At 42.5% G+C, this 142,027-nt stretch overlaps 10 protein-coding genes across 14 annotated transcripts; 5 read left to right on the top strand and 5 right to left on the bottom strand.

Moving 5' to 3' along the window:
* Positions 1–290: 290 nt before the first annotated feature.
* Positions 291–58,315, bottom strand: numbl (NUMB like endocytic adaptor protein). 3 transcript variants are annotated; one of them, XM_041047089.1, is made up of 9 exons: positions 58,150–58,315; positions 18,671–18,821; positions 15,672–15,746; positions 13,980–14,054; positions 11,218–11,358; positions 9,583–9,790; positions 9,170–9,439; positions 3,505–3,684; positions 291–3,404 (listed from the first exon to the last, which is right to left on the bottom strand). In XM_041047089.1, exons 2-9 carry the CDS (start codon positions 18,794–18,796, stop codon positions 2,251–2,253), a joined length of 2,229 nt encoding a protein of 742 aa, XP_040903023.1. In that variant the 5' UTR covers positions 18,797–18,821; positions 58,150–58,315; the 3' UTR covers positions 291–2,250. The 3 variants fall into 3 exon arrangements, with proteins under 3 accessions (XP_040903023.1, XP_040903022.1, XP_040903021.1); XM_041047088.1 differs by lacking the exon at positions 58,150–58,315 and adding an exon at positions 31,938–32,036; XM_041047087.1 differs by lacking the exon at positions 58,150–58,315 and adding an exon at positions 19,785–19,894.
* Positions 58,316–60,661: 2,346 nt separating this feature from the next.
* Positions 60,662–68,492, bottom strand: coq8b (coenzyme Q8B). The gene is made up of 16 exons (XM_041047292.1): positions 68,396–68,492; positions 67,655–67,836; positions 67,300–67,456; positions 66,757–66,962; positions 65,882–65,948; positions 65,716–65,790; positions 65,208–65,327; positions 65,003–65,088; positions 64,757–64,897; positions 64,580–64,661; positions 63,625–63,718; positions 63,022–63,163; positions 62,609–62,716; positions 62,452–62,517; positions 62,088–62,174; positions 60,662–61,843 (listed from the first exon to the last, which is right to left on the bottom strand). Coding segments are annotated over exons 1-16 (1,920 nt in total). The 5' UTR covers positions 68,397–68,492; the 3' UTR covers positions 60,662–61,537.
* A 1,940-nt stretch (positions 68,493–70,432) lies between these two features.
* On the top strand, positions 70,433–81,300 carry fbxo46 (F-box protein 46). Its single transcript, XM_041046606.1, has 3 exons — positions 70,433–70,830; positions 76,893–77,519; positions 77,597–81,300. The coding sequence occupies exons 2-3, from the start codon at positions 77,040–77,042 to the stop codon at positions 79,421–79,423; spliced, it is 2,307 nt and encodes a 768-aa protein (XP_040902540.1). The 5' UTR covers positions 70,433–70,830; positions 76,893–77,039; the 3' UTR covers positions 79,424–81,300.
* Positions 81,301–82,222: 922 nt separating this feature from the next.
* Positions 82,223–87,155, bottom strand: slc5a2 (solute carrier family 5 member 2). The gene is made up of 14 exons (XM_041046609.1): positions 87,057–87,155; positions 86,744–86,920; positions 86,595–86,654; positions 86,375–86,479; positions 86,182–86,287; positions 85,477–85,557; positions 84,665–84,894; positions 84,231–84,366; positions 83,918–84,025; positions 83,631–83,781; positions 83,109–83,277; positions 82,746–82,961; positions 82,524–82,659; positions 82,223–82,434 (listed from the first exon to the last, which is right to left on the bottom strand). The coding sequence occupies exons 1-14, from the start codon at positions 87,153–87,155 to the stop codon at positions 82,223–82,225; spliced, it is 1,986 nt and encodes a 661-aa protein (XP_040902543.1).
* Positions 87,156–87,890: 735 nt separating this feature from the next.
* si:dkey-260j18.2 (uncharacterized protein LOC325231 homolog) lies at positions 87,891–95,521 on the bottom strand. Of its 2 annotated transcripts, XM_041046608.1 has the most exons (5): positions 95,075–95,521; positions 94,489–94,642; positions 94,222–94,300; positions 93,249–93,476; positions 87,891–93,105 (listed from the first exon to the last, which is right to left on the bottom strand). In XM_041046608.1, the coding sequence occupies exons 2-5, from the start codon at positions 94,640–94,642 to the stop codon at positions 91,608–91,610; spliced, it is 1,959 nt and encodes a 652-aa protein (XP_040902542.1). In that variant the 5' UTR covers positions 95,075–95,521; the 3' UTR covers positions 87,891–91,607. The 2 variants fall into 2 exon arrangements, with proteins under 2 accessions (XP_040902542.1, XP_040902541.1); XM_041046607.1 differs by lacking the exon at positions 95,075–95,521 and having other exon boundaries at positions 94,489–95,057.
* Positions 95,522–96,029: 508 nt separating this feature from the next.
* On the top strand, positions 96,030–103,481 carry sars2 (seryl-tRNA synthetase 2, mitochondrial). The gene is made up of 16 exons (XM_041046610.1): positions 96,030–96,305; positions 97,790–97,885; positions 98,083–98,112; positions 98,223–98,363; positions 98,473–98,527; positions 98,640–98,703; positions 98,893–98,998; positions 99,104–99,151; positions 99,437–99,545; positions 100,244–100,289; positions 100,370–100,457; positions 100,629–100,741; positions 100,912–101,005; positions 101,596–101,688; positions 101,780–101,845; positions 102,591–103,481. The coding sequence occupies exons 1-16, from the start codon at positions 96,030–96,032 to the stop codon at positions 102,729–102,731; spliced, it is 1,566 nt and encodes a 521-aa protein (XP_040902544.1). The 3' UTR covers positions 102,732–103,481.
* A 240-nt stretch (positions 103,482–103,721) lies between these two features.
* LOC121187397 (DNA ligase 1) lies at positions 103,722–109,793 on the top strand. Its single transcript, XM_041046612.1, has 6 exons — positions 103,722–103,820; positions 106,077–106,117; positions 106,255–106,324; positions 106,666–106,731; positions 106,955–107,979; positions 108,313–109,793. Exons 1-6 carry the CDS (start codon positions 103,775–103,777, stop codon positions 108,379–108,381), a joined length of 1,317 nt encoding a protein of 438 aa, XP_040902546.1. The 5' UTR covers positions 103,722–103,774; the 3' UTR covers positions 108,382–109,793.
* Positions 109,794–110,223: 430 nt separating this feature from the next.
* On the bottom strand, positions 110,224–114,138 carry LOC121187398 (inositol-tetrakisphosphate 1-kinase-like). Of its 2 annotated transcripts, none has more exons than XM_041046614.1 (10): positions 113,959–114,138; positions 113,630–113,654; positions 112,482–112,604; positions 112,249–112,366; positions 112,064–112,165; positions 111,825–111,865; positions 111,541–111,646; positions 111,285–111,352; positions 110,774–110,936; positions 110,224–110,687 (listed from the first exon to the last, which is right to left on the bottom strand). In XM_041046614.1, exons 1-10 carry the CDS (start codon positions 114,039–114,041, stop codon positions 110,545–110,547), a joined length of 972 nt encoding a protein of 323 aa, XP_040902548.1. In that variant the 5' UTR covers positions 114,042–114,138; the 3' UTR covers positions 110,224–110,544. The 2 variants fall into 2 exon arrangements, with proteins under 2 accessions (XP_040902548.1, XP_040902547.1); XM_041046613.1 differs by having other exon boundaries at positions 111,541–111,706.
* Positions 114,139–114,341: 203 nt separating this feature from the next.
* On the top strand, positions 114,342–118,421 carry psma6l (proteasome 20S subunit alpha 6, like). Its single transcript, XM_041047164.1, has 7 exons — positions 114,342–114,612; positions 115,101–115,195; positions 115,690–115,771; positions 116,152–116,307; positions 116,475–116,653; positions 117,545–117,639; positions 117,972–118,421. The coding sequence occupies exons 1-7, from the start codon at positions 114,537–114,539 to the stop codon at positions 118,027–118,029; spliced, it is 741 nt and encodes a 246-aa protein (XP_040903098.1). The 5' UTR covers positions 114,342–114,536; the 3' UTR covers positions 118,030–118,421.
* Positions 118,422–131,328: 12,907 nt separating this feature from the next.
* Positions 131,329–133,713, top strand: LOC121187317 (homeobox protein otx5-like). Its single transcript, XM_041046501.1, has 3 exons — positions 131,329–131,428; positions 132,664–132,815; positions 133,075–133,713. Exons 1-3 carry the CDS (start codon positions 131,329–131,331, stop codon positions 133,711–133,713), a joined length of 891 nt encoding a protein of 296 aa, XP_040902435.1.
* The last annotated feature ends 8,314 nt before the right edge of the window (positions 133,714–142,027 follow it).

Genomic DNA, 142,027 nt, shown 5'->3' on the forward strand with positions numbered 1-142,027 from the left:
ATCAGACCATGGGGCGTTAATGAGCAGGAAACCTAATCAGTGGCAGTCCACATCCATACAATTCAATTCCAAAGAAACATAACAGGATCTCTGGCCAGATTACAGGTTATATAACGCACAGAAACAACCTGTGGAAAAGCCCTTCGGTAAAGAACATCTCTGCTTTGTAATGTTGCATCTTTTTTGAATAGACCTGGACTTTTATGACTCATGCCAAAAACTGCAAGTTAAAACACAGAAAGCTTTGTTGCCATTACTGAAGTATTAACTATATGGGGAGTTGTACATACTTTGAAAAAAATCTTGTTTATGAGACTGCAATTATATAAAAAGCAACGTTTTTTTTTTTTTTAAATATAATCAAAAATGTTGTTTACGAGGTTTGAAGAGTTGAGGAACGTGATGCTGAAATGGAAGTGGCTTGGCCTTCAGGCAAAAAAGAAGATGTAAAAACGGTAGACAGTGTTCTGTTTGTGGGCTCTGTGATGAATGTGTCTTTGTTCTTAATATTTTCACACAGTCTCTCTCCCTTTTATCACATATCATCTCATTTTCCTTCCTTCAGACTTCCTCCATCTCTCTTTTTAAAGGTATAGCTCCATTCTCTCCTTCAGGCTCTCACGTACATGTTATCCTTCCTTCTTTCCTCTATTCTTCAGCTGTTCTATGTTTTCTCTTCCTGTCAGTCTATCAATCAAATTTTGGTTCTGCATCATAGATCTGTCGCTGCTCTTCTTCTCTCATTTGCCATGCCTTACTCTATGTCTGCTCATGTTCCTCTTCTCTTTTCACACATAATCATCAATCCCAACATCCATTATGAGTGCAGTACTACTGCAGCTGATACAGGAGTACTGCAGTAGAGGTGAATACACAATCATACTGTATGTGATGAGGATATACCCTGTGTTTGAGCACATTAGAGGATTTATGAAAGTTGGAATGTAGTGCATCATTTTTTCAACCAGTTGCACAGTGTTGTAAAGTTGTTGTTTTGTTTTGTTTTTTTTCCACTGAGTTGTTAAAAGTTCCTTGGGTTTGTCTGTAGATGATGGAGTCCAAAGGACTGTTGTGCCATATTGTCCAGAGTGTCTGTGTGCTGGAGCTCCTGAAGTGATTTTTCATGTCCCAGTGCCCTTGAGGGAAGGCTTTAGCAACAGAAATGGGTTACATAGCCAAATTAAAGCCATACTGACTCAACTGGCCCTCTGCAGCAGTGGAGCTTATTTACGTGAGGGCTAACGGGTGGAAGAAACATGCCGCTATGTACACTTACTGTTTCACATGTCGCACTACACACCGCTGTACTGTCAGCCCTGGCTATTTGGTTCTTGTTACATGACTCAGTTTCCCACAGCGCTTTCCCTCTACTGCTGCACATTCATACCTGTTACTTGTCTGCTACGTGTAGTTTCCCTCCTCTTTAAGCTTCAAAAAAAATAAATATGGGGGATAAAAAACAACACGCTCCTGAAACACTGCTTTAAAATTTAGACTTTTAAGTATATATAACTTGTTAAAGTAAAAAATAAAATACAATAAATAAAATAATTTTGGCCATAAATCTCTACTATTGGTCAGTAAGTCCTTTTGGGTTGGTAGGGTTGGGTCTTACATCATTGGTGAGTCCTTTCAGGTATCCCAACTTCTGCTGTGCTTGGCTAAGATCAGCATCAGTCTGATCATCAGTCAACAAATCAGTTCTCTTCATATCTCTGCATGTCCACTAATTCTCCACCAAAATCTCCACCAGAAACAAAACCAGCAAAAACATCTCATGGGATTGGAATGCGTCTGAGTGGAGTCCCCTTTTAAAGAAAGAAACCACTGAACTGTGTCCCTCCACAACTTCCTCAAAAGGGCACGTACAGTACATCCAGGGGCTTGCAGCAGGTAAAGTAAAGCCAGAGTGGAAAAGTGAAAGCAGGAAAGAGAGGCAGGTAGCAGGTGGAGTAGAAGTATCAGTCCATCAAGTTCAGTGAACTAGAGACCTGATCCTCCAGTGGCAGCCTAGCAATCTGCCAGCCTCCTCCCAAGCTCTCATGGGAGTGTAAAGAAAGCAATTAAGATCATTATAGTACTGACTCCTATGAGAACTTTTAGGCAGTTGCCAGGCTGCCAGGGTTCAGATGCTAGGCTAACTGTAAGGACCTGCATCCCATTCTACGCAGAGATGCTGGAATTAGTGCCTGGCTATCTCAGGCTTTAACTCCAGGGCTAGCACTACAGCTTTGGGAGGTGGAGTCTGTCTTAGAGCTCAATCTCAAAAGTCTTTTGCAGATTGTTGGAAAATGGGTTGGCTGCTGCAGCTGGCGCCTTATTCCCTGGTTGCTGAGGCGCTGGTTTGGTCTCCAGTGCTGCCCACTTGGCCTCAAAACGATCGTCGTCTTGAGAATCGCTGGCTACCGGAGCTGTTAGCTGGCTGCCCTCTGGTGGCCAGCTGCTACTGCTGCCACCATTTCCGCCACTGCTGGAGGTCCCATTCTGGAGGGCCATCATGGCGCTGCTGTGTGGTGGGAGGCCATTTATGGCTGATGATAATGGCGGAGTGGAAGAGAATGGTGGTGTAGAAAACCCTCCACTGGGCCCAACTGCACCAGGTACTGTTGGGTAAGAATGGTGCTGGCCAACTGTTCCTACTGCCCCCATTTTGGGTCCTCCTCCAGTCGAGCCCATGGCTCCGCCTGCACCTGACGAGCCTGTAGCAGTGCAGAAGACGTTGGCCACCATTTGTGATGGTGTGATGCCCACTACAGGCACACTGGCGTTGGGATAGGTCATACTGCTGGCCAGGCCTGGCATGTAGGTCTGCATGGGCACAAATGATGGCTGGACAGGCTGGCTGGCAAACATTCCTACAGGGGCGGGCGTAGCATCAAAAGCCAAGGGGAAGGGCTGCATGGAGCTTGGAAGGGAGCCTGGAGGCCCAGGAAGAGAGGGTTGGATCATGGGGGCCCCAGACATGCTTGGGCCAGACATGGTGGGGATGGACATGGAGGGAAGAGACATAGGGGGCCCTGACACTGGAGGGCCTGGTATTAGAGGAACTGATGATATTGACATCGGTGGAAGGGGCATTGGAGCCTGACTAGAGAGGGCAGAGGGGCCCGAGATGAGGGGTTTGGCCATGGTGCCTAGGGACACGGAGACAGTGGACACTGGGGCAGCTGCTATGGCTGCCTGACTGGACATCTGATGACTTGACATTGTGGGTGGCCCAGGAATGGTGGGGATGGTGGGACCTGGTGGAGGGGTCTGTTGGGCCTTGACAGCCTTGGAGACTTCCTCCAGCCATCGTTCAGCCTCGGAGGGTGTGCGTTTGTGTCCGCTCTGCATCTGCATCGCCACGGAAACTGGAGGAGGAGACTGGAGTGGAGGCTCTGGCTGCACCCAGGAAGAAGTGGCTAGAGGGATAAAACAAAAGATTTAGAAAGTGTAATACTTGGCACCCTCACCACTGAAGGTAGTTCAATATTAGTATTGATCTGCTGCAGTCTTTCTTACCCTGCATCGGTGCAGGTGGTGGAGGCAGTACAGGGGGCACAGTGCAGGTTGGAGGGCCATTTGCAGACATAGAGGGGTTGGAGAAGAGGTCGTCCGATGGCTTAGTGAAGGAGGTGTTGATCTGGCTACACAGGGCATTAATACTACTGTCTCCCTCACATGGCAACCCCATATCCATCTCTGGTACTAGCAAGAAAGAGAAGCACAGGGGAAGGCAAGAAGTTGGGGAAAGAGCAAAAGACAGTGGAGACAAGGCAAAGAATGAAAAGAAGAGATGGATTGGGGAGGATTAAGTAGAAGGACAAACAGAGAGAGGGAGAAAAAATATTTATTCATTTGTGTAACATACCCAGTTAGCATCAAAAACACTAAAACCAAAGAGGATGAAGACTTTGATAGTGATGACCTAAAAAACACAAGATCCCCAAGACAAATATGGCATCGTGCTAAACAGGATGTTCTTTTTGAAAATAAAAAGGTTCATACTCACAATGTTTACCAGTCGAGCAAAACTGTGTGAACTACCCTACCCCATTTAGTGTTATCATTGCTTTGTGTGTCTTGTGCAGTGACTCAGACCGAGGTGAATGTGGCTTAGTTTTTAAACTGTAACTGATCCTACCAGCAAAGGATTAGGCGGCATAATGTTCCTGTCTGCCTCTGGTTTGTGCTACAGATTTAAAACTATCCTGCGCAGACCACAGATATAAATAGATATAATATGTAATTCTCTGTTCCCTTTCCCTTGACCCCCCCCCCCCAATCCCCCCCACCCCCACAACCAAGGCTTCAGAGATCGAATATTTTTGCTTTCTCCTTTCCTGCCTCCTTCTCTCCTCCACTGCCTCGTCCTTCTTGTTTTTGCTGTTCCAATCCATAATCTACATGCACAGTTGCCAAAAACACACAGCAAAGAAGAGTTTGATGACTTCTTTGATGCTTTTATAACATGCACATACTGAGGAATGACTCTACAGATGAATGGGATTAAAGTGAAGTAAATGAATACATTCAAATACAAAGACCTTGAATTATATTGGAGGGTGCAGAGGGCGCTGCAGGCATGTGTAAGGCCTCCCATTAAAGATGGCTTTGTGCTTTGTTCTGCTAAGACTGACCCTGTGATCCTTCTCTTTCCCTATTCTTGTCAATGTCCCAGAGAGTTCAGAGGCACTCTCAGCACTCCACATGTGCCTACGTGTGTGTATGTGTGTGTGTGTGTGTGTGTGTGTGTGTGTGTGTGTGTGTGTGTGTGTGTGTGTGTGTGTGTTTCTCTCAGTGCAGTGGCAGGTTTAAGGGCCGGTAGAAAGCTTGCTGAAGGCTAACCAGGACAGCTGATTGACCGCACAAATCAATACAACAATTGTTCGGAGAGTCACAAGGGAGCATGGAGGCAGAGGAATTAGCTGCTACCACTTAGTGTCTGCAGCTGGGTGTGTGTGCATGTGTGTGCGTGTGTGTGTGTGTGAGAGAGGGGGAGAGTACTGCACATATAGGATTCAAGCTGCACCAAATTCACCACCACTGGATATATACACTAACCTGCATCGGAGAATAGCAGACGTAAATGAAAGGAGAGAACATGAGAAATGGAGTGAGAGTGGGAGGTGAATGTTGTGGTTTAGTATTCTAGTCAGAGGAGTCCCCCAGTCAACTCTCTCATCTCTCCTAATGACTATAATCAGCCTCACTACTGAGTGCTCTGATCCTGTGGCACCACACTGAAGGGGTGTGTCTATGTGTGTGTTTGTGTGTGTGTGTGTGTGTGTGTGTGTGTGTGTGTGTGTTCATCAACCTGTGAGGGGTAAGTTAGTTATTATTAATTGTCCTTTAGTAAAAAGCCAAGAGCTCTGAGAGTCGCACAGACAGCAGTCATCACTGCTGTTGCTAATAGCAATAATAACAGCTCTTCACTTAACTGCTTTTTATCTTGGCTCCACATTCAATCAAAGGCAAGTGTGGGGATTAAACTGAAGAATTACACCTTGTCTGCATGAAAACATGAATATAAATGCATCTGAGATGTGCTGGAGGCTTTTTCTGTAATATGATTACTTGCACCTCTTCAGGCAGGGGTCAGTGATGTCACACCAAAGCCAAATGGAAAATTTAATAATGCTCCGATCTGCAGACAGCCGTGCTTTGAGTGAAACACATAGTCCCCACCTGTGGTTTCTGTTTGTGTGTAGAAACAGTGTAAATGTTGCTTGAGTTCTCTGAAACTCTCCATTTTTCCGGTTCATAGGCAGAGACCATCTCTGATTTCACTGAGGAGGCATGTTGATATCAAGCCTTTTGCATCTGCTAGTCAATATCAACCACCTCTGGTATGATAGACATTCTTCTCTGATCACAAATAGTACATGTACTTTTATTTTGTACCAGATATCTGACTAGAGATGTGGGAGGGTTTTTTTCATTTAGCAGCTTTAATGGTGTCAGTCTGGTAAACTGTCACTGAAACTTGAGTTTTTGTTTTTCTGTTTGTTTTTTGTCCAAATATGGGCTACATGCTGTTTCAATTGCTTGTCAACTTTAAATAAACTTGGACTGAAATGCAAGGGAAAACTGAATTCTTGCCATTTTAGGGAAACTTCAGTCAGAACAAATACCAATGCAAACTGTGACGCATTCCCTCTAAGGGACTGTACGAACATTACTGGGTTGGGGCTGAGGGATTAACCATACATTTCACTTTGTAAAATATTAGAGGTTCTCTCACTGAGTTAGTACAGTTTGTTTTACCATAAATAACTAAAAATGTGTAAAGAATTCAATAAAATGCACTATATTATTATTATAACAATAATTTTCACACAGTCACCAGATCACACATTAGATATGGAATTAGCGGTTGATAAAATTATGTCAAACATAACCAAAAGGGTACATTTTCCTTTAATGAACTTTCCTGATATATCAGGAAAGTCCTTCAATGGCGCTGTCTATAGGAATTTATTTTAAAAAGTATATTTCCTCCAATAAATTAATTCCCTTTTCTTTTTGAATTAAGTTACACATAAGTAAAAAGTGTGAATGTTTTGGTAACTTATTATTATCTATCATAAAATTGATTTTACTAAACTTCACAATAAATTGTTTGTACAAAACTCCATTTAAGGGTTTAAGTCCAAAGTAAAACGTCACGTCCGGGTCACGAGCAGGTCACGACCAGGTCACGACCCTCCCACGTGCAGCATTAGAAGAACGAGACCTTTTCTCGTTGTCACCTGTGCCGGACCAGTGCCATGTTTTCGGCTTTGTGTGGCGTGTTTGAGCGCTACATACAACGCGCAACACATGTAAGTAACTATTTACATGGCTTAAAGTTAAGTTTTAGCTGAATGAGCATGTGTGAGCGTGTATTGCACTATAAAATGCAAAAGCGTCGCCCGATGTCATCCAGTAACGTTAAGTTTGCTAATGATGCAGGCGCCATGAGGCCTCACGGAAGGTCTAACACTAACGTTAAATTCTGTCGCTAACGTTAACGTAGGATAGCTACATGTGAGATATATTGCCAAATGCTGTTTCTATTTAGTTTGCGGACTTTTTTTTTTTTTAAACAACAAACATCGTACTCTTGTTCGTTTAACGAGTCCAACGTTTTAATTAACCGGCCATTCTTCCTGTGGCAGCAATACCTGGATTTTAGAAGGCAGAGTAATGTTAAAGTAGGCCTGACTGAGAACATTTACACTGACAGTGAAAGTAGAGATGTAGAGATGAAGATCAGCTTGATTTTCTTAATTTCACATGCGCATTGGCTTTTAATAAGGTCTTAAATAGTCTTAAGCATGCGATTGTTAATATTTTTACATGTGCACTAAGGTCTTAAATATTTTCTTTTGTTTTTTTTAAAGGAGTACTTTCTCACTTACTCAGTGTCATCAAAAAACAAGGGCTAGTTAAAAATACTTTTTCAGAGATTGTTGGTTTAAATGCGACTGCTACACAAAAACATATGACCATTACATATTATATAGTTCATGATTAAATTAAATATTCTCAGTAATTGTTGGTTGCAAATGAATTGAATGTCTTAACTTAATCCGTAGATATATTTGTCTGAAATTTATTGAAATATTTTGAAACCATTTGTTCAAGTAAAAAGATTAAAGTTTTTCTTTTGCATTGCAGTGACATCAATTATCCTGATATTTTCATAAATGAACTCTTCCTTCATTTGTGTTCCACTGGGAGGAGCAGTTCATGGAGTAGCTAAGCTCTTGGTGGAACTGAGGTAAATGTTTCAGAGGTTTGTTGTTATCTGTCATGTGTCATTTAGAGGAATTAAGGTATCGTAGTTTGTGGTGGGGTGGGGATGGAGGGTTACTATTGATATTAATAATTAACTGTTGACTACTACTAAGAATTTTGACCCACTGATACTATAAGTTAAACAACAACAATAATAAAGTCCAATAATCTATTTGATGGCAGAAAAAGATATGTCCATGAGCATGGTATGTAGAGAGGGTGTTCAGGAGCTACTGGCCTCCGAAGGACAACTGAGAGCTGCTGCTGCTGCTGCTGCTGCTGCTGCAGCCTCAGATTTGTTGAGCGAGTTAACGCAGGCCAGCAACAGCAGTCAGTTCTTTCATGTCAAATGCTGTGGTCAGGTGTCTCTGTGTTTTAATTTAATGTTTTAAGAGTATACAGTGTAGATTGTACTTTGAAGGTGTTCTATGCTGCACTTAAAGATGAGGTCAGAAGTTTCTGTCATTTTTAATGTGAAAATGTTTACAACATTAATGTTTACAAATTAACATTTACGGCGGTCATGGCGCAGCAAATTAAGAGCATGGCTTTTGGACTTCCGGAGATTGAAGGGTCGCCGGTTCGATTCCTCGACCAAGCACAATGGATATGCACAACGGATATGGGTGGTGGTGAAGGAGACGCACCCCCCAACCTCCACGGCCCCAGCTCTCCAGGCTCCTCACTAGGGAAGCGCCCTGCCACAGTGTCTCGAGTGCATGTGCATGCTTGAGTGTGTTTTGTTCACTTGGTGTGGGTAAAATGCAGAGTGTAATTTCCCCAGTTTGAGGGATTGATAAAGGAAAAATGTAACTTATTAAAACTGATTACAAAAACCTAGTTGTTTGTATATGGCAGCTGTTATACAATAATAAATGTTGGAAACGAATAAATCTTTCCTTATTTATCAAAGTTATGGCAATGCTAACTAATTATTTGAAGTGGATTGCAGAAATAATTTGTCTTATGAGATGAAATTAATTAAAATCAAAAATTTACATTTTCATTTTAAATGTGACTTATTTTAATTAAGTATGATGTGGTCAATATCCTGCTATTCGTCACAGTGGTTAAACTCAAATGTTTTGCTTTTTCTTGTAAACTCTACTGGTTTTTACCAACTCAAAATACCAAGAAGTTCACTAAACTTGCAAAAAGTAGTTGGAAAATATTGCCTTAATTTTTTTGAGTTGAATTTAAGTAACAGTTTTTCCATTGCACAGTCCCTAACCCTAGCTCTTTTACATATTGCAATTTTTGCCCTAAATAACAGATGTGTGCTTCTGCAGCTAAAGGACGGGACCCTCTGACACTGGTAAACAGCAGACAAAAGGAAGCACACAGCGGAGGCAGGTCCCTTGGTGAATCAGCAAGTGAGTCTAACTTCAAGAACTTCTCAACTCACCAGGGTTCTTGGCCTGGAAGTCAGTCTTTCGTTGCAGTGTGGATGGCAGGTCGTTGAGGCGGAGCGACAGCTGCCTCTTGAAGGGGGAGTTCTTCTGGCTGAGTGCTGGGAATCCCCGGAACGAGCCCTGACGCACCAGCTGCTCAATGGGCGCGTGGCGGCGAGGGATGGCGTGAGGCCCACCTGGTTCCGGGCGGTCCATGGGGGACGCTGCACCCTCGGGTGGGGAGGCAGTGCCAGGTGGAAGAGATGGGATAGCAGAGGGCTGGTCTGGAGGAGGAAGGAGTCACAATGGTCAATGTAGTCCAGGACATAATTGTTACAGAATTAATCTATAAATGATATATCTCCAGTTTTATGAATAGTTCCTGAAGTCGACATTTGATTGTGCACACAGTCAAATATCCTCCTACCTTTCTTCTTGTCCTGCAGTTTGTCATCCCGCTCGCTGCTGCTGCCCTGCTGGCTGCAGGAGGAGTTTACACGGAAGGAGCCCTCACGAACAAATGAAGTGCGACTGGCATCGAAGGACGCCGTGACGCCGCACTCCTTCTCCCTGCGCTGCTTCCTTTCCAGACAGGCGGCAAAGGCACAGCCAACTGCATGGCTCAGTCTCTCCCCCTGGTGGAAAACAGAACAGCAATTAAAACACTTCATGGTTAAAGCCATATTTACACCTCACCTGGATTGATCATCTTCACACCACCTGAGAGCACAGAGCACACCCCAGCAGTCCTCAGACTAACCTGTGCTTACTGTTTGTTTATGCAATATGTGATTACTGTTCATGTCAACCTTAAAATCATGTTCATATATTCACATTCAACAGAGCCGCCCCGGTGAGGATCGGATCGTATCAACCTTAAATCTCTCCGGTTGTCAAACGTCAACGCGAGTTCATGCCCTGTGGCTCTGAACACAACTAATTCAAACCAGCTTTCTGCTACTAATTCCTACCTTCCCATCGCCTCCCTGCCTGTCTTAACTTCTCTCTACAAAGACAGTCATGGCAGTTAAAGGAGAGACCGCTCAGTTTAAGATGAGCACATAAAGAGATGGAAAATGTGCAGTGGAAATAAGAGAAACACAGAGATGGACAGATAACTCCACAGGCTTCTGTCTAATCCCCTCTCCTAATCCCACAGGTCTGTGCTACACTCTCTTCCATCCACATTAATAATCCAACTCACAGTCTAAGCTGATGAAACCACCATGGGACTGAAACCCCAATGCACCGTCACGGCACCGCTTCTACTGCAGTTGTCTTTCAGCCTCAACCTCTTTACCCCATGGTGAGTGAACACCGGGGGTTAAAATAAAAAGCTATGCAAGCAGCAGCTGTGAAAGATTCCCTTATTTGAATCACAACTGTGTTACACAATTCTGTAACATATTAGTGCTACAGAATTGATTATTATATAGGGATTTTTGCTTGATAAATTGCTTAAATCATTAACTGATTATCAAAACTAGTGTTGGCTGCCTTTTTGTTGATTGAATAATTGGTCCTATTGATAGATTTGAAACAAAGCCACAATATTCAAGACCTTACATGACAAGAAAAATTGAAGGCTTTAAAAAGTGTTCAAGTTAGGAGACTGAAATACTGATTTGGAAATACGAAAAAAAAAAAAAGCTGCAAAAATACAAAAAAGAGCCAAAGTAAAACCGCAACTTCCAGGTTCTGTTCCAAGAGTAAGAAAACCTCTAAACCCCAGGGATACTTGTAATAATGTAAATAACTAAAAGGGCCTTGGGACAGAGCCACACTCAGCAATATGTTTTGTGGTTCACTAAATTTGTTGAGATAAGAACATTAATTTTGTTAAAGAATAATCTATCTCTGTTTTTAGCTGCCTTGTGTGAACATCATTTCCCATAAACCCTAGTCAGCTGTGGGTAAACGTTATGAGTTGAGAGGCTGCAGCTATTTCAGACATGTCAGGACAGACATGGTGTAGAAGTGTTTAGAAGTGATTACAGGCCGTACATAACATTACGACTGTCCCTGTAGGGTAGATGGAAGGGAAGGTTACTTGTCCTCTCACCGAGTCTTTGAGAGCCATGAAGCAGTGGCACATCCACCGTCTGGTGGTCCCGTCTCGACAGATGTAGGAGAAGGCCTTGTCATAGTTACGATCAGGAGCGCAGAACGAAACCTTCTCTATGGTCTGGTCCACTATGAGGTCCTGAGGGAGACACGGGGGACAAGACACAGAGAGGTCAGAGAGAATCAGATTTACCAGCTCACAATGGAGTCAGTCGAATTGTTACTGTAGATTGCTTCAAATCACATTTAACATGATTTTGTCTTTCTAAGGAGCTTTGATCAGCTTTGACCGAGGACAGACAGGACATATAGCTTCAATACTGAACACACCATCTTGTAGACTGATCCAATACTTGACACACTACTTTCAGCCTTCGTTAACCCCATGAAACCCTCCTCACTCCAACGTATTTACACATCCACCACTGACAAAAAAAGACAGTGACTGCAGACTAATGACACTGAACCTTCTTTTCACCTCTGAGATGTTTCCACTACTTGCCCTTCCTTCTATGAAAGGCTTATTCAGACTGTCTCAGTGTCCATAGACACTATAGAGGAAACTAAGAGGGGCCCTCCTCTTTCTCTGTGTACATTAAGGGGCCCCCAGCTCACCTCTTTGACTCACCAAAAACAGAAAGAGAGGGAAAACAAGCTCCGAGAGGGAGAAGAAAGGGAAGAAAGAGATAGAGTTATTCACACACTCATCCATGCACTTCCTTCCTCTCCTCCAGTGTCGGTGAGAACAAAGAGAGGGGAGAATGAGGGCAGAGGAAGAGGGAGGACGAGGATGGGAAAGGAGGAGAAAAGAAGGAGGGATGTGAGGAGAAAGAGGTGGAAGAATAACAGTCCATTCATTGTGGGCCAATTAGAAACTGAAGGGGGATGCTGGTACCGAGGTGAAAGGCTGAGCAGAGAGTAGAGAGGCTGTGTGTGTGTGTGCTTCTTCATCACTGGTACAGTAGGTTGATCTGTATTACAAGAAACACATTATACTGTACATATTAGCGTGTTTTCTGGAGTTTTGTTTTTGATGAAATCTGCAGCAATAAAATGTGTATGTGTTTATGTGTGCGTGGGCAAAGGTGACTCAGATCAGGTCTTAACATCAGTGAAAGGAAGAATAAAGCACAGAAGCCTGTGACTCAGGGTGTCACATCTATGCAGAGAAGCCTCTCTGCCTTGAGCTCAGAGAAACTGCTGAAAACAGAAAAAGACTTCACTGTTTCTTTCTACTGATGCATCATGAAGGTCATGTTGTGCGCTGTCTCTAATGCGCACACACTCAAACCCACGTATACTGTACATTCACAGACTGTAGGAAAGGCTCTGAATAATGGTTGTGGGGGTGTCATTAAAGGCATGCTTGCTGATTCATAGATGGAGGCTGGAGGGTAACATCTTAGCAACATTAGCATTCCTCTGGAGTTGTGTCTTCAGCCACCTGACGAGCAAACGTCCAATATTCACTCTCCTTTGGCTCTGTTTTTGATCTCTGCCAAAACGTATCAGGCTCCAATATATTCACCATCTAGCTGATAACTCTGTCTGTCTCATTATTAATTATAGCAGCTTTGACCATGATCTGCTGAATTGTTGAATGTTCAGAAAATGTTTTGATGAGATTTTTTGAATAAAACAAAGATGTTTCACTTGCTTGAAGGGGAATTGTGCTTGAATAAAACCTCAGAAAGAAAGTATTAGTTTGTCTCTCAACACTTTCTGACTTTGTGGCTCTCAGCCCTAAGGCCACTGGCTCCTACTAAAGACTTCAATCTTCAAACATGTCACAAGGTTTCATTTAAAAAAAAAAAAGGCTAAACAATTTCATAAAACAGCTGAGAATTGTTGTCTTCTGCAAATATTATTTAAAAAGGAGGAAATAGTGCATTTGTTGGGGACTGTTTTGAGTTGTAGATTAACAGAGATTTGGAGTACAGCATCGGGACAGTCAATGTGGGACTGACTCGAAAACAACTGCCGAGCTCATGTTCACAGAGATGAAGGAACATGTCTATCAGTGTAAGAGTGTGGCTCACTGTTTATCAGGTTGTGGCCACACAAACACATATATTGCCAGCCATGTTTAGTTGAGATACATCCCTGCAAAGGCTAGAAGAGGATGGAGAGTGAGGGGGAGGGTGCGAGAGGAGTTGTGGGATTAAGGGACTGGGAGAGGTGAGGTCATGTGCTCCCCCCCCCCCAAAAAAAAGAAAAGCCAGAAAGAGTGAATGAGAGGCTGCTCACTCTCTCCTCTATTCTGTGCTGCTCTTTATTCTGCTCTGCTTTCAATAGAGCCACAGCTAGCTGCACTCACTCTGTAGGAGGCCTCCCTAGCCGCCAGACACTCCTCAAGTGGATGTGTATGTGTCTGTGTTTACTTGGTCTTCCCTCCCCCACTAAGCACCTTCAGCAAGCTACCATGAGTCACATATGTCAGCTCAGAAACAACACACACACACACACAGGCCCAAACTAGCAGGAAGCATCAAGACAGTGGATGCATGTTAACTCCTTCTGCTGTCAGGTGGCGTCATTAAACAGGGACAGGATGAGACTTCTGTTGGTGGTCTGAGGATGGAAAATGTTTGTATCTCTTACCTGAATATGAGAATATAAAAGACAGAAAATGCTGCAAATATGTGTTCGAGAGATAACAGAGGACATGAAGAGATGTTATCATTTTTTGACCAGCAGACTGTTTTTTGCTCGAAACATGGAAGCGGAGGTGACACGTGCACAAAAAATGTGTTTGCTTACCTTAGTTTTGTCATCCACCACCCTGAGTCCATCAGCTGAAACCCACAATACTGCCTTTACTGTCTTTTTCCCACTCTGGAAAGACAGGAAAACAAAGAAAGTAAATCAATTATAGCTTAAGAGGCAGATGACCATGTTGCATAGTGAATGTATGTCAATCATTTGCCCATTTCAACAGCTGCTCTTGCAGATGTGAGATCCACAAGCTATTAGCATGCAAAGCCACATGCACTGCTTTATCTGTGGTTACGTGAAGTGATCTTTACATCCTTACAGCACATGAGGCTGAGGTGGGTTCAGAGTGGAGAGGCGGGCAGAGGTAAAAACTGTGCCAGCTGGCACTGAGAATCATTTCTCCTGAGGAGAGCAAAAAGCAGCGCTAATAACACACACACACTTGAGTCTGCATTTTAGTTTGTGTGTGTGTGTGTGTGTGTGTGTGTGTGTGTGTGTGTGTGTGTGTGTGTGAGAATAAAAGAAACAGAAAGTCGGAGCACTGCAGGAAATGGCTTTGAAATCCACAGTGAAGCGATAAGAAGCCTCAATTTTTGCATAATCCCATTGAGAGGAGGAGAGAGGGAGAGTGAGAACAGAGGTGAAGAAACTAAGAGTTACAGATGGAAAAGAGTGAAGAAGGAGAGGAACCCTAAAGGAGGAGGTGGAGGGGTGATCCAAAAGAATAAGATAACTTCAGAAGAAAGTTTTCGGCGCAAGCAGCTGCAGGGAGGAGAGGGTGCTGCTGAAGAGAGATGCTGATGGAGATGGAAAGAAATAAGAGTTGATCCAGCAGAGAGAATCAAAAGAGAAAAACAAATGAGAGGAAATGGAGACATTAATTAATGCATGAAACATTTCTCCTGTATGCATTAAACTTTGATTCAGATCACTTTAATAGAACTTCTCCCTGAGATTGTCTGACAAAGTGCTGCCTTTTGATATATCAGGTTTAGATTGGTTGTACACTGGATACAGAAAATGTGCTGCTCTGGTTTTAATATAATCATCCAGATGGATCCCAGTTACATGTAGAGATGCAGTGGCAGAGATACGACACCTATTTCCTTCACCGCTGAGTGTGTGGCTGGCTGACACTGGCCAGTCTGTGTCAGTCTGTTCACACGCTCCCTGTCCCAATCCAGCTTCCCAAGAAGGGGGCGGGGTGCAAGCTGTATGTGTGTCAGCATGTGTTTATATGTGTGTATGTTAGCCCTGATCTCATTTTCTGCTCTCTTGGGCATAGTAGGATCAGGCAGAGAACGACTGATGACAGACTGACAGACGGACAGACAGATATGGTATAAAACCCGACAGGGAGTGAGGGCAAAGTGGGAGATTAAAATGGTAAAGGAGAGAAAATAACAAGATTGGAGAGGTGACTGCAGAGAGCATCGAGCATCGTGTGTTTGCATGTGTGTGCATTCCTCCGGTCGATACTTTGGTGCATGAGCCTTGAGAAGTCTGTAGATCCTTGGGGTGAGAATCTGTAACAGCCTCTACATAACAAAATGAACCTTCAGTACTGTAGCAGGGGAGGTGTGTGTGTGTGTGTGTGTGTGTGTGTGTGTGTGTGTGTGTGTGTGTCTGTGTGTGTGTGTGTGTGTGTGTGTGTGTGTGTGTGTGTGTGTGTGTGTGTGTGTGTGTGTGTGTGTGTGTGTGTGAGTGAGTGAGTGTGAGAGTGTGTGGGATACTTACAACTTTGAGCTTCTTCACTGCCTCCTCGCATACATGCATCCCTCTCGACTCCTCCACCTCTACCAGCCCCAGGTACTGCAGAGAAAACAAAGTACGATTATTAATAACAAGATCCAAACAGATGTTGATGGTTATTAAGTTTTTTTTTTCTGTTTTTCTTTTTATTTCTTCTTTTTAATCAGCAATTCTCTTCATCTAAGCTCTGTCCTAATAAAGCAGACTGAGCAGAACTGAAAACTGTGTCAAAACAAAAGAAAGTGACACAAAAGCAACCAAAGCCTCATTAGTCCCTATCAGTATTTCTGTAAGTGCTATGAAATTGACAGGCGAGTAGCTAATAAGCACCCATACTGGATTTGCTGCATGTTGCTGCTGATAATGAGGACAGGGGAGAGAGAGGGGAGGACTAGAGTCATTTATAGCCTCACATCCCTTTTTGTTGTCTCTCCAGTGTTCTGCTCTGTGGTGTACGGAGAGCCCACAGGGACACAATTAAAGCTCCCGCAGCTCTGCTGGAGTCAGAAGCCAAGTGATGAGGATGGAAGGAAGATGAGTTTTCAGAGTTTTAAGGAGAGCTCTGAGTTTTGGTGAGATTTGTCCCTGGATTAAAACACCTGCTGTAGACAATGTGTGACCAAGTGTGGCAGGTTTTGTAATTGAGATTTCATTTAATTAAAAAAAAAAAAAAGAAAGAAATTAAAAAGTGCCTGCTTATAGCCAGAAGAGTGGTGGTTGAACGCACAAATCGTAAAAGTAACAGGCTGAAAAGGTTCAGTAACATTTCTCACTACCTGCGGCCTTCATGCAAGTGGAAAAAGTTTTAGAAAAGCAAGGATGAGTGAAACATACAAATTTAATTCTAAAAATATTTTTTCTTGTTTCCAGCAAGATGCTTTATTTGCTTGTAAACAGGGAAGCTCATCTATACTACTTTCCATATCCAGAGGAAGTGAAGGTGGTGGGTGAAGCGTGACAGGAAAGAGAAAAAAAAATCAGTCAACCAACCAGCCATCTACTGAGGACATTTATGTAATTTTTTAGATCTGTTTGCGTCACTTGTTAAACTTTCCACCCCCCCACCCCGCCCCCAAACTTTGTGCTATTCGAAAAAGTCGGCTTTTCCTCTGTGTTGAGCTCAGAATCACAGTTTTCTTTTCCTCTGGTGCAGTTCAGCAGCTCTTGAAGAGGCATTAATAGTGCATGACTCGTGAATACATTTGGAGAGAAAAACAGAGAGAAGGCAGAGAAGTGAGCGTGAAAGAAAAGCCGAACACGGGAATACAGAGGGGGAAAAAAGGCAGTAATAAAGACTCTGAGAGGTTTTTTTTTATTTTATTTTAAGCTGCCATCTCTTGCTGTAAAGCTCAAAGTCCCACTTCACTGCCCTTCTCATTGTTAACTCTGTGGATCATTGCCATCAGGACCATTTTCCATTAGCTCTCTGTCTTTTCCTATTCTCCTCTGTTCTTTCTCTCTCTGTGCCTCGTATTTTTCTTTTTCTTCCGTTTCCACCATTCAGTCTCCGGCCTTCATGTCGTGTCTCTTATCCAGTTTTATATCTCTGACTTTTTCATTTCATATCTCACAATGTGTCTCTACCCCTCCCCCATTCCCCTATTGTGTGCCCTCATCTCTCACCTTGTCATTTCCTGTGGTCTCCTTAATCTATAACTCCACCTCGTTGTCATCTCTCCCTCTCTGCCCTCTATCTCTCTCTGCCATTGTCTCTCCAGCTCTTCAACAAATCACTTTGGCTCTCAGCGACATAGACAAGAGCTGGTTATCAGTAAACTGGGCCATTAATAATGCTTCTTCTGCATTTATAGTGCGCATGTATGGCATTCAGCTGAGAGCTAAAATTAGAGTTTGCACTTTACTCAAAGGCAAAACAGCTCATGGTTCTTATGAGGATCCAGTATTCCTCAGTCCTACTAATATCAAGATGTTTTTATTTATTTTGCACGAGGATATAAATAGCGCAAGCTTCAAATTCCCATGCTGCCAAATATCACTAACGGCCAGTCCAAGGTCAGTGGTCAGTGTCTTGTTTTTCTTGTTAGCCACAGACTTTCTTACAGTTTAGCCCTATAATGTACAAAAGACAATAAGCTCTGCAGTGTATAATATAGTACATTTAGAATTTACGTTATCCACGTCAGTTCTGGGTCTATTCAGGTACGGTATGCTAATCTTAACATGGACATTAAAATGCAAATGTTATGAACTTATTCAAAGTTTTCTCATTTTAAAACAAATACTTGTATTTGCATATTTGCTCTCTGAACAAGAGTGAGGTAAGACAGCTGATCTCACTCATCTCTGTAAGCTAAATATTAAGCTACAGTCAGCAACCAGTGTATAAATACTGGAAGCAGAGGGAAGCCGCTATTTACACTATTTAGGATACAGACATGAAAGTTGGATTGATTTTTCATCTACCTCTCAGCAAGAAAACAAATATAAGTGCAGTTCTCAAAAGCTACTTCTTCTTTTGTGAAAAGCAAAATATACCAAACTGCTGACACACATTTAAAACTAATCTCAGAAAATAATTAGGAGAAACGTAAATAAAGAAACGTTTTTAGATGTTAAACCATATACGATATAAATACAATATGTAATAACTGCTACATTTTTGACCTACAGTACAGCTATGAGTTGTAAACAGAGCATCTCAATGACCTTGTCCACAAGCCGCCTATGGGTTTGCTCTTCTTCTGTGTTCAAGAACAAAGTGCTGAATAAATGAGGATCACCTGTAACTGTCGAGCGTCCTTATACAGGAGCTGACGTGAGTAATGTACTGTGGTCTAGGTCTCAACCCAGGGAACTTTCACTTGCCACCGTGTGTGGCCCCCTGATTTATGTAGTTGAAGTAGACAGAGCACGTTTCATGGTTACATCAGACATGTGTTCTGAGTCAATATGAATATATTTTCTCTGGGAAAGAAACAAATAAAAATTTACGTTATACTGCTCAAGAGGGTTTGGAAACTCACCCGAACAGCAAAGTTACATTTGCCCTTGCGTACGGCCTCCTCATCTGCCTGCCACTGATGTGGTCTGCTGGCCTCTGGCACGTAGGTGGGCTTCTTCCTCCTCAGGCTCTGACGAAGCTTGTTCATCTCCGGGGTCACGTGCTCCCTGGTACTACGGACACAGAAAAGGACACTGGTTTAGTTCTCTGTGTTAGTTATTAGTGCTGATAATTTAAAGAAAATCCACTTGTTCAGAAACTGTGTGTTTCATACAGGATTATGACTGAAGTGGGATCGATTTCATTGATCATCTCAAGCTCATTAGGCAGTAATCACCCCTAACGAGGCAGTCAGCACATGACCGTCATAAACACTTCCCGACATGATGCTCCATTGATTCTCCATTCAGAGAGAGGATGTACAAATCACACAGGTAGAGCAAGAACACTAATGAAAACAAAGCACAGAGCATGCTTTCATCTCTCCAAGAAACATCAAGAATGCTGAGCGAATACTGATCAGCACACACACACACTCCGATCCGTCTCTGAGCACACAGTCCTCTCTCCGCTGCTTAATTAGACCATTCAGCCTGCTGGCCTGTTTAGCTATGCTAATTTCCCAGCATAATGAAACATGACGCCATCAAAACATGACCTGCTTAAAAATGATAATTACTGTTTTCATTCCTCCACAGTCACCTCCCCCCTCAACAGAAGATCTGGAGTACAATGAAACCATCTCTCTTATCGTGTGCCTCCTCTCCGCTTATCAAGACCGAATTAACTGCAGCTGTAGCTCCTCTATTATCTACTTAAAAAACTTCAAATCTGACTTTAAGGCCCCTCTTTCTCTTGCTTTCCTCAGTCTCTGTACAAACTAGTCCATTTTTCTTTCTTTATATTGAAGTCATTTTGATCTGATAAGAGAGGCGCCAGCAAGCTTCAGTTCCTAAATCCACAATGTTAAATCCAACCATTAAGCACACCAAGAACCTCAGAGTCAGTAAAAAAAAACTATTTTAAATGATCTTAAAAACTGTTAAGTAATTAAGTAAAAACTGTGGATGGATAAAATAAGTATTTATGTCATATGTTCCCTCTCTGCTCTTTATTTTTCCATTTTATTTTCTTACCGTCTGGTTGCTCCATAAATCGGCATCCTGGTTATTACAGGGTGTGAAAGAGCACAGATTTGACACTGAAGACATGTAATGTCCATATGTAAAGCAGTGTGCTGTATCCTGAAGAGAGGAAACCTTCTCTCTGCGTTTCTGCACACAGATCAGGGTTTAAATGCAAATATATATACACACAGACACATCACTTCTCATAATCACTGCTGTGTTACTGGTAATTGGTGTTACTGGTGGGCCGGAAGCATGTGCAATTAGATCTTTTCGTCCATCTCACACACACACACACACAGACACACACACACACACACTCAGATATGTGTGTAATGCAGAGTATTCAAATGCCACAGCTCGTGTGGCCACACTCATTGCTGGCACGAGAGGCATGTGTCCCCTGCCAAGAGCAGGCACACACATACACACACACACACACATACACACAAATACATACAGGCCCCTCTGCAGTTAGATCTGCACACATGTCAAGGCTTGAGCCAGTCATTTCTGGGCAAAGCGCCAAATGACTGGCACCTGGCTGGCACCAACACTGCTGAAGCAGGTGTGAACGTGTGTGCATGAAGGGGTGAGAGCAGGCTGGTGCGTAATACCCCACAAGGGAGGAGGAGGGGGGAGTTACTGGGGCAGGGTGGGGGAAAGGAGATGTTGGTTAGGGAATACAAGACGCCCTGTAACTGCCCTCATATGGTTTGGGACAGCGGGAGCAGAGGAGGAGGAGGAGTGAGCGAATAGGACTGGCATCTGATACCAGGCCACAGGGGAGAGAGGCAGAAATGAAGCAATATGAACTGAGGGTACTAGGACGAGGGAAAAGTCACTGGGAGAAGTGGAGGAATGAAGAAATGAGGTGAGAGAATTAAATAATCCTGTTCTTCATACAGAGGTCATTTAGTACACTGGAAACAGAACCTTCATCACAAGCACCAAGATGTCCCTGAGGTTGAAATTTGCAGCATCGAGCTATGGATTCAAAGACTGAAAAGTATATTCTCTTTGTGAAACGCATTCACCTTGATTTTATCTTACTAAAGGCATTTGTGCTAAAGGTTCCCTCTATAATTACTACTATTATTACTTGAGGTCATTAACTTTGCTACGGAGTCTATTAGAAACTCTCATTTTAACTTTACTGACAATATCTAAGTTTCCAAACAGTTTCCATACAGATGCAGTGTGTGTCATGGATTCTGGAGAATCGGGGGGGGGGGGGGGGGGTTACACGGTTTGATGCGAAGTTTAGTTGGAACACAGACTAGAAGGAGAAGGACAGGACAAAGAGACAGACCAACAAATCAGCACAAATAGTTTATATACATTTTTTGCACTAACATTAAAGCAAATGTAAGCAGAGTAATGTATTAATTAGCAAACATTAGGTAAAATATGTAAGACAATAAATGAGCAGCATTAATATAAACTCTATCTTAAAGCAAAAGGTTTGTCGACATTTTGGGGAAATTTGCAGCTGGTTAGTCTAGCTTAGCATAAAGACAAAACAGGGGGAAGAGTCAGCCTTGATCTGTGCAAAGATTTAAAAAAAAATCCAGCTTCAGGCACCTCTCAGACTCATTTGTTAAACTTGTAAAACTATAAAAATGACAGTTCGCCATTTTATGATGTTTTATGTGCCATACTATTTCTTGGCTCTGAGTTGCTGCCGGTGGAAACTCCAGGAAGTAACTGGTCAGAGCCAAGACAAGTCTGGTGATTTTACTCCTCATAAAAAGGCAAATTCCTGTTTTTACTTTTCACAAATGTTACTTTTTTCTTTAATGTGTTTGTACGGATGAGAGAAGCAAAATAACTTTGAGCAGAAAACATTGGAGGTGCATCTTTAGAGGTGATGGAATTTACTAACCTTAGTGTTTCCCAAAATGTTGAACTGCTGCTTTCATGAATGAAGCAGTTAAAAAATGCTTTCCTTTATGAATACATATGTGTAATGAAATGTACTCCAAAATGTATTTAGGTGTCAATGTGGAAAAAAAGTGTTTCTTTCATTTCAGATACACAGATAAGATAAAGTCCACAGGTATCTTGGCAACAGGACATAAAAATATGACCTAAGACAGAGTGCAGTGAAAACACGAGTGAAAACAAGTTGATAGTCCTCCTCTTGCTGAGCAGCACAGCGTGAAATGAACTGAAATCTGGTAGTAAATGTTCTTTGATGGAGTCTGTAGAGACACATTAGGGTGGAGACATTACCCAGCATGCAACATGCAAAGGCCTTGCATAGCTGTGACTTCACCCCGTACAACAAGAACCATCTGCATGAAGAAGAAAAAAAAAAGACGAGAGGGAAAAAAAACAAAACAGACAGAGGGGGTGGGTTGGCAGGCAGGCGAAGATGCAAAACATCAAAATAAATCTATAAATCAACGGCACAAATGAAATCCCGCTCTCGTCATAAACCCACGCAAAACTCATAAGCACTTCAGTGTAGACTACACAAACAGGAGGCCCGGTGCCAAAAAACACATAGTTGTTCCCCATCCAGTATTTGAGTTAGCAGCCATCTGGAATGTATTGTTGCAGAGGCGATGGCAGGAGAGATGACTTACGATCATATGATGTTATGTCGCTGAATTTTGCGTTTGTTCACCCAAGCTGACCTCCCTTCATCGCTGCTTCCTCCCCCGCTCCTCCCTATTCTTCTTCTTCACTTGTGTTTATACACCACATCTCCTCTCTGCTCTGCTCTGGTCCAAAAGATGCAACGACGGATGCAAAAAATGGGCCTGAAGCTAAAAGTCTGCAGCTGTGGCGACGTGAATGTGAGGAAATGGGTTTCACAGCGATGAATTTAGCATGAAAAGTTCACCTACGCGCACAGAGCAATAAAATGTGTGTGGGGGGGGATGTGAACATTTTTCTTCAGCTTGTTAAGTTGGTGTATTAACTGTTAGCAGGCTGGGACAATTGTCATTAACAGTGTGGGTGTGTGTGTTTTGTTTTTAATCATCATTAATAGCAGTTTATTAGTTTGTATTCAAAGTCCTCCAAAGTTAAAATGTCATTATGTATTCACTCCATATAATCTGTGCTAAGACTGCATGAACTCATGTGTGTCCAGCTGTGCTTTGTGCTGGCCAGATGTGAGTCTGATTGATATGTTTGGCACTCTCCGTCCCTTTCACACACACACAGTGTTCCTCCCCGATCCAGATGTTCTGTGTTCAACAGCGGCTCAGAGATTTTGGCAAAATGGGACACACTCCTCCCTCACACGTCTTCTTGACCAGATGGTCGCAAAACACACCTCATATAAGGAGGGAGACAGAGGAGAGAAGGGGTGATGGTGCCACACACACACACACACACACACACAAAATGCAAACACATACACTATGAGTCATTGCCACCTCGCATTACGGTAAGCCATATGTCTGTGAAGCTCCGGAGAGACGAGGAGGGGACAGCGAGAGGTGGAACAAGTGTGTGTGTGTGTGTGTGTGTGTATGTGTGTGTGTGTGTGTGTGTGTGTTTGCGTTACAGCAGGGGATTGTCTTGGCTTAGTCATCACTGAGCTGACCACTTTATATGGACACAGTGTACGTCGCTCTGCTTCCCCCTCTCAGTTCAGCTGAATTCAAGTTGTGTCTTACTGGCTGAACAGCTGAAAGGCTGATGTGTTTTGCTGAAGCTTTCAGTGTGACTCAGAGAAAAAGTGGAAGTTCTAGTGGAAAAAACTACAGCTGCATTTAGTGTTAATTGAACTGTTTTGGGATTTTAAAAAAAATATATCAATGTAAACAAGCCATATGATTTATAATATGAATTATGTAGATAAAGTTTCAGAAAAAAAGTTCAGATAAACCGATCCAGCCCCGCAGCAAACAGAAGACAAACAAAATTTGGCCCTATCTGGTGAACATATCAGAGCATTGTCATGTCATGTCATCATCTGCCGCTTATCTGGGTTTAGGCCCAGGTCGCGGGGGTGGCTCCCTCCCGCCCAGTCATGTCAGAGCATTGAGTAGCTGAAATAAACAGATATTTAACCTGTGAATCTGTTAGAGACGGGAAACAGAGCTAAAAGGTGAGGGAATATTAGACTTCAGTTCATCAGGTGCTCAGAGACACGGCTCCAAATGAATGATCATGTTACTCTGTAACCAGGCAACTGTTTGCCAACAAGTCGACGACATCAACTTTATAAGTTCATAATATGTCAGTGCTGTGTTTAGTGGCCAAAAAAGAAGTAGAGTTTGCAGCTTTAAGGTAGCTTAGAATAGGTAACAAAATTTAGCAAGTATCACTTTTTTTGGTTTTGTATGTCTCATCAGTAGTTAGTTTTAGTTTTTAAAGGTGGTTAGTAAATCATTCACTAAAGCTTTATAGAACAGTCATAAGTCATTAAGAAGAACATTTGGGTTGTCAGATTGTAGACTGCAGACCATTTGACCATTTACCTTCTTCAAAAGGACTGCAGAAGATCTGGACCAAAACCCATTTTTTAACAACTCATTAACGTTTAGAGCAGCAGGCTCCATGGCTTGTTGCAAAGTAAAAAACCTGTGAGTACTTATTAATGGATTGCTAGCATGTTTAACTTTATTACGACAGAAAAAGAAAAGGGATTTTCTGACAAGCCGTTCTGACAAGTTCGTTCTCATTCTTGGCTTATGGCCAAACTATAAATGACTGATGATTAACCACAAATAAAGTAACAGATTACAACTTAAAGGCTGCTTTATCAGGAAGTGGTATCCTCCAGCCTCGTCAGCATCTAACAAGAGAGTCATACATGTTGAGACTTTATATTAATGTAATTTTTATTTGCCTAGTTCGGTTGGTATCAGTACTTCATGGCTCCGTTTTGAGGGGGCTACCTTAGTACTCCATCTATTTTAGCCAAGTTAGAGACAAAAACAAAGTCTGTGCACTCAGATTAACATTCACACACACACAGGTTCTCCTCCATTCATTTTATAACCAGCATTTAATGTCACCTCAGTGGTGACTCATCTCTGGGCTAATATTAGCCAATATACGGTTTAGTTAATAGAGTTAAAGCAGACACACATTAGACACGGGCCCATTATGCTGAAATACACACACACACACACGCACACACACACATCACACACTGAAAACTGACCCAGTTTCTGGGCCCTGCAGACTTTAACTGACACTGAGTGACCTGGATAGAGATGCTGACACTTACTATCATCAAAGCTCTCTGTCTCTCTCTCTTCCTCTCACACACAAACAGAAAGCGACAGGTTGTCTGTGTTTGTCTGAATGATGTGTGCGTGTGTGTGTGTGTGCATGTGATTAAAAAATAAAGGAGTGTGACGTAGCGGCGATAAACCAGGGCACTTGTGTTTAGACTGAAGCCTGACCCAGGACAGGATGGCCTTATTCATTGCAGTGGTTTATGAGGCCGTCCAGGAGTGTGTATGAATGTGTGTATGCGTAAGAAAGAGAGACAAGACAGAGACAGAGAGCGAACTAAGGTCAGTGTTCGTTCCTGGAAATATGGCTCTATAGGGACATGCACATTTTCAGACACACAAATGGACAACTCAGTATGCTCACCAGCAAAGTCTCCCTTCAACTGCTATATATCAAAGAAACAATCATTTTTGGGAAAAAGCTTCTTTGCTTCTTTTTTTATTGGCAGTTAGGTGAAAAGAATGAAATCATTTTTTTTGAGACAGACTTCAGACTTGGACTTGGTCAGACTTAAAAGAGGAACACAGACTCTACACATCAATCTGTTTGCAGATCCTGGGAAGAAGCTCTGCTTATGTGGAAATAGTTGTATAAAGACATTAGTGGCTTCAGAGGAGAAGGTGTTGGTTAGGTGTGAAAATCAGAAAGATCTGGCCCCAGGCCCCAGTTGTTCATTCAGCTTACAGCAACCTCAACTAAAGTAATTCACCAATTTTCAAGTTTCTACCTGAGACCAAACTGTCAGATTTGGTCTAATTTTCCACCCTATTTAAAACACTGAAAAGTACAGGGGGTTGTGTCCTGAAACATATCAGAGACCCAGACAGCCAAGTCAGACCTGGAGAGCACATCAATATAATGGCTGGAAAACAACACAATCCCCCAAATTGTCCAAATCACTATATCAATAAGTCCCTTCCACAAGAAACAAGAGGAAACGTTACAGCTGAAACACTGATGTAAACACAGTATTATACAGTCTGTGCTCATGCTGTCAAATCTGAGCCCATATGAGACATAGATGCCCTTGGGTGCAGCTGCTACTTAGAGCAAATATAAAAAACCTAAGCCTCTCTAGTCATTGCACATACGGATCAGTGGAGGACTGTATACTGTACAATGTGTAGGTGGCTCATGAAGCACACTCTTCTGTGAGGAGGCAAAAATGACCATAATGCATCAGTAATGGCTCTTTCTGTCCAGACTCGGAGTGTGTGTGTGTGTGTATGTGTGTGTGCGTCTGTGTGTGTATACAGACTGATGGACAGTGGCAGGTGAAGCAAAACCATGTGTTTAACCATCAGCCTGCCACCCTCTGTGGCTATTGTCTCTGTTGATCTCTGTCTCGACACTTCACAGTGCTCCATAAACCAGGTCCACTCCATAAAAAGGGGTCGGTGGGTTCATACATCTCTCTGTCATTGAAATTCTAGACCAGTCCACAATCCATCGTGGTTTTTAGGCAGCGCTCCTCATACTGTAGTACTGGTCAATACCACTCATAACACCATATAATTCAGAGGGGTGGTATGTCCTTGAATGATTTTCCATACAGTAAAATATTCTGTTTGTGAAGCCAGTTCTGTTTACGTGCAGTAAGATTCCCCAAGGTGTTTCCTGTGGGGTTAATATTTTCTAAATCTAACAAAGAGGACACAGCAGCGATACATTCGCTACACTCTAACTTTATTGTCAACAAATTATTCAATATCCTGCAACACACCAGCACTAATAAACTTAATTTATTTTGATTTTTATATTAGGAAAAGACACCGCAATGTCATTTCTCTGTACATTTTCCTCAGCAAGAAGGCTGCAACCCTGACAGCAGGATGAAATTTTACTATATGAATTTAATTCCAGTTGTACTGAACCAATTCCTATGAGAGGCTGCAATTATTTTCCGGTGGCAACTAACATTCATGATTAATAGTTTCTTTTGCTGCCGTTTACTGTGTCCAACCCACCATGTAGGTCACACTAGTGTCTGAGGAGAATAAGCTCGATGAAATTGAAGAAAGAAGAGAGAGCGAGTGTGTGTCACAATGTCAACAAGCTTAACAAATGCCAGTTAACTTGACATTGACTGGCAGACCCACAAACACGTTGTTGTCCTTCCTCTCACCCTCTAATGCAATATGATCTTTCAGGGGGGTTTCTGGGCAGGGTGAAGCATTACAGAAAGCTGTCCTAATATAATTAGAGTCAGTGCGTGTGTCTGACTCTGTGTGTGTGTGTAGGTGTGAGCATGCAGGCTGGTGGTGGTCATCTTGCATAATGAGATTGAACGTCCCTCTGTGACTCAGGCTGCAGTGCAGTGTGGGAATTCAGTGCGTTATCACATTAACAGGTGAATGCAGCGTGAGAAAGATGCTGTCATCGTGATGACGATCACATAGATGGGTGAAGAGGTGACTCAACCTGCTTATCCAGGATCAGTTCTGTCACTGACACGTTGGTCTACAATCAAAACTTGTCTGCAGCAACTAAATGACTCATGCTCACAGATGGAAGAGACAGAATATAATGATATATGAAGTTCATGTCTGAGGAAAAGGAATAAAAACAAGAGTGTCCCCTACAACCATTAGTGCTCTTGGAGAGGAAAAAAACCTAATCATCAAAAGAGTTTTTTAAAGATGAGCTGGTGTATATATTAAAGGCTTTTTATTTTTAACCACTCACTTGACTGCATGGTCTTTTTATGCCGCACGCAATGATGTGGGACTTATTTTTTCCCCTTGATGCAGTTCATGTCTGAGGGAATGATAAATACTAGATCAATGTCACAAACTATTTCTTTTGCTATTTGTTATCTGTGTTACTCTTGGAGTGGTTAAGGCTTAAAACTTTGCCTCAGAGGCCTGGAAACATGGTTTGACAGGACAAACAGCACAAGCAATCAGACAATCAGACAAGTTGTAAACAAGCCAGCGGTTTAGTCAGATTATCTAAATCGCTTTATTTGGAAATGAACCTCAGGAACTATGATTGGACAGCCTGTGTTTTCTCCTACAAGTATCTGATGCTGGTAGAAACTGTTCAGAGTGAACTATACAGTAAATCAAGTCCAACACTGTAGGTATCAACAGCGGGGCCTCTATTAATGCCCTGGAATCAAGCATAAATCCTGTGTCAAGGACCAGTGTGTAGGATTTAGTGGCATCTAGCAGTGAAGCTGCTGACTGCAACAAACCAAATACCTCTCCCTATCCAAGCATGTGTGAGAACCTACGGTGGCCTTCAGGCAGTGTAACACTGCAAAGGTCTCCCTCTTGAGTGAGTATTTAGTTTGATTTGTCCCTTCTAGACTACTGTAGAAACATGGCGGTGAAACATGGCAAGCTTCATGCAAGAGGACTTGCTGCCTATTTAGATATAAGGGCTCATTGTAAGCTAACACAATTCTTACACTAATGAAAACAGAATTATGAATATTATATTCTATATCTGCTAATAAATCCCCTTAAATACTACACACTGGTCATTTGCTGCTGCTTTTCCAGATGCCAGCAATCAAGACTGTGAGTACGATATTTATTATCACTGATAGGAATGATGGTCAAAACTACAAAACAAGGACCCAGGTTGTATGAAAGTACAACTTCCCTTATAAATATATAGATCTGATCAGGTTCGAAAAAGCTAATCTTGAACCTCAAAAGACCTAAAAGAAAAAAAAAAAGAATTCCAGGTGAGTCAAAGTCACCATACTATTTCTGAACGTTTTTCTCTTTTAACAGTTTGTTCTGACCATTCTGAAGAAAGTTAGAATATATTGTAAAGTAAACTAAACCAGAAAGAGACATAAAATATAATGCTGACACCTTGTAGTCAAATAGTGAAGCTTATGACAAGATAACTTGGACAGCTTTAAACTCTGAGGAAGACATTGGAATGAATTTAAATGTCATCACTATGAAGATGAATAGATCCAGGAAGCAGGACAGGTTTCCAGAGTCAGTTCCATCATGGTTTGACTACAGCTAAATGAGATTTACTGGCACTGATACACACACACACACACACACACACACACACACACACACACACACACACACACACACACACACACACACATTGTCATGAACGGACAGGCATTATGTTTCCATAAAGTAGATGCAAATCATAATGCACACACGCCAAATAACCGTGAGATCAGCTAAATTCAATAAAAGCCTTAATCTCCATTAAAAAGAAAATAAAATTAAATTCACAGCTATGATAAAACACTGGGTGAAGAAGAGGAGCAAATGCAGAGGAACAATTGATGCTGCTGGTCCTCTGGCTGAATGAGGAGGTCAGTCTGCCAAAGCTGGGAGTCTAAGAAAACATCCTGCAATTAAAATTATCTGCTTCCCAGTCTTTTCTGCAAATAGGATGTCGCTGGGAAACTTCAAATTACATCGTGTGTTAGCTTTGCAGAGAGAGTGTGAGTGTGTGTGAATCCTGGGAGACGTGTGTGTGTGCGCGTTTGAAGTCACGCACGCATTCACACAAGTGTATGCACATGCACTGTCAACTCAACACCACAAGACACACACATGCGCACACAGCTCCCACACCTATTATCCTCCTCCTCCTCCAGGCTTATCACGGTGCTGTGTCACTGCCCCTCCTGCCACTGTTTCAGTTCCCACCCACCCAAGTTAAGCCTGGAGAAGATTGAGTGTGCATGTGTGTGTTTGTGTGTGTACATTGCTCCAGGGTGACTTTCTTCCTGTCTATTTTTGTAAGGAAAGGTGTTTGTGTCCTGCAGTGAACATAAATCGTGATGCATGCACACATTTGTGCACATAAGTTTGCGCATGCTCGAATGCACCCATACCTGTGTGTGTGTGTCTGTGTGTCTGTGTGTGTGTCTGTGTGTGTGCGTGTGTGTGTGTGTCTGAATGGGTTCCAAGACACAAAAGAGAGACAGATTAACATAACAATATCCAAATCCCCCTCTGCCCTTGGAACAGCAGGCACAGAGGGTACAGACCACGCTTGCTCTGCATGTGTTTGTGATTGAATGTGTGCCTCTATGCATTTATAGGAGTCTATGGCATGCATCTGTGTCAATGCATGTCCATGCCAGCATGCCAGTGTGTCTGTAACTGTGACAGGAAAAGTGTGCACACTTGTGTGTGTGTGTGTGTGTGTGTGTGTGTGTGTGTGTGTGTGTGCGCGTAGAAGCTAATCTAAACACAGTGCAGCCGGGCGTGAAGTGGAGCAGTCTAGTCGATATGCTCCAGTATCATATTGTCGTGTTGTGTTCCCACTTTGTATTCCCTCCTATCGGTCTAGACCAGTGCCACAACAGGGCAGCTTATCATCTGTACAACATTACTGATATGACAGCAAAGTGCGCGGCACACTTTCATCTCTATGGTCCGAGATGAAACTCACAAAACGGGGAAATGATAAAATAACCTGGATGTATCGCAGGCTGGTAGCCATTAACACCAACACTCCAATGCTCCAGATTTACAACTTCTTTACAGCCATTGCTTTAAAACTAAATCAGAACACTACAAACTTCAGGACTCGGACGAGTTCACTTTAGTGAACTCCAAACCACCAACTTTACATGACTTTAAACACTATAAATATTGTTGCTGCTTTAATTTCTCAGTGTCTTGTCAGCCCCACCCTTGAGCTTCAGCTGTGCAGATTTTACATCAGACTGTTGTGTCAGAGAAGAAGTGACCCGGGGATTGGCTCTGCAGACAGAATTTATAAACGCTGATTTCTCACAGTCAAAAGAAGCAGAATTCAACCTTGGTCTCGTGGTTTTTTAAGAAGTTCTGTGTTCAGTGATATCTATTCTTTCCTCACCTCATGTCTCCATCCTCTTTCAAACTCCTTCTCTCCCCATTTTGTCAGAGTGTTAAAATCTTCAGTCTATTTTTATCTCCAGCTTCCTCTGCTGAAAAAATGGGAGGAAATTCATATTTTCTCCATGATTAATCGACATTATCTTGACTTTTTGCTCTCTTGCCTCATCCCATTTTCACCCTGCCCTTGTCAAACTCCACTTTCAATTTCACACCCCTCCTCTCATCCTCTCCCTCCTGTTGAGTCTCGCCGTTCTTCACTTGTCCTCATTTCACTTATTACAGAGGTCTCTGTCGTCCCCAGTATTCTCACTCTTCACTTTGTTCTTTTTCTATTTTGCAAAACACATGAGAGCTGCCCCTCTCATTTATATCATCATGAGGGCAGAGAAGAGAAAGAAAGTAAGAAAAAGGGAGGAAGTGTTGAATCTGGGAGGGAATTTAAGCAGCGTGGTCCCTCCCCTCAGCCTGACATGGCTTGAAAACACACATCTATTCTGTTGTGTGAATAATGTGCATCGCAAGTGTTCACACACACACACATATTTATGAACACCCTCAAATCTATACATGCACACACAAACATGCACAGGCACTAACACTATGCCAGAAAAAAAAAGTTGGGCGTTGGGCGCAATTTAGCAGGTTTAATCTCTTCCATATGGGCATGGGGGCTAATGCATCTGCTAAGGCTATTAGCCGCTATGAGCCCTGTGGATACGGGATAGACTAGACCTATTATCACTTTGGCAGTGACTGAAAATACCACCATAGCCAATAACCCAACAACAACAGCAACAAACCACAGTTATCGCTATCATGAAAACTACAGCTCTCCTCTTGACCTCTATAGAGCTCACAGATTTCTGCCTTGTTGAAACAGGGTCAACTTGATGGACAGAAAAAGAGGTGAGGCTGAGAAAAATAGCCCAAGGTGCTGATTGCTACGGTAACAGTCGACCCAGTTTGAAACCAAAACGCACCCAGGTGCACAATAACACAAACTGTTAAGTGTGTGCATAAATGCCTTAAAGTGAATATGCACATGTATGTTGGATGCCACCTGCCAGTTCCCAAACAAACACACACACACATAAACACAAAGTTCACACCAGTTACTCTGCATTTGACTCACCTGAGTTCGATGGCCTCCCCCATCTCGCCACAAGAACTCATCTCACACAGGAACGACAGCGGATGAGAGGAGAAGCAGAGATGACAAGCAGAGAGAAAGAACTCCCTCAGACTAGCGGCCACAGCAATAACAACAGTACAAGAAAAAGATGAGAGGAGCGGAGCGAGAGAGCATGTGATGATATTGCGTTTGAGAGTGAGGGACAGAGAGGAGAGGGAACGCAGAGCGAGAGAGAGAGAGAGAGAGAGAGAGAGAGAGAGAGAGAGAACCACACCTCTTCTTAAGGGATTAACTTGGAAAAAGGAGCCCTGACACATTCGCAAATACACACACACAGTGATGCACCCAAACACAATCACACTGCCCACAACCCAGCGTGGATGAGAATCCAGTATACGGCAACACACAGGCGAATACTGTACGCACACACACACATGTACGCTCACAGCTGCTCTAGAAATTAAGACAAATCAATGTTTGATGCTCCAAATCCCGGGAGTGAGGAAAGAAAGGGAGTGGGAGGATAGAAAGAGGGAGAGTAACAGAGAGAAAGAGAAAAGGGGAGGGGTGATTAAACGAGTCATGGCGGGTGGTGACACAGTTTTCTTTGATCTCCATCTGCTATGGGCGTACTGGTCAAGAGTGCACTGGGGGAGAGGGCGAGAACTGGGGCTGGAGCCCGGGGAGACAGGCACTAGAGCTGGAACTGGGGAATAGGGCCAGGGCTGGAGGATGTGCTTAACCTGAGCACTGGAGCTCATCCTGGTAGTGTGCTTCCACAGGGGCATTACTGGACATGAGGGAGAGTGCTGCTTCCCAGTGCTGGATGCTGAATGGCAGGTTACAGGAGTACAGCAGGCAGCGTTCCCAGTAGATGACCACACCCGCTCGAGAACCTCGTAGTATGAGCGTTGCATGTTTTTGGGATCCTGGTTTCTGTTCAAGATTTTTATCTGGGAAAACATTTACTGGCAAAGCCGGAGAAACTTAGATCATCTGAACATTTCAGGGAAGTCTTTTTCTGAACTCTGGGATGAGGTGTTGAGGTGAGAACTGGCCTGCACTGTTGTTCATTTTAGAGCTACAGTTACAGTAAATCTGGTTTAGAAGTTTAGTCACAAGGGTTGTGAGTTTCAAGAGGTTTGTGGGTCATGCTGTGAAGCCCTGATTTACATAGTGTTTAGGTCAACTATTAACTGTATATCAGATGTGGGGCAGTCAATGTGACACACTGCCACTTGAATTGAGCTGTACTATATCAGAATTCATTTCATGGCCAATTACCATGCAAATGGAAAACATGGAAATTGTGTCCCAAATATTTTCATAGCAGAGCAAGAGTTGCAAGTTAGGTGATACCTGGGGCAGAGTTGTGTCAAAACTAATATAGGAGAATGGTGCTATGACTTAAAGGACAGAAGACGAAGGTTGAGGACTAGAGCAGGAATAGAACCAGGGTTTAGGCTGTGATCCTAGGATAGGATTAGGATAGGGATGGACTAAGCACACACCTGTTTGACTAGCCAAAAAGTTGAGTTGGCCAGTCAAACAGGTGCATGTACTGCTGGTACATTACTTGGTGATGTGAATGCCATATCTCTACTGTCGACCACGCAATAGGCACAACAAAGAATACAATTATTGCTGCTGTGATAACTTTCTACAGTGGTAAAATTCTCCCTAAGAATACTATAAAACTGTGCAGAGTTTTGGCAATAGATGAGCACTCAAGCTCATGGATCTATGTCTTAAACCAATCCCACATGAGTCACTCACAGTTGATTTGCCCCCTTTAAACTACATGGATAATGACTTGGAGTCTGAATGTGCGGTGGTACCAGATAACAATGTGTATTCTTCATGTTTAACAGCAGATTAGCTCAGTTTCCACACAAATAATGTGAGTGGAGGAACAGAATCTGGTCTCAGGTATTTGAGACGCCTCCTGATCTCAGGCCAAGTGTGACTTTCAGTTGGATCCAGACTTTTCAGTCTGTGTTTCAGGTTAAAGGAGGGCTTCAACTGTGTAGCTACAACCAAGGCTGAGCCTGGAGATAGTGTAACACAGTGTAGTGTTGTGTGTTAATGCTATCTCTCTGTTCTCACACATTCACAGCCTTCCATGATGCCAGTTCATCCCCTAAGCTGTTTACCCTCCAACACCCAGAGCCAGAGATCAACAATGGATGAGAGTCAGCGAGATCAAAACGTCCTTGTTGTGCTCTGGCTTTGTTCTCGTGTCTGTTACAGACACAGCATTCTGGGTATCTGTAGCTAACTGGCAACATTTAACACCATCTTTATTTATACTTATTGTCTGTTGTTTTCATTTTAGGGTTTGGAAACAGAGGTGAGATTAAATGGCTTTCTGATTGTGATGTACTTAAATGTTCCTGTGGGGAAACACGAGTTTGTGTTCATCGCTCTAGACTTGCTTTAATTACAAAAAGCCAAGTGAATAAATCGGCACCACAAACAAAAACAAATAAGTACAATCCCTATGCAGCTAATACATAGACAACATTAACAATCCCATCTAATCCACTCGCCAAACACATTGAAGGCATATTGCACAACCACAACAGCCTTACTGAAGTCATGCTAATAAAAACAAATCTGGGGGACAGATAGAACAACCAGGGAAACAACAACGCTGACAAGAAAGAAAAGTTGTGCAACGAAAGCTGTAAGAACCCTCAAGAAATCTGCTCCCACTAAAGTCGTCATATCCTTTCCTGGTAGTGTTACTACAGAAATACATCCCTGTGTTGCCTGTTGTGACGCATCTTGAAGTTCTTCTTGAGAAACACCACAGAGACCAGTGAAATCTACACGTCTTCCGCTGAAATGACAACTGGTAGAGATACAGCCTCATATCACAACACTGTCACACACTCGGCACATTATTGTCAGGTGGTTTGGAGTTTCTCTATTGTTAGACGGTGCACAGCAACAGCAACTGTGGCATTTACAAAAACTGATTTAAAAAAACCCACACAAATGTCACTGAAGTATTCATGTTGCCGGTCCATTGTTTTGTAATGTCCAGATTGTGGGACATGAATGCAGGTGATAGTTTTGTGTATCTAAACTGAATCGAATTTTCTGCTTTGGCAGTTATTTGACATCAAAAGTAAAACTTTTAGGAATATGGCCATACCCGTGTTACAGTATGGTTTGGAATAAAAAGTGAAACTGTTCAAGGTGAGCTTGTTAACATTTGTAGTTAAAGTAAAAACTATGAGCTTTCATCTTTATGAGCTCCTCTTCATTCCCATCATTTGTTCTGTATTCTAAAGACATCTTATGTTGATCGCTGTTAACTTGTCCTCCTCCTCTTTTCTTTTTCACTCCTCCAGGAGTGAGATGCACAGACAGAAAGAAGAGGAGGGTGAGAAAGAAAGGAATCTAAAAATAAGTCGAGGGAGTGGAAGACAAAGCCACAGAGGAAAACAAAAGGGCCAGAATTTTAAACTAAACCAGAGGAAGGTGCAGTAGATTTTATATCTATAGTGCTGAACTGTAAAATACATGTTCTGTGGCTGTGTGTGTGTGTGTGTGTGCAGGCATCTGCTTGTGCATGCATTTTCAACTGTCTGAGGAGAGTGTGTGTGTGTGTGTGTGTGTCTACTGGGCACATGCTAACATAAGCCATTTAAAGCTGCTGTGTAGTTATGAAACATGATGATCTCACCAGCCAGGTGGTGGCAGACACACTTCCTGCTCATAAGCCCTCTGGCACGTGTTTCAAGTGAGCTTTTCCACCAGTTAGAACACAAACACAGAAACACAATCATGCTGTCTGTGTGTGTAGCTGTGTGTGCGTGTGCAATACGCTTGTGTCTGCGAACATGTTAAATCTGAGAGTCTGTGGTTTTACAACCGCCATGCCTCAGTGACCCCACAACAGCCTGTTATTTTAACCAACACTGTCTGAATGTAAATTAGTCTCCCTCTAACACACATGCACACACACAACCACAATTAATGATCTGTGGGGTTACAAATCCTCAATAATCTAAGTCTATGCGTAAATAAGCAATCTTCCAATGAGCCAGTGGCCAGCAGGCCCTCGAGCACACACTTGCATATAGTAACAAGCAGTAACCTACTTACTGTATCCTCACTGGAAACTGTAATGAAACTAAAGTGAATAAAGTGTGATTACTGAGCAAGAAATTAGTTTAGAGGAAGTTTGTTAGAGTTGATTTGCCTTAAAGCAGCTGTTTTTCTTATTTCAGTCTACGTATCAGGCGATTCTGACCTGAAATTAAGACAAACTGAACGTATAATGTCAAAATAAAATGAATGCTCAGAAAGAGCTGAGTCAGTTAAATGAAATACAGAAAGGTGAATACGTTTAAAGGTGGAGTGAACTCATACAGTACTACTTTAGTATCCTACAGTAAAACACACTGCAATGCACCAGTAAAGGCAGGATAGAAGAAGACTGCAAGGTAATGAACATGGATGTAAATAAATGAAATACATGTTTTATGAGGAAGGAAATGCATAAATTACTTTTACATTTACATAACTGACTTGTGATTTTTCAAAATAGAAATTCTATTTGTAGGAGAATCCACACTTACACAGTGCATTTGATTTTTTTCATATAATAAATTATTTATTCCCTTAAAAAAGAATGAGAGTAGAAGAGAAGAAAAGGAAAGAAAATAACATTCAAACAATGAATAAACAAAGTTGTGTTTTCTTGTTTTCTTTACTAAGACCAAGCAAAGAAGAGGAAATTAAAAACCAACCACTAACATAACATACCACATGCTTCAGGCATGCACCCAAAGTGTGTGTGTGTGTGTGTGTGTGTGTGTACGTGTGTCCAGAAAACTTGTATGGACTGGTGTGTAATTCAAACAGAACACTTATGAATGGAGAACATAAAAAGTTTACCATGGTGCAAAAAAACACATTTTAACACTTATTAAAAAACACTTATTAAATCTGCATTCATTCATTTTTAGCCACTATGAGGTAAAACTTCAAACTTTAAATACAACATTAACATATTACCATCTCATTTAAACCACTGTGATATAACAGTGCAGCTTTAACATAACATAACATAATGTAACATAAGAAAATAAGAGCTAACTAGTAAGATGAACTCAGTCAGGGGTTATGTCCGTGACAGCTGGTCAGGCGTACTCTTCAAAGAAACAGCTGGGTGATCTTTAGGTGAGTTTACTCCACACGCTTCGTTAGCAGCTGCTCCAGCTCATCATCATGTTATCTCGCCGCCTCTGTGATCTCTGCTACAGCTAAACACAAGATATCCAATCAGCTGCTGATAAGAAAGTCTGATACATTCTGATTAGCCAATCGCCTCTGCCAAAGAATCCACCGAAAACCCCTCTTTTTCACCCAGTCACACCCTGTAAAACTGGAGCCAGTTGGACAGGCTGTCGAATAGCGAGTCGTGACAGCCAAATCCACTGCCTTATCCTGACAGGCCGCTCATCGATTTCTGCCTCTGGTCAATACCGCTTTCTTTTTCTTCTTTCCCTCCCTCCCCTCATCCATCTCTCCTCTCAATGAGTCTCCATCATCGTATGTCTCCATTATCCCCAACTTATCTTTCTCAACAGACCAACGCAAAGCCTGTAGTTACAGACAAAGCCTCATTGACCAACTGTAAGATGATGGAGGAGTGTGAGAGTGTTACTTCAAGTAGCTTTGGACACACACACGCACACATAGGCTGGGTGTATGCTAACTGATCAAGCTTGGCACTAGATTACACAACCAATAGCTCCTCCAGGATGTGTGTGTATGTGTGAGTGTGTGTACGTTTGTGTATTGGTTAGGTGTGTGGTGCCGGCTCGACTGCAGCAGCTAGTTTTCCAGCCTTACATCCTCTCCCCCTCTTCCCAATCAACATGACATCCAAACTCCGTCACACCACGGCAGACACACATACATGCGAGGGCCATGTGAAAACCTCGCTGCTGCATGGCAACCGGATCCCATGGCAACCAGTGGTATGGGGATTTTTTTTTTTTTTTTTTTTTTTTGTGGGCTGAGAGAGTGAGTGAGAGTGAGAGCGAGAGAGAAGGGGAAGGAGAGGAAGAGGGGTTTGACAGATATTTGGGAGAAAAACGGCAACTCTGGAAAAGAACAAAAATAGAAAGAGAGGAAGGCAGAGGAAGTAGGGAAGCAGCATGAATACACAAACACACACACACACATACACACACATTTCTTTCACTGTGCTGAGATCAGATGGGGGTGAGGAGAGAGGGAGACAGACAGTGACAACATTGTGGGGGAAAGGAGACCTCCCTCTGCGCTGATCAGAACGAGGTCTTCCTGTTGAGGGGCAGGCAAACAAGATAAAGGGCAAGAAACAAACAGGGAGAGATAGAAATAGATGGAAAAGTCCTCCTCGCAGTTATTTCTTGTGATGTTTACAGATCACAGCCTTCAGATAAATATATAATAATGGGTATCAATAAAATACTTAGTGGGTACAAGGAATGGCCTGGAAATTACTTTGTATTTACATTAAAAAAAGGTTTGAACAAGAGACTGTTTTATTTTACAATAGCCCATACCTGCACTGTAATAGGGATATTTTCAAAAAAACAACAACAACGAAAAAAGTGATGAATATGATGCTGCTCTATTCTTAAAGCTGTTCAATAAACTTCAAGAAAGTGACAGGATATGTATTCAGCTGCTCTATCATTCATGATCTGATGATGGATTTGACTGGATAAAAAAATCACATTACCATCCCCTTGCATTTTATCATCATTTCAAAAGCATACACATAACTATTTTATAGCTGTAGCTGCACATACACCCTTCTTACCCAGGTTAGCCCTGTATCTATAAAATCATACACTCTAACTAAGCATTAAGTCAATATTTAAAAACTGTTAAAAATTTAATTTCCCAAATTTAGTTTTTTTACTGTCATTTTAAATAAAGGATACCATAAAGTCTTCCTGTATTGTTCATATGGGTGCCTACAAAATATTTTACTGATGCCACTTACATGCTGTAATGTATAGATTTTCCTCTTGTTCATGTATAAAGTGCACACACTGATGGGTACATCAAATCTGTCTGCCATTAAAGGCATGGAGGAGAGGAGAGGAAAGGAGAGGAGGGGGCAGGAGAGGAGATGGGAGGAAGGAGAGGAGAGGAAAGGCCAGAGTACACACATCTTTGTTGCCTGTGTAACAGCGTCCCTGCTGGATAGAGGGAGTATAACATGTCATGGTAACAGACCAGCTGCCTGTGTTCATGTTGTGTATTTGTGTGTGTGTGCCATTATCCATGTCTCTTTCTCTAGCCTCTCACCTCTGACCTCTTATCAGATCTTGCCAGACACAATGCTTTTTTGTTTTTGTTTTTTTAAATCCAGTTTGCTGACACACATGTGGAAACACGCACTGAACATAAAACACACAATGTCTTAAAGTGAATAACAGGTAAAATCATAATTCTTCAAATTTCAAGTCTGGACTGTCGACATAATGCGCTCATGCATAATGCATGTTTATGCATGTAAAGCAAACAAAACACAAGGCCAGAACTCTAAAATCAATAAGGCTTTTAAAGCTTTTAACATCTGCTCCACCACTCTGCCTCACTGCTCATCTGTGTCTATCTGACGAGCTTCTGTCTGTCTTTGTTCTGTGCATTCCTAAAGAGGAACCACTTGGAAGATGACTTAATGTTAATTTAACGGCGTGTATAGAAAATACAGATTAAAATTTAAATTAAACTTGCAATCACAGTGCGTATGTGGCTGCTATTGTTTTGGTTGTTTGGTTTTTTTTTTGTCCTAGATATTGATCAAAATTTTATATCTTGAACTTGGCTACCTCCTACACATTGCAGACGGTCAAATGCTCGCTCTGTGTATATAAATATACATCTGTTATCTGTCAGTCTGTTTATCCATCTGTCAGTCAATTTATCTATTTTCCTGTGTGACATCAACCATCTGTCTCCCTGCCCTAAAATCTGTCCTCGGAGAGTGAATCTTGCAGCGTTTTCTGGGCCACAAGGAAGCAGTCCTGTCCTTTTCTATTTGCCTACATCACAACAATCCTCCTTACAGCAACATCTGGTGACACAGAATCTTACTACACCGAAAAACTAAACAGAAAAACCACTGAGGCAGAATTTTTTTTCATTTACAGTAGGGTGCAGAGACATGAGAAAACAATTTTTTAAGTCAGTCTATGTTATGATTGTGGGGATGAACAATGCCAGTGGCCAGCTTTGTAGTGGTTTGGAAGTTTTTTGTTGTGGAGAGAAACTAAATGACCTCCACAGGGTGGTCGTGTCTTATCGACCGGGACTAAAAGCCCAAGCTGGTCACACAGGAACATAAACAGAGGAAACAGCAGAATCAGTGCAGTGCAGTGAGGCTGAAGCACGCTGCTGATTTACACACCAGAACATTTGGATTGATATTTGAGCAAATAAAATTTTGAGTAAACATTAAATGATAATAATCCATATCTGGATGTAAATGACCAGGGTCCCCACTCGCTAAGAGTTCATCTTGCAGCTGAACGCTCTGAATCATTAAGTGGAACTTTGTGCTTAGATTATCTTCACCAAATAATAACGAGGTGACTTCACTGACTTATTTTAAGAAAATTACAATAATCCACAAAATTGCAATACTGGCAAAATTGGCCTTTTGATACCAACCATTGGCAGCCTTTCCAGTGCTTTTCTGATGCTCTTTTTTCAATGGATGACATAACTTTTTAACAAAACTAATAAAATGCAAACAATGGCAAATACATCAGTTTTACTGTTGTTCGGAAGGACCAGAGGAGAGAAAAGGAGAAAGAGAAAAGACAGTTTGGATGAAGATTTAGAAGAAAGGAAAGGAGGGCCATCATAGGAACAAATGGGGTATGGAATGAAAAAAGACAAGAAAGATGGAAGGAATAAAACAGAAAGACTGAAGGAGAATGGAAAATGAAGGGAAGGAGCGCACAATGGAAAAGTGAGGAAGTGGATGGGTTGAAAAGGACTGAATGAATGATCGCAGGAATAAAACGGAAGAGAGGAAAGAAAGAAGGGAGAAGGAAACAAGACATCCACAGGTCAACAAGCTGGGACTGTCATATCGCATTACAGCTCGGTTAAAACTTCCTACAGTGACCTCCAGAAACTCGCCCATGTTAGAGCCTCCAGTTCTGAGAACATCAGTGTGCCGCCAGAAAAAAGGAAGTTGAGGGAGTTTGTGAAGAAGCAGAGTAAACACTGCAGAGGTGAAGACCCTCGAGTAGACATGGGTCATCAGAGAAAGAAACAGAGTGAAAAGACAAGTGGACGGGTCTTTAGACCTGTTGCTGGAAAACAGGCCCTCAACAATAGTCCCTCTGACATACAGAGGAGAGGAGAGGATATAGAACATTCTTGTAGTCACTTTCTTTTCCAAAATAGTAGGTTTGCTTCAGCCACACCGGCCTCTTTGACACACACTCTCCTTTTCTCTTTCCACACCACACTTCAGAGCAAAACAAACCTCCATCAAAAGCAAAGGGAAGCCACCTCAATAGGCTTCATGCCTCTAGAAAAGCGTGGCGAGACAAAAGAGACAGATTCTTTTAGAAACCGAGAAGTGTGTGTGTATGTTTGCGTGTGTGTGCGTGCAGTGCCCCCCCCCGTCACTACAGATTACAGACACACACCACAGATGGCCAGCGCGTCTCGTCTTTTCACCGCCACCACCGCCGAGAATAATGGGCAGTGGTGGCCCCTCCTCCTCCTCCTCCGTTCCCTTTCTCTTTTGTCAGCACGTGTGTCCGTCAAATGGAAGCGTGTGTCTGGGACAATGGCAGCCAGACAAAGAGCCCGCCTACCCCCCACCAGGATGCTGAATAGGGGGGCACGTGGGCCTTGTCATCCAGGGAACAATAGCACTGGGGGAGAGGGAGAGAGAGGGTGTGGCACCCCAGCACCCACTGCAACAGGGGGAATGGCAAGGTGCATCCTGGGTGGCCGGGGTGCAGATTTGAACTTGAAAGGTTTAACCATTTTAATGGAGGGAAAATAACACGCAGAATAGCCAGAAATCAATAAGGCAAAGATAAAAATAAGTCACATCAAAGGAATATCCAGCAGCAGTGTTCCCTCTGAGCTGAGTACATGTTATGAGGATAATAATTTATTATTAATTCACCAAATTATTAGTCACTTCTTAACTGTGTCTCCAGATTCAAAGATAATATTTGTGGTTTTGCATCTTTCAGCCCATTAACTACAGGTTATGTAGAAGTTACATGAGCGCTGACTGTTTATCAAAGCAAGATTGACTTCCTACCTTCCAGGCAGCAACTGGATTCCAGTAATTTCATTACAGTTCGATAATGAACTTGCAGAGACATGAAATCTGCTTGAAGTCACTGATTTATCACAATTACATCCACTGTAGAGTCCTGTTGTTGTGTGGCAGTGCAGTTAGAGTGAAGACTTGTTGGTACTTTCAAATCCGGAATTTGAGACTCAGTTCTTGAATTACACATTTTTAGCCACACTAGCAGCCTGGCTAAAGGCATGGCAGTGTCTGTTCGTTAGCTCATCACTTTGGTACAGATTGAAACAACTATAGGGTGGATTGCCAAGATTTTTTTCACTGATATTCATAATCCCCAGAGGATGAATCATACTGACTTTAGTAATCCACTGTCATTTCCTGTAGCGCCACAGTGACACTGACATAATGTGGTTTTGAGTGAAAGGTCTTTTCCACCATGAAATTTGGTACATATATGTTCCCTTCATGAAAAGTTTGAGATCCTCTGACTTTTCATGGAGCATCGTCATTAGGCAAAAAATACAGTTTATCTGATATTTTACATTTATGGCCAAAATACCAGGAAAGCTAATGACATTCCCATCAGCCCCACCTGTAGTTTGTGTATAGCACTAATAAGCAAATGTCACTTGCTAAAGTAAGATGGTAAGATGGAACTTAGTAAACATTACACCTGTCGCTGTGAGCCTGTAGCTCAAAGCAAAACAGCCAAACTACAGCTTCACAGATCCACTAGCACGTCTGTAGACTCTTATTCTTGTTCATTTAAGAAACATTGATCCATCTCATGACATTGATTTTTCTTGGCATTTGCATTCTGGTTCATATTTTCTGATAATGCAGCTTTCCATTGCATTGTATGTTTGTTTTATCAAGTTACTGCATCTGATATACTGTCTTTTCATAGATTTGCATGGCTTTCTAAGAAAAAGATTGTGGTTTGGGGTAAAATTATTACTTCCTTAAGGCGTAACAATTTGGAGGTGTGGTCCTGGGTACAGATTTGAGCTTGAAAGGCTTAGGAACTATCACAACGTTGACTGGCGGTTTCACACGAGAAGTGAACAGCAGTCTCCTGTGTGAAAGGCCTGTGTTTCGCGGTCCCATCCATCCAACCCGACCTCCTAACCTGGATTTTTTGCTCTATATGCTACTGAAGCTGCTCCTTTGCTCCAGTCATAATTACTATGGCCACTAGAGGTCGTAACTATGGGTCGTAATAAGCTACTTGCACAGACAAACTACGGGCTTGAATAATTAAAGTCTTGAATAATTACCTAAGCACGAAATATGCAAAACCATCAGCATGGCTCTGGCATTTCATGTCAGATGCAGGGTCCTTGTCAGCACAGCATAACTGATGCCCACAACACAACATTAAGCTGAAACCAAGTTCACCCTGGAGGGCCCAGACCCAGCTGGTGGATTTTCTCTGGCCTAAGGCTTCTACTTGGTCCAACAGAGGCCTTACAGATAGGCCACCACTCCTGGGACACCTTTGATGTGACTTATTGGATAACTGCCTGAACAGGGGGAAGATTATATGTGCTCATGTGTATGTGTGTGTGTGCACTCAAGAGCATGTGTGCTTGTTTGTAAATGCAGGAAGGGGTTTTCTTTTTTTTTCTGTAGAGGTCAGGGTGCATAGTGGTAGGGGAGGAGAGTAGAAAGTTTGGAACAGCTGGGCTGAGGCTGCAGGGGGACACGACAGAGGGAGAGTTGTGGGGGGGTTGGACATAAAGAGAAGGAGAGGGGCAGGAACATGCAGCCGGGCAGGCAGGCTGCTGACAGGCCCTTTTGAAGCAGCAGCTGGTTGGAGTGGGGGTCTCACCAGCTGTGCCTCTGCTGACCTCTCCCCACACTTCTCCACCTCCTCTTCCTTTCCAAACTCCACTTCCCCTCCCCCATGAACCAAAAACCTCACCCACATCTAGGCAGAATACACACACACCACACACGACCATCTGTCAGCAGGAGGAGAGTTGTCTCTCTGATTGCTCCATAACACAGTGATGGAGTCAGTCGTGGTAAGGCACAGCACCACACCCCAAACAAAAGCCCTGGAGATATGGAACTATTCTTAACCAGACATCTCCCAACAAGCCTCGTCTGACATCTCAAACCCAGGGACGGGTTCCCTGGGTAGATCACTACGGCTCAAAGGCTGTGACTCACACATGATTGTGAGGCAATGCAGAGAAACAAAATTATCTGCTGGAAATGGAAGGCTGTTTTTCATATCTTTTAAAGGCAGTACCACAGTGCCAAGTTTATCAACAATTTATGCTAAATTATATGACATATAGGATGATTTAGTGGAAGAATCATCACTTATCATGGTGCTCTTCTTAAAAGCATGCTGTTGTCCCAGCAGTGCATCTTATACTTCTCAAATCAAGCTTCTTGGAAGCGAGAGGCTGACTCATGGATCTTACCACCTCCCCGTTTGCCGCTTCCTTCATTATGATCTGCATCCAGGCTGACAGCAGATCAGTGCAGATCAGCTCTGATTTATATAAAAAAAGAAAAAGTTGCCTCGTCTGATGCAGACAGCATCACTTCAGAAGTGCTTATTCAGAGCACCACTAAATTAAGTGCATCCACAGAGTAATTGATTCAAGCTCTGTTCTTGTTTTGCACTCTGTCATGTGTCGCTGGCGGGGTGAATCTGCTGTGTGTGTCGGAGGAGAACAATACAAAAAAAAAAAAAAAAGGAAAGCAAAGAGATAGAAAAGAGGGAAACGACCAAGGCCAAAACACTGATTGTTTTAGAGAAGAAGAGAAAAGTAATATCAGGCAGTGAAAGAGTTGTGTAGAACATTGGTAAAATCAGGAGAGTCACCTCAGAGCTGCAGTGAATCACTCATTTCATTTTGCTGTTTTAATTAGAAACAGTTTACAAAGTATTGAATCCATTTTCTATTTTGTTTTACTTGCCTTGCCCCATAGGATAGCTAACTGTTTCCATCCTGAACAATGCAGTATACCATGGTCAAAAGGAAATGTGATTGGTCCATGTTATAGCTCAGTGCAGGACAGATGGACTCTGTTCAGCAGGGGTTTTCTGCTTCTAAGCAGTCAATCTATAAAACCTTCCTCTGTCACTTCACCCTATTCTGCTACTCTGGTGGTTCCAAATCATAAGTATTTCTCTACAGCATTAAATACTCATTAGTAAATGCACAATATCAGGGTAAAGTGTGGGGAGAGACTGAGAAAAGCACAGATAAAACAACATACAGTAAATCTCTCAAGTAATAGAAACACTTCAGTTGGCAAGAAAATGTCTGTTTATGTAGGACACCATTTCTTATGCTTTTAAGCTAATAGTGAACGTCCTCCAGCTATAGCTCTCATGGGAATGAATGTGTGTGTGTGTGTGTGTTTTCATGACCTTTAAGTAACTTTAACACAAATGCATTGGTATCTTATGTTTTTTAATCCATCTACCACCAAAGCATCTGCAGCCCAGTGTAGATGTACTGGACTGGCTACTGCTTAACTGAATGCCATGGCGTTTGCCGATGTGTGCGTGCACAACTTTTTTGCGTGTGTGTATTAAATCTGTTTTGTGCAGGATTCCCTTTTAAAGTCAGAGGACTTCCAGGGAGAGTTCTGTTTATTGGCAAGCTAAGTCCTCTCCTCTCTCCAGTCTATTCACCCTCAAGGGTTAGCAGTGTGAATATTAGATAGGGACAGATTGTATTAGATAACACAGACCTACATAGAGCCATGCACAGATTCACAGACACAGGAAGCTTTATGACTAACAAATACACAGATGGTCTAAAGTGTATACTTGAAGAACACTTCACAACTTCTAAATGGTACCTGTATAACTTTACATTTTGCTGAATAAATATTAAAAAAAAGTTACAGTAAAACTGTGTAAATTAATACATTTCTAAATACTGCCATGGTTTGCCAAACCAAATCTCTTAAACTTCACTCTGTAAAGTTGGGGCCTCAGGAAAACACTTAGAAGATTTTCTTTGCATATTAAGAAAATTTTAAAAACTGTAGATGTGGGCTTGGGGATTTGTGTAGAACACTGGGAAAGAAACAAATGAGCATAGCGTGACACAGAATGAAGCATAATGGGGATATGAATGTGCATCCACAGTGCACAAGCAGGATGTTTCTGTATGTGCCTCATCAGACCTCTGAACATCTTATCTCATTCACAAAACGAGCACACACACATTGCAATGTAAGGAGCTACATTAGCGTAATGGTAATATGGTGATCAAGTGATTATCGTGTTGCCATAGAACAGCGTGTCGACCAGAAATCCTCCCCCAGTGTCTGTAGAAACAATGTGCAGGAGTTGCTGTGGCACAGCAGGCATCACACAACTACATAGACACAGGCAGCATGCATAAACAGCCCCTACATTTCACAGGCAGTGAGAGTACATGCAACCGCTCTGCAGGCTGAGGATCTGTCCATCAAAACAGGTCTCCAGGGGAAAGGAAAGGAGAGGATACGAAACCAGCATGTTTGCTTGTTTTCCTTCCCTGTGCTAACAGCCAGCCAGTCTCAAAAATCTTTAAAAGGCATTTGTGTCAAAGTGGGTTGCGCACCTCATAGCCAAATCATCATCGCATGCAAATACAGCTTAACTGTGCAGCACTTCAGGAAGAGAACATACCAATGGTATATCTTCCATACAGCTTGTCTTGAAGCCATGTACTCTGGGAGTTGGCTGCCAGGATGTAAACAAAATCCATGTGAGGAAAGAAGCTGTGTGGAGTGTGTAAGGGTGTGTGTGGATGTGTGTTTGACTAAGAGAGAGAGAAAAAAAAAAGCTTCAAAGCTGGTCTACAGCTGAGAGGGGGGGTTAAAAGGGGTTGAGATTTTCCTCTGGCTCTCAAGAATGCAAGAGCAAGAGCAATAACACATTCCCTATGTGGAGCACAGTGAGCAACATAGGACGGATAGCATGTGAACACACACGCAGGAACAGAGAGTCTGGTGTGTCTTGGTCTGCTCTCGCTGCACATATCAAGCAGCCATCTGGTGAACTGGACGATCCAGGACGTGACTGAGTCAGACTGTTGTCCAGCCCTGCAGCCATTTATTTTTATTCTCCTCACAACCACTTATCGTCTCCGTCATCCTCTTCTCCCTCCTCTCCTTTCCTTGTAAATCATACTACTTTACTTTAACCCTTGCAGCATCCTTTGAAAACAGGTAGACAAGGGGTGATGTTGAGGGAGGGAAGGAGGCTTAAAGAGAATGGTAAATGCAAGCTCACCTCCCCTGACATATTGACTTCACAGAGAGTGGAGTGGCGGCATGGGGTGAGAGATAAAGGAAGACAGGATCCGCTAATCACATCATAGTGTTCCCTTTACATCAAATTATTTCCACGCTGGCTGAGTGTCGCATTGGCATCTCCAAAATATTACTCTGTGATCCGAGGCGGGAGCTGACAGCCTGTGGGAGAACAGTCTCTAACTTTCTATTGATCTCCTTGTTAAGGCTTGTTGAGGTCTGAGGCGCCCAGACCTTTGTCAATTAAAACATAACTTATTAAAAAAAGTGGAAGCACTCTGGCTTTACCCTCAATTTCATTGTGCTTGTAGAGTCATTTCAGAGTGTAGTCAAAGCTGTGGAAATGATGGTAGAAGGATTATGTTGATACTGATTTTCTATTGTATTTCAAAGTAAGTAATGATAGAACTACTTTCTATCATTACTTACTTTGAAATACAATAGAAAATCAGTGTTACTGGGTATTTTTGGTTTCCTCTCCCAAAAGGACTTGGATGTGGTTAGGTAAAGACGTTTGTGCAGACAGAGGAAACTTTTTCTAAAGGAGGACTGTGCTCAAATGAGCTTGTACAGATAGATAACAAGCAAACTTGCCACCAACAACCTCCTGTTGTAGTTTCATTGCATCTCTGTGCCTCCTTAAGTATCTTTGCCCTCTTTCTTTTATTAAGTTTCTTTATTTAGTTAATTTAGAATGTCACTGGGAAACTTCACATAGCTGAAGGAGGAGACCACTTACTTAGTATTACAGTGAAATTAAGTAAATAACATTAACCTCAGAACAACTGTAAACAGAACAGTGTAACCAGTGTTAGCTTTGCTCAGCACCGTTCACAACCTGTTGGTTTTGCACTTTGGTTTTAAAACTAATGAGATACAATGTTTTAAGTACTGAGTTTCAGAATTGCTGGTAGGTTACCGTTACCTTTGATTACAGCCATGCTAGCTGCTTTGAATGTGGCTCATAGTTTGGAGACCTCTGGGCTCATACCTGGGAAGATTTGCACTTTTGCAGCTTAGGTGTCCTTTGCTTGGAAAGACCAAAAATGTTCTAAGAGTCTGAATGATGATGAATAGCACGGGGCCTCTCTCTCCTCTTCTTCAGTGCCAGCGTTCTGTGTGCACGATCTATAATCACTGGGCCATCAAAACTGCTCTTCCTCCAGTGCTTTGGAGAAGAACGTGGCAGCAAACTTTGTTGGATTTCCAGGCTCAGCTCCCTCCTCAATCCTGATGAGCCTCGTGTTTGATCTCCAGCTCAGGTTCCTGAGGTCCAGGCTTTTGTCTTGTAGTGCTTTTTATACTCCTTTGCCATGAAGTCCTGTGTTTGTTCTAATGTTCGATCCATGGTGTCACTCAGAGATTTGCCAACCTCCAATTTCCAACTGTTCTTTGGAAAACTTGGTGTGTGCAGCATGGAGTGAGGACAACTCGTATGTTAGCTCAGAGCGAGGGGAGCACATGTCTGCATGTCTCGGTTTCCTCACGGAGGGATATCATTTTTAATTTCTTGGCACAGGTCAACCATTTCAGATTTCATGTCACTAAACACCGTCTCCGGACACGATTGCAGCTAGTTTCTCAATAAATTGAGGGAGACAACTGACCCTGCTTCGTGTGCCATTTTGAGACACACATACGGAGGCAGGGTTGTAAAAAGCGGCCTTTTAGTCAGCTTTCCCTTGCCTGTACTTTGTTACATGCTAGTTATCCGTATGGTTACAGTTAAAGTAGCTCCTTAAAATAAATGATTTGGTCATGTCAAATGTAGATAACTCAACTAAGTTATTGTGACGCTTTCTTTAGTCTCACCCACTCCACTGTAGTTCCTTCAGTTCCTGCTGCTATCTCTTAGTTCATGGCATAAAGTGATGACCTGGGCTGCAGTGATTTCACATTTTGGAATTCATCCAACTAAGTATGGGAGTTTTGGAACAGCAATACTTCTGTTCAGGTTTCAAAGTCATTGTGCATTTAGGTTATGCTTGGAAAATATTTAACCAAGGTCTGCAGTCTGTCTGTCTCCGTTTGAACCATGCTTTTTCATCCATTCTTCTTTATAGTCATGAGTGCCTAACATAATACCTGACTGACTGCTGGCTGACTGTACAGACCAGGAAGCCCCAGCTTGAGTGGCTGGCTGATTTATAGGCGTTCTGGGTGGCTAGCTTTCCACAGACAAACCCTGAATCCCTACTGGGCTTGCTGGGCTTACTGGGTGGACCGGCTACTCATCTTCCTACAGCTCAGACAGACAAAGGCAGGTCTGTTCCTCTGGGAGCCAGCAGGCAGAGACTGCCACTTCCCCTGACCGAGAGAGGCAGACTGATAGAAAGGGGGAAAGCGAGGTAGATGAAGAAATTAATGTTTTGAGAGGAAAAGGAGAAGACTGGGAAAGATAGAAGGCAGGAGGAGCTTTTTAGCATGTGAGGGTTGAGAGGAAGGACTATTAAATAAAACACAGAGGAAGAAAAGAAGAGGTAGAGTGTAGAGAGAAAAATCTGCAGGTCAGACATTGCCTATTAGCTGTATATAGTCCAATATGGTTCTTGTGTAATAACCTACAATCAATCAAAACGTTGCTTTCTATTGCCCTTTTCACAAAGTATTTGCTTCACAGCCCCTAAGCAGTCACGACAGGAGCAATCCACTCTAAATGCTAACACTATCAACAATCTCCATCTGCACTATGCTTCTTTCTTCTTTCACAGTGGCATTTTGCTGCAGCTCCAGCACAAAACAAGACACCTCTCCCTCCTCCATCTTGCCCTCTTTTCATCTTTCCCTGTGCTCGGTCCATCTCTCCGCCACCTACAATGGCTCCTCACCTCTTTCCTTTTGGCCTCTAGCCTCATCCATCTGCCCCGGCTAAGAGCTGCCCTGTGAAAACCAGTCTGATTCATTTAGCAGATTTCTCCCGTTAAAATGCTGTTCTTTTTTTTCCCCTCTGTCTTACATTTCATTTAATTCTCTTTTGACAGCAGCTTTCGTCACAGACACAATATGTTCTTTTTCCGCATAATTTGAAGCAAAGAAATGAACACAAAATTAACAACTTGAAATGATCTTATGGGATGTCCAGTATTGTGAGAGCCATGACAGTGGAAATTATGTGCTGTAAATTGCCTAACACTTAGAGCAATTACAAGCTACTCCCCAAAAATAAAATGCATGCTGCATGTTTTTTATACCAATATGACCCATAAATATCATTCTGCTACACATTTCTTTAGTATAACTTGTGCAAGTACTTGTAAACATGACATTAGAAACATCTGGAAGGAACAGGCAGTTAGCTTAGCTTAGCACAAAGACTGAAAGCAGAGGGAACAGCAAGTCTGTCCCCTGCTCACATTTCCATCTGTAGATTCCCCCAGATCCTTGTACCCTTCAAACTCAAATCTACCATAGTGTTGATTTTACTGAAATTATTAACATATTGTCTTGCTGGGTTGTCACATATTCCCGCACATTTCTGTCATGTGGTTTCTAATGAGTGCAAGCCTCTAATGTCATAACAGGGACTCAACCTCAGCTTAGTAGCATTTTCATCTTCTGTAGCATCACAATAATGGTCCTATGGGGATTTACAGTGTGATTAAAGTACTCAGTGTAGTGTTTATGATTAGCTTCTTTTAAATCTCATAGAGCTAATCAGTTATTTTAATCTCATGTAGAAGGGTATACCTGGAGCATTCCTGTATGAGACTATGGTCAATAGTTTGTATCTCTTTCACGTGTGTTATGATTATGAGGATTACTACACCTTGTTTGTCAAGAGGATTCATTTCCATCTCATTCCTCTGTTCCTCATGATCATGATGCCAACAGCTGGAAGAGTTGGCCACATCTGGTATGCAGCTGGCCACCCATAGAAAGACAAGCAGATGGAAGGGGACTGAGAAGGGAGGAGGAGGAAAGAGGAGAGAGGAGCAGTGAAGGGCAATGGTGTGATAATAAAATCTATATGAAGCATATTAAAGTTTGGTGAGTGATGCAGAACTGAAACAGGGGATGAAAGGAGAAGTAGGGAAGGAATGACATGAGGAAACAAGGAGGGGTGAAAGAACGAAAAAATGAAAGCTGGTAACACCTGCAATTCTGACCAAAAAGAAAACACAAAGTCAGCAGGACAGACAGACAGAAAGAAGAGTAAGAAAATATTGAGGGAAAGATAGGAAGACAGCAAGATAGCAAGAAAGGAAAAGTGGCAGAAACCATAAGCGATGGACTGATGGAGGCAGAGAGAGGTGAAAGGAGGACAGTCATGTGGAGTCAGATGCTCCTGATCAGCTGCGTTGCTGTCAGAGCGCCTCGCCATAGCAACCATGAGTCACAGCACCGGTAAACAGGGAGCGTGTTTTATAAACCGAAAGTCTCGCTGGCACATTCATGGTGGCATCACTGTACATTTTACTAGCATACTGCTGGAAGACTGGTCCACACAGACGATAGCACATGTTGCTAAGCAGAGGTATTCTTTCCCTCAGTCATTTTTATGGGTGGATTTATTACAGAGATTACTGTAAACTTTACAAGAGGAACCTGAGTCTGAGTCTGTGAACCAAAGAACAAATGATTCTTTGTGTTGTTTTCTTGGCACCAGAGATGAATTTTAGCAGAAGAGTCAATTCTCCAACCAAACTACTAGTTCATTACCTAAATGGATAAAGTGAAGCAATGGCTGATGTCCCACAATTCCAATAGTTTTATTCAGTCAGTGTGCTCCCCCTGATAGAATTTGGTTTTTCTTGCAGACATGACCTCCAGATGGATTTTCCCCCTTTTTTTCCCCCCTTCATCTTGGCTTTCCATCGCAAAGACACAAAGGACACGATCAGATGGCCACAAGCTGAAGCAATTGATTGATGGTCATGAACTTTAAGCAAAAAGAAATGAAAGACTATGATTTACTGCAGTAAGTGAAGACAGATAAAAAGTGGTGCAAAGTAGCTTCCACCTGATCTAAAAATGGCTGCAAAGATATTACATTTAGAAAAATGTGGCAACACACTTGAGCAATCACAGTGAGAGCACTATTGTTCTTTCTGTATTTTTTTATTAGTCAATAACAGCTGAATAGTGTTAAAAAAAAAAAAAGAAAGTGTCACTATCCTTCCACCAAGATTTAGAGTTCTTGAACAGCAGCTACGACAGTAGAATATGGGCGCTGGGTGGTTGGACTAACAAGTGCTATAGATGTCTGTTCATCAGGCTTTAAACAGCAGCTTGACATATACAATTTAAACATTTTCAAAAATAACATAAAATGTACATAAGAATAATATAATGGCCAATTTTATATAACTGCATACCATAACCAATCATTGTCGATAAGGATCCCTTAAACTGGGTTATTAAATATTGTGACCTACAAACTGAAACGTTATTATTAAAAAATAAAACTTGGCAGTCCTCATTGGTGACACTGTTTCTTAAGTGCCTCAAATCAGCCTCAGCCATTTCTGTACTACAGCTTCTTGTTACTTATCTGCCAGCATATACAGCATCACCAATATATCTGCAATAAGCTAATATCTCCCTATGATATTACATCATCTTGGGTGATATACAGTATCAGTCAGGCTCTAATAAGCACTGCTAAGTATAATATTTCATTAGAAAGCCATACAGAGTAACATGAGCACCACCATCACCCCTATGTTATTCCTACACCCCCTGTGTGGAGTTTTCCAGCAGTTTTGATCTAGACTCACAATCCTCAACTTTATTTTGTCATGTTTTGTCACACACACCAGTAAGCTACCAGTCACACATTTACTTACGTGCACACAGACACATACACTATACATGTACTGCATAACAAAAGTGCCAGTGACTCACTCTTTTTCAGCTGGAGGTAACTTTTGGCCACATAAACTGAGCCCCACCTCCCCCATCACACACATACCGCCACACGTATAGGGCTTGATTTCTATGTGTGTCCTCTGTCTTCAGAAGCCTGCTATCAGCTGTCCTCCATCCTTCACTCTGTCTCTGGGTCTGTGACTGCTTCAGACAGGCCTGAAGAGCGATACAACACACACACACACCACACAGATGCACGCCATCAACCGTAAAAAAACGCTTTAAGTGTCACCCCGCTCCTCTCTCCCTCCCCCACCTCACTCACTGCCACCTCTCTCTGCCCCTCTCCACTCTTCACATAGCACAGTGAATAGGCCCCTCTGTGCTCTGGAAGATTTAACTTGGGTTGTGTCTATGGCTAACAATCTCTCTCCCCCAGCGTCACTCTGAAACAGTGTAGTGGAGAAGCCAGCGTCATATTAAAGGGTGTTTTTTCTCCGCTGTGAAACCAAAGTTCAGCTGCACACACACTATACAGTGTGAGAGTGAGAGTTACATGGGCTGAGGGTACTGTAAATAACACAAGATTAGAAACTAACAATGCCAAGGTTCCTCCGATGCATTACACAGCAGACAGACCATCTGGGCTCATTTACCTCCCCATTTAGATCAAATGGAGAATTCTGATTATGCAATCATGACTTTTTTTTTTTAATCCAGGGAAAACTGAAAACATGTATGCTGTCATACTTTCACACAGCTAAATGCCATCTAATGTTGCCAAGAACGACTACAGCCAAGCAGGAGATGAGGAGGCAAAGCGCCTTGTTCGAGGACACTTTAATAATGGTTGTGAAGGGAAGGGAGGACCTCATTCGTTTAGCGACCTTTATTTTCCTGGCTGGTTGGAGGATTCATACTGACAATGTTTATCATCATCACATGTTTGAAAAAATAATTCGATATTTTGCTGAACGCACTTATTTGCTATCTTCCCAAGAGTTACATGAGAAGTTCGAGTTAACCGTCTCCTGACTGTGACATCATATTTAACGGACAGACATTTGGTACTTCTGTCATTCTGCCATGAATCTCACACCGGGACTGTGTTAAGTCTGCTCTCTAGGCAGTCAACACTTCTTGTACAAATTGTGCAAAGGCAGCACACAACTGTGTTTACACTGCAGAAGGAAGTATGGGGTTAAAAGCATTCTTTTTTGGACGATCACAGTAGGCGCTAAGTGTAATCTGGGACAAACCATGTGAAAACAATCGACAAGCAGCAAGCAAACCAGTTGTTAAAAGCTTGTAAAAGGACATAGATCAAATCAGACCCTGATAGAGGGATGTGGTCTTTCAGAGGCTTGCTTTTCTAGCATTTTGGGTTTTTTGAGATGAATGTCCAGTTTCCAGCTGTTGCATCTGAGCTTCAACAGCCAAACAAGCTGAAATAGGCCATCATCAAAAAAAAAAAATCAAGGCACCAATGAGAGAAAAAATGCAATACGCCCAACTCAAAGTGACAGTTATTAGTTGCTGAGCGCTCCAATTGGATTTGTGGTTGCTGAGAAAGACCCGTTTCCACTTTCCTTGTTATCTGCAGAGAAAAAAGCCACTGAAGCAAAGAAATAAACTGCTGATCACTGGGGAAACAGGCGTACACATTCACACATACACACACATGCCAGTGAGCATCCCTCCGCACACACGCATGGTCAAACACGTGGAGAAAAACACAAAAATTGTTGCCTTCACATGAGTGTCCACTGGACAGGCACTCAAATCCATTGCTCCAATCATTTATCAAGCCACATAAACATAATGCACACCAATGAGAGCATATCAAACTCACACTAACAGACACGTAGACGGAACAACAGACCCATGTCTTTGCACTGTGAGCATGCCATTAGTGTGTACACTAATGGAACTATATGGGGGGGAAAGGAGTGGTTGCATTTAACTAGCCTGTAGAAATCAGATAACTCCACTCAGCACATACTGAAGGCACTTAGACATCAGACAGCAGAGACGGAAGTGTGTGTGTGTGTGTGTGTGTGTGTGTGTGTGTGTGTGTGTGTGTGTGTGTGTGTGTGTGTGTGTGAGTGTATGAGAGAGAAAGTGAGAGGGAGGATGATGTCGACGTAAACGTTAGAAGACAAGCACCTCTTCTGTGTCAGAAGTTCTGTGCAAACCGACAAGATCCCATCCAACGAGCAGAGGAGTCTCTGTCACATATTAAAGACAGAGACCAGGGAACAAATGGTTTCCAGTTTTCCCGGTGGCTAATTCCCAGTTTTCGCTCTCCCTTCTGTTCAGTCCATCTTTCTCCCTTGTTCTTTTACATTCTTATCACTCTCTCGTTCTCCCTGTCCTGCAGCCTCAGTGTCTCTCTGTGTGCCTCTCTTAAATTCTGCTCGTCTGTCTCTCTCTCCTCCTCAGCACCCTGCTCTGAATCCACAGGACTTCCTCTTTCCTCCACTCATCTCTTTGCAGCCCTCCTCTCTTCACCATCTTTCTAGCGCTTCAAATCTCATTATCTTATTTTATTTTGTCAATTAATCCCACCACCAGAAATAGAACTCTGTAATCAAATTAAAGGTTTTAGTTGCAGCGTTTGGTTCCATTCATTAACACCCACACACACATATTGCATATTACAAATTCACTTTACACGCAAACACAGAAGCAATTATCAGTGAGTCAACTCAGAAAATATAATTCACTTTAGTTGTATAGATATTTTATAGTTTAAATCATAACTTTTTGTACTTGTGGTCTTTCTCAGTGAAGGCTCAGCAGCTGAAGTTTTCAAGAAGTAATAAAAGTGAAATATTAGAAAAACTAAAAATATTAGGAACCAGAAATCCAGTGACAAACCAGCAAAGAACTTCCTCTGAACTGGCCCTGATCTGCAGTCTAATAAAGTGTCCAGAGGCACAGTGTGGCTGCTGGCAGTAGCAGGGCCAGGGCTGGAAGTGGAGCTACTTGTTTAGCAGACCCACCCTGACCAGCACAAAGGGGGGCAACGCCCTCCTCCGCCACCAGCCAACCCAGACAGCACTCTGATTGGCCAGCTGGATGACCTTTGATCCCCGCTGTATTGTGGTCTCATGGGCCGGCCCTCCCCCTCGTATGTGAGTGTGTGTGTGTGTGTGTGTGGACAACAAAAGACAGCCAAGTCCTAATGTAGCAATCAGAGCTGTGGAAGAGGGGAAATGGTCTAAGGGGAAATGGAGTGTGTGTGTGTGTGTGTGTGTGTGTGTGTGTGTGTGTGTGTGTGTGTGTGTGTGTGTGTGTGTGTGTGTACACACACTTTTATGTGTGTAGTGCTGTGTGGATGGGGGTGGTGTAATTATGTTCTAGTTGTGATGACTGAGTTGCAGCAGTGATTAGCTACATCAAAGCCAATTAATATCCAGAGGACCCTTGATTTGAACTTCAGATGCTAGCACCTTCCTCTTGCCCCAGCCCCAGACCAAACCCAGGTTTCTGCGAGCCCTATAGTTTTAGACCAAACATCATTTTCCTCTAGCCCCAGCTCCAGACCAAATCTATCCTAGCTCTCCACTCAGACCCAGGAGCTGTCCACGCAGGTGGTCTTGGGGGCTTGTGGGCTGAGACACCCTGAGCCCTGCACCTACTTTCTTAATACACCCCATGTGACTCCTTCTTCCTCTCTCTCTTTCCGAGGCAGTGGGTCAGGGTGGACCACCCCCTAACAGCATGACTGGCTGTCTGAGGAATGCCATGTCATGGAACAGATGGAGCTTCACAGACAATAGAGCTGCATGCATTTACTACGTCTATATACGAAGGCATGTGCCAAGTGTGTGTGTGTGTGTGTGTGTGTGTGTGTGCGTGCGTGCGTGCGTGTGTGAATGCATTATGAGCCCAGTCTCTCAGTCGTTTGAACGCCACACTTTGACACTTCTGCTCTCATGTTCTATAAATCTGCCATTCACATCAGGGAACAAGGGGAGATCACAGTGAGCCGCAGCACTTTTTACGACAAAGAATAAGCCATGAATAACTCTGGAAATGATGTAACCATACCCAAAAGACACAATTCACCACACAGCATGGTGCAATGGGTGGGTGGGAGGGGGGTTACAAAGAAGAAACATGGAGGCAGGTAGAATTATGTGTCTCACATATTCAAACTCAGGGCGCTTGTTTCAGCAGTGGCCACGTTGTCCTGGAGAAAATCCCTTGAAAGACCGCAACTAAAGCAAACCTACTGACCAATAATTAGCCAATAATCATTCGTGACTCTTTACAGCTCAATCGATAAAACATCATCTCATTCCCACACCAATAATGGCGTAATAAACTTCAATTATAGGTGTAATTTGATGGTAATACGAGCTATGTTTCAGTAATAGACCTATAAAGTTACAGTTTTTCTAATTCAGTATGGCATCATAGGAATATTCCTATAGGATAACATCCATACTGAGGTGATCTGTGTGCCGGTAGCTGTGTGTAAGAGCCGGAGCCGGAGTACTGTTTCTATCTGGTTATGGAAGAAGGATGTAAAGCGCTATGATAAAGGATGGAGCTTCCACATTTCATTCATTACACACATATGGGCCCCGCCGGCGATCCATAAGCGTAGCTGTCGTAATCAAACATTACAATCGCCACCCTGAAACTCACACATCAAGAATTTCCTGTGGATTTGAGCGGATCGTTCACCTCTCGATGATGGACTCATTCATTACGAAGATGTTTCCCGGGTCTCTCCAATAACCCTGGGAAGTGTCAGTAAATAGGGGGATGCCAGAGTGGACGAAAACCCACTGAACTCACCCAAGAGAACGACGGATGATCGGCTCCCCGCTCCTCCTCTGTGTAAATCCAGGACCCCGGACAGAAATGTATCGCACACAAGAATAATCTGTGATTGGTAATTTCACAAAATCTTCTTCGTCCGCCCCGTGAAAGAGATGTATCGAGGCGATGTGAAGCCGCAAATCAACCTGGTCGGTGCGCGCACGCACGCACACGCATACACACAAATACAGACACACGGAAATTTAAAATAATAATAATAATAAAGGTTTACAACAGCGATCCACTCATGCAATCAAACCAAAACAAAAAAAGAAGCACCGACACGGGGTTTCAGAGGAGATCTCGGTAAAAAGTGGTGTATCTGTAGTAATCTCGGATGCTTTGGTTGTTGACTGTGCACTTACTGGGCTGCTTCCCCCGGCTCCACCCGCTAACCCAGCCTTTCCAATGCACCCATTGGCACAGACGGCCGGACATGCAAATCCACTCTTCCCATTGATGTTTTCCAGAAAAAGAAAAAAAAACACTCGCAGGGCTCTTTTTCAGGCACTCCACTGCGCCACCGTGCGGTGTCCAACCTGCTGTACTCATCCCTGAAGGAAAAACCTCTCTTCTCCTGTTCTGTGGACAGCAGCAGGGCGCCTTCGGGAGCAGGTGTCCTCTTCAGGGGCGCTTACTCAGGGTCAGAAGATTCGCAGGTTATTTATGTGGACTTGAGCTCAGGTCCCTGCAGAGAGCAGGGAATCTTTTACAGTGTTTAAATGCAGCCTATTTATTAACGCCAAGATCTTCGTGGCCAAGCCTTCGGTCAGTGTCCAGCCTTGATATCACTTTACACTGATGGGTATATACAGTGAAATGATGAAACTATGCCTGCTAAACAGACCAGCAGCCAGGATTTGAAAAATAATGAAGCCTTGAGTCCAAGTTTGTTTTTGTTTTTTTTCAGTTTTGATGAAACCACAAAAAAAAAATCTATATTTTCGTGATCTGAATGCTTCTTCCAGTGTTGGAAGAAGCATTCAGATCCTTTACTGAAGTAAAAGTAGCAATAATTAACAATAAAAACACTCCATTACTTGTAAACGTCTTGCATTTAAAATGTCACTTACATAAAAGCACTGTAAGTATGTACTTATGCTCTTCAGTTACAATCACTGATGCATTAATGTTTAAATAAGTGTGTTTCCAACAGCCTGGGAGGAGTCTGTTTTCCACAAAGAAAACAGACTCCTCCCAGGCTGCTGGAAACCCCAGGTAACCTACAGAGGCTGTGACCTCAGTATCCTCCAAGGTGGCCACAGCCCTAATGATAAATATCACACTGATGCCACAGGAGGTTAAGATGCAATAAAATAAAAACAAATAAAACACAATAAGGTCACTATAACCAGTAAGAATCCCCGGGAAATCCCAGTGGTCATGAAACTTGAAAGACAGAAACATGAAAGTTCCACTGTCCAACCAGTTGAGCCCATATAATATACTGTACATAGCAAAAGTCTACAGGGCAGAGAGGCTGCCAGCTGTCCCTTAATGTTCACACTGTGTTCCTCAGTAGAAGTTAACTATAACATCACATCATTGTTGTTCATTTAGAAACACAAGGATAACAACGATAAAAACCTACTGGACATCATATGCTGAATGTCCTGAGACTTTTTTCTTTTGCAAAAACAAAATGTAAACAGTGAAACATTCGTTCAGAATGTGTCTCCTGACACAATGACACCATGTTTTTAACTTCATAATTGAATTGGTTGAAATCATCCCTCAGCAGTTCAGTTCGAGCCCTAATGAAAACTCTGACACTGGGCCCAAACAGAGCACATTCTTCTCCAGTAAACTGAAGCCAGCTGCTTCTTACATGCAGAGAAACGCTCCAACTTTCCGTTGCGTAAAACTACAAGAGAAGAATGTGCTTTGTGTTCTTTTCTTCTCTCAACATGTGCTACAGCCATTAACTGGGGCCAATTCCCAAACTCAGAAAAATAAAACTCTGATTTTGATGTAGTGTTTCAAAAGCCAACCTCACTCAATGGAGGGACACTAATGGCAAGTGCCGATGGAGATACAATAAGAGGCCGCGTATTCCTCCATCTGATTTTTACCGCATCAGTGAAAGCTTCACATCTCGGCTCCTGTGCTGTGAACAGTAACATTTTGTGAGCAGCTCGCAGACAGCCCTGTCGCTATGTAATATGCTTGATCGCAGACGAAATAAGAATAAGCACTGCCTCGAAAACGAAAATAGCAACTGGAAAAAAAATAGACCCATCAATGCCACCATTAGCTCAGGTCTTACTTTATTTGAACTGAAAACTATTGTACCTTGATGCTTAATGGCCAGTTGGTCAATACAAGAACAGTGCAGGTGGAGAATGAGGTCAAACATGGCCTCGGGTCAATGACATTTCCCCAAGAGGTCTCAAACCGAAATGGAAAGATCAATAGAGTAGAAGAAATCCTTGGCTTCTAGCCTCTTCTTGACACTTGCCAGTAAAGCTCAATTTGTGATGCAAGTAAATCTTTCTCACATTTTATTTAATAGAGGAAAAACACAGGACACCAACGTGTATGTTGCAATACAAATCCCTAACATAAAGAAGTGTTAAAGAAGAAAAAAAATGACTGTCAGTGTTTCACATCACAGAGTTTTATGTCAAACGTGCTTTATACTGCAAGGCCATTACTCAGTTAGACTGTCTTCACTAATTCCTCTGATAATCTGCTCATCTAGTCTGCCAGTTTAGGAGAAAGCTTTATTCGCCGACTCATCAAGCGGCACACAAAGTCCTTCAAACAAAAGAGAGCACTTGGCAGCGTCAGCTTGGCAATGCAGGGTTTATCATCTGTCCTTAAAGACAGGAGACACCCATTCTCTTGGAATTATGGTGGACCTTGCTGTCAAAGTGAGCTAGAGTCAGAATGAATTGATTTTAGCCATGATAGCAAAAAGAAAATGCACATCTTGCTTTTTGAAAAGCTAAAGCACACAAAGCTGGCTTAAATTTACAGCAGCACCGTGCTGTGTGTTTGCTCTGACAGAGAGATGTAAACCAATATGATGAGACACACACACCAACACTCAATATGAATGAAATATTATTCTTTTCAATTAAGGTACAGATTTAATCAGTAATAAAGCTGTTTGAGCTTCACTATATGTTTGTTAAGACAGAATTATCACCATCACTCTCATAGTATCTAAATTCCATCTCATAGTCAGGCATAGAAAGGCATACACGCTCATTGTCCTTATTAGAGCACACTGGTAGAGTCAGTCACGTACTCCAGTGTCTCCATCTGTGGATTCAAGACTCCATCCTTTTGTCCCTTTACTGAGAAGTCCACTCCGAAAAAGTCCTGGGCATATATAGGTAATAACCCTGTCCCTAAGCGTCTATGCGCTGGCCTGTGCCGCCTTGTCTGCCTGCCTCCTCTGGTTGTAGGCGTTGTACACATCCAGGAACATGTCCTTGCAGGGTATGCACGCCTTCAGTTTGGAGCAGATGAGGAAGGAGCCAGCCATCTTGCGGTGGAGGGAGTATGTCTCCTCGGGCGGAGGGGTGAGGCGGTGGCGCAGCATGACAGGGACAAGGCTCTGGATGCGCTGGGTGGTGCTCTGGCTGCCGAAGTCAAAGGGCTCAGGGGACGCAAAGGCTTCACCGAGGATCATCACCGCCTCTACGTGGGCGTCCTCGAAGGCCTGATGGGGAGCAGGGAAAGATGTTACAATTATAATGACTGTCTGTGTGCAAGGTAATCAACTGTGCTCTGATTTCAGGACAGAGGTTAAAAGCTGTAAAGTTTAAGAGTACTCAGTAATAATATATGGATCACGCACAGGGACAGAAACTGAGGTACGGAGAGGTATAAAGAAAGAAGAGACAGAGGAGGATAAACCATATCAAAAATAAAGGAGCACAGCAGCAGAGACTAAAATACCTCACCTTAGCCTCAAAGCCTGTCAGGAACTTCAGGTCCTTCGATTTGGAAAGAACAGTTGCTCGATCACCCACGGAGGCTGCGTGCACCACCTGAACACGCAACACACACACACACAGACAAAACGATTGCCTGGTTGTGGTAATCATGTATATTTAAAGAGTTCCCTTAAGGGTACCAGCAAATTAAAATAGCTGCAAGTCGGGGAATGTGTGCATATGCATGCAATTGTATATGATCGTTTTTCCTCTGCTGCTGCAAAATTTAGCCAAAGACTCTTACGATTAATTATTCACAAAAATCTTATTGCATAAGTCATGTTGTGTGGTTCGCTGGTGGGTGTCTTGTAATTTTAAGATTCATCATTACCTGTATGTAGTCATCTGTGAATGACTCTGGGTAACTTCTGCACGCGCCAAAGTCCAACAGAACAACCTGAAGGCAACATGAGAGGGTGTTATGTACCTGCCACACCCATGCCTTTCTTAATTAGTTAATTTATGACCTCTGCACCGGATCCCCTCACCTTGTTGGTATCTGAGTTGTAAAAGAAGTTGGCCCAGTTTGGATCCGTCTGCATGAACCTGAACTCAAACAGCTCCCTGAGACACAGCTGGAGGATGTTGAAACAGATCTGGAGAAGAGGGAGAGGAGAGTTTTGTGTTTACTGGCATGCTGTTATTTTCAATGTGATCATTTCACGCATGTTCTTATTGCAGTCTGATACATAAAACCTATTTCATACATCTTATTGTATTTGTTGTGGCTATTGCATGTTACTCTGGTACACTGCCCTGACACACACTTACAGTGCCAAAAGATGCTGCCTTACTGTGTCACATTCAAACTGCAGAAATCTCAGCTGTTTTTACACTGACATACAGTCTCATTTTTAGTGTCACTGAGGAAATGTCATTTGACTGTTGTGTCACCCCATACCTGGTTCCTGGTCTCCTGGTCCAGGTCTACGCAGCGGTCCAGTGGGACTCCTTGTACCAGCTCCATGGCCAAAACCCTCTGTCCTGACAGCTCATCGATCACCTCAGGGACTTGGAAGAACTCATCTCCTTCTAGCAGGGACCTGAAGGCCAGAGACGAAAGTAAACCCATTCATGATGAATGGTTTGCACATTCATTGAATATATATGAATATATAGAGAATATGTCAATTAAATAAAACATGTACATAAAGTTATTTAACAGTGACACAATTTTGTGTCTTAATATATTGTTGTTGTCTGTTTAAGAGTGAACTTAATATAGTACCTAAAAACTCTAAGCCTCAGACTCTGAAATCTGTAGGCAGAGCGGTTGTGGTGTACTTTGAGTACACTTTGAGGTATCAGTACTTGCAAAAGAGCTACATTACAGTATATGTGCAACATATGCACTTTGTAGCCATAGGAGGCACTGACTGAAACCTCTGTCTAATTACAGAGTAACCATCCTGAAACTTAAAAAGCTGGTGTGGTTTCCTATCTGTGCAGTTAAATGGACTTCAGTGAAGGAGGCTTTATGGTTCAGTACGTCACATAAACCTACCTGAACTTCTTGGCACACTCTGCTTCCCTCTTGTAGTTGCACTCCCATGCAAGCTCCCTCTGAAGAACCTCTAAGCTGCTGTCGGCAAACAGACCTGTGGAAAAATAAATAGTGCACAGCTCAGGAGCGAAAACCAAAGAAAACAAACAGACTCTGTCAGCTTCAAACATCACAACACGGGTTCTGCAAATGAACAAAGCGTGAGAACAATTCTCATGATATGAGTGGGTCTGTAATGGGGATTGAATAAAAGGAATAAAGTTCATGGTTTGACATTAAATAATGGGTTTAGTACTGACATTTAACAGTGTATTACAACCATCTTCCTAAAACATATTCTAAAGAGATAAACTAAATGTAGTCTGTGTTGGTCTGACAGTCTTAAATATTTAACATCTATACTTAAATATTTATACCTAGACTGTCTATATATTTAAGATAACCTGTGCTTAACTTGTTCCACCTTAGGACTGGAGATGTTCTCGACATTTGCTAGAAGTCACCAGTTTATATTGACTGTCTATGAATAGTCAGCAGCCTTTAATCACTGATGGCAGATGCTGTATACATACAGCTGACAAAGGTTAACCTCTTCATCATTAGCATGTTCCTTCTAACATTGGTAAATAACAAATATAAGTGTACAAGATTGGGCAAAAAAAAGAAACAACATATCTCCCATGAATGATTCAGACTCAGTAACAATTGTGTCACCTAGTTCTGATCTGCAACTACAGCACCACCCCATGGTCTAATGTGTAATAGTAAAATTGCTGGAATTGGAATTCGATAAATTGAAGATAATGTGTAGTTTGAAGTAGTGAACGCACTCTTCCACATGCAACAATAAAATACACATCTTTGACTTCAAAAAATAGATGAGTTTTAATAATTGCTGTACAGAAGTCTTGAGTAGGCAAGCAAACACTGAAACTAACACTGATGAAGTTGATACCTTCTGGCAGGACCACGCTCATTTTCAGCACAGACATCAGGTTGTTTATGTCACTGTGGATACTCTCTGCCACTCCGGGATACTAGGAGGAATAAGAGAATGGCAAACGGTCAAATCAGTGCAGACAGACAAAGACAGAGGGTGATAGAAATAGTGTGTGTATGAGTGTCCTCCTACCTGGATCTTCATAGCTATTTCTCTACCATCTTTTAACACCCCATGATGCACCTGGCCGATGGAAGCTGCAGCAAATGGTCTGTCCTCAAAGGAGGATAGTTTCTCTCTCCAGCCTGGCCCCAGCTCCTCCTCTAAAACTTTCTATGTACACATACACGCACAGAGTTCTCTCTCTAAGCCAGCCATTCATTTATATCAAATAACAACATCACAAGATTTATCTACAGGATCATCAGCTCTGCTTACATTCATCTGCCATGTGGGCATAAAGTCTGCGCTCTGCCGGACCCTCTCAAAGATCTTCTGCAGCTGGGGGTTTATGAAGGAGTTGTCTGGGGAGGAGAAAAATCGACAAACTGTCAGAAAAACATGTCCACTACTTAGAAACCCTCTGTGACTGTGAGGACATCAGAACGGCATTTGGCTGCGATGCAGTTGCTACAGTACGTACCTTGAATGCTGAGCATCTGTCCTATCTTAAGCGCAGCGCCTCGAACCTTACACAGCGTGTTAACTATTCTCTCAGCATTGGCCTCTGACAAGAGAGGAGAGTCTAGCAGAGCGCTCATCTCTACATAAACGACAGCACACACACAGATAGAGGAGGATTATTAGCAGTTATATTATGTACAACAGAAGACAACAGCATAAAGAAGAGTAATCCATCTTAGCAATTATCTTCAAACTGCTGAATGTAAATAAGACAGCAGAGAGCTGAGTGTGAAAACTTGGGCAGGGGCACATCATTAAACTGTTGAAATTCTTGTTAACAGGTTTGATTTAAAGCCAGTCCAGAGCCTGGCAGGTGCTGACACATTAGAAACTTCTCCAGGGCTGAGCAGCTGTCCATCTGTCTGCTGGATCTGCTCAATGTGCACTGGACCAAAAACTATTTTACAGACTGGGAGAAGAGCACAGCTGAGGACAGGCGAGGGAAAGTAAGAAGAGAATATTTTTACCTCCTTTTTGTTTGCCTCCCAGTGACTGTTTTGCCACTTCTGCAATGGCACCGATCCCAAGTCCTACTGCTAGTCCTGCAGCAGAGAGACAGAGACACAAGAGATTTTAAATTTAGAGCCACTAAACAGATGCTTGAGAGAGGCACTAATCTGACACTGTTCTTACCCCCAAAATTAACCAGCCTGCTGATTCTAGTGGCAGGCACCTTCCTCTCTCTGGCACGGTCACTCAGCTGAAGGAAGACGTAGCAGATAATAGAAACAATTAATACATTTATCTGAAATCATTTCTAAAGCTTTTGATCATTGTTGATTTACTCTTGACCCTTAAAGGAAAACACTTTTCACTCAGTAACCTTGAATTTCATCAAACATGCAAACATACATAACATAACATCACGAGACTCGTATTTTGAGTCTTGTGTTATGTTATGTATGTTGTCGGTCCAGGCCCCTGTTTGTGGTTTATACAATAATGTGCACCACTAACATCATAAATATATAACTACTGAATATTCACCTAACGTGTACAAAAGACAAAAATACATTTATCACCCCACAAAGAGAAAGATGCTCCATATTAATTGGATTTTACAAACTAACATTTTAAACAGAATCTATTACTTTTAGCCAACACACTGATTTTACCTGGCATGAACATCTGCCAATATGTCATATTAGCATATGCACAATATATGGCTGTCTCACAAGTAATCAATTAAACACTAGAAAACTGTGGAAAAACTCTTCCATTCAGAACTTTGTATTCTAACACCTTTACATTTATGTACAAGTGCATTGCTTCTATATAGATATCAACAAATCACCTGATTCACTTTCCTCTTTCTGTACAGTCATATGATGACTACATACAATTAATTGTAACAATAGTACTAAGAATAAAACAAACAATTAGCCATAGTGTGCTTCTCAGGTGTAACAGCGCTGTAGAGAATATATATATAATATACAGTAACACATTATTTCTTGTTTTTTTTTTTTAAATAACAGTTAGCCTACAAATCAAGCCATTGTACCAACCTTCTGTCTGACAGGTTTGACCAGGGCCTGCTTTGCCTCTCTGGCCTTCTTGATATCCTCTGGCGTGAGTCTGGCCACCACAGTGTCGTGGACAGACCTGGTCTGGCAGTAGTACCGGCGGAGGCCAGGAGTGGTGTGGAGGAAGCGAGTACTCTGCCCTGGCCAACCTGCCCCTCCTGTGGCTGCCCCAGGGGGAGGATGTACTCCTGTGGTAGGGAGAGCATAGAGTACTTTTTTATTGAAATCGTGACATTAACCTGAGAAAACCACTAATGTGACTCTTTTGAAGTCTAACCATACTGGCCTGTGTGTTTGACAAAAATGTGAGAGATCCCTTAAGTAACAGCAGAACTCTACAGTTCTCACACACTTGAATATCCGAAGGCAAAATGTGCCTTTGAATGCAAAAATTCACCACATTCTCAACTGTTATTGCAACTCTGGAAAAGGACAGATGGCATTACAAGATTCTTATCCAAAAAATTTTATATACTTAGTGTATGTTGCCTCCTCTAAATGTTAACATGTGGAACTTGATAATACCTGTTGACATATCTGCTGCAGCTCCAGTTTCTGTCTGGCTTTTCCCCATTGCTTCAGGGGGGAACTCGGATCCAACAGCCCATTTCGCTGCTTCCTCAGGGTCCATAGTCTCCCAGCCCTCTGCATCCGGAAACACATCCTCCTTTATTGACTGTTGCTACAGACAGAGCAGATTTAGAGAGGTAATTTAGCCAAAAAAAATTACTATATGAGCATATAACTTAAACTGTTATTTTAATTGTCAGTTACTGTTTAAATACTGAATTTATCATTTTATATGCAGATAATGTCAAAGACCCATCACAAGTTCCCAGGGCACAAAGTGATGGACTGAAGATGCATTCAAAAACCTCACCGAATTACTGCCTCCCATAAAGGTGCCCACTAGTCCTTCAACCACATCCTGAGCCACTTTGACTCCTGCTCCCAGGGAGGAGTTACAGGCCATCAATCGGAGCTGCTCTCCCTGGGTGGTGACCAGGGCAGACCCCACTTTACCTGCTCCTCGCAGCACCTGAAGGACCTCTGACAGCATCACTACGTACACAGAGGTGAAGAGAGAGGAGGGAGTTAAGTTACATAGTGTGAGACGGTAAGAGTCACAACAAAGGAAAATGTCAGAAGTACACAAAGTACCAGGCACACCCACCACACTCATTAACCCAAAGAAACCAATGTTTGCCAGACAATACATCAGTGAAGAGATCTGTAACATGATAGTCCAGTGTAAAGATTCTTGTGGCAAAATTATACTCTTTACCCTGCAAGATGGTTTAACCTTGGATGTGACTGGCTGTCAGTGTTTCATATGGTAATGTGTCATGAACACGTGTCGCCTGCAGTAACGTTGAAACAGTGACTTACAGCAGCTAGCAACACAAATTTATAAAACAAACTTAAAGATTACGGCTATGTTAACTAGCTCATTAGCTAGCTCCTGTATCATAGTGTTGTATAACGTCAGCTGCTGTTGAATGAAGCTTGACACACACAAGCTAGCTACATCCAAATACTAATACACAGGATTTATTCTACCACATGAAAAAACTACATTATTGAAATAAACAGTCTGTTGTTAACAAATTAAATGACTCACTTTTCCTAAAACTGCGTTAACCAGGGTTTCTCGGTGACTGTCCTCTTCCACCAGTGTACGTTTGGATGGTCTGTTTTGCAACAACTCAACACCCGGAAGTTCAAATTTGACTGGCTTGACACTGACCCAACCACAGTCCGATGGATCAAAAGGAGGCGGAACCCGGATGTTAAGTTAGGAGGAGTGTATTCCTTTAACCAATGGCAGTGCAGAATACTAAATGATTGACGTCTAACTATGACAGTTTACCCAATTAGAGCCAATATAAGGCGGGACTAAAAACGATGCAACGTCTAATGAGAATGAAGGGGGTTTTCGTCGGTCTGGAGGATACCCACATGCACGTGCAGCGAGGTACAGTTACCAAACTAGAGAAGGCTGATACTGTGCAGCTGTTTTCCAAGCGGTAATATGGACAGGTCAGCTACAGTTCATGACTTGTATACTCTACTATTACATAAAACTTTAATTGCATAGAAGGAATTCGCTTTGATACTTACTACAAATTAATTAATAAATAATAGCTCAGAGGACATTGAGTTTAGTGGCTGGAGAACTCAAGGGCAGCATATGATCCCAGTCAGGAATGCAATGCGGAGGAAACACATAACATATCTCTGTCATTTAAAAAAACTGTGAATAACAGACAATAATTAATTGATAAATTGGCAGATCAGAATAATTTATCAGACACCAAATACATATAAAACAAATAAAAATTCAAATTAATTTGTTTTAATTACAGCTTGATTGGAATAATGAATTTAGATAGAAAATGTACATTTATAATCATATATACATATATAAACATGATATCATTATGTAATTATATAATGATTCCACTGGAAATTGATAAAGGAACACTCTGAATTATTGGCCAGACTTACAGACTGATACTGTATATTACAGAATGGCAGTCTTTTAAGGGAGAGTGGCATAAACATTTGTCTCTCCTGAAAACAGACCTGATTTTTTTCAGTCATACAGCAGGCCTTTTCTTCATGATGCATCTGTAATTGAATATCCATCTTTTTCTTGTCACTGCGTCACTAACCCCAGAACTCCAAGACTCTTATGAGTTTGTTGGGCCCAGGATTTCTATGATCATCTCTATCTGTCAGGGTTTAGTGCAATCTGGAACATCTGACCAGAGACTAAACAGGTAGACATTGATGGTGACTTGCATAATAAATGTCAGTAAGGTTTACACTACAGAAATACTGTTTCAAGGGTGGACACATGCACACACAATGCAGCAGTGTCTGGCCCTCTGCTGGACTGAGAAGGTGCTGCTCTAAGCTTTTGCTTTCCTCCAGCCTATCTGAAATGCAAACACGTGCAAAACACACTGACTACTATGACACACATACTGTATTTCTCCACCACTACCTATCTGAAGATAAATTTTAATGTGTACTATAGGTATATATCATCTAACAATACTAGTGAAGTACAGCTGATGCTAAAAGGTTCTTCTGTGTTTCTAACACACCAGCACCTACAAGTTTTGGGAAGATAAGATGAAACTTTAATGATTCCTGCTGGCAAACTGGGTCACTGCAGCCAAGAGAAATAGAGTGTACTAATAGTCTGTAGTAATAAAGAACTGAAACCAGTGGATAAAAATAAGAGATATTAAGAATTACACTGTGAAACAAAACATTAAAACACATAAGTTATGACAAAGGTTTATGTTATCTCGCCATAAAAACGTAAAATACACAATGCACAATATTGTGGGAGATATTATATTGTGGAGAATGGAGAATGGCAATACATTTGGCACACTTGTGCAAAATCTAGGTACTATGCATGTAGTGCAAATGTGTTTCATGGGTGTATACGGATTTTCCCACCTGCATTTGGCACAGTGACCTTTGATGTTGCGATTTTACAGTGTGGTCCAGTATAGTGAGAGTGGGGGGAGCAGAGGGCAACAGAGGGAGGGAGCTGTGCAGACGCCATATATGGGCACACCATCGACTCTGCATTGCTATTGGCTGTGGGCCTTATGCAGCTGCTTGTCAACAAGATGGCCTTCCTCCTCTTGCCGTTTTGACACTGATTATTTTGGTATCCCCGAGAACATACCGTAAAAGCTTGTGTCACTTCTAAATAGATAGTGGGAGACCGACTGCTGAGAGTCCTAACAAGGCGTACAGTCAGTCAGACTGTGTTCAGAGAACTGACAGGCACAAGAGCCTCGATAGCAGCCACCACCAGACAAGGTTGATAATAGACAGTAGATGCTGGCTAATGTCGACGTTAGCCAGCGAGTGAGCTAGCTTAGCTACGTGGACACGGGTAGTTAACTCGTGTCACCTGCATTTCACCAGACAAACTGGTTTTGGTTAGAGAGAAATACAGCGAGGAGACACTTGTCATCGACAGTTTACAAGTCAAAAGGGTTGTCGGTGGAGATTAACACTGCTAAGGTAAGTTGGCTGGCGAAATATGATGTTGAGGGTTCTTTTTTTTATCTTGTTAGCTTGCTAGCAAATGCTGTCATGTTATTATGCAGGTAAGTTGTGCTACTGAATTAGCAAGCTCGTTAGCTAGTGACGGGTTTTGTTTACACAGTAAGTATCCATTTATAAACTGGACAGCGTTTTAAAGTTCCTAGAAGCGTGGTTGGTTTGGGCCTAGTGAATGTTAAATATTAATGGACGGAAAAACATACTAGTGCTACTTGACCAGTGTAAGGCGCTTAACATTGTACTACGACGCTACGAAAGCTAATTGTTTGCTAGTTTGGTAACCAGCTAGTGGTTAGTCAAAGACGTTCAATGATGATTGCTGCAGTTAAATTTGACAATCGGGTGATTATTGTTGCTGATATTTATGCTGTTTTTGTGACACCACACTTGTTGGTTGTCAACGGAGAAGTTGGCATAATTGCCGCTAATTTTGTTGAGTTAAAAGGTTATCTAAAACAGAACCAGGAAAAGTAATGGTTAAGTGACCTGTAGGCCTTCCTTTTCGACAAAGAAATTTAAATCGCTGTAAGGACCACATATAAGGTGACACCAAGCATAATATTGTGTTTTTGTGTTTTTGTTGGGTTTTTTTTACATTGCACATGTACCTTATCATCCTCAGGCCACTGGTTACATGCCTAATTGAGGTATTGTACTGCACAATTCAGGGGCTGTAAGGAGATATGTACAAGTGGATAAGCCAAGATCAACAAACCCAAAGTGAATCTGTTTTCTGGACTGTTCAAATCTCCTGTTGTCACTAGTATAATCTAGTAAATCAGTTTTGTTGAGTTTGAAGTATCCCACTTACACCGAGTGCTTTCTAATATATTGTTAGAGAATGCATGATTGGCCCTCAGCCTTTCAGATTTTCAGGTAGGATAATACACTGTGTTGACACTGTCCTTTGTGATTGTAGTATCAAGGCTTGTATTAAAGTCTAACTTGTGATGATGTTTCAGCACAAACATGCAGATGCTCACACACACACATAGAGCCCTGCAGGACAGTCAGTCACTCCCCCAAGGTGTCCTGACAGAAAGGCTGCTCTTGATATTATGTTCGTGGGCTAGTGCTGGAGTTATGCACTCAGCTCTATTGTGCTGGTGACAGTTTGCAGCAAAGCTGGCCTGCTGGTCCCGCTTCTGTTGCATTGTCTTCACAGGCGCACATGCAGAGAGGAAGATTGAGCTAAGACATTTTGGCATGCTTCAGTATTATCATTTGTCAGCTTTTGGCCATCTGGCTAAAATGCTGTAAAAAGAGTGTGGGTGAGCTGGAGGATAGTGCGGTGGGGGCTGAGTTGGAGTGACACTATTTTGTGTTAAACAGGAGAGAGATGATAGGTTTAAGGGAAAAACCACACAAAATCACAAGCTGTGAAACTGGTGCAGCATTTGCTAATCCAACTTTTTAAATCTTAAATTAACATGTAATGGGAATGCATTACACAATGTGTCCTGAACTGCACACACCTACCATAGTGAAACCATTATCCTTGTAAGAGTGCATGCCAGAGTGCTCTTGATTTGTATAGGGAAATGACCCCGTCCTGCAGAATTTCAGTTTTTTTATGTCATGGGGCAAACCTGTCAATCTGTCCCAATGCAAACAGCATGATATTAATTTTTGAACAGCACTTTGTTAATATTTGTGTTATGGGTTGTGTGTAGGTGTATAGTCAGTACTATGTGGATTTCCACATTTTGACTGCAGCAGTAATCCAGAGGCAGTTAACTCTGATAGAACAGTGGGTAAGCCATTTGTGTATCTAGACATGTTTCACAATGTTAGAAAATGGAATCCGAATCTTCCACACAGGGGAGGAATGGTGTACTCTGGATTATTGACAAAATGTGCATAGGTTAAGTAGCACACCTCTCTTTTATTTTAGTCAGATAAACCTGTAGTGTGATTTGACCTGTTCAGTACAGGAGCTTCAGTAGCACCATCCCAGCATACTGTGGTACAGTAGCTGGTGTTAAGTAGTACATAGACCATGATCATTTTCTTTTGACAGTTAATTTGTCAGACAGCCTGGATACCTAACGATGCAGTCCCCAGCTCTGTAGTGTTGCTGCAGTGTTTCTGGCTGCCACTATGCTTTGACAGGATTTGAAGGATTAGGTTGATGCAGAAAGCTTAAAACCAAACCCAGGCCTTCATTTGCAGGAACTCTTTCAAATGAAGAGGACAAAAAAGTAAAAGTAGCTCAGTACTAATTTACACTGGCTGCTGGGTAGTAATGTGTAATATTAAAAACTGAATGAGAGATCACTCCCAACTGTGTCTGACTGTTAAATTACTATACAGAACAGTGGATGTAGGGTGTTTCAGAAAGACATCTTTTACAGGCATCATTTCTGACTTTTTATTCAGTGGACCATCTTTTGTGCCACTGTTCTGTATTGTAGCTCATTTTGAAGACCAGCAGCATAAGTCCACAATTGTATCAGTAAGCATCAATCCAAAACATTTTGATTTAATTGGCTTCTGTGGCTACATTAGGCCTGCCTTTTTCACACCCAAAAACTGAGCTTTTGGAAGACACTTTCCAGAATGGATGGATCTGAAAATACTGGTTTGCAATGTGGAGAAAATGGAGAAAACAAGGCCTTTTCATAATAATGAAGCCAGGGTGCTGTGCAGCAGCAGTTTTAAGAGGCCAACATTCTGTTGCCACCAAATCTCTGATCACTCACTGTGTATGCCAATAAAACCAATCACACAAGAGAATTGTTGTCGTTTATCTTTATAAATATGTATGTTGTCAGATGACATCTCAAGCATGAAACACTGATTTGATCCACAGTCTCAGTCCAGCAGCCCACAAATTGCTGTCCACCTCAGTTAACTCGTGGCATTTATGCACAACTTTATACTCGGTCAGATGAGTATCTGACAACACAAGCAAACAAAACCATGCAATGACAACAGGTAAATTATGTGTAAAGTTATATTGGAAAACAAATGCAAGTGTTCGTAGAGAGCAGGAGGTGACGGAATGGAGTTTTAACCTGCTGAGACCAGCAGGAGTAACTAGGCTGTCCCACTCCTTGCCAGAATAGAATAGAAGAGATTTATTTTCTGTTTTGTGAGTTTCAGTATAGATGGAGGTCAATCCAAAAACATGTGGTCACAAGTCATTTTTACATATAAACAGTGTTTTCAGATTTATCTAAATTATGTGGACTTGCCCTCTTTTTCCCAACCACCTGAAATTCACAGGAAGGTGAGAGCTAATCGTTCTGGTCTGTAGTATGTTAAGGTGGCAGATATGCACCGTGTTTGTGACTTTGTATTGGAGCACTGCAGTGGACAGACTGTCTCTCTTGTGTTCCCCTTTTTATAATGCCATCCAATCTGCTCTGAAAGATGGATTGCACAATGCAGTGAGAGGGAGGGGGAAAGAGGAGCTGATGGAAAGGATGTAGAGAGTAAAAGTGGTTAAAGAGTGAGAGTCATGGAGAGAAAGGACAATAAAAAAGGTTCACTAGCTTTTTTTTTTTCTCACAACAGTATAATCTGGCTGCTCTTAGCTGAGTTGTTGCTGTGTGATTATAGAGGAAGCATTTGAATTGGTTCACCACACTGTGTGGGCGGCGTTTGCTTTTTGCACCTCTCTGAGCAATTCCATTAGTCCAAATGTACAAAGCACCACCCATTCAGTGTGTCGGAGGCACAACAACGACCTGTTTTAAAATCTGTGGATTGAAGGAGTTCACTGGCTAAAATGGAAAACAGGCTGATGAGTAAAAATTCAGAGAAACTGATCTTAAATACATCAACCATTTAGAATGAGCTAAATGAGGTTATTTGAAGAGCTTTGCATTCATCCGGTAGAGCATGGCGGAACTTTTTATAATCCACTGAAACACACCCTGTGTGAACTTATATTGGCATTTTTCCATGGCAAACTTAATAAAACTACCTAGCAACCAGTTTTATTTTTGCATAGTGATAAGCTGGTTATGACACCTGGGAATGTTTGTAACAGTACGAGTGCTGTTGAAACCAGTTTTATTGTAGGCTATGCTATTTTGTGTCCTTTACCCTATTTACTAGTACTAGTGCTTGGTTACCTGTCAATAATACAGACCACTTTTTTACCACACCCAAAAATGTACCAGGTAATATGTAAATTAATGTCCACACTGGTATCCTGGTTAAGATCAGGTTTTTGGAGTATCCTCGCTATGTTTTGCACATGTAAACTTCTTATCTTAGTTTCAGAAACATGGATGAGGCCTTACTCCAGTTTTGAAAAATCTGGATATTCTACCAGAAGGTCTCTGATAGAAACCTGGAGACTGTGGCCTGAAAATACTTTATCCAGCTTTCTGAACATTCTTTGTCGGTTCAGGACACGGTGGCTCAGATGGTGAGAAGTCAAAACACATCTACAAATATGAACAGTCAGGTTTCTCATGTTCCATGTCCATGACATATCCCAAATAAGATCAAAATCAAACTGTGTAGACCTTGTCCTGTGTATGTTTATGTGTACAAACTGACCCCAGGAAGAATAGCAACCGTGTCAGCATGTCAGGATGCTGATGGGGATCTTCTGAACAATAAACAAACCATGATGAGACTAAGACAAAGATACTAGTTCACATGTCAATGCAGTAACTGTTAAAGATCAGCAGATGCATGAAGCTGTTATCTTTTGTGAAATTGTCATTGTCCTCCTTGTCAACATGGTTTGACACTTATGTTAACAAAAGATATCAGATTGTTTAGAGCATTAAACACAATATTCTTTCAGTCTTCAAAATCATTATATTGAAGACTGAAGTGACTGATCTGTCCTGATGTATGCACCTATGTAGTTATGTTGTATACTAAGCTGGTGAGTGTGAATATTTAAATATCTCATCATTGTACTTTTATTTATTATTTTTTTTAACTGTTGGCTTTTGTCTGGACTAGCGCGGCTATAATATTGATGTTCAACTGTCTCAGCCTGTTGCAACTTATCTTAAGCTGGACGGTTTGCACAGTTTCAAGTCACAATGATATGAAAAAGAAAAGTCACGTCCAGTTTAATCCTTTAATACAGTTTTAACATGTTACGTATAAAGCGTAACCTGAAACGGAGCAGCTCAGGACTGACAGATGAAGTTTAACTGTTGGATCAAGCTGTCCTCAGTTGCAGAGAAGGCCTTCAGATCAGCAGTGAGCCAAACGTGTTGCTCCACTGCCACTTGTTCCTCTCCTTAAGCATGCAGGCACGTTCCTGGCAGCCCCTACAGCTGGCATAGCTGCAGAAGCAAAGCACGCTGGGTGGACTAAAGGCTTCCCCCCTCCTTGTCTGAAGCATAGGCTCTTTGGCAGGGAGAGAGGGGTGAGAGCAGGGAGGACCGCTACAGCAGTTTCACTACCACCCCACCCCCTCCTGCTGTTTGCTAAAAATAGGTCCAGCATATGCCTGCATGCTCCTCCCTGTGTTGCCTCCTATTAAGCAAGTCCTCTTTGAAGCACTGAGATGCAGGAGAGGAGCAGAGGGGGAGAGGGGGGAGAGAGGAGGGTACATTTGGAGCTTTTGTGTTCCATCTTCCTTCCCTTTCATCTGCCGGCCTCAGACACCGAACCTGAAATGGAATCTCTTTAATTTGATTTAGAGGCTCCGGAGCAGGGGAGGTGATCTTAGCACACAGCAGTAAATGTAATTGCTAATTGAGTTTGGCCGAAGTAGGAGGCAGGCCAGTTGTGATAAGTTCAGATAGTATTATGATGATGGTCTCTCCAGTCTCGTAGCTGTGCTGCTGGTGTACAGTGTACAGTGTACACCCTGTCTGAATTGTACCTCAAGGCAACTAATCAGTATGGTCTCAGCTGGTCATTGATTATCTGAATTGATCCCAGCACTGATGAGCATTTTTGTTCTAGTGATATGAACTCTGTTTCCAGTGACTGAGCTGTTATATCACAGTGTCGTTTTTCTCTTTTCTCTCATTCCTCCCTCCCCAACTGTACTCCACCCTTTCCTCTTATCACTCCTTCTCCTGTTGGTGCAGGTTGTATGCACAGTGTTGCTGGTGAGCTTGGTGGCAGACAGTGCCCATCAGGTTGGCACTGGGACACAGAGCCGACAATGAGAGCTCTGGCTCTGGGTGTTTGCTGGCCAGCATAGATGCAGATATGCCCCAGTGGCCCGCATCCTGATGGACCGAGACACCTTCTCCCACATCCGTCTGTGGTGCCCACGCCCCTTTGGCACCTACTCCCAGAACAAAGCTAGGAGCCCAGGCTCAGGGGGCAGCAGTGGAGGAGGTGGTGGAGCAGGTCCCCCCTCCCTCTGCAAGGCTGAGCCCTCTCCAGGTGCCAGAAGGACGGTGGATGGAAGTGAAGATGGAGGGATGATAGTGGGGGTGCAGGAAGAGAATGGAGAGGAGGAGGACGTGGGCTCGGAGAACACTCCACCAGAACCTGAGCTTGACTCCGGCTCCTTGACACAGAGTCAGGCCCCTCCGTCATCTTCGGCCCCTCCCTCACCACCCTCTTCCGGGTCCCAGATGGAAGATGGCCGTGTGCTGTTAGACACCTGGTATGTCATTAAACCAGGCAACACCAAGGAGAAGATTGCCTTCTTTGTTGCACACCAGTTCAGTGGAGCAGGCCAGCCCAGACCCAGTGCCATGAAGGTAAGCAGATGAAACCAAAAGTAGAACAGTGGTTTGTTTATGTTTCATTTAATATGAATTATTTCCCTTCTTCACAGGTTAAAGGTAACTGGGCAACTGATTGCAGTAAAGCCAAAAGACGAAGACGATGCTCCTCCTATGACCCTCCGACACGCTCCCAAGCTTCAGAGCCACACCTCAGCCATGACTCCTCTCATGCACCTCATAGCCCTGATGAGCCACCACTAGGAGGGGTGAATGACACAGACCTCCTGTCAGTGGCAGAGATGGTTGCCTTGGTCGAACAGAGGACCGCCATGGCCCTCCAGGGAATTGTGGCTGTTCATGGGAACCAACACCAGCAGCCCCCTACCACCACTCACAATCAAGGCCTTGCCCCCCACCAGCACACACTACTCCGGGGCACGGTGTCAGACCCCACACCTATGGTGTTTGTGTCAGACAGTTCAAGTGGCCAGCCCTCTAAAGAGGCCCAGGTGTCATCTTCTCCCATCCAGACAGACCAGGAGCTGGAGGAGCAGCAGGAGTCATGCAGGGTTGCTCAGGCCATCGCGCACTTTGAGTCTCAGAACCTGGAGAATCGGCTCCATCTGGGCGCTGGTTCTGGAATAGACTCCTCTAATCGAGACAGAGAAAGGGAGCGTAGACGAGGAGGGGAGTCTGGCATTGTAACCCCTCCTCCGCCCCCCAGCCACAGTCACGGTGAGGTCAGGATAGCTTTCCGAGTGTCAAATCTGGACCCGCGGTCTCAGTTGGAACCAGCTGGCAGGTCCCGCTGTATGTTTATGAGCTGTGGTGGTGGGAGTAACCAGGCAGCAGCCAGGGCCAAAGAGAAAATCACCTGTGACCTCTACCAGCTCGTCAGTCCCTCGTCGAGAGATCCCAGTAGTCTCCTGCTTGCTGCCACAACTGCTGCCCCCAAACCAGATGGAGACCACCATCACCCAGACAGACCGGCAGGTGGCAGCCCAGACCCAACCCAGGAGCTTTCGTCTGGAGAGAAGAAAGCTGTGGGTATGGGGAGGGAGCGAGTCACTGGCTTCCATGTGGAGGTGGTGGTGACAGGTGCTGTGGACCAATGTGTGTTTTATGGCAAGGACAGTACAGAGAATGTGCAGGAGGAGACCGTGTGTTTTGCTATGCCTAGTGGGGGAGGGAATGGTGGGGGTGTGGGCAGCTCCACTGACCCTTCATCAGATGATCCCCCTCCTGGACAGCTCTTTTTCCTTCAGCCCCCGCGGGGCCAAGAGGAAGATGTTAAAGGACTGGCCCCTGGCACTGGGTCAGGAATGTGCTCTTTGGACTGTGCCAACAACAATGGCCCTGGGGCGGGGGTTGCATTGGGCTCTGGGGAGCGGGCCACTCGACCAGACTCTCCTAGCGTTGTGGAGGACTGTTCAGACCCTTCGCTGTGTCGCCTCTACCGCCACGTGTCCCATGACTTCCTGGAGATCCGCTTTCAGATTCAGCGCCTCCTAGAACCGCGCCAGTACATGCTGCTGCTGCCCGACCACATCATGGTCAACATTTTCAGCTATCTGCCGACACGCTCCCTAGCAGCCCTCAAGTGCACCTGCCACTACTTCAAGGCGTTGATTGAGACTTATGGGGTGCGGGCGGTGGATTCACGCTGGAATCAAGATCCTCTTTACAGGGATGACCCCTGCAAGCAGTGTAAACGGCAGTATGAGCGCGGGGACGTTTCCTTGTGCCGTTGGCACCCCAAACCTTACCACCACGACCTGCCTTACGGACGATCCTACTGGATGTGCTGCCGGCGTACAGACAAGGACACACCCGGCTGCCGAGTTGGGCTCCATGATAACAACTGGGTCCAGCAGCCTGCTGATGGCTCTCAGCCCATCCGCGCCAAGAGGGAGGACAGGAGGGAGGAGGCCAGGTAGAGAGGAAAGAGTACACCTCACACATAGCAACTCTCATCTCCTCCTGTGTACCACCTCCTTCTCCCTCTCATCTCTGTCCAGGGGACAAATAGGGGAAAAGAGAGGAGTACGAGGAGAAATCAGCACTCCAGGAGTTTTAGTTTTTCTTTGCTCCAGCAGGCCTTCCTCATACTTTGCCCTCAGTGGAGGGAGGTTGAGAGGTGAAGAAGGAAGAGAGGTGTGTCACTCTCCTTGCCTTTGTTTTTTTTTTTCTTGTTTTTTTTTTTTCCCCAAGCCCTCCAGAATCCCTCTTTCTCCACCCACTGTGTCCAGAATGGCACCTTTTTAAAAGTTTGCATACCAGGGTTGGGGTCCCCTCCTGCTGCTGTCAGTCAGCCCTCTTTCTGCCTCTTAATCATTTGGGTTTCTGTCGAACTCCATGCATCGTTGTTAGGTAATTCATGTGAAAACTTTGCAGTGTATTTGATTGAGATTAGCATTCATACAGTGACGCATAGAAATGTAATGCCCTAGAGCCTGCTTACCGTTCCCAATACTTGTTCTATGTTCTGTGTTGTATCACAAACTTCCATGTTAGCTGTACAATGGTGCTTCAAGGAATAAACTGTACCGAGTCCAACAGATGTAAAACTTCTCAGTGGTGGAATGTTCAGCGTCGCTATAGAAATGTGATTGTATAAAGCAAACTTGATTTTCTGTTGTACAAGATTGCCATTTGTACCTGTCCTGCGCCACAAGTTTCTATTTTTCTGAATGTGCTGTAACGTACTATGTTGATCAGTCCCCTGATAATGCTGCTGAAATCATTGCCTGTGTCACTGACGTTAATTCTGAAATAGCCATACCGTTGGTTAATGACAGGCACAGACTCTGTATTAGCCGGTCTAACCGGCCACGCAGAGCTGTTCTTGTCATTGTTTCAGAGTGGACCCTAACCTTGCTGACCAGCCATAAAGAGGAGCCACTGAGTATTTACAGAGAATTATGGGAGATGGACTTTAATGATTAAGACCAGTGGGATCAAATGGGATTAAAAAGAGAAACTTGATGTCACTTTGTATGGTTGATTGACTTGCTTGTTTGACATTTTGGGGTTTTTTTTTCTTTTTTTTTTGTTTGGCTGTTTTTATTGGAGTGTGTGTCAGAGAATGTTTGCTGTTGTATTTGCTTTTATTCTTGAGGACTGTGTTCTCCCTGTATCAGTCTGTGGGCCTACTCATCCTGCAAAGATGTATTTTTTTTAAATACTCCATCTTTGTTTTAACCCCCCCCAACTCTCTTCCTTTCCTCCTCCCTTCCGTCCTCCGATTCGGCAGAGGCCAGTCTTTGCCAAAGCCGTCATTCATGCTTCGAAGCGAGTGAAACCAACTACCACAGACAGCAGAAAACTCTCTACACCAGCTTCCAGCCTTAAAAGCCCCCTACCTCTTACCCACCCTGCAGGAGACTGAAGCGTCAGATACCTCACAGATGATTTAGAGTATTGGGAGGTGCACAGGACCCTGTAAGTGGCAAGATTTCAGATGCTCGATAGACTCAAGTGAGTTTAACTGGATCCACCCGTAACTCTGTGTGTGGGAGCGTAAGATGAACAGTGCCTGGTGACGGCTCTGACTCTCCATTCTTGGGGAAAAAACTAAAAACTCTCTCTCCTCCCCCCTCTCCCTTGCTTTTACACCTCCCCACCTGCAAGCTGACAGACTGGACATTTAGGAACTGATGGGATGAATGATGCTAAAAGTCTGCATGGAGGTGGGAAGATGGTTGGGTAGTCATGGGAGAACTCCGTAGGTTCCAGACATGTACAATGCTAATGGAAAAATATCTGCTTAAATAAAAACAGAAGTGATGATTAAAAACTGGAAATCTGAATCACTACCTGGTTTGTGTGGTATGTGATAAGTAAATACCAGGCCTGTAACTAATAATGGCTTTAAAGCTGTTCATCTTCAGTGATTGATTAAATCATTTGTTGATGAATCATTTGTTGACAATGAGAGTAACAGCACTCTTACCAGAGCACTTAGACCATCAGCCAACAATGACAGCTTTCAGAAGCATGATATGAGACAGAAAAGCAAACAACACTATGTTTTTTTTTGAGCTACAACCACCAAATATTTTTTACTTGACTAAGGACAATCTGTTATATATCTTATTTCTGATTAAATGACCAAACACAAATACAAGTTAGCAACAGCACTGGATCAGGAAAACCAGAAGCCCGCAGTATGAACATCAGACTGTTAATCAGTAGCTGAGATACATTTCACTTTACTTCACTTTTTATATACAGTGTAGTAGGGTGTTATAAAGTGACTCCATTACTTTCATTGATTTTTTAAGTTTTCAAAGAAGTCAAAAAAAAAAAAAAACTTTGAAAACAAATCATAGAGCTACTTGGTGCTTTATTGAGTTTACATTTTTCCTGACTTCCAAATTTAAATGTTGTCTCACACTTTTATTTCAGTGCTGGGAGCACGTGAAGCCTGACTTCTGATCGAATTATCGTGTAACAGTATACAGTAATGGCATTCTAACCTGATAAAACTGTTTTAGACCCTGCATTACATATGGCCTTTAAATGTGGAGAAATGCAATGAAGCCTATGAAGTGTTCTACAGACAAGGGAAACTTGGTATATGCATGAATACTTGCCTGTTTTTGGATGTGAAAACATGTTATTTGCAATGTAGTGACAAGTCAGTACCAACAGATGGCAACATTGCTGTATCTATCTGAGTGTTTCATTCAGTGAGGTGATTAAACCCAATTAACCACAGGAACAAGACCACTCTGTTAAGCATAGTAACCCCACATAAAAACTGCTACAGCCATCATGACGATAGCATTAGCATCCACAGTGTACTTCCACACTGGCTCCTCACTGATGTCAGGCATCTGCTCTGTCGTCTCAGGTGCTTCTTGCTTCAGGTCCTGGGAGCTGTTGCCCCCTCCACACAAACGTCCAACCAAGTGACAAATACCAGACTTTTCTACCCCCTCAGCCACTGAAAGGGAGAAAGTGTTAGTATCTCATGTGTGTGTATGTATGTTCCATTTGTCTTTATTTATGACTGTGATGTCCTTTCTTTCCTACCTGCATCACTATCGCCATTCTCCCTCATCCTCTCCTTAGCCTCTCGCCGGGCTCTTCTCGCTTTCTCTTCTTGCTCCCAGTCTAAATCTTTCCTCTCCTCTTTGGAATGGCGAAGACTGAACACCAGACGATGGAGCTGGAAGGAAAGAGACAGAGTATATTAGATCTCAGGTCTTTGTAACTCAGGGCGCCTGTGAGCACTTTAAGTAAGAAATCACTTACATGTTGATCCTGTATGGGCTCGGTGCAGTAGCTGACCAGCAGCACCAGCACTGCTGTACAGAAGAACAGTATGATTGCAAAGTGGAGGTAATGGATCCCACACACCAAGAATGGGCATTTAGAGGGGAAAATACAGCTGCCAGTACCAAACCAGAACTCAGGCAACATTCGACAAAGACCCATCATCAGACCCCCGATCAGGCCCCAGAAGGCACCCTGGAGGTGAGTGGAGATTAAAAACCAAATGTTATGATTCCACTTGGTGGTTCATTTGTATCTTTAATGCACCAATACCTTATGTTGATCAATGGTAATATGATGTAATATGTCCATGTGTTACCATGTTTACAGATGGCATCTCACCGTTTCGTTGACCCTCTTAACAAACACAGCCAAGAAGAAGACAGAGGCTATAGGGGGAGCCAGGTAGCTTGAGACGGACTGGATGTAATCAAACAGCTGACCGCTCTGAGCCGCCTGGACCACTGGGATCCAGCAGATACTGACGGCTACGATACATAGCACCCAGACTCTGAAGGAGACGACAAATAAGACCAATGATATGGGACATTGGTGCTGAATCCAAAGCTTTTTTTTTTTTAAGAAAAAAATGTTGTATTACATATTTCCTGTTTATGCTACAATTGTGTTTTTAGGACATGATTTTTTTTTATGTACATAGTACACTGTCTGGGGATAATGGGTGTGTTTTGTATATGATCTTCTGATGATAACATGGATGTTTCCCTGAAAAAGGCCTTGTGGGGTTATAATGCTGCATCATGAAATGTTTGGAAGGAATGACAGAGTCCCAGAAATGCAGAGGATTTAAAATGATGAGCAACATGAGGTAGCATTTTGTTTACTATGACAGCGTCCACATACCTGCCCACAATAATGAGCTCCCGCTCTGTGGCCTGTGGTCTGATGCGAGTCCAGATGTCCATGGTGAACAAAGTGCTGCTGCTGTTAAAGATGGAGGCCAAAGAGGACATAAGAGCAGCTAACATCACAGCCAGCATCAGACCTCGCAAACCTGCACAGAGAGACAGCAGGAGGGAAGGTGTGTGGAAGGAGGAGGGGAGAGAGAGAAGAGCAGAGGAAGCTGGGGGGAAATGTAAGGTAAGACTTCTCCTTTTCTTTAAAGGTAGATGTAGTCAAGTTGTCTTTACCATTGGGCATGACTGACACCACCAGTTTAGGGTAAGCAATGTTGGAGCAGCCCACCTCAGTCCCACACACCTGCTTGCACAGTTCAGGGACAACACAGGCAACCTCATCTACACATGGATAGAAACACACACACACTGTAAAGATACAGATTTCTTTCCTGTACACACAGTTACTTTGAGTCAACCTCTGACAACACTTTTACCACAATGGTATCTACTGCAGAGTTATTGTACTGTACTCTAACATGTTTCTTTGTTGTTGTTTTTTTTTTTTTTCAAATGGGACGTGGAAGGACCGGTGTGAGCCACAGACCAGGGTAGAGGACCCTGCTGATCATGCCGGGAAACACCATGAGGAACATAGGCAGCAGTTTGAGGTAGCCACACATGATGCAGCCGGCCTTCACATGGGTCAGACTACGAGCTGCAAGGCATCGCTGCACTATCACCTGAAGAAATCCAAAGATAGGAGAGATTATTTTGTGCCATGAAAATAAAGGTTTGCACTGATGGTGAGAAATATGCCTACAGATCACAGTAGTGCAATCCCTTCTTGATCTTCTTGATCATCCCTGTACTTTCCTGATAAGCAAAGTTGCCCCAGCTCATCAGATTCATTCCAGGTGGACTTAAGTGATGCTTTATTGGTTAAGTAAATGACAGTGAAGTGACTTGCAGTAGCTCCAGTGAGTCTGCTGCTCTGGCTTGCAAAGGCTTCAATTGACAAGATTAGACTGGGATATTCACCTGGTCCGTGCACCAGTACCAGCCTCCCACTATGGCAATCCCAAACAGCACCCCAGGCCAGGGCAGGTCGCCTGTGGTCGGGTCCCTCAGCAGGCTGAAGGAGTCCTGTCTGGGGGTGTAGCACTGGGAGGAGATGTTGTAGCGGTGGGGGTCCACGGAAGAGAAATTACTTGGCATGGCAGAGCTGTATTTGGCCAGCAGAGCGCTGTAGCCTCCTACTTCAGCAAACGCTGGAAGTGAAAAGGAGAACGGATGTCTTCAGTATTTAAAGCAGCGTGATGTGGTGTGGATATCCCTGATCTTTAATGTTAAACAGGATTATTTTATGTAAAAACTAAGTGTACTGCACTTGTTTTAGTCGACTCAGCTCAATAGCCCAGAGCTCGCTTGTTGTCTGATACTGTCCTAACTGAAGATATGAGTCAGCTGCTGAGTCAGCACTATCTGCTCAACGCATCACCAATTCACAATGGGCGGTTGTCTTCCTCCTCTGCCAGTTTCTTTCCCATTTTTATCACGTCTGCTCCCTTCTTTGACTTTACACCAGGATTACTCCCTGATACACATATTGATTAAGGTGGTGGGGGGGGGGGGGGGGGTTGTTCTGTCGGCTGGAGGTGGAGAGCTTTGTAGCTCTGCGGTGTCAGCACATCGCTGCAGTGAAATTAATGATTAGTGACCCTTGTTAATCTTTTTCCTGTTGCGAAGCTGCTGGGGAGGATGACAGACAAAAACATGGTCTGTGTGTAGTGTTGTGCAAAAGATATTGAACTGAATATCTATTGGAAGACTGCTGTAAAATCAGTACTCACAGAAGCCAGTGAGGACAAAGGCCCCGGCAACGATGACAAAAGTCTGAACTGTGTCAGTGTACATTAGAGCAGCCAGGCCACCTGGTGACACACACACACACACACACACATCTTCAAATATTTACACTAACAGATCACCTCTTGACCTACAGATCAGTTCAAATTTTTGTGTATTTTTTTAAAAAGATGAACATTAGACAGCCAAATATTTAAGCTCTCTCGAATAGTTTTTATTTCCTGTTTCTATCTGCTTCAGAGGCTGAGATGTAAAGGTTTTAGGTGAACGCTAACGATTCAGTCTTTCAGAAAACCATCCTCCTAAAGATCGTAGGAGGATGTTTTCAGCCAGTGATTAGATAACACTTGTTTTAGAGGAGACCTTTGGTCTTGATGGGTTAAGCTCCAAAAACACATGATCCTACATTTCCCATAATGCAACAATGTAAGCATCTTCTTATTCAACCTTCTCTGCCCCATAAATACTCACATCTTTCAAGCTCCACATGAGCAATTTGTAACGCAAGGTTTCTCTTACAAATTCATAGTCTCCAAACCAAGTTAACCCTTTTGTTTGTTTTTTGTGTTGTTTTCTCAAATTTCAGGCTGCTCCTTCAAGCACCAGCAAAGACCTTACAACTTACAATATTTACTTCATGGACCAGGTTCAGTACACATATACACAAACATACAGATTTGCATACACACCTGTAACAGTGTAGACGGCTGTTATTAACAAAAGGGCGATGACGGCTACATAGATGTTCCACCCTAAAGCCTGCTGGATAAACACAGCTCCTGAAAACATATCCACCTGGAGAGACGGAGGGACGGAGGGACAGAGGGAGTGAAAGAATGAAGAAAGAGGGATTGTGTGATTGTCTCAGACGGAATGACTCACTGAGATCTTGGTGAAAATGTAGAGGAACAGCGAGATAACAGAGAGGTAGAGGCTTATCCTGGTCCCACCGAACCTCTTCTTCAAGTACTGGGGCATGGTGATCACCTAACACAGCAAATTCAGTACAGTACATACACGGAGGTCGTCACATGAGTGAATGATCCACCTTGAGATGCTTCCAGAGGACCGAAATCATCATCACCCAGCCTGATCTACTTACCCCAGCTGTGAGGTAGACAGGTACAAACAGCCAGCCCAGCAGCAGCACAATGAAAAGAGCCTGACACATAAGTGATGCAACACAAAACAACATATCAGACATGTCAGACTGTGCCTTCTCCCAGCCCACTGTGGACGACTGTGACTTACATTCCACTCAAACCCTCCCACAGCGATGCCGCTAGCTGCTCCAGTGCCTGCCAAGCCCACAAAGTGACCACTGCCGATGTTACTAGCAAACAGAGAAGCACCGACCGGCCACCAGGTCATCGTCCGCCCTGCCAGGAAATATCCTCCAACTGTCCCACGATTGGTCCGAAACATGGACTAGAAGACAGCCAGGACAATTCAGTGAAAATTCTTAAACATACCAGCACATGATGTATATATTTTATGGTCCTTCTATTCCCCAGAACATTAAGACTCTGCGTCAGTTGTGCACATGGACAAACACACGTCTCACCCAAATGCCGACACTGATGACCATGACGAAATATCCAATGATGATGGCGATGTCTGCTGGGTTGTTGATGGTCACCTTGTCTGATGAGAGATTCTCCATTGCTCCACTTGTACCTGAAAATACTTGGATTAATCTGTGGCTTGATGGAAACCGCTTCCTGCACTAGGCCGCCTGGCTTTGACTTATCTGCAGCCTAGAGCCTTAAAACTCACCTAAACTCAGGTGTCTCTATGACCAAATAGCTCCAAGAAATGAAAATCTGTACCTCTGGCCCAGTGATGTATGGGCAGGAGAGCTGGGCTGGTCAGTCCAAAGGAGAACTTTGTCCAGTAGTGGCAATGGGGCAGTTTCAGCAGTTTATTAATTACAGTAATTATTAACCCCACACCATGAAAAACAGGGTTTCAGTCATGTAGTTCCAACGAATTTTCAGCATTTTTACATGCAGAAATGCACTTGGATCTACTGCCATCCTGTTTTATACACAAACAGCTGCTGTTTGTGTCCCTGAAGTAGAAAATGTTAATGGATCAAGCTGAAACCATTAGTTACTTTATTAGTCAGTGGACATGTTATTCTACTTTAAGAGGAGTTTTCATTATTTTAGACATTTTAGGGAGTAAATATTGAATATTAGTAAAAGTGTGATATTATGATACCAAGAATATTCTTGGGTTGCAGCTCTAGTTCAGCCATTCAATGGCACATTTAATAAAACACATATGCCATGTGTCCTGTTGCCCGCTGTGTAAGTTTGTTTCTCAACTGTAATAAAATCTTAAGCAAGTCATAAGTAAAAAAACAAAACTTGTAAGCAAATAGTCCTTTAATCATTTGATAGCACTGCTTTCATCAAAACATCCATTTGCCTTTCAGTTCACAAACTTCATTAGATTGTACAAATGAGGGCAGCTTTACTTCTCTGAATGGACACACAGTACGTGGGCGTGCACGTGTGCAAAGAGCTCGCGTTGAACGAGAGTTACGCCTCGGCATAGAAAACATGCATGCGCACACGATCACTTTTCACGTGTCATAAAAGCTGTAAGCACACGAAGGAAAAGAAAATCAAGTCATCGAACATTTCTGGGTGAGAATTCAGAGCATGTCGTGGGAAATAAGACAGTGTGTCATGGATGTTTCTAGAAAAACAAGTTCACCACTCACAAAAAAAAAAAAAAAACTTCATTGTGTGTTTAACTAGTGAACATACTACTGAAAAAAAACTTCACAGAATAAGTGTTTTTTGCTGCTTATCTTAATGGATTTGGTCAAATTTTATCAGGTTTGAATTCTTACAGTATTAAATGTCTCGTCTCAGTTGTCTCTCACTATTCATGTAAAGAGCCCACTGTTGTCTCTGTTCAGCAGCGTGGGTTGTGTGAGAAAAAAAAAAGTGGTTGTGGAATTTTGTTTAATTTTATGTATGAATTACACAGTGAAATAAACTAAACCAAAGTATTTCATGTATCATGTAGTATGTATTATAACAGACTTAATACGAGATCCAGCAGTGATCATAATGTTATAATTAAATGACACAGTAGCTGTGTCACTGGAGAGTTTCTGCGCTCACTCGAAATAACTCGTTACCTGTGGTGTTAAATGTGCTGGGGAAGTTCCACTGTTCTGTTCTCAGGGGAAACTGAGTCACCGTAACACTTTGGAAAGATCTAAATGGAAGAATGGTCCGACTGAACATTATCAGTCGGCTGATTCAGGATAACCCGAGGGAAAGCAGTAAAACACAAACAAACACAACTATGGTCTAATTTGAACCTGTTTAGGAAAATAACATGAATATTGCTTCAATTAGTGATGTTATGTGCAAAAGCATCTATTTGTCTCACTAAACCAGTGCTTTTCAACTGATTTAAACCGAATTAAAGTTTCAGACTTTTACTGAATCCACTCTGCGTGTCGAGGATCCTGTGCGGAGTCACCTTTTGTCTTATCTGAGGAGTAAGAGCTGGATCAAAACTCCTGTTTTTCCATTACAGGGGCTCGTCCTGCATACAACTTCGTTTCCTGTTTTAGGCTGACAAAATAATTACAGTATCTAAACTGGATGAGTCTTCACTAATCTGAAGTTACATCTGAAACTAACATCTGGCCTGCAGGAATGAAAACGCTGATCATTGAAATGGTGAGGTCAAGTGAGCAAGTTGTGAGTGAATTGAAGCCAAAATTCCCTGCTGCGTTTCATAATTTGAAACTCATTCATTTTAATGTCAGAGACATCTTTCAGTCATCTTCAGATTTCAGACACAGCTGGCTGTGTTTTCCCTCTGCGCACATCTCCCCCAGAAGTATCTGGATTTGATCAAGTTCAATAAATAAAACAGGAAAACAGAAAAGATGAAAGAAAACACAGCGGCTTACAGCAAAACAATGTGCTTACATTTCCTGGGCTTTTCATAAAATCACATTTTCATAATTCAGTTACTTTAAAGCCTCTTCGTCACTTTGAGATATAAACATATATGCTCCTGTCTGACAGATCTGTCTAAACTTACAGTACAGTACCATCCCTCAGGACAGCCGGGCTCCCCACACTTCCCACTCAAAGCAATTATTATCATTGCAAAACAACAACAACAACAAAAAAAAAAAACCTTAAAAATACATTTCAATAAATAATGTGCAATGCTAATGTGTTCAGATAAGTCCTAGCCTCTGTGCCAAACACATTCACAAGTCCTATGGCTGAAGCAACCGAAAGAGAAATGTTATTTTGTCATGGCTGCTGAATCAAGTAAAGACCACTGTTCACCTGGCTTGAATGTTTCGGAAAGATGTTGGACAGAGCGATAGTCCAGACACAAACATAGGTCATCTCGACATAGGGCAGCATGAAACCCTTCGATATATACCAACTGTCACTGTAGTTGTACAGCGGGATCTTTAAAATACTGTGAATCAAGATTCGCTGTTGAAACTAACAATACCAAACAATTCGTAGGTCAAATTTTCCCCAGGACAATACCTGTATTTCATCACTCTGCCGTATAGTGTCGTAAAGTTCTACCAAATCACCTTGACACATGAGACATTTTTTTCCCCCACATATCGATATTTAGAAGAAGGTGTTCTTGCTATCAGCCCTATCTGCACATTTCTGCCAATGCTATGTTCCACTTCTTTGACTTGGCAGGTCATTTTATAGGAACATGAACAAAAACCCAGTTTCTGCAAAGTAAAAAAACACACTCTTGGGCCTGAGCTCAGCACACAGGGGTTTGAATGAGCCAATGAGAACTAAACGTAGTAACACTAAAATTTTCTGCTTTTATAAAGCATTAGACTGAGGTCCTACACTGAGACGGAAAGATCAGTACAGGGACAGATTTTTTTCTAGGATGGACTTGAAAATGTGAGCCAAAGACAGACAGAACAGGAGGCCCATCTCTTCACTGGTTTAGGAATTTAGCAACAGAATGTGTGCTAATTTTTCAAATCACGCAGTTTATGGTTGCTTAAATTATGGCAATAAATCTGATGAACAAATTTTGTTTCGATTACAAACAAAAACATAGATGGCCCCAGTACATCAGCCTACAAGGCAGCAGTTGGAAAAAAAAATATAAAAAATGTTAATGTTTTGTGTGATAAGTTTCCTCCCAAGTCACATTTACTTGCATAGCCCTTAATTGCAGTAATAATTTTTGTGAGTTTACAATCCCACATTAGCGGGCAAGGAAAAAAAAATAGATGAAAGTCTGTGAAGGATTGTAAAGGAGGGAAAATGTTTCCAGGGGAAAACTGGTAGTAAAAAAGAAGAAGACAAAAGAGCAAAGCAAAGGTTTAGGCAAGTTTAGCTGTTGAGAAAAAGGAAAGGATCAGAGGCTGTGACAACATTCAAGTGCAAAAAGGTCTAAATGTTCATGTTTCATGTTGATAGTAACTACTATCAACACTTTGCAACAGGATGCTCAGTGCAGCACTGTTTCCAGTCTGTTTGTGCAGCACACAAGCAGACTGGAAGCTAGTTATCCAATACTGCCAATGTTTTGGTTTCAGGCTCTAATAAAGGTCGTTTGCCTTCAAGGGTTAGGGCATATCAGTGAAACACAGCCTCGTCAGAAACGTGCAGGTACCCTTGTGTCTACACTGCTGAAAAAAAAAAAAAAAAAAAATCACAGCACCGAAATGATTCTCAAAGAGCCTTAAAAAAAATATTACACCAGCAAAAACCTGACAACACTACACTGTGAGAATATAATTAAAAGGCCCCTTTCTCTTTCTCTCAAAGGACTCTACTGTTCGGACAGCTAGTGGATTACGTTACATTCAGGTGCACGTTGCCTGTTTTTAACCAGTTTCTGGCTCCACTTGCTCTCTGCCTGTACATTTGACTATCCATCATAAATCCTGTACGATCTGTCTGCATCCGGTCCATTAATATCCTTCTCTGTGGCTGCACTCTAATTGTATAAATTGGTCTCTTCCTTGCGACTTCATCTCAACACCAACATTTCATGAGGTCAAGGAGGAGCTAATTCAAACTCAGCCTCGGCTGCCTCAACTTCAGTTGTACTGGTCCTTGTCAAGCTAGTCTGCGGCCTTCTTGCAGTTCTCTTTGGCTAGTCTCAGTCTGGATAAGATGTGTTTCTTAGGGAATTTTAAAGTGGTACACCCAAACTGGCTCACTCCTCCAGTATCCCCAGGGAGTTTTTCACGTCTCTGAACCCAGCTGCGCCAGCCGGGCTTCCAACAGTACACGCTGTCATAGAACCGTGAGCCGTTTTCCCCACCCAGGACATAAATCCTCCTTTTCCACCTGGCCACACCCCCAGCTGCTATCCGCCGCGGCAGCCCAGGAAATACCACAGGGCTCGGAGCTCGGTCGCTGCCACCGCCTGCACCCCCCCGCTGCTCCGCAGTGACCGTGACACCTCCCCCAGTGACCTCCCTCTCTACCCCGGACCCTCGGCCCTCTCTGAAAAACAGCACACGCCCAGTGGCGTCTAAAGTCTCCAGATTAGTGTAGTTCCCATCCAGGAACTTGGTGGTATCCCTCATGTATCCTCCGATTGCACATACTCCTCCTCGCACTGCAACACCTCCAGCGAGGCAGGTGGCGCCAGAGTCCAGCGCCACACGTGTCCAGCAGTCTGTTAGGGTGTGATAAATAAGGACGCCTGAGTGGACCACAGCCCGGTTCTGTTCTAACGTGGTTCCACCCAGAAGATAAAGTCGTCCACGTAACGCTGCGCAAGCAAAGGCGCGCAGAGGTAGCGGTAGCCGAGGTCCCGTCGCCCACTGTAGTGTGGTCAGCTCCAGGGTCTCACTGGAGTCCAGCAGGGCCGAGCGGTTGCTGCCACCTAAGGCATAGAGTGAATCTCCACAGCCTAGCAGGCCTAGCATTGCCCTGGGCTGGATCATTGAAGGCCGCTCTATCCAGCGGTCTAACACTGCATCATATTCATGCACAGCCGCAGACACAGAGCCTGTCCGCAGGATCCCACCAGCTACAAACAGCCTGTCACCTACTGCGGTGCAGCCGGGACTGACAAGTGATCCCAGCGCTGCTAACTTCTTCCACTTCCCTGTCCGAGGATCAAAGCAGTCCACTGTGTAGTCTCTTGCTGCTAAGTTCTCATCTTCCCGGGGTGTCAGGTCCACACAGACAATCTTTTTCTCAAACATTCCCTCCCGTGGTCTCAGAGGTCCTCCAAGGCCCTCACCGGCTGCAGCGGGCCCCAACTCCTGGCTCAGTCTTCGGCTCTCTTCCTGAGACAGCAGTCCCGGCCGCAGGTGGTGAAGCAGCGCAGGCATGTGGGCATAGCGGTCCAAGGGTTGGTGCTCCGCCCAGCGGCGTGCCGCGTCATAGACCTCTGCCTCGGAGTCCACCCCCAGGCGGTCTGAGCTTAGGAGGCTGCCTAAGGTGCCGTGGTCAAGTAGGAGGAAGTCTTTTTGCCGGGCCACCCAGGGGAAATGCTGGGCTACCAGCCGCAGGGAGGCACGCAGCAGCAGCTGGTCGTGGTGAGAGCGAGCCAGAGAGTACATCCCCAGGCAGTTATCTACTGAGAGGTGCTCAAATAGAAACCTACAGACAAGAGTGGAGAGAACAAGAACAAGAAAGGAGGACAAATCATAAACAAAAGAATGTCAGTAAAGTAAAAATACAACTGATTGAACCGTGAAACCTAATGCAAACTTGATCATCTGTCACTTGCAGATTTACTGTACCTGGAGCACAGGTCTTGAAGGGGCATGACCTGAAGCCGATTGGCAGCCACAAAAAGATCCTCAGCTGTGTCCAGAGAGAGCCCTGCCTCACCGGTGTACACAAACTGGATGACAGTCTCCATGACAGACGGCGTCACTTCCTCCAAACGGATTTCAGTGAGGCGCGACTCCACCAGAGGGCTGGTGAACATGGCCCGGAAGTAGGGGCTCACGGCTGCTAAGAGGACTCTGAGGGGAGAGAAGGTGGGACACAAATTACTGTTCGCCTATGTAGTCAAAAAGAAGCTGCTTCCTGCAAGAACGAAGCTCGGATAATTAGGTGTTTTCCTAGAAACCGCTATAGTGGTGAGTCAGCAGTATTTTAGATTTAGACCAATCTGATGAGCCTGTGTAACTTGCACACCTGGGGTGAGAGGGTTAAAAGAACATGTCAGAGAAGAGATTCTGGATTCTGCAGACCCTTCGCATGTCAGATCTGTACTATGTGCTCTCTGCTATCTGAAGAATAATAATTGAAGTGATTCAGTACTAAGTGTCCTGTCCTGTCTTCCTTTGCCTCTCCTTCTCCCTTTCTTCTCCTCAAGGTCTGTTAGTCTCTAACAGTTGGAGAGCTTTTGTTGTATAATTGGTGCTGAAGTGAAGACTCAATCAGTAATACAAATCGAAAAATGACTGAAATGAAGACTTTGATAATTCATCCATTTGTCATTCAAGTCATTTACTAAACTAAAAACTAAAAAAATATTTGGTGTATACAGAAATGATTCAACTACTTTCCTCCATTTCATGTCCTGCAACCGTAAATAAATGTTTTTGGACAGTATGTACTTCTAATTCTATTTGTACACTTATTTGTACCCCCCCCCCCCCCACCCCCCCACCCCCAACCCCCCGCTCACTGACAGTACAAAGTATTTGTCTGCTACAGCCCAGGCACCACACTGCTTTATAGGATATGACTGGCATACCATACCTGTGACACATGAACTTCTTTCCCTCAACCAGTAAAGTCACATCACACAGCTGCTGAGCATCCAGGAGCTGCTTCAATCCTAAAACACAGACAAGAGGGGGGAGGAAAAACAGAGAGGAGGGTGAGGACAGAAATGAGAGGGAGGAATACAGACAGTAAAAGGGAGATAGAAATTTTGGGAGGACTGGTGAAAGCAAATGAGTCACACCACAAGGACTGGTTTCCAAAGTCTCAACAACACCCTTTCTATCTTTTCTTCTGTCTCACCATGTGTGATGTAGTCCCCCAACGGGGTGGTGCTGTCATCGGGGAAGTCCTCTTCCTCTGAGTCGCTGTCTGACAGGGGCTCCCCTCCTCCCCCATCCCCGTCCTGCCATGGCTGGGGACGCCAGGTGACTGTGCCCCCCCGCACAGCATTCATCTGAGGTATATATACACACACACACACACACAGAGTTACACACATGTACATGCATTTGATGCAAGCAAGCACAGATCTAGTTTTACACATTCACCTTTATGCATGCAGAGCCTATCTGCAACTGACAGGCCTATGAATTATAGATAGAGGCCTATAACAGACATGACCCAGATAACACCTATCTCAGTGAAAAATGCAGCTTTTAGGGCCAAAGTTCATGATAGCCTGTTACTATTGCACAGGTTATTTTTATGCTATGTAAGTATTGTTTGCTATGGATTTACCACACCCCATTTTTATAATGTTTCCATTTTTATCTATCCAGATGAACAGTGTTTTCTTAAAAGACTGGCTAAAATAACACATACACACAAACAGAGGAGGCTGTTATAGATAAATGTATATAGATGTTGAATTTTTAGCTTTCATTGCCTTTGCTCTTCTTCTCGTTTCCACCGTGAAAGCTGTTTGGGTCTCACTTTCAGCAGGAATTGGTGAGGCAGTTTGGAGCAGGCTAAACGTATCCAAGTGCCCGGTTATCACCAGAAGTTTCTGGATGCTCTCCTGGCTCCCATTTGGTTGTCTTGGTCGTCCGGGCTCAGCTGCAAGGCTCGTCCCGGCCTGTGGTGAAGACGCGTCAGGCTACTCGCTGCTCCTCCAGCCCCGTGCACAACATCACCACTAACTGACGGACCAAACTAGCTCACCAAGGAACAATTCACCTCCGGGGCAAAAGATTCTCGTCGTAACACATATCAGTCCACCATGGCAGTAAGCACACACGTCCGGCTCGGTGGTGAGACAGTGCAGGGTGTAGTTTTTAGAGCCTTCGGGGCAGAAAAATCAGGACTGAGTTTAGGTTCAGTCGGCCGCACTTGTTATGTCTGAACCGGATTACCGCAACGTTAAACTTCCGCTCATCTGATTGGCTGACCTTTGGCTCGTGACGATTGTTTGGAGCTGAGTCGTTTTTCTGTCACTGGTAAAATTACAATTTTGTCCACTACCTTCTTACGTTTTTTACAGCTATTGAGTAAAATATTTGCTGCATATTTTAAATAACATTTTTTTTAAAATGTGTGTTTGTGCTGTTTTAGTTTTATTCCTATTCCGGCATATTAATTTCCGCATTCATGGTGCATTCAAGGCAGATACGACCGTTTTACTGCCGCAAATAATGCTCCCTGGTTTCACCAGCAACAAAAAAAATAAAAGAAAAATGTCAAGAAATGTGAATGGTCAATATTTTAGTCGTATATTATGCTGTCATTTAATTCAAACGCATAACTTTTGAGGTACACGATGAAAGGCTGACCAAGAGCCCATAGATGAAATAATAATGATTATTCCTATAGCTCGTAAATGCAACACCGGCCACAAGGCAAATATGGCGACGTGCATCGGCATGGTTACGAGAATTGGAGGCTCTGCACTAACAGTGTTTAAGCCGGTCGCAAGACATTGTTCAAGGCCGAGGACAAGCCTATTCACTCTGCACCGTTTCTCGCATGGAGCCCGAAGCAGTTTGTACGAGCATGTCCGTGAAGGCTACAGTGACAAGCCCGAGCTGGATATGCGAGCAGTGTGTGAGGAGACCGACAAAGTCATAGCTAATGTGGAGAGCAGGAAGGGCGACCTGCGGGCGGACGATGTCAGGAAGATTGTAAGTGTTTCTTACTGCCAACTTACATGTTACAACTTTATCTTCTGCCAAAAACAGGTTGCTGGAGTTGACAGCTGGCTGCATTGTACCAAAGCATTTTCTGTTAAAGTTATTTGCATACCAAAGTGCAGATTGGTGAAGAATGAATTGTGGTTGGAGTCTCATATAACAAATACAAATGAGTCCTGCTTATTAGAGAGTAACACTGAAATTAAAGAAAAACACTCTTCTTTGAATAATCATGTGTCTGATGCGTTTTTCTTCCTCATAGAATTTCACTTACCTTGTTGAAAATTCTTATATCAGCATCTAATGTTATTCCTTCTCTCTCACTGAAAAATGCAGAATCTGTATGTAAATACTGTTTGTATTAAAAGTTTATCTGTTGGACATGAGATGTCTCCTAACATTACCTAGATGAACCATCCACTCTCAGTGCATGTGCACCGGAGGTGTCAATATTACACATCACACTTGTGTAAGACATATACTGGACTGGCTCTAGTTGGCAACTAAATGTATGAGTGTGACTTTATGACAGTATCGAAGTTTAATACATTGAAGTCTTGAAGTGAGATTTAAGGTGAGCACAGAAGCGTTCCCCTTCAGCAGCAGCAGATGGACATGAGGACAGTCCTCTAATGTCAAGCTCTGCACACACATTATCCTGCACAGTGACGCTCAGACATCCAGGTGAAGCAATTATGAGCAAAATTATTTTTTTTAATGGAGGAGGACTTGTGCCACCAGCAGGTCTCTGTTACAATACCTTGAACCACTACACATGGTTGAGAACTTTATTCTAAATACTAGTCCACAGCTCAGAGGTCCTAATATGCAATGTGTGTTCATGTTTATTGACTTGGAAATTATGTGCACTACATTTAACTTCTCAGTTTATAATAAAGTATGTTTTAAAGTTGTCATAAAAAATAGTAACTTTGCTCACTATAAGAATATTATTCCTCCATAGAAATATTGGAGCAAGCATATAAATATAAAGAGTATAAAGAGTATTTGAAATCAAATCCAATTTTATCGGTCAGTACGTGGACACACAAATCAAATTCGATTCAGTTTGTCAACAGCTCTCTATATATTTACATATATACACTGAGTGTGTGTGTATATATATATATATATATACATACTGCAGGAGATATATATATATATATATATATATATATATATATATATATATATATATATATATATATATATATATATATATATATATATCCTGCAGCTTCCAGAGTCAGGGATGGCACATTTTGTGGTATGTGCGTATATATACATACACACACACACACACATATAAAGGTACAGGAATATTTATACATGCACAGTAAAAGAAGGACAGCACAGGGAGACACAGGATGAAAATGATAGAGAGTTACATTTAATGAATTTTTCAGTTTTACTCCCACTGATTTACTTGCTTCTATACTGATCTCACTGATTGTGTGTGTGTGTCCACATTGTAGGTGTGTGTGTGGCAGGAGCTCCAGGCAGTGAGGACAGAAATCTTTGAGCTGGAGAAGCTGAAAAGACACATCGGTGACACTGTCAGAGCACTAGTGGTCAGTAACACTGCTGTGCCATCTGCATATATACCATCAGCAGTTTTCTAAATTATGTTGCTTGTTGTTGGTTGTTTATAATGTTAAGGATGCAAAATTCTTCAAATATTTCCCCAGAATCAAAATTTAACAGTTAACATTTTCACTTAAGGTTTACTTTATCATTTCCTCTGACATCTCTAACTTCTTCCTCACAGACCAAGAATGACAAGAAGGCTCTCGCCAATGTAAGTTCAACTGCAGAACTTCATATCTTTATTATTTTCTCAGTCAATCTAGGAGGTAATTCCTCCTGTCAGTCACATTTGTGGATTTACTTCTGTTGTTTATCCTGCAGCTTCCAGAGTACACCCAGGCTCTGCAGAAGGGTCGAGAGATTCGCAACAGGCTCAATCAGCTCTACCCCAAAGAGACTGAGCTTGATGAGGAGCACTACGGCCGAGCACTTAGATTGCCCAACACCACACACCCTGACGTGGTTAGCACACACACACATATGCTTTGTCCAGAACATTTGAGGAGAGATTTGCTGTGAAGCAAAGCAGAGTTTGTTCAATTAAATTCAATTCTCTTTTTCCTTTTTTCAGCCAGTTGGAGATGAGAGCCAGGCAAGAGTGGTGGAGCTGGTCGGACAGAAACCAGGTGAGTGATGTGATCTATGTTATTGTTGAAGTGTGGGTGAATTGATATTGAATAAACCTGCTAAAAGTTCTTAAAAATAATAATCTCTCAATCCTCTCACTCTTTGCTGTAGAGTTTGACTTTAAGCCCAGGGGCCATGTAGAGCTTGGGGAGGAGTTGGGTCTCATCAGGCAGAGGTGAGGATGAGTGGTTGTTAAGTGCTTGATATTTCACTTACTGTACTCTCTGTGCACTATTCTTCTGAATCTTTTGTTCATAGGATTGAAGGAAACACCATTGTTTTTATTATTTTGGCTACTGTTCAGTCTACCCTCATTGATATGAATGAGTATCATTATATTTTGTTCCTCTCTCTTCTCCTGCAGGCATCTAGCTCACGTCTCAGGCCACAGGTCCTACTATCTGAGGGGAGCAGGGGCCAGACTTCAGACCGCACTCCAAAACTTCGCCCTTGACACACTGCAGCGACGAGTGAGCATATGTTTAGACATTTTAGACATGTTGTCTGCAAAACGAGTGTATGCTTGAGTTTTGTTAACATGGAGAAGAGAACCTGAGTTTTCCTTTTGACTGCAGGGCTTCATTCCTATGGTTGTGCCTGACATGCTGAAGGGGGCAGTGTTTGTGAGTAGCAGAACTCTAACACCCTGAACTTGACTTTATAAGAGATATGGTCTAATCTAAAATGATTCAAATATTTATAACATTAAAAGTCATATTTTAAAACATCAAGTCCTATTTAGAGTTTGTTGTCATAGTTATGTTATTGCTAATACTCATTTTAATGCACACAAAACACTGAGTTTTAAACCAACGTATCAGTTTAAAGACCAGACCGTCTTCAAACCACAAAATGTCCCATCCCTGACTTCTGCTCACCTTGATTCATCATTGTGTTCCATCCTCCAGGAGGGGTGTGGGATGCAGCCCAATGCCCATCGCTCTCAGGTCTACTCCCTGGACCCGGCTCGTTTCCCGGACCTCAACCTGGCTGGGACCGGAGAGGTCGGGGTGGCAGGTGAAAGTCGGCTCTTCATTAATGTTAATGTGCTGCAATCACAATGAAGTTTTCATTTCCTTGTAACATTAAATGATCAATAAGGTTGTTGTTGTTTTCCAACATTGCTCCACCTAACTTCAACCTGAAGGTCTAAGTAGCCTAAATAACTGAAAACACCAGCGTGGGTGGACAGCAGGGCCCATAAGTTCACATCATTTGTATTATTAGCGTTCACAGTGCATCCTGATAAATGACACAAGCGGGAATACTGAACTCACACACATATCAAGCTGTGTTGTGTATATTTGTTTTGGAAGAACATGGTATTTTTTATGGCTGCAGCTGTAGAGATTGAAGTAACTAGACGCTGGCCAGTTACACTCAAAATTAAGTTTTCAGTTCCTACGTTCGACTCATTGTTTAAGGTGCTAGAACTAATTGGTTTATCTTGCTGTCAATCAACTTACCAATAGTCTTGTTATGATTCCAACTGTTCACATCAAATGTTTGATGTTTGACATAGTAGGAACCTCACAGCACGACTAATTATTAGAACGATGTTTTACTAATATAAAGGTATAAAGGTTTTACCGTTATAGTCTCTGTTGAGTTGGTGTTTCGTGACAGGCTTGAATGTGTCTCAGCCAATCAGAAATGAGAAACTGAGGCATCCATTCGTAGTAAGTAATTATCAGATGAGTTCTTCTCTCCCTCAGGCTATTTCATGGATCATGCAGTAAACTGGAAGGACCTGCCTGTCAGGTTAGGATCACCCCTCACTCAGATAACAGGGTTATATTTGAGTAATTACAGCTGACATGAGCTGTCATCTCTCACTGCAGGACAGTGTGCAGCAGCACCTGCTACAGAGCAGAGACAGACACTGGCAGAGAGACATGGGGCCTCTACAGAGTTCATCACTTCAACAAGGTCAAAAAGACAGCAACACACTTTGTCAGACACAGATGGTTATAAATTCAGATTTGCTGATGTGTATGACAAACCCTTGGTTAGCCAGTAACAACTGTCACAAACCTTTTTTTATGATTTTAAATAAGTGCCATCTCTGTAATTATGCTAATGAGCTGTGTGTGTGTTCAGGTAGAGATGTTTGGAGTGACAGCAGATGAGACAGGAGAAGAGAGCTCTCAGCTGCTGGAGGAGTTTGTCTCTTTGCAGAAAGAGATGTTCTCTGCACTGGAATTACACTACAGGTCAGCACACACACATACACACACAAACACAAACACACAGTCATGATCTCTGTGGTTCTGTTCTTTAATGCATAGTGAGTCTTACATAACATTTAAAATATTAGTAATCATTATATGAGTTATAGCTTGATTCTGAGCTACAGATTATATTTGTGCGTGTTTTCCCTCAGAGTGCTGGACATGCCGACGCAGGAACTGGGTCCTCCTGCTCACAGGAAGTATGACATTGAAGCCTGGATGCCAGGGAGGAACAGCTATGGAGAGGTCGGCCCCAAATATCACTGTTACCTACTTACTTACCTTATTTCTACAGTATAAGTCAGATATGCCGTAAATAACTGAACTTCGTCTACTGATCATAACTTGTTTAAAGTAGTTCATGTGTGATAATGTGTGCTATAAGGTATGAATAGACAGACACACGAACCAGCCTTCAGTCAGAAGAGTCATTTGTGACTCACTCCCCTTCTAAGTCAAAATTGTTAAAAGTCTGTAGGTTTTCCAAACACACAAGGAAGCCCTCATAGTTCCATGCTGTCATCCCTACAAATTCAAGTTAGTTTTGTTTAAAAAGTCAAATTTTAACCCCAATATGTAATTTAATAGCTTATACATTATTAATAGTGAGCAGAGTCTGTAGCAAGCATGCGTGACCAGAGAGCTGTCAGAGTAAAATCTAGCATTACAGAGGTAAGTGTTGAACATTTGGACAGGGTCCAAACAGCTACAAGAAGGGCTTTAACTTCCAGGTATTTAAAAGGCTGGCATGTAGCTGAAAGAGGTTTACTAGCTTCTGATGATTCTGATGGCAGCTCTTGTCTGTACATATATAATTATATATATATATATTTTAGATTTCCAGTGGGTCCAACTGTACAGACTACCAGAGCAGACGTCTCAACATCCTGTATGAGAGAGAGGACGGCAGCCTGCAGTACACCCACACAGTAAGACTGCAGATAAGGCAGCACTGCTGGTTTAGCTTAGAGTAGTATACCAGGTCCATAATGCGTCTCTCTGGGGTTTTTATTTTTCTAGGTGAACGCTACAGCGTGTGCCATCCCCCGAACCATCATCGCTATCTTGGAGACTCACCAGACCAAAGTAAGACACCAGCATGTGGACACAGTTCACAGAAAGGTTTTTAAGACAACCTGGAAAACCTGGAATTCTTTGCAGCAGGTTTCCTGGAAGACACTGAGTTGTCCTGACAAGGTTGCAACAACATTATGACCTGATTGTTATGTAACTGCATTACAAGTCTGTAGTATGTTATAGTTTTTTTTGTGTAAATTGTGAACATTTGTCTGGACAATAAAAGTGAAGTTGATCCTGTTTTATCTGCCTTAACAAAACATTATCTTATCATACTTCCTCAATGACAAATGTTCTTAGGGTGTTCTCAGTGAGCAGTGTGTAGTGTTGGAGGAGCTCCCCCTAGTGACTGTTGTCAGCGGTTAGTTGCCAGCCAAAATATTTTTAAATAAAATATATAGCATTTCTGAAACCTTTCTGTGAATAAAGTAGGACCACAACAATCAATAAAAAAAAATATCATCTGATGATTTTTTTTTTTTTTTGTTTGGTCTTTAAAATGTCAGGAAATAATGTAAAAATACACATCACCCAGTCCAACACTTACATTAAATATTCTGTTTATTACAACTTAAGACAAAGAAGAACAGAAAATCCTCACAACTGAGCAGCTGGTCTGAGGAACGTTTGTTATCCATTTATCCTTGAAAAATGATGTAAACAATTATCAAAAACATTTATTTTTCTGTTGACTTTTGTTGTTATTTCCTCTTTTGTCCTCTTCCCTGTCTGTCCCTTCTCTCTATCTCCCCAGGAGGGAACAGTGCGTGTCCCCAGAGCCCTGCAGCCTTACTTGGGTCTAGAAGTGATCGAGAAGCCAAAGTACACTCCGCTGAAGTACATCGGACCCAACCAGCACAGTCGACCCCCCAGGCCTGCTCCTAAGACTCGATGACAGTAACACAAGTGTAGTGCTCTGACATCAGCCATTGTCCACAAACACCTGAGGTGTGACTCAGCTCACATTCAACACCAAGTCAGACAGAAAGTTATAGTTATATTTAACTAATATGCATAACACTGCTTCATGCATGTTGTTATGCATCCATTTACATGTTGTTAATGATGTCTTTTGTGCTTCAGATGAAATTAAATACAGTCTGACTTTTTTGAGTTGAGTGTGAATTGTGTGCATCAGTGTTTTGTGGCAATGGATCATCCCTCAGACAGTTTACTGTCACTGTAAATATATGTATGTCTCAGTTTGTCCAATGCCATTAAATTGTGAATGGAAAATTGAATGTGTGTTATCCACATAATTAGAATAACGATAATATGGTAAAATCAGTAAAAAAAAAAAAAAAAAAAAAAAAAAAAAAAAAAAAAGATGGTTTCATTTCACACACATGCACAAAAACACTGAAACACACTGAATGCCACTGTGACCTTGCACAGAAGAATATTTAACGGCCCCCAGAGGTGATATACAGTACAGGCCATGTAATGTGTGTTTACATTACCAGCTGTTACAAAACATCAATAACTGAAGTGCAAAAGCAGTTAACCAGCATCATGAGGAGGCGGTGATGTTTGCATGGACATGCAAATAAAAACAAAGCAGGTCTAACTTTATCCTCACCGGATGTATTTAGAGGGATTTGAATAACGTGGAACCACAGAGAAGTTTAAAGTGTTTACATTTATTATGGAGCCACTTCTGCACCCGTCAGCGCCTCTAGATGTATATATAGATTCAAACATTTTGTTTATATACAGAGAGTACACAACAACTACCGGACATTTCTATCACCTTAACAGGGTTTGGGCTTTGATCTGGTGTCGGTCACCTGACACGATATGACACACACACACACACACACACACACACACGGCTGTCCTCCGCGGCTCTCGGCTCCACCTCGCTCGGCGGGTGTGTGAAGAAGCGCCAGCCCGTTATTTCAAGGTTATCTCCTGCAGGAGCCTGACTTTCCGGAGCCTATGGGGATTCTGATAGCCGCAGTTTTTCTCTGGGCAGCCGTCGGAGGTAAGCATTCACCACAGTCATTAAACAGCCACGGTATATATATATATATATGTACATATCTGTGTGTGTATTCTGTGCGCTCTGTGTGAACTGATGGTACAAAATGCGAGTGTCGCTCTCAGCAGGCTACACCGGAGACACCACGCACCGCTGCTTCAGCTGTAGACCATGTTATTCTTTTTTTTTTTATCGTTATTAAACCAGCATCATGGTAGAAAAAAATGCATTTTAATAATAGTTTAGGGATCAGGCTTTAGGTGCATGCTAACCTAACAGCGAAAGCCTCAGGGGTTTAGACTAATAGGCTAAACAAAAGCGTTGTTACATAATTTGTTGTGCGCCCACCTTTCTGTGTGTCGCTGGACCGACGGTGGATGTTGTTACCGGTTAGGAGGGAGATTGGACACACAGGAGCGCATTTGTCTGTCTGTGGACTCCACCAGTCCCTCCTGAACAACATCCATTGCGAATTAAAAGCTCCGCACAGGTGAGCGGAACAGCGCACATGTATGAGTGAGGCTGCGCACAGGCTGTATGTGTGTGTGCGTGTGTGTGTGTGTGTGTGTGTGAGGGAGAGAGAGGGGGGATGTCTGCCTCCCACTGAGACATGCGTGTGAGAACAGAGTGAACATTGGGGTTGCAGTGGTGCTACTCGCAGTGTTATGCAGCAACACGGCGGTTAACCTACATAGAGCAGACTGTAAACTGTGGGTACAACCAAAGCTATAACCACCTCAGAACCAGCATCTGTGGGTGATATGTTATAACAGTCTTAGTGTACACCAGCAGCTCCACGTCAAATATACCACGAAGAGGGGTAATTCCATTATAAACTCATCATTAAACAGCCCTCGTCTCCTTTACAGTTGGCGCATTTGTTCCCAACTCAGATGAGGCTCCAGGTTTTAGTCACACACACATCAGACCACATAACACACTGCAGCATCCTGACTGGCACAGATGCTTTTGGTTTCCTGATTTCCTTCATGGAGTCTGGTTGCCCATGGGCATCAGGACAAGTCAATAAAACCAGAGACAGATCACTGAGTTGATTATGGGTCCAGAGTGTCCCAGCTTAGAGTGTGTGTGTGGATTACACACACACACACAAACTTTCTCTTCATCACATGCACTTACAGAGTATTACAGGGCCAAACTGTGGGCAGGTCACGTGTCTGTATGGGGATTCAGCACTGGTCAAAAGTATCAATTAGTTTTATTGACTCTGATCTGTACTGATCTCTCCCCGTGCTGACACAGAACAAAGAGTTTAGATTGAACTGACAGCTCCCGTGTGTCATGTCAGTGGAAGGACCAAATGCACTTGAATTATAAACAGCAGCTGTGTTTGAGTCTGATATCCCGAGGACTTTGTCATATTTTGTGTGTGCAGCCTAGATTTAGTCCTAATATAGTGTAGTGGTTGTTTGATTAAGCTGAGTTCATTAAAATAATCACAGGTTTAGGAAAATGTCTAGTAAGCAACACGAATGTCAAAATGAATGGCTCAGGGGAAATGGTAGATGGTTATATACTAAATAACTATAATAACTGATTTAAAACACTAGACAATTAAAACTGTTCATTCTGTTTAGCTTTGTGTGAGTCCAGTTTATAATAGACATATTAAAACTTTGTCTGCTTCATTTAAGTTTGATTTACACGGCATTTGACAGAACAGAACGGAAAAACCTTTCTAAATTGAAAGTGAAATTGGCTGACATTTAGATTCACTAGTAAATGAAGGTGCAGTAATTGCACGGCATCATATCTTGTGCCTCAGCCAGTCCTTGCACCCCATACATAACAATGAAAGAAAAGGTCGTGGGCCTCAGGCTGAACGTGGACCGTGATCTATACTGACATTTAGGTACGTGTTAAATTCGATGTATCTCCGTGAGAAAAGGAGTTGATGGCACGGCACAGTGTGCCTTTAATGGTCTACTGGCAGGCAGGGATTGCTGACTGATTTAGCCCTGGTGGGAAACTACCTGTGAGGTAAAGCCTTTGGGAATATCTGCATCCTGGGGAGAGAGCAAGGAGGGCTAAGCTTCTTTGCTGTGTCGCTTTACCAAGATAACTGTGCTTAGCCTTAATGAGGGAAGAGCTCCACCCACGCCCATGCAGGGCAAACCACTGCTAAGTAGCTACCTCGTCGGCGGTGCTCTTTTGGGTAGTTTGGTGCAGTTTGTGTCACATTCTCCCTTACACTCAGTTTCTCTCTCTCTGTATCTCCCTCCTTGTTTTGTGCCTCAGTGGGAAGCCGGCCAGTAACCTCTCCCCTTAATGATGCAAAGGTCAGAAGCAAGTCCTTTTTATTTTCTCTATCATTAAGCTATATATATAAATATATATAAAGATTAAGAGTTACTTTATACATTTATTTTTTTAAATATTCGGCCACTAATTGTGTGTTTTTATGTTATGCCTCCAGGTTGAATGTATTATTCAGGAGACGCTGAATGAAGACGGGTCACAACATGAGTGTGGCCCACAGCTGGCAGGTGACTTCTCTACTATGTGTTCATAATACACAGTTTGAAATGGATAGTTGTTTAGTCAATCAACAGAAAATTGTTTATCAGCAATTTTTGATAGATGATTAATTAAGTTAAACAAAAAGGCCAAAAATTAGCAAAACCTTCATTATCAGTATCCAACATGAAGATCTGCCATTTTTTGTTACTTTGTAAAATTACGGTAACCAGTGATCGGGGCTTTGACACATTCCTTTTGTTACATAATGACTTGTCTGCAATTGCAAAGTTGCCGATTTGTTGGTTTCATCGTTTGTGTTTATGCATCTAATTATCTACGTGTTAATGTGGCTTGTCATTCTTTGCAGAGGAACTCGATGAAGTGCAGAGACATCAGGGTCTGCTCAGGGAGCTGCAGAAGTTGGCTGATGATGGTACGCACATTCACATTCACGCTCACATCCATGCATTTCTTCACACATCACTCTGAAACACTCTGGCTCTGTGTTTCCTTTCATTTGCCTGGAATTAAATTGATGTAAAAAACAGTTTTTTAAGTCTTTCTGTGAGAGAAGTAATGTCATCACCCTTAATTACACACATGTACTTTAACACCACAGTGAATGTGACACTGACCCCTGCTTCTGAATGTTACAGAAAGAGAAGGGGAGCATGAGGACGACACAGAGAAGGAGCGCTATGAGTACAACTTAGCTGACGACGAGAGCGACTTCGAGCAGAGGGATGAGGAGGAGAAGGAGGAGAGAGACGTGACCAACCTTGTGAAAAAGACAGAGGAAAAGACGGAAGACAAGACAGAGGAAGATGACACCAAAGAGAAGATGGAGAAGCCACGACTCGAAGACAAAGGAAGCAAGGACGAAGAGGAGAGAGCCAAGGAGCTTGAGGAGCTGCTGGCCGAAGAGATCACCAAGAAAGGGAAGGAGGAGAGGAATGACGAAGAGCTCAAAGAACTGCTGAAAGAGTTGAAAAAGAAGCGATATGAGGTGGTGAAGGAGAGGAAGATCCAGAAAGGCTCTGGAACAGAGCAGGAGGAGGTGGAGGATAAGCAGGAAAAGGAGAGCAAAGGGAATAAAGGAGAAACAGTGGAGGACTTGGAGAAGCAGAGGATCGAGGAGAGGAGGAAGAACGAGGTGGAACTGATGGTGGAGAAAGAGAAGGTGGAGAAGGAGCTAAAGGAGCTTCTCAAAGAGCAGGACAGCAAGAACAAGCCACAGCAGGAGAGGCGGAGGAAGGAGAAGCAGGAGGAGCTGGATGAACTTGTGAGGAAGATGAAGCGGGTGCAGGAGGAGGAGGAGGAGCAGGAGACGCAGGAAGAGACCAAAGAGGACAAGGTGGATGAAATGCAGGAGATGGAGAAGAGCGAAAAGAAGGAGGGAGAAGCAGAAAAGGAGCCTGATGAGAAAGCAGAGAATGAAGTCAAGAAGAGGGAGGAGGCGACGGTGGAGGTGAAGGATCCACAGCAGAAGAGAGTGATGGAGAAAGTGAGTGATGAGGCCACACGGCAGTTTGAGCGGGAAAGGTACAAGGATGAGGAGGAGGAGGAGGAGGAGGAAAATGGGGATGATGAGGAAGATGAGGAAGAGTACGTCAGAGAGGATGAAGAGGGGCAGGAGGAGGACGACAATGATGAGGGTGATGCCGAAGAAGACGAAGGGGAGGTAAGTGAGTTTGTGTGTGTTTGTCTTAGAGGCTGTCCCTGACATTTACCAGTGTTATTATTGAGGGACACTGAGAAGATTTGACTGTAACTATAATGGTTTTATAATTGTTTTTTTGGAAAATATTTAATGTGTCAGGTACTTACTAATACTCTAAGTATTTAGAGTGGAATTTATCTCTCTGTCCCTCTGAACTACTTGCAGGTTCCCAGTAAGTATTTCATTTGTAACCCATATCAAATATTTACTCTGTGATTAGCAGGCTGTAATCTGACATGTTACTGTGTGGTCTGTTTGCCTGTGTCATGTATTCTCACTTTGTTTTGTCTACAGGAGCTGCTGGAGATTGAGGCAGAGTTGCGCAAAGTCGCTGCAGAGCTTAGGGAACTCCGCAGAGGATAAGACACACGCTCACACACAAACACACACACACACACACACACACACACACACACACACACACACACACACACACACACACATACACATGCACCAGACTGGCAAAACCCTTTGGTGTATTCACGGTCACACATTCAGCTCACACATTTTCCATTTAACAGCCTTCAGATCCGTTCAGCACTCAGAGACATGTCTTCAGACGTGAATCTGTAAATGGACAGTAGTAGAAACTGTACATACTGTTTCATTTCTGCTTTGAGATCGCCTGGAAAAAGCTGTCTCTGTTTCCCCCAGTACTCATCTGAACGTTTCTGAGCACTGAGGAAAAAGAGATACCATTTTCTGGAGCATCTGAAAGCTCGTTGTGTCCATCACTCGTGTCCCTGTCTCTGTACCTGTAAAATACTGTTTGTAAGGTAGACAGGTGATTTTACTTCAGTTGCAAACCGCCATGGATGCAGAGCATTCAGCACTTTCACTCAAATGTTAATTCTGACCGCTGATTGCCAACCACACAAACACCCATCATCTTTGAAATCTGAGTCATGAAGACTGGCAGTCAGTGCTTCTTTGTCTGAAGGTGTCATCTTTGATGGTGTGTTCTCAGTGGGAAAAACAGATTCCCTACTATAAGTAATATGTGTATTTCAATATATATTTTGTGCAATAATTGATAACTATGTGTAAGCTGTTCCTGCTGTTCTGACTGTTAACTATATATATATATATATATATGTATTACTGATATTTCTACACAGGAGTAAGTCATTTTATTTCCTCCTCATTTCCTTGATGATAAAGTAGAAACAAGGATTGTGTTTTATTTGGCTCACGCACTGTTAAAACCAGACTGTTTGTGACGAACCGGGGTGACACGAACAAAACACAGAGGAAACCGACTGTAATTCTGCGCGTCAGCACATAAGTCAGATGTTAAGTTTGTCTTGCGCGTGGTGTTGCGGTGGTGGTGTGGCGACAGGACGTGATGTGCTTAGAGCTTACAAGGTCTAAAAGTGTCACTTCAGGTTCTCAGCCAGCTTTGCACTCTTATCTTATCAAGCCAAGGAGGAGTGGAGGGATGAGGGAGACACTAAAGCCATTTTGTTGTCTTTTGGTAACAGCAACACTGACAATAACACTGATAAACGCTCAGTAGTGTTACTTCACAGTTTTCATGGCTGTCCTGTCATTTGTGTAAATATGAGATAATGTGGTCTGTAAGCCAAGGTCATAGGAAATATGAAGTAACAGCGCCCCCAAGAGGACACTGGGTAGAAATGCACATGGTGCAGGATGAACAGGGTTACCGCTGGAGGCCCACTTACTGCAATAACACAATGTAGACTACAGCACATATGAATGCAATAACTACTCAAAAAAATCATAATTTCATGTATTTTAATATGTAATCAAAGTGCATCATAAAAGAATAGTCTAGCAAATATAATCTCTCTTTTTTCTACACAGCCAAGATTTACAAGACATTTATGTATTTGAACACTGGCAAAGTAGCCGGTCAAGTTGTGTAAACACAGAGTAATAACACAAATTATCAGTCAACACTGATGAGCTCAATGCTGTCTATTCCAAAGAGGAGATGTTTGTTCACTTGATAATAAATGAAAAATGAATGTACTGTAGTTTTCTTTTTCTATAGAAGTGCAAAATGTTTCCACAAAATGTATCTTACAAACAAGCAAGAAAGATGTAGGAGACGTCTGTGTGAGTTTGGGGGGAGGTGGGGGACATATTGGGCATAGAGGACATTTCAAACAACAAGAGAAAAAAAATGATAACAAATACACCATTTGTAATATTACTGGCCAATCAGAGTGCTGTATTTTGTGCCTGCTGTATCTTCCTCTATGCTAGCTGTCAATCAATAAAGAAAGTGGATTAAACCATTATGTGTCATTGGTTTGATTCATCAACTTGTAAACGGAAGCATTTAAAAGCACAAAATTATTAGTGTTATTTACAGGGGATACAGTTTAAAATCAAGCCATGTTACAAATTACAAATAACTTCTTACAATTGAAGCAAAGTCAGCTGAGTTTGTTCCCAGTAAACAGTCAAACAGTAAATAAAAGCTTGTAGCAGTGACTTTTGTTTGTCCTGGGAAGCTGATGAAGCGCCTCACAATCTGTGATCTGCTCCTGAGGCGACTTACAGTCCAGCAGATGGACCACCTGTAGTCTGTTTTGTCTTAGACGAGCTAGCAGCCTGGGGGCAAGCAGAGGTCTGGTTGTCCAGCACTGACTCGATGTGGCTGAGCAGAGAGGAGAAAAACTGGGGCACTCCCTCGTATCCTGGTGGAGAGAAGAAGCTGTTAAAATATCAGTGTGTCCGTGTGTGTGTGTGTGCGTGCGTGCGTGCGTGCGGGCAGCTGCAGTACCTGGGAAGATGTTGATGTCGATGACAGTGAGGGTGTGCGTCTGTATGTTGATGATGACGTCCACGCCGAACAGGGCCATGCCGAGCTGTACTCGGAGCTCTCTGACCAGGGCGGCCACGGCCTGGGAGCTGGGAGGAGGCAGGCACGGCATCTGCTCATCCAGCTTGAAGAGCAGGAGAGAAGAAAAAACATTTTTAGGGTGGATTTCAGCCGCTAATCAGGGGAAGATTAGTAGGCTAAACTCTCACTATAACATAATATTACTATAATTTAAACTATGAAAAAGCCAGTGACTAGGCTTTTTTCCCTACATTCTCACATCATATGATGACATTGCCCATCTGGTGCTAGTATAGCTTCACCCAAGACTTTATCTAAAATGGTTTAGGGAATGTGAGTGTGAGAAAAATACATGCTCTTTAATTAAAAATTGAATTTGGACACATGCAGTAACATATGACATGTAACATGTATGGTGTGGATAGTTTGTAATGCTATTTCTTATACTCACAGCTGTGAGATCAGAGCTTGACTCTGGCTTTGACACCTGATGGCTGTTGAAGAAGATGGTTTTCCTGTCTGGAGGCAGAGAGAAACCAGAACTACAGTAGATACAAGGAGCAAAACTGTGCAACAAAGAAAAAGAAAGTGGCAGGAGATAGAATAGGGCAAGAAAGGAACAGAAAGGGCGAGATAGAAAAGGGAAGGAAAGCAAAGGAAAAAGGAAAGAAATATCTTATATGTCTGTTAGTGAGGTGCGGACTGACCACAGGGACCGGAGGGGAAGTTCTTGAGTGAGGGCCTCTCTACACAGAAGTGTTTGTCCCCTACCACAAAGACCTTGTGCAGAACAGCCCCGTGGTTGACGAAGCTCTGGAGTACACAGGGAGGATGGATATCAGCCAGACTGCCTGCACTGAAGATCAGAGACATCTGCAGGACACAGAGATGTCCCAGACATTCAGTGAACAGAGCAAATTAAACAATAGTGAATTAAAAAAAAAACCAATCATACTGAAGTAAATTTTTTTTAAAAAATCAAACAGCTCACCTCATGGGAAAGTGAGCCATGTGCCACTCTAGTTTTACAAACTGGGATCAACGGAGAAACAGAGGAAGTGTTTGTGGGTTGTGTCATATTTTATGAGAAAGCAAGAAGGAAAGTAAATTTATTGATTATTGGAGTGGATGAATAAATGTGACACAAATTCAATGCATATTATTACCCATTACATATACATATATATGAATATGAAAATGAAATGTTAAAAGACAAGAGAGTGAACTGACTGAGAGGAAAGCTTAGGTCCTGGGCCTTCACTGCCTGCTGAATGGATGACAGGTCACTGACACTGTGGATCTCTAAGTAAGGAGGACTGCAGATGCGCCAGTCTGTAAATGGAAACGGAAACACATGTTAGCATCTATAAGTAACAGCAAAACTGCAGTAATCAGACTATGAAGCTACAGTTCACCTCGGAGTGAATTGTGCAACTTGCTCATGATCCGATAAGAGGCAAAGCGGTCCAGTAGCTGGGTCATTGCCGGCAGGGGGTCGAGGAGAACTGTACTGGGATGAGCTGACACATAGCTCTGCAGTGTGAAAGACAGCAGCATATCAGCATATCATCTGAAGCACTGAATTGCTGATCGTGAGCAAACACATACAGTTCATCCATAAGCAAAATACATACTTCTCCAGCCTTACCTGGAAGTTGGCAAGCAGCTGCTGCGACTGGATGTCGTGTTCAGCCTCCACGATGACATCAGACAGCTTGTGAACAATGATGTCGAAGGGTCCCTGAGGTACCAGCGGCTGGGTGAGGTCAATCTGCCACAGAAGGAAAAACACTCCTATGTAGTCAATTTGGAACTCAGTACTTTTCAAATTCCTTGTCTTCCTTTTATTCCTTAAGGTTTTGGGAACATATGTGAACAATATCTGGCAAATTTAATACCATGTTATTTCCTCAGTTATCTGGGTTTCCACCACTTATTAAAAATGTCACCAAAAATGTTTTAAAATAGCTAACCAACTCTTTTTTAGAGTCTCAAAATATTTCAGGTAAAGGACTTTTACTCTAGTCTGCTAAAAAGGAAACATTCAACTGACCGTTTCTGGACAACATTTTGACTGTTCATGTAAATGAACTGCAGCTTTATGAATGTTAGTACTTCCACCTGTTGTTTAATGAGTCGCACTTTCCTCTGGGAAACAGACCTAGTATGTGTTTGAATTTGAATCTGATAGAACGTGACTTTAAAGACTGTCCTGTCCTGTCCTGTCCTGCCACACAGACCCTCTCTGCTTCTACTGATTTGGTGTTAAGAGTTTTCAATTTTTGTGCACAACCACAACACACACCACCACTGCAGTTCCACACATCACTACTCTTTGAATAGCTCTATGTTTCTGTGAACTCATGAATCGGCAGTGTTAATTACAGCACTGGTTATGGCAGCGTATCTTCTCTGCAATGATCTAATTTGTCCAAAATGCGAAATTGTTGTTGCTCCCGTACAGATATCCACAGTCACACAGCGAAATGTCTGAGCAGGCACAATCAGGCAGCGATTGTTTAGGGCTTTGCTGCAGGTAGACTGTAGGAGGTGGCTGCAGGTGGCTGTGACATGTACTACTAAAGTTGTGGACATCTGCACATGACGTGTGTGTCTGTGGGAGCACAGTGTTCCCAACAACTGTCCCTTCTATCATACTTTAACTATTCTATTTCTTCTTTGAATGTTTTTATTTTGTCTCTAGACTGAGAAGACATCCTGCCACACTCACACTCACACACACACTAAGACACTGTCTCGTATTGATTTCATGTATATGTGAAGAAAAACACTTACCTCCACCACTTCCACTCCACAAGCCCTGCAGGAAAAAAACACTGCTGTTGATAAATAATTACATTACAGTAGTCTTTATACAGTAGATATAGTGAGTGTGTTTCCTGTTCTTATAGTAGTTATTCTCAAACGGTATGAAATCAGTATATTTCCTCATTTTGCCACTCATTAAACATCCAAAGGATGTTTATTAAGGGGCAAAATAGACATCCCAAAGGATGTCTATTAACTCATTCTTTGGGTGTCTATTAAGGGGCCCCAGTAAGAGACCCTGTAGAGGGCTGGGGGTGGACGATTTAAATTAATGGAAAAGGTTTAAGTCAACTTACGCACAAAACTCCGCAAAAGCGTCCAGGTTCATCCTCCTGCGTTTCTTATCGCTGAGACAGAAGCCAACCCGGCGGCCTGACATTTGGCTGAGTTGTCTCTGGGGACCCACCGGCAGCCACAGCCACAGACACAGAGAGGGCTGTGTGAGTCGATGCCGCGCTCTTATCCATTCTACCCTGCCCCCCTGATATTTATGCTGACATGTCTTTACATCTAATCCCAGTTTCTTCCTCCACATTCATGCTCACATTCGTCCACGGGTGAAAACACACACACACACGCACATACACACACGGGGGCGGGGGGCTGGTCTGACTGGTACGGTCACTTGACTTCCTTGTTGCTGCCATCTGTCGGAGCTGCACCTCACTGACTGAATTACAACTGAAAGAGAAAGTAAAAGTCTCTCAGGGAAGTAACTCCATTATCCTGCTTATCGTCCAGCAGCAGCGGCACCGACACGCTGATTCACCTTCACTAAGCCTCGAAAAAGAAATATAATCATCGATTACTGAGTTTGATATCGAAATACACTGAGGGCTGTGAAGTTCATCTGAGGTCACGAGGAGGGAAAAAAATGTCCCGCGGTTCAAACGCTGGTTTCGACCGACACATCACCATATTTTCACCGGAGGGCCGACTCTACCAAGTCGGTAAGAGAGCCATTTTCTCCGGTGTTTTAGCTAGTCCTGGAGTTTGTTTACTGCAGAAAGCTGTTAACATTACCATCACTGTTTCTACTGGTCGTTCAGACAGCTCCACACTAACATTTGCATGTAGCTACAGAGGTTAGCTCGTTGGTGTGGAGCTAGCGTCAACATTTCCTAAATGTTGGTGCTAGCTGCACTAAACCTAAAGTTATTTTTCTAAACCTAAAGTTACACTCCACAGTTATAAAGTTTTGTTGTGGTGTTTTGACACAATTCAAAGTGTTACATTCTTTGTTTAGTGTGTTGTATACCTCTTTTTAGTATAAGCAGCCATGTTGGTGATTGTTCCGTTAAGTTATTTTCATAATACTGATGTTTTGTTGGTGGAGGAGCAAACACACTGCTCTCTGGTGATTTCATATTGTTACATTAACATCTTTCTCTTGTGTTTTATCATCCTCTGTCTACATGCCACATGTGCCATCCTGCAGAGTATGCCTTCAAAGCCATCTCCCAGGGCGGGCTGACGTCTGTGGGGGTCCGGGGGACAGACACCGCTGTGGTGGTTACACAAAAGAAAGTACCCGTAAGACATTACACACTCACACACACACACACAGACATTCACTAGGATGCTGATGATCAGAGTTCAAGCCAAACAGTGAAGCCTGACAGAGTCATGACTCCAGGGTTGTGCTGACTAGATGGACAAATGACATAAGAAGATACTGCTGTAATAATGCCAATACTCACATTACCAAGCGCGAGACTACTTTCATTATGTCAAGATTTTATTACACACATGAACAGCAAAGATAAAGCAAGACGCTGCCAAATACGTTTATTCAAAACTCTGTGTAAGATGGAATTTACATAAGGTGAGAACTCAGATCCCAGCCAAGACACGTGTCCGATTTACATATGATATCTACTAGCAAATGCAACATCTTTCCAATCAGTTAACCACTCAGTATTTACATGTAGCAGGTTTGGTTGGAGCTGCACCATAAATATTAACAGTTGTTAGCGCAACAGAATCCTCCAAGGTCGATGTAATGCTGTGACGTCTCTCAACTGCAGGACAAGCTGCTGGACTCTTCCACTGTGACCAACATGTTCAAGCTAACCCCTCGCATCGGCTGTGTGATGACTGGACACAATGGTGTGTATTTGGCACACACACACACACACACACACACACACACACACACACACACACACACACACAAAACACATCATTGTCCTAGTAACTGTGATACTTTGATGTAACATCCATGAACAAATTATGAAAATGATAAACATGTCTGAAGTGACGTTTCCAGGGTGTCCTATAAACCCTTCACAGACTCTGGCTGGTGAACAGTAGTGTAATACACTGTTAATGGGGTATTAGAGTCTGTTATCAGCCTCAGCGATGTTCTTGCTTGTTAACTGTAATTACACTTAACTCTGGAACATTATATTTATTTAATTAAAAAAAAAAAAAAAAAGCAGCATGTTGTGTGTTGTGTTTAATGCTCCCACGCCTTCTGTCTTTTGCAGCGGACAGCCGCTCTCAGGTTCACCGAGCACGGGTGGAAGCAGGAGAGTGGAAATATAAGTTTGGTTATGACATCACTGCAGACGTGTTGTGCCGCAGGTTGGCTGATATCTCCCAGGTCTACACGCAAAATGCTGAAATGAGACCTCTAGGCTGCTGTGAGTGAGGGTCTTTGATTTCTACCTAACTAATTGTTAAAGTATTGTATTGTTAATCTTACTACCAGCTGTATAGCATCTTTATCTTTTCTGTATTTTTTCCTTCCTATATTTTTCTCTCGCTGTCCATCATTCCGTCTCTTCCTCCTCCTTTTCCCTTCTCCCAGGTATGGTCATGGTGGCTATTGACCCCCAGCAGGGACCTGTCCTGTATAAATGTGACCCGGCAGGTTACTACTGTGGCTTCAGAGCAACAGCAGTTGGGGCCAAGCAGACAGAGGCCAACAGTTACCTGGAGAAGAAACTTAAGAAAAAGCCTGAACTGACCCACGACAAGGCAGTACAGGTGGAGTGAACCCTTATGAATCCAGCCATATAAATGATACAGTCTTATTATGAAATATTGATGATACACACATTTTTAGGCCAAAGAGTGGTATGGTCCTTATAGAGGTTGCATCTGAAGGCTCATCCAGTAACAAAAAGACAAGGGTGTCCATGGGTAGCTCTGTGTCTTAATGAAACGGCTGTGACTTGCTGTGTCTGGTAGATGTTTTGTCACTATTTTCATGGACACATTGTCAAAATATGCGACAGCAGTGAGGCCATGTTGCAGCCACGTTTCTGTCCATAGAACTGTCTGTGTTTGACGTTGCTGGTGTTCAGACTTGTACGCCAAGCAGGGCCCTGACTTGAACTCCGTTTTGCTGCCCGGGGTGTCATCCCATTAGGCTTAAGAAGAGCAGGGTTCTTCAGATCAGTATACCTCTCCTGTTGTTCACTGTCTGTGACGTACTGCTTGGCTGTCTTTTCAGTGTTTCATGTGCACTAGTGTCACTGAGTGGCATGGTCACTTCACTCTGTGGCAGGATGAGATCCCTGACTTACAAATTCTTTACATGATTATCCTTGATGTTTATGGGATGCCTTGCAATTATCTTTCTACCTTAAAGTTAAATCCTAATAATAAAGTGTTGAATGTGATTGTCTGTCCCTCACCCTGTTGTGTTGAGACATCTCATATTCAGAAGAGTTCAGCCCCTGATATATTTGGCCTTTTACTGATGTGACTGTGACTGATGTGACTGAAAATCACTGTGACCATAGCAACTTAATGTGAAGGTTTGAATCACCCACTTAATATGTGGCAGAAGGCTTCTGATAGACACATTTATCATGTATATATGTAAGCTTGTCATGATACTCAACTTACACCCCCCCTCTCATGTCTTTCCAGTTGGCCATATCCTGTCTATCCTCTGTCCTCTCTTTGGACTTCAAGGCCAGTGAGCTGGAGGTTGGCGTGGTCACCAAAGAAAAACCAAAGTTCAGGTAACTTGAGTCATACTCTCTCCAACACAATGACCAACACAATAAGGGACTGCCAGTGCTCTGGGTTGTTCTGACGTTTTCCGTTCATATTGTTAGTCTGATTCTTTTATTTTTACCTTAACCTCAGTGCAACTAACTTTAAGTCATAAATAGCTCAGAATGTTCATGTGCTTGATGCATTAGTGTATATATCTAACTCCAGTTTATTTTCTTGTCCTGTTTTCTGTCTTCACATCACTCCCTGTTCACTCCTTGCTTTTTCTTTTTTCCTCTGCCTTTTATTGCCACTTTCACTTTTTGGCCCACATCTCCTCCACTCCTCCCTGCTGTAGGATGCTGTCGGAGGCAGAGGTAGAAGCCCACCTGGTTGCCATAGCAGAGCGGGAGTAAAGGTTCCTTCACGAGCATCAGACCACGATTCATCAGGGTTTTTCATTTTCATTGTGCTTGATTTAGCCCAGTTAGTTTAACAACACCGTTAACAACGGTCTGAGGTACACAGGCACACTTGCTTTCACCTGTGTACCCTGGGAGGTTAGCCATGCACAGCTGAAAAGAAACAGATGAAGGTTTGATTCACAGACATTTCCAGTGGGCTTTTTTTTATTCAATAAACTGTGGGAATGTGAGGTTTCAATTCTGATCTGGCACACTGAACCATCTGCAAATTATGACACCTTTTGCTTTTGCTAGGATGTGTACAGAATATTCATACACCTTAATTTAACACCGTATATTTGTAACACCACCCTTGGAAAACTGCAATAAAAATGTCCATCTGAGTCACTGTCAACCCCTTTAAAACATAAACTTTCATAATAAAGTAGAATAGAAAAGATAACTGGAGACATTGTACTGTTTGCTTTAGATTGAATACTTAAGAAAATGTGTTTACTTTTCTCACCGAAATGGAGAGAGATTTCCAAAATGTCCTGATTAAACAGCATCCCCCTTATTGAACAACAGATGGCACCGGTGAGGTGATAACATTACCTGAGGTCAGCTTCTTGTTATTGGCTGGTAGCAGGTCTGTTTTCTCATCTAGATGAAGTGCATGGGGACTGATGAATCTACAACTTATTCCACCAGATCATATGCTTGTTGGCTTGGACATGTGTCCATGAACATGATGGAAGTCCAGCGTCCAGTCACGGGTATTCACACCAAGACAAATGAAGAATATTTTTACAAGAGGATCACTGATGCCAGAGGGTTTGGTCCTTTTAGCATCAATAACAGTAGTATTTATAATGTTTTTAACTCAGTTATCAAATATGCTGCAATGCACGTGGTGTGTGAGTCTCTGTGTGGTGTTTGTTATCCATCTGTTCTGCCAAGTGTGTTGTATGTTGTCCCAAGCATCTTCACATGGCCACTAGATGGCAGTGTTGTGTCTGCTTCTAACTCCCTCAGAGTATTTCATAACAGAATTCAACTCTTCTGCGTGTACTTTTCTATTTCGGGAAACCTATTTTAACTCTTGTAAACAATTACACTTCCGAGTCTTTGCAGATTGCGTACGTGCGTGTGTGTGTCAGACGGCCAGTCTTGGCACGACATCTCATGTTATGTGTGCGTCTGTGTGGGTGTGTGCGTCCGTTCCACCACAGTGACCCACCAGTCTGAGGTTATGGATCTCTGTCCATTTCAGTTACTGAATGTTACTGAGAGTCTGAATGGATAAAGATTTCTGGGCTCACACACACACACACACACACACACACACACACACAATCATACATTTTCACAGTTAAACATGAACACATACAATGACCGAGAACATAAATGTGAGTCAGCTTTTCATTTATTAAAGCCAGTAGGTAACATCATTGTAGGAAAAAAAAATGTCATGTGCTGACAGAGCTTCATTACTTTTCAGGACTGACATTGCAGCAAATTAAACTTTATTATTTCTTAAAAACATACAACAATATTCTTTATTTAGTATGAAGAAAAGCTTTTCCATCCTTACTTACCTGCAAGGTAAACATGGTTGGGTGAGGCATCACATGAACAAGAGTTCTACATCTTCTTATAGAGCCTTTCTGTATATTTGTGATTGTAGAGGTAAATTTAGAAATCATAATAGTTTCCCAGAATCCAGTGCCTTGGTTTTGATTTAAACAGCTACTTACAACGTGTGCATGGGATGACTGACATGGTAGACATAAATGTGGTAAATTTGATGGATTCTGAATGGGGTCCCAATTCCAGAGAGATAATAATTTAAAATGTTATAGGTTTGTTAAAAAAAAAAAAAAAAGATGCAGACCTCTGAGACTAAGAAGAGGGATGGTTAAATAGTGGATCCTAAGTTGGTTTGCAGACACAATTAGGATTTAGGCTGAGAGGGTGGTATCAGTGACTCTCAGCTAGAACAGCACAAAGCTCTGCTAGTCTCCTTAAAGCTACTAGTGCAAAACGGCCCTAAGTTACACTGATAGGCCTCTTAACTTAATTATCAGTCTCTTGTCCACTTCATCTTACTGGCCAGAGGAAGAAAGGAAAGAAGGTGAGTGCTCTAACTGGTGAAACTGGACACGTTTTGTGTTTGTCTCTTCATCCTCATGTCTGGCACTGCACGCCCAGGGTCACCTGGGAAAAACAAACAAACATGGAAGACAGATCCAGAAATCAGTGAGCCAGACAGATCACGCTCCAGCCATCCAGTGTTGTTTCAATCGTGCAGCACTGTTTCACCAATTTGCTTCCTCTTATTCGTCTCCAATGGGCCTTTTTCCACAGCAGACAGTTTGACTTGTCATGGTAGGAAAAGTACAGGTGTTACTAATAACATTAACATGGGCTTTGTTCAGTCCAAGTGTCCCAGAGAGCCATGACAGTGAGCCAGCATTCACAACACCAGGACACTGGTGCGACATCACAAAATACATGCTGTGAAAAAGGCCTGTCCAGATGCTTCACAGGTTACTGAGACCTCGTCACACACATCACAGGGACGCAACATGTTTAGAGACTGTAACATTGGCCTGGTCACTTGCTGGCTTATGACAATTTATTCCTTCCTAAGTACCTGAAGATACTAAGAATATTTTATCATACATAATTTTTCTATATAATATCACTAACCTGCTTGTAACAAAATGCTAGTTTTTATTACACTAACATTAGATCCACATAAACAATGTGGGTGGTGCAAGAAAGTAGGCCCTGATGGTGTAAAGCCATGTTACTTAATGGGAGTTTAACAAGTCTCACAAAACAAACTTTAATTGTCACTTTTAGCCACATATAATTTAAACCCATTTATGTTGATGTACTACACGTATCTTTTTCTCTCTTTTGGCATTAATTTATCATTGTGTAACTTGTGAACAAAATAATGTGTCAGAATCTTTTTCTCTCTCTCAAATAACCTCTGTTAAATGATAAAATTCTGGCATTTTATTTCTGGCTGAAGTAATTTGATATATTTCAGTGGACTTCACTGTTTTCTTTAACCCCCCCCCCCCATCAAATCCTCGGCTGCCTTAACCTTCCTGTTTCACTGTACGTTGTGCTCCTCCATCTGCTTTCACTTCGCTTCAACTACCACCTCCACCTGTTCAGCACCTCCTCGCCCAAACTCCTCACACCACTCCACACCACATTCTCCTTCCTCATCCCCCGTCACCCCCTTCCTCCCTCCCTCAATACAAAATGTTGACCTTGTGGCTGGTGTCTCCTGGTACTGGGACTGCCTGCCAAGCTGAATGGGTCCAGAGCATTGGGTAGCCAGGCCATGTGTGTGTCTGCGTGCGTGAGTGAGTGTGTGTGTGTGTGTGTGTGTGTGTGTGTGTGTGTGTGTGTGTGTGTGTGTGTGTGTGTGTGTGAGTGTACATGTTGGGTCACGGCGTGGGGATTAGGTGTGTGTGAGTGATTGAGGGTGACAGCGGCCCTAGCATTAGGGGCCCTGTGGCAGATTTTGTAGGCCTGTTTTAGACACACTAAGCTGGATTTACCAGCAGCAGTGTGTCAGCAGTGATGCAGCCTGCCTGGACCTCCTACAGAACACACAAGCACACACACGTAGACTCTGGTCAACTATGACCCTACCTGTCCACCTGTATATCCAGTCTGACTGGACCCATCATCCCTTTCTCAAAGTTATTTCCTCTGTCCATCCATTATCCATTACTGGTGACAGGTAGAAATGTCTTCTTGCTGTAAAATGACTAATTTCCTTTGATCTTTTCACACTACTGTAAATGTGCTGAGGCATAATGAGCTGTGATGCATGCAGACCACTGCAGCAAACACTAAGCATCAACACAGGCATTAAGGCTCAGTCACACCAGCATCCACAGTGACACTTTGCACAGAATCCAGTTCATTTATCTGTCTTATCATTGTAGGCCTTTGAAGAGAAACAAATCGAGGAAGCTATGATTTATGTTTTAATTAAATATTTCATTGTAAAACTTGCAGTGCTAAGGCCCAGTTGTGTAGCGCGTGTTCAGCTGTGATCGCAGTCAATTAGATGGTGTAATTGTGTGTTCTTAATAGTGCTTTGCTTTTAGTCGGTAAGTTAGTGAGCTAATGAGGTGCTGATGTTAATTGTGCAAATGCTTTTCTCTGCCATTCTCTGATAAGAGAATCTGTGGAGAGACAGCAATCGATACACACATAAGTAGCTAAATGTATGGTTGTGATGGTGCGCTCATGATGATTTTAAACTCCTCACAAAGTTTCAATCACATATTCTGCATCTAATTTGTTGTTCATCGTCCCTACAGTAAAGTTGCGTGCTGCTGTGTATGTGTGGTCAGTTTGTTTGTGTTAATGCAGGGGGTATGTGAGTCCACGGTGGCCCCCGCGTGTCTGCACACACATGTATAGATGCTCAATTGTGTGTTTCTCGGTGTGACTCGTACTCTGTGAGTGTTTGTGTGCACACCTCACCTTTGTCCATGTGTGAGTGTGTGTGCACCGGTGTGTGTGCTCGCTGCCAGATCTCTGTTACAGCCCGTCCATTGTGAAGGAGAGTGTTGAGCAAGATCCTGACCCACCGGCGGGTACTAATCAGACGCATTCCTCGGGATTAAACGGCCAATTAACAATAAGAGAGCCATTGTAGCCCTGTCTCCTTGTGCGTCACAGTTAAAGGGTTTTGTGTGTGTGTACGTGTCACAGCGAGTGCGTGTGTGACTCTGTTTGAGTGTGTGTGTGCACGATGGCCACAAAGAACTGTGTGATTTTCTGTCAGCATGTTGCACTTGTGTGTTGAACTGCTCAGGTTTTAAATGAGCATGCTGTAGCTTCAGAAAAGAGGTTACAATTTAACTGCATGCAATTTAAGACAAAATCGTGCTGTGGCTCCAGTGAGAGGTGGTGCATTCTGGGTGCTGCATGCTGCGCAGTGGCTGCAAGTCACAAGATGTGTGTGTGTGTGTTTTACACTGTTCTTAATTATGCAATTTAATCCTGAGTTTGTTAAGGCAGCACTAGTGAGTCCACCATTATAGTAATCATTCTATTCTATTTTATTACATTGTACTCTTCACTGGTGTGTGCATTTGTGTGCTGCTTTTGCACAACTGTCTAGTGTGTGCATAAATGTGTATATAAATGCTGTCTTCATTATCTGTGTGTGTGTGTGGGTGTGTGTGTGTGTAGGGTGGGTATATGCATCAGTGTGGCACGTGTCGGAGTGTGGCTGAGGATTAGTGAGGCTCAGGGCCTGTTGCTCCACTTCCATGATTACTACTGCTGTCTACTGCCATATGGGGTGGTTGGGTTGCAGGTGGGGGGGCGGGTGGTAGCTGTGTGGGGTGCAAGCTACTGTACCACGCTATATGCACAGACACACACACAAACTCAACCCACCCGCCTCCCCCCGAACCAATAGTGTCTCCCTTCCACTCCAGCACATCACCACACACATGCTCCCAGGGCACATGCCCAGAGGGGGTTTAAACACACACACATACAGACCTTCATAAGGCAGGGCATATGAAACCACATGCACATATGAGCTTTGTTTTAACAAGCTGAAATCTGTGTGTGTGTGTGTGTGTGTGTGTGTGTGTGTGTGTGTGTGTGTGTGTGTGTGTGTGTGTGTGTGTGTGTGTGTGTGTGTGTGTGTGTGTGTGTGTGTGTGTGTGTGCGTGTGCGCGTGCACAGGTGTCTGTTGCACCTTCCTAAATAATGGAAAACTTCTTTCTCTGTTAAGTGATTCATCACCTGATATTAGTAAAAATCAAACTGATTTTATTTTATGTAAAACAAAAATTGTTGTTTTTCTAGTGACTAGACACAAAATACACACAGTGTTTCTGAGGCACTTATTCTGTAAAATAGAAATCAAAAATAAATAAATACTACTATCCATTTTCATAATTTCAAATTGTATTTCTCTTTTCTATTAAATCTCTGGTATTTTGACTGGATCTAAAAATGTTTTAAAAAAAGGATACTTTAGTAACATATAATTATGAATCATGCATGACTGAGAAATGCATACTCAATAACTGTAAGGATATGGTGTTTCATAAATAATAGCTCAAAAAACATGTATATCTTTGGTGTCTTAGATCATTTGTTTATGTGAACCACATATAATTAGCCTACAGTTAAGTGTTGCTTTGAGGCAACAAAATACTTTGGGGGTATTTGATCATTAGATTTTTAGGTGGTTCGAGAACAGTCTGGAGATGCAAATGCAACTGCAATTGCCCAGCTTATCTTATTACAAGTGTATGAGTATGAGGGCATGAACAGGTGTTAACTTGCTAAAACCCCAGACAGTGGTCAATGAGGGGGCTAAATGATGACAGTTAACACACACACACACACACACACACACACACACACACACACACACACACACACACACACACACACACACACACACACACACACACACACACACACACACACACAGAGCGTACAGAGCCCACCTGCTGTCTGCAGTGGATTAGAGATCTGTCTACCCTCAGAAGACAGCAGGACACACACATGCACGCAGCAGGGGGGTCACCAGTCTGTGAAATTGATCAAGATGCTGGCCAGACATTATTTACAGATGAACTCATGGTTGGACTGATACACCCTCTTCTCTCACATCCCTCACTCGGGACCCTGCAGGTCAGGGTCCCATAAAGAACGAAGACACATAACTATCATAACTAATAACAGAGGAAAAAAATTTAAATCATCAACAAGGACAGTTTTTTTATCTGAAGAAGCTGGAGCTGGAGTCACCTGGAGAATAACTACTGACTACAGTGTATTCGTAGTATACACGTATACACTGTATACAGTCACTAATTATTCTGCCCTCCAGGGAGCCATGTTCGTCTGTCTGAACTTAGGCCCTCAGAGGATGAGGACCAACTGTTCGTGGTACATTTACCACAAACAGGCACACAGTTGCATGCTCCGGCTACAAACCTGAAATTTGTTTTTAATCTGAATTCACAAAAGTGAGGACTGTGTATAAAACCAGTGCAAAATGTTGGTGTGGGTTTGAATTTTTAAGCACCACTTTAAGTGGTGCTTTAAAGCATAAAGGTGGGAAATATGACTTTACTTAAATTTATATCTAGGAGTATTATTTTAGTCAACCATATATAATGAATAAGTAATCAGCATATGGTGGAGAATTGTATGAAAATTGTGTAAATCTTGGCAGCAGACTTAGGTCACTGTTTGTGGTGCATATAAAACATATTTAATTATAAAATTACAGTAATGATAATAAATATTTTTTCTACATGCCTAATGTTTAACACCACTGAACAACATTGACAGCTTTACTAGTGTAGCTAAGTGCAAGCAAACCAAACACTACTGTTGAACTTCTTTACATAACCCCTGTAGGTTATATATATGCGTATACTGTATATAGCATGTATACACATGTAGTTTGTCCTTATGTAAGTGACCAAAGCCTGAGTTTATCTTTAGCCTAGATCCATAACAGACTGTTGACAACCCAAATCCTACTAAATGGAGATACACACACATGCCCCTGCACTTTACACATACATTAATGGCATGTAAAGGCAGTCTAACAGCAGGTCCATTTAATGTAACCTGTGTACAGCGTGGGACCTTGAATTCAGATGGGCCATTGTGTTACATTGTGATGGAAAAGGAGTGCTGTGCAGAGAGAGACACATGGTCTGGCTGGGACTCACGCAGAGTAATCCTCACATCACTTTAATGAGGAGTTAACACACAGTGACCTCAATACACACACACACACACACACACACACACACACACACACACACACACACACACACACACCAGCGTTTTTAGCTAAACGGGCAAATAGGCAGTAAAACAAATATGATAAATACATTCTCAGAATCAAGATCAAGCTCAACTGCAAACAAATCTTAAAAATCTGAAGACAAGAAAAGCAGCACATTGACAGCAAAATCCTCAGAAAGCTCAGACTGGGTCTGTCCCATTGCCCCTCCCATACTCCCCCTACCCCATCTGCCTCTCTCTCTCTCTCCTTCCACTTATTTCTGCCCTGTTTTATCATCACACTCCTCTTCTCTTCCTTCCTTCCACCCCACCCCATCTGTAACTTTCCTGCCCAGTTTCCTCCAGTAACAATGTCAACCTCCACCAGTCCCTCACAGTAAGCAGCACATGCTTTCTTCTCAGTCTGTCAGTCAGTCAGTCTGTCTTTCACTCAGCCTGCCTCTCCACACTCACCACTGTGGCCCTCTCTCTAACTCCGCCGCTCATTCCTGTCCCATAATGCTCAGTTACCTTATCAATAATGATCGATCCAGCCACAGAACTGAAGGTCCTGCTCTCTGTCCCTGTGCAGCGAGCGCTCGGTTCTCTCCATCCACCCTTCCTCTGTCAATCTGGCCACAAACCCCTCTTTCCTCCCTTTATCCCGAGGTAAGATACTTACTTTTCAGATAAAGCATATTATGATAAATCGGCTGAACTCTGTGCGCGCGTGTGTGTGTGTGTGTGTGTGAAACTGTCACACACACACACACACACACACTATAAGCACACAGTCACAGTGTGCACACAGACATACAAAAATAAACTGTGCGTATCGAACAACATGATGTCAGAGGTGCTTAACAGCTGGAAAAGTGTGTGTGTGTGGGTGTGTTTGTGTGTGTGTGTGTGTGTGTGTGTGTGTGTGTGTGTGTGTGTGTGTGTGTGTGTGTGTGTGTGTGTGTGTGTGTGTGTGTGTGTGTGTGTGTGCATGTATTTTGGGTCTTTTGGGAGGTGGTGGTTTTGCCATAAATCACTCAATGATGGAGACATGAACACACATGATTAGTAATCTTTCCTCTTTTCATGTTTTCATCGTCAGCATCATCACACACACTAACAACGGATTGGAATCAAATGCACATAACAAAGGCTGGTTTACCAGAGAGGATTCTGGGAACAACAAAAAAAGCAAAAGCTAGGCCTGTAGTTTCTGTTAATAAAAAGGTCCCAGGACACTTCATCAGAATGATGACTGGGCTGAGGTTATGGCTGAGTCCAAACTTAATTTCAATTTCAATTCAAAATCCTTTTTTCATTTTTGATCTGTTGGAGTGGTTGTACAATTGATTTAATAGTAAAACAGGCTGATGAAACATTCAGTATCACACAGATGTGTGTGATCAAATTGATGAGGAAGATTGTGTGTGTGGGTTTTTTTTTAAACCTTTTCCCTTTTTTAAATTATAATTGTCTAGAATTAATGAGTTTGCACTTGGCCTCTTCATTGAAGGATGCATGGATCCACGTTTTCTCAGGAAATGGGATGAGGAAAACAGTGGAGCATATGGGCAAATGTTCTCCAACAAAGTGGGATGGAAGTTAAGGTCAACAAGGGGAATAAAAGAGTTTGGAGAAAATGAAAACTAAATGAAAATACAATGGCTGTGTTTGCCTTTGGGACGTGTATGCGTGCTTGTTTCAAAATAGGATGTTTATGAAATGTCTGTGTGTGTGTGTGTGTGTGTGTGTGTGTGTGTGTGTGTGTGTGTGTGTGTGTGTGTGTGTGTGTGTGTGTGTGTGTGTAGGAGTATAGATTAGATGTACTAAGCCTCTTATGTGCTGGTTGTCCTTAATTTGCTTCTGCTCTGGGTCCTAGTGCATCAAACTACCAGCACTCCTTTATCACAGAGCAATTTCCACACAAACAACCCAGACAACATCACGTCATGCAACAATGAAATACATAGTCTTGATCTTAAAGAGCATTAATATCTAGTATTTATCTCAGAGCATGCCTACAATTATGCATATGCCCACATTAAAAAAAAAAAAAAAAACAAGATTAAACTTTTAAAACTAAATTGCTCAGAGGGGAAAAGCATAACTGAAAAGAATAAAACTGAATAAATTAGACAACCTGTTTCTTTAATCCATTGTACAAATGACTGTCCTACGAAAAAACATGAATACACACTTATTGGTAATTCTTTTTTGATAATTCACTGTGGATGATGAAAATGTTTTAGATTATATTAACAACCTAATGAAACACTGTGTTTCTGTGCCATCTGTGCAGGAACCTGTGTAAGTGTTCAGTGCTTATTGTACTTGGTGAGTGTAGCTACAGTATAAATATAGGAATTTAGAGTACCACTATATTCACACAATGGGCCTATCCCTAAATCTGTTATTAGCCACTGTCATTGGACACTTATTCAGTAGCAACATTCACATCCTACTTTTTTTTCTATATTTTACAACGTGACAATAATTTAGATGCAAACAGAGAGCTATAAATGTGTCATTTTAATTTGACTTGCAAACAGTATTTATCCATAATTAATTTAATTACATTTTCGGTTCTCATACTATTTTACTCATTCACAATAGACTGGTTTTTTTTACATTATCTTAAGGTTTCTTGTTTTATAATTCTTGTATTATTAAATAAAGCATAAAGCAAAGAGGCTGACGGAATAAAACGATTATAAAAAGCGCCATTTATCATGGCTAAAAACAGGTTAAATTATTTAATTCTTATATACTGGTCTTGTCACAGTCCTTTAATCAAAAATAACACATTAACATGGTAAAGTGTGTGAAAATGGTAAAATGTGAAGGATACGTTTCCTGAGTAGCCTACGATATAAAATACAACAGAAGAAGAGTGGTAGAGGCAGGTGCGTGAAGTGTGCGCGTGCAGAGCAGTGTCGCGCGCGCTCTGAGGCATATCGGAGGTCTTTTTTTCTGTCAGTTGGAGGTCTCGAGACATTCTTGTCGTCGGACTCCGCACGCTCACAGTTAGTACCTGTCTAGTACCTGGGCTGGTTTAGATGCCCGAGCTACAACAACAAAACAAAGACAACAAACAAAGCGTACCTGGATGTGGAGCAGGTGAGGCGTCCACTGGAGACAGGAGGTATCCAAATGTCAACAACACACACACATACTCACACACACACACACACACACACACAAAGGCCCGCTACGCTCAAACAGCGACACACACACACACACACATACACACACACACTCACCTCAGCAGGTGAAGAAATTTTATTCGAGATTTAGAAACGTTCAAACACGCCGGTAAAGTCTCCCTGTGGCTCTGTGTGTGTCTTTATATCTCCGCTTTGGCTTTACAGGGCTAGATAAACCCCTTATACAGTTTGGGCTGTAGCTACATGGGTGTGTATGTGTGTGTGGATTTTAAACTATAAGAAATCCGATTCAATTAACAAGCGCAGAGAATCGGCTTTGGACACACAGTGAAATTGTCTCGCCGCGGAGGATGGCACAGGCCAAACTAGCCCGGAGAGAAGACACAAAGCTCGGTGTCGGTGAACACACACTAGGCCTAAAAAAAAAAACAACCAAAAAAAAAAAAAACATCGACGGCTGCTGGAGAACATGCTACAGAAATGAATAAGACCAGAAAATTTAATAACCTGCAGTTATGATAAAACTCGCCTCTTACATTTGGACCAAGATTTATTGTAGTGCTGGAAAAACTGTCACGGATACAGAGTTCAGATTTCTGGATAAGGCCTAGAGGAAACTTTAACAACCTGATGTGTGCTTAGGATCAAATTATTTCAGTGCAAATAATTCAATTTGTCAGTTATTTTACACCTGTTGTTTTATTGGCCTACCTGTTCCCATCGTGTTTCATCTCAAGTATGTTTTCTACACCTATAACACTACATTAGTTTATATTTTCTGATATATTCTACATTGTCATGATAATGTAACTGCAGCTTCTACATAACCTGACCGGCTACATACGTTTGATATCAAATATTTATAATTATAATAATATTTATAGAATTAATCTTCATTTATGCAGCACACACGCCAATAAACGATGTAAATAAAATACATATTATTATTATTGTTATTGTTATTATTATTATTGAAGTAGTGAATGAATGGATGAATGGGCCGAAGGGAGCATGTTGGGGATCAGAAGGGGATTTAATAGCAGAACAACGCGGTCTTTGTGTTGCCTTTAATCCGGCCTGTACCCCCTTCTCCGCCTCTCAGTTGCTCTGCCTCTGCCTCCACACTCAGGCGGGGTCGCCCAATTATTTTAGGAGGCCAATTTCGAAAATTGTTCATAACAATAAAATGTCTTCCCTGGAAAAGTCTAGAACAGCCAGGTTCTCATGAAACGCAGGGGCCCAGGACACAAGCCATACAATTATCCTTCACCACAACACTATGAGGTAAACCTGCCAAGTGTCATAATGAACCCGAACAAACTTTAATTCTGTCTTAATGTCTTTCTTTTTTAATTATTGCGTTTTTTAAATGAATCTTTATTAATTATAAGAAGCCTACATACAAGCGTCTGATGCAGTCTGTGTTAAATTATCATCCTAAATTCATTATATTTAGTATCACAGGCCCAGCATGAATACATGACAGTATGTGTGCGCGCGCTTGACTGAGCGCGCCCACGAGAGAGAGAGAGAGAGAGAGAGAGAGAGAGAGAGAGAGGGGGAGAGAGGGAGGGCTCTGGGTGTCTACTTGAGTAAGAAGTTACTTCTAATTAGCCAGTCTCTTCTTGCTCGCCTCACTTGTCCACCCTGCAGATCCACATCCTCTCCTCAGGGACCAGGGACCGCCAGGGGCCCCTACTTTTTCCTGCACCCATCAGACCACAGACGGCCGGACGTTTTTTTTTTTTTTGGAACTCCTGTTTTTGGCACCTTTCACCTGTCGACGTCGGTGCGCACGGCAATTACGCACGACTCGGTTGGAGCAGCTGTTTCATAGCACACGTCTTTATTCAGTTAGCTCGTATAATTTTTGATTTGCTGTTTTAATGTATAGTCTTGGGTTGATTTGAGTTGTTGTTGTTTTTCTTATCTACACGGAAGAAGCATAAAATACACACCGGGTTCCGAATTCTGCTGTGTTTTACGCATCAGGTGAGAACAGGTGTTAAAGCGTGCTGGCGTTTCTTCTACCGTTAGAACCACAGGTACCTGGCTCGACGGCACTAAGTCAGAGTCACCTAGAAAAATAACAAAGGAGAAAGCCAGCAAAGAAAAATCAAAAACAACAACTAAGTGACAAACAACCCAGGGTAAAGATAAACAGAGAGGGAGGGAGTGACAGGGGAAAAAAACGAGAGAGAGAGAGAGAGAGAAAGAGAGAGAGAGAGACACCCCCTCGAGACTAGCTAGGAGACCCAGCCCCCGGTCAGAGAGAAGGAGAGAGAGAGTGAGGGAGTGAGGGAGTGTTTTAAAGCCGGCAGGAGGCATGATGTCCTACATTAAGCAACCCCATTACGCCGTGAACGGGTTAACGCTGTCCGGCCCGGGCATGGATCTGCTCCACACCGCCGCCGTTGGATATCCCAGTAAGTAAGAGCCTGTGGCTTCCAACTGTATGCTTTTAATCTATTTAAAGATGCTGTGTCAACTTTGTTTTAAATGAAAACATTTGTTTTGAAATGAATTGAAAAAGTACAGTTAACTTTAATGTCATCTCTTTTTTTAAATTTAGCTTTAAGGTTATGCTTTATGTGTTTGAATAGAAGTCTCTGATTCTTCAGCCATCCGAACATGTGTTCACTTGACCTATAAGTTCAGCGGATTACAGAGTCAAAAAACAATAAAAATGTGTGTGAATGGAAACGCAGCCTGTTCTCACACAGACTTAACATCAAAACAGACTCCAATCTGTTGCTGTCATCATGTAACCCATTTTCTAAAGGATGCTTATTGTATTTTATTTTTCATGAATGAATACTTCTTATATTGTTTGGTTGGGAGACCTGACCTGATCAGCATCTGTCATCCTTGAGAAGAGAGTTTGAATGAAATGGTGCCGAGGGTTTGGCACTGATGACATAAGGCGGGTTACAAAGCTTGGCCTTCTTGTCGCAGATTAAGAGTTTGAATCCATGAAGTTTTAGGACATTTTTAAAAACTCTTTATTGATGATGTGGAGTAAATTTCGTTTCTTCACAACATATATTTCGATTCAGACGGTCTCATTTGTGAAAGATAAATGCAAAAGACATGATATATAATTTTATTCGATCCAATAAAACGCATCGATCATCAAGACATTCTCTGGTTTAACTAAACATTTCTTCTTATATACATGACACAAGATGTCAGTATAGTTAGATGAAAATTACTGACTAAAATATATCCGGTATTTTGCTTGGCAGAATAATATCTATAAATCGAATTATAAATTATTGGGCATCTGATAAAATGTGGAGCCGGGATGAAGCGAATGAGTAACAATGGGCCTGTGCTTTACTGTCTGTGCTGCGAGAAAGACCTGAAATAATTTCCTTGATTCATATTCGATCACTGTAATTTTATTTTGTGGCGTTCTTTCTTTATTAAAACGCCTAAATTATGTATGAATGTATTTTAATAACCAATAATAGATTGAAACTTCGTGCTGTTTCCAACATATCGGCCTGTTAAATTGTGAAGAGGTTTTGTTAACGTGATTTTCGTGCAGAATCTTTTAATACAAACATCATGAAAACAACTAAGACATAATAATAACAATAACAATAATAATAACGATTATAATGATAATAATAATAATATGGTCCATTTTTTCTTGCAGGCACCCCGCGTAAACAGCGTCGGGAGCGCACCACCTTCACGCGCGCACAGCTGGACATCTTGGAGGCTCTGTTTGCCAAAACCCGCTACCCAGACATCTTCATGAGGGAGGAGGTGGCCCTCAAGATTAACCTGCCCGAGTCCAGAGTTCAAGTAACATCAGAGTTTTATCATTTCAGTATTATATGTTTTAGTATCATGTTGCACACACATTGATTTTGATGCAAAACATTACTTCTGTCTCAATGAAAGAAAAACATCTAAATGTCTGTGTGTGTGTTTGTGAGAGAGAGATAAACAACACCAGCCTCCTTACAACAGCAGCTTTTACAGTTTTACTTTTTATTTTTTTACATCACTTTTTAAATTTATGAGGATTTTATAATAACCTCCTCTCTCTGCCTTCCTCCAGGTTTGGTTCAAGAACCGCCGTGCCAAGTGCCGCCAGCAGCAGCAGCAGAGCACAGGCCAGTCCAAACCACGGCCCCCTAAAAAGAAGGCGTCCCCAGCTCGTGAGGCCAACACTGAGGCCAGTGCCAACCCCACCAATGGACCCTACAGCCCTCCACCTCCTCCTCCAGGCACCGCCATCACCCCCAGCTCCAGCTCAGCTAGCGCTACAGTGTCCATCTGGAGCCCAGCCTCCATCTCTCCACTGCCAGACCCCCTGTCTGCCTCCACCACCCCCTGTATGCAGCGCACCACCACCTACCCCATGACCTACACCCAGGCTCCAGCCTACAGCCAGAGCTACGCAGGCTCCTCCTCCTACTTTACTGGCCTGGACTGTAGCTCCTACCTGTCACCCATGCACCCGCAGCTGTCAGGCACCGGAGGAGCCCTGAGCCCCATCACAGCCTCCTCAATGGGTGGGCCCCTCAGCCAGTCCCCCGCGTCGCTCTCCTCACAGGGCTACACAGCTGCCTCGCTGGGCTTCGGAGCTGTCGACTGTCTAGACTACAAGGACCAAGCTGCCTGGAAGCTCAATTTCAATGCCACTGACTGTCTAGACTACAAAGACCAGAACTCCTGGAAGTTCCAGGTCTTGTAAATAACAGGAAGTGGGAGGTGGAGAGGGAAGGGGATGGGGGCAAAAGCGAGAAATCAAACAAAATCAAAGTGGAGTGAATAACCCAAATTACTTTTGGTTTGTTTTAGAAGAAGGAAGACAACTTGGGACTCAGAAATCAATTAATCATATCAGTTGAGGAACTAATCAGCTGAAATAATCTCTTCATTTTTGCTGTTACAGAAAAGTATGTGTGGGCGTAAACTAATCTGTTGATGCTTGGCTGTGTGATTGTAACAAAACAGTAGAGTTTTTAAGTTCAACAGCATAGAAATCAGCCTTGAAATCAAGGAGTGGCTGTGTAAAAGGAACAGGAGATTACAACATCTGTACAATAAAATCTAATTACTGAGAAACAGCTTTAATTTACTGGCTCAGTGGATTAGGAGGTGATTTTAAATACGGCATAACTATTACTGATGACAAGACGAAACAAAGGAGGCCACTTATCACACACAGAATGCATCCTTTTGACTGATGACTCTGTAGTTTTGGTTTATGAATATTTCTGTATTCAGTTTGATTGACAGAGATGAATTCAGAGACAGTTTGACCGGCCTTGACTAGGACCAAATCTGAAGCTGAGCTTATCTATTTTTACAAGAGTTTCACTGACCAACAAGATTACTGCATAGACAGCCTTGAAATCGACGCATTAAACTGATGAGATCCCAAACTTATGTTTATTTCTTCCTTCTAGACTTTGTCTTGTATTTTCTCTGACGTACTTCTTTTATAAAGCTGCTTTTCGTCACCAAGCTGACTCAAAAAGCTTTGAGCCAAACAACTCGACTAACCCACGCAGACATCTAAAGGAGGTGTCTTTACAGGGTGGCCACTAATTCAGTACCATGTGAAAACTGTATAGCAGACAGAAGCTGATGATTCCCAGTAGCCTTGTATGATACTGACCCTCTGCAGCCTGTGTGTAATACCAGCGGAGAGGGTAGAATTGGTCACTGAAGTGACTGCAGTACTAACCTGTTGCCTTTGAGCATGGTTGTAATGATTAGCAGAATGGCTTGTACATTGTTAGTTTAATAGGATCACTTCCAGACAATTTGGGCGACAATGGCCACATTGTGGCCCCTGGCAGCCTAGTACTCCCCCTCCCCCCATTCCATCTCACAGTGTTTGCATGAGGTTAGAGGATTGTTGAAGCAGTTCTTAAATCTACAAATGACTTCATCATAATGTTGTTCTTTTTTTTTTTTTAATTTTGGCTTTTTTTGAACTGCTCCAGTATTTGATGGGAGAGAAGGTTGCACCAGAGAAAGGGAAGGGACTGGGCCGCCATGCAGCCCCACCCTTTGCACAGAGAGTTTGGTGCCTCTCTCAACTCCAACCTGTAAAGATGTGATGGGTACCACTTTATGTGTTTGATGTATTGTTTGATTTTTTTTTTTTTTTCTGTATTAGACTTAAACAATATTAGGTTTCTTTAAAAAAAAATTGTGAATTTGTTGCAGTAAAAATTGTGGTAATCTGTTTTGAAGTTGATATTATTATCGGTATTATTACTATCATCATTAATATTATGTCTTCAGCTGACATGGACATTGCTAATATCCTTTGTTGTTATTTTGTAAATATTAAAACTTGAAAATGCAATCATGTCTGGTATCAGCGATGTGTTGTTACGCAGGCGCTCCACCGAACAGAATCTCTCTTTCTTACTTTATAGAAAACTGCCAACTTTTTATTTTTTCTGTTTATATTTTTCTGCTTCTTCTGTTTGTTTGTTTTTTCAAACTCAGGGGTTTATCCAATAAAAGTAGCAGTAATAGGGTACAATGCTTCTTAATCATTTACTGTACTTTTATCTTTTGCATTACTACAATCTTCTCTGCTTATTTTTCTGACATGAGTTATTTTGTATATTTCATTTGTCTCCTGTGTTTGACCAGTCTCACCACTACCATGCTAGATAGCTATGTTTCAGAGACAATAAACAACGTCATTAAAACTCTCTGGTCCTTGAGTTCTGTGAGTCATTTAATCACTGAACTTTGGCTGTAAGCGTTGTTCTATATCTCTGCCCTTTAGGGCTGTAATAAAAAAAAAAAAGGGGGGAGTGTCGGACATCCACAGACAGGAGATCGGGAATCTGTTTCTGGGAGCATTCCACTAATCCATACAAGAGGTTGAGTGGGTATAAGGCAGAGATGAGAGGGAGCAGGGCGGAAAGGACAGAAAACAGATTAGAACTAACCATAATACTGAGTCCTGCCGCTCCACCAGCCCCAAACTGAAGTACAAGAGATGGGCAGATTATTTTGGATGGCTGAACGTTTCTATGTGTTCCTGCCACCAATAGGTCAGAGGGTTAGCTCCGTGGGGGTTATGAGAAGTGCGCTGTATGAAAGGTTTTAGGCAGGCTGTTAGCTCACGGTGTGTTAAGATGCTCAATATCTTAAAACAAGACTGTGGACCTTGAACATAATGCGTACACTGTAAGACACCTATGACAACAGAGGAGAAGATGAATGGTCGTTGTTGTTAAATGTTGCTTTGGAGTAAAGTCTGTAACTAATGTGACTGGTATGCCAAACTGTAATGTATTGAACTGATTTGAAAGAAAATGACTCAAACTGACATCTGAATCAAATTAATTTGAATTTCATGTTATATCCTCCAGCAGATATTCAGATTAGAAATGTATGGTGATAAGACCACCAAAATTAAAACTGAAGCAACATTCTCATTCATCCATATGATCCTCATTTGGTTCAATGTGAGGCCAGCACAAATTTAACCTGATAAACTTAGTTATAAATTGCCAAATAAGACAAGGCAACAAAGTAGGTCAATGTAAAACTGACATACATGAAAAATGATCTCAGAATTAATGAAGAAGTGAGTTGAACTTTTGAACTGTTTTTTTTTTTTTTTGTTGAACTGTCTTTCTGTCCGCTTGTTGATCTTCATCCTCCTTCAGTGTGTGTTGTTGTCGGTGTGGGTCCATGGGACAATGTGATACCATTATTTTCTTGTAGCCTAGTCCTCTTGTCCTCTTTTTCTTCTTTCCTTCTTTTTTCCCATTTGAGTTGAAACTGAACCTGCACATCCTGCAAATCTACAACTGTTGTGTGTGTCAGGGCCTCATCTTTCACATTGCAAGCTTTGAAATGCTTAGTGGGGCAATACAATTAAACACATTCAGATAGACATTGTGCCACATGTCTTGGCTGCTTGTTGCACATTTCTCCTCAGGTTGCCCGGTAACAGTGGGACTCTGCCTTCTGACTGGGATTTAGCCTGAGAACACAGAGCTGGGTTCAGCTTCGTGGTGACACAGCAGAACACTGGCCAGTCCAAAAGCTTATTAACAAAGTGCAGTAGACTGCAGTCGTTTGCCCAGTTCACAGTGTTTGACATTGTTGCTTTGACAAATGAGTTTTATACTTTAAGAGTTATTGTGAACAGAGAATAAATTCAACATATAAACTGAGACTCAGATAGATAGATAGATAGATAGATAGATAGATAGACCCCCTCCTGTGCTATGCAGGCCATGTGCTCCTGTAATCCCCGAGCAGCAGCATATGGACTATGAAGCACAGACACAGACACAGATACACTCAGGACTTAGAAATATGATTCATTTCTTTCCTCTCTCTAATCCCCTACAAACAAGCTGGTGGCCGGCCTGCTCTGGAGGCACACTGTAATCATGCCACAGGCTGCTGCTGCCAGAGCTGACCAGCCTCCCCATCAGCCCTCTCCTCTCCCTCCCTCCATCCCTTCCTCCCTTCTTCCTCCCAGCCCCCACCCCCCCCTGCCTACCCGCAGTCCAATTTCCTCTTAATCGATTCCTAATCCCAACGCCGCCAAGCATACACGCGCCGAGCACACGCCCAAACACACACACACATAAATAGGCACATACACACATGATGGACACATTCATCAAACCAACATTTATAAATGCAGACACACGTATGCATACACAAGCAAACAGAAAGTCATTACCAAGCACATGATACAGCCAACAGGTGCACACACAACTCATTTACTCAGACAGTGGCACACACACATGCTTCATAAATTCATACACTTTTTTGTTTTGTTTTCTTGCTTGGGCTAGAAAGAATAAAATAAAATGAAAATCCATGATGAAAGAGTTTCAGAGTTTCTTACTGTGAATTATGATCATAACAGCAAAACAATTCCAAGATAAACCATTCTACACTTACCAAACACATAAATACAAGAAGTAAACTAAAGTATACTGTAGTCGATTATTGTAAAAATAACGATAAAAGAAATTATCATTAAGTCAGAACCAAACACAGTAAAACTAGAGAAATGAACATCCTTGTCCAAACTGTTCTGAATCTGGCTTAGCAACACATTTATCGATAACATAAAGTAATAATCATCACATTGATAATTCATATAATAATGCAAAAAAAAAAAAAGTGCATAAATTGTTAAATAAGATTTGTAGTTGTGCATTAATGCTGCTAAATCACACAGCAGTGCAGTGTAAGTAGGTGAGAGTGATCTGCAGTAGTGGTAACAGGATCAGTATTACAGTATGAATGGATCAACCAGCCACTGTCAACCTCAGCATACACTTCTGCTTAGGGCTTTACTGCAGATTACAACTTAACACCTAGTTAATATCACTAATAGTAAAAGTCAGAGTTTAGAGCCACAGATTAATGATATGTTGGACTAAAACAGTTATCTGGATTACGGGAGCGCTTAGCCTTTGGTGCTAGTTAGAGAATCAAACAAACGTGATCTGAGACACTGAGGCAGTTTTTTTATGGTATAGTTTCAGGTCATAATTCTTGTGTAATGTGCTTGAACTGATGGATCACACTTCTCTGACCATTTTTTGACTGCTTCTGACAATTTTGTCTCCATGTCAGGGATTTCATGCCTTGCTCAAGGGCAGCTGCTGTAAATATCAGTCGTAAAGCAGGCTTGTCAAAATGATTCAGACTGACAGCAAACCTTTTTCCTCCTCAAACCTCCCATGACAGTGCCATTCCATTTCCTCCTGGTGGATCCAGGATCTTCTCTGTTAATTATGGCTGTGGCTGTAAAATCTACAGTTATCTACTGTATTAAACACAGTAACATTACTGTGTATGATTTTTACAGTAGAATGTTGTAAAGTTTACAATAAAACCTTATCCACATGACAAAATTAATGTAGTCTAGGTATTGCAGTAGAAAATCACAGTAGTCAAAGCATTACTGTAAAAAAATCACAATACCCAGTATAGTACTGTAAATACAAAACTACTGTATTTTTCTTTTCTTTTTTTTATCTTACAGACACACACAGACACACTGTGTGTGTGTGTAGTATATCTCATAATGATACACATTTTATCATATATTTTTTTTTACTTTTGATTAAAATTGTTTTTGTACTTTTTATCATAATTTTGACCTTTTAAATTACATTTATGACTTTTTATCTCATCATTATGACTTTTAACTCATACCATGGGATTTTTAATTTTTATTAACCTAAGTTTTATCTATTTTTTTTTTTTCTTTCACTGGTGGGAATGGGCTTCATAATATTATCCAATGAGGTTCAAGAGAGTTCAAGGGTCACGCTTCGAATGGACCAGTCACGTCATCGCAAACAGGACAAACCGCGAACACAGCACTCGCTATTCTGACTCGTTAGTGATAGGAAAGCTCCATGAATAATCACTCAAATTACTCAAATTTCGGTTCCTTAGGCAAGGCTTTGTCTTGTGCTTGTGTTAATTTTCGTTGCGTGTGTGTGTATTTTCGTGGTCTATGTTGATTTTTTTTTTCACTTTTTGCCAAAGAGGAAATCAGCGAAAACGTATCCGTGAGAGCTCTTAGGGAGACGTCTCCACAGCCATTAACGTTACAGGTAACGTTAGCTAGCTTATGTAGTGAAATGTAGCACGAACTGACCAGAAGGTCTTTATTTATTTATTTTTTTGTTTGTTTTTTTTTTAGCTAACTGAAACATTAGCACACACAAAGACGAGTTTAAAGCTTGGTCCTGGTTGTGCCGTTTTTTATTGTGTTTTTTTCCCCACCCTTGGTCTCTGCGGGAGTTTCCATCCTGGAATCGTGGATGCTCCACCAAATACTTGTCGGGACTTCCAGAAAATCGGTAAGTAACGTTACCATCAAAGTAGTAAAAGAATAATTTTACACTCGGTGTCTGTGTTAGCTAGGAGTATTAACCAGTTAGCTTGCTATCAAAATGAATTACTCATGCAAGCACTGTAATTTCACCACAGCTACAATTCCTGTATTTGTTCGTCATTTGAGGATACACAGAAATCTAGCTAATTTTAGATTTCCATGTTCAAAGCCACATTGACCGCTAAACCAGGACTTGAACGGTAAATTGATGGAGTTGATTTGGCTTGCACTGTTGAAGGTTGTAGCTTTGTGTCAGCAAATTTTTCGACCTTACGTGAACATCTTCATTTGGCATATTAGAGATATACTAATACTATACTAACTGTTCAAAGTATTTTCGTGTCCGTTAATCCTTAATTCACACTTGAACCGGAAGCACAAAAAGATCTCTAGTCCTCCCTGTATTAGCTACCAGTGCTATAACATCACCAGTGCCTGCGTGAATACGCCAGCAGACCGTGAACTAGGTCACAGTTTTTAGACAGTCTTTGACGATAATTATAACACAAATGATGAAGTGGACACAGATGATTTTGTGAACAATCTGGCCATGTTTTATCTCTGAATGCAAGCTAAAATGCTGTTACCAGCCAGTACAATTCAGACCTTAATAGAGTTAATACCAGAGGTGCACAACACTGGTTTGACTCATCTTTTGTCTAGGATGCATGAAGAGTTAACCAAGCAGAAAGACACCCGTTGCTACAAGCGTTATTAACATGCTGGTAACTTATTTCCATCAACTCTGCAAGTGGGCCAACCAAGTAAATTTGATGACCAACTGTACCAGACTGGCATTCAGAGAGCTGTCAGTCTCAAGGGCCTCTGCCCAGAACACACTATTGAAACACCCTCTGTCACTTTCAAAGGCACTCTGTACAAAAGAGGCATGACTGTTGTAGTGGACCAAAATGACACAGGGTATCTATTTGGGAAAAGTCTGTTGATACTGATAAATGAGTCAAACGTGCATTTTGTTGTCCAGCAGTATCAGTCTGTGCCTGTTGTGGATCTTGGTGTGTATTGCATAAAAAGCAACTCAGAAGCACAGTATCTGTGTTTGACTGTAGACAAGGTTGCAGATCATTACCCTCTTTCTGTTTACAATCAATTTGGTCTTAATCTTGTTGCTCTGCATCATTCTGTGTTTTAGAAGAATGAGTAATGGACTCCATTGAGAAGGCAGTGCAGACCGTGCTACCACAGCTAGATGAAGCGAAACTTGAAACTTTGGTCAATGAGTTGGTGACCAAAGGAGGTGTTGTACCAGATGATCTGCAGTTCATTCAAGAAGATGACATCAAACATCTGCTCACACCCATTCAGTGCAGAAAGATTCTTCATTCCTTGAAAGGTGGTGAGATTCATCACAGATTTATGACTTCATAATGTCAGAGCATATTAAAGTGTTTTCCTGCAGTTTTGTTTGTTTTTTGCTCATTCATTTGTGATTTTAATGTCAGAGAATTTAAGTCTTTTCCATATAATGATTGACAGATTAATCAAAAATAACTACTTGCGGATCTATATCTTAATATGGGGTTATATAGAAAATCTGGAGGACATTATTTTGTGGTATCAAACTGGTCACAACCTTTCCTGTGCTTTCACTCATACGTGTGTAATGCATGTAATTTCCTGCCTGGAAAGCAGCATAAGTACCTTGACACAACTCCGACATCGCCATCTTAGACCCTCCTCACATATGTGGTGCAATAGAAAGTAATTGTAATAAATGTAATTGTTAATGTGTTTTCTTATTTAATTTCAGGGCTCCAACTGGGATTCTGGGTCTCCAAGGTCAGGGCATGTAAGAGGCCATAGATCTTTATGTCAAGTGGCAGGGAAATGAGGATTTCTCTCTCTAAGAAGTTTCTTGTTATTTCTGTTTTAAATGTTGCAATTTACAGTTTTTACAGTGTCCTGTTGCATTGTTCATGCAAATGTTCGGTATTTTACATTATATTGCCATTGCGTTTTTAAAAAATGTAGAATTGTGAAGCTTGTCTGTTAAAACTTTGAGCTTGTGGGCCAGACTGGCACTTTTGGGTTTGATTTCTTGTTTATGATTGCAATATATTAAAAATGCATTGTTATATTTTGGTATCTGAAGTGGTACCTTGTGTAAGGTAAAATTTGG

Source organism: Toxotes jaculatrix, chromosome 9, assembly GCF_017976425.1.
Source record: "Toxotes jaculatrix isolate fToxJac2 chromosome 9, fToxJac2.pri, whole genome shotgun sequence".
Lineage (NCBI taxonomy): Eukaryota > Metazoa > Chordata > Actinopteri > Toxotidae > Toxotes > Toxotes jaculatrix.

Excerpts from the sequence above, each read along its gene's own strand:
- LOC121187317 (XM_041046501.1), top strand. The coding sequence starts at position 131,329 with ATGATGTCCTACATTAAGCAACCCCATTACGCCGTGAACGGGTTAACG. Across the intron at positions 131,429-132,663 it reads CGCCGCCGTTGGATATCCCA|GCACCCCGCGTAAACAGCGT; the intron begins GTAAGTAAGAGC and ends TTTTTCTTGCAG. Across the intron at positions 132,816-133,074 it reads TGCCCGAGTCCAGAGTTCAA|GTTTGGTTCAAGAACCGCCG; the intron begins GTAACATCAGAG and ends GCCTTCCTCCAG.
- sars2 (XM_041046610.1), top strand. The coding sequence starts at position 96,030 with ATGGCGACGTGCATCGGCATGGTTACGAGAATTGGAGGCTCTGCACTA. Across the intron at positions 97,886-98,082 it reads ACACTGTCAGAGCACTAGTG|ACCAAGAATGACAAGAAGGC; the intron begins GTCAGTAACACT and ends TCTTCCTCACAG. Across the intron at positions 100,458-100,628 it reads GAGTTCATCACTTCAACAAG|GTAGAGATGTTTGGAGTGAC; the intron begins GTCAAAAAGACA and ends GTGTGTGTTCAG.
- LOC121187397 (XM_041046612.1), top strand. The coding sequence starts at position 103,775 with ATGGGGATTCTGATAGCCGCAGTTTTTCTCTGGGCAGCCGTCGGAG. Across the intron at positions 106,732-106,954 it reads GCAGAAGTTGGCTGATGATG|AAAGAGAAGGGGAGCATGAG; the intron begins GTACGCACATTC and ends TGAATGTTACAG. Across the intron at positions 107,980-108,312 it reads CCGAAGAAGACGAAGGGGAG|GAGCTGCTGGAGATTGAGGC; the intron begins GTAAGTGAGTTT and ends TTTTGTCTACAG.
- psma6l (XM_041047164.1), top strand. The coding sequence starts at position 114,537 with ATGTCCCGCGGTTCAAACGCTGGTTTCGACCGACACATCACCATATTT. Across the intron at positions 116,308-116,474 it reads AATGAGACCTCTAGGCTGCT|GTATGGTCATGGTGGCTATT; the intron begins GTGAGTGAGGGT and ends CCCTTCTCCCAG. Across the intron at positions 117,640-117,971 it reads AAAGAAAAACCAAAGTTCAG|GATGCTGTCGGAGGCAGAGG; the intron begins GTAACTTGAGTC and ends TCCCTGCTGTAG.
- numbl (XM_041047087.1), bottom strand. The coding sequence starts at position 19,870 with ATGGACATTACATGTCTTCAGTGTCAAATCTGTGCTCTTTCACACCCT. Across the intron at positions 15,747-18,670 it reads AATGTAACTTTGCTGTTCGG|TACCTGGGGCTGGTAGAGGT; the intron begins GTGAGTTTCCAA and ends TTTTCTCTGCAG. Across the intron at positions 9,440-9,582 it reads ACTGCAGGACAAGAAGAAAG|ACCAGCCCTCTGCTATCCCA; the intron begins GTAGGAGGATAT and ends TTCCTCCTCCAG.
- coq8b (XM_041047292.1), bottom strand. Across the intron at positions 65,949-66,756 it reads TCAAACCTGTCAGACAGAAG|CTGAGTGACCGTGCCAGAGA; the intron begins GTTGGTACAATG and ends GTCTTCCTTCAG. Across the intron at positions 62,175-62,451 it reads TCACAGATGACTACATACAG|GTGGTGCACGCAGCCTCCGT; the intron begins GTAATGATGAAT and ends TTGCGTGTTCAG.
- slc5a2 (XM_041046609.1), bottom strand. The coding sequence starts at position 87,155 with ATGGAGAATCTCTCATCAGACAAGGTGACCATCAACAACCCAGCAGAC. Across the intron at positions 86,480-86,594 it reads CTGTCTACCTCACAGCTGGG|GTGATCACCATGCCCCAGTA; the intron begins GTAAGTAGATCA and ends TTGCTGTGTTAG. Across the intron at positions 86,288-86,374 it reads ACATTTTCACCAAGATCTCA|GTGGATATGTTTTCAGGAGC; the intron begins GTGAGTCATTCC and ends CCGTCTCTCCAG.
- LOC121187398 (XM_041046613.1), bottom strand. The coding sequence starts at position 114,041 with ATGTCAGGCCGCCGGGTTGGCTTCTGTCTCAGCGATAAGAAACGCAGG. Across the intron at positions 112,605-113,629 it reads GTGGAGTGGAAGTGGTGGAG|ATTGACCTCACCCAGCCGCT; the intron begins GTAAGTGTTTTT and ends CTTCTGTGGCAG. Across the intron at positions 111,353-111,540 it reads CTTCCCCTCCGGTCCCTGTG|ACAGGAAAACCATCTTCTTC; the intron begins GTCAGTCCGCAC and ends CTCTGCCTCCAG.
- fbxo46 (XM_041046606.1), top strand. The coding sequence starts at position 77,040 with ATGGACCGAGACACCTTCTCCCACATCCGTCTGTGGTGCCCACGCCCC. Across the intron at positions 77,520-77,596 it reads CCAGACCCAGTGCCATGAAG|GTTAAAGGTAACTGGGCAAC; the intron begins GTAAGCAGATGA and ends CCTTCTTCACAG.
- si:dkey-260j18.2 (XM_041046607.1), bottom strand. The coding sequence starts at position 94,732 with ATGTGTAAAACTAGATCTGTGCTTGCTTGCATCAAATGCATGTACATG. Across the intron at positions 93,477-94,221 it reads AAGAAGTTCATGTGTCACAG|AGTCCTCTTAGCAGCCGTGA; the intron begins GTATGGTATGCC and ends CTCTCCCCTCAG. Across the intron at positions 93,106-93,248 it reads CTTCAAGACCTGTGCTCCAG|GTTTCTATTTGAGCACCTCT; the intron begins GTACAGTAAATC and ends TCTTGTCTGTAG.